At 37.3% G+C, this 122,908-nt stretch overlaps 2 protein-coding genes across 4 annotated transcripts in view; one reads left to right on the top strand and one right to left on the bottom strand.

Annotated features, from left to right (window-relative positions):
* Window positions 1-2,308, top strand: part of tnfsf10l (TNF superfamily member 10, like) — a 106,207-nt gene extending 103,899 nt beyond the window's left edge. The window contains exon 7 of the mRNA XM_059354195.1: window positions 92-2,308. Within this exon, the coding sequence (XP_059210178.1) occupies window positions 92-277 (186 nt within the window). The 3' untranslated portion in view covers window positions 278-2,308. The remainder of the gene's footprint in view (window positions 1-91) is intronic.
* A 35,607-nt stretch (window positions 2,309-37,915) lies between these two features.
* LOC131989971 (H(+)/Cl(-) exchange transporter 5-like) lies at window positions 37,916-116,562 on the bottom strand. 3 transcript variants are annotated; one of them, XM_059355350.1, is made up of 17 exons: window positions 116,226-116,562; window positions 114,472-114,618; window positions 79,768-79,943; window positions 77,829-77,928; window positions 74,851-75,038; window positions 73,481-73,603; window positions 68,509-68,715; window positions 67,030-67,110; window positions 62,936-63,170; window positions 61,489-61,664; window positions 60,233-60,373; window positions 57,260-57,446; window positions 51,578-51,720; window positions 51,281-51,430; window positions 49,447-49,552; window positions 49,131-49,347; window positions 37,916-39,064 (listed from the first exon to the last, which is right to left on the bottom strand). In XM_059355350.1, the coding sequence occupies exons 2-17, from the start codon at window positions 114,605-114,607 to the stop codon at window positions 38,974-38,976; spliced, it is 2,457 nt and encodes an 818-aa protein (XP_059211333.1). In that variant the 5' UTR covers window positions 114,608-114,618; window positions 116,226-116,562; the 3' UTR covers window positions 37,916-38,973. The 3 variants fall into 3 exon arrangements, with proteins under 3 accessions (XP_059211333.1, XP_059211335.1, XP_059211334.1); XM_059355352.1 differs by lacking the exon at window positions 116,226-116,562 and adding an exon at window positions 114,715-115,547; XM_059355351.1 differs by lacking the exons at window positions 114,472-114,618; window positions 116,226-116,562 and adding an exon at window positions 96,063-97,546.
* Between the last annotated feature and the right edge of the window lie 6,346 nt (window positions 116,563-122,908).

The raw sequence follows: 122,908 nt of genomic DNA on the forward strand, positions 1-122,908 counted from the left end.
GAGAAGTAAATGTCACTCCAATTGTTTTCAGTGTTGATTCAGACGTTGATTGATACGTGTGGTGAAATCTTTTTCTTACTTTAATCTGCAGCTCCTGAAGGGGGTGGGGACTAAGTGCTGGGCTCCAGACGCCGAGTACGCCCTGCACTCCGTCTACCAGGGAGGACTGTTCGAGCTGAGGGCCGGCGACGAGCTCTTCGTCTCCGTCTCCTCTCCCACCATGGTCAACGCCGACGACTCCTCCAGCTACTTTGGCGCCTTCCGCCTGGACCTCTGAGAGGAAAGGACGGAAGAGAAGAAAGATGGATAACTGGGTGGGCTGAAGACGAGGAGTTAGGGGCCTTTTTGAATATCCGTTGATTGGGAAAAAAAGTGTCATTTAGGCAGAGCTGCGGGATGTCGGTCCTCAAAGTTGGCTTGGACGGAAACACTGAAGGATCTGGGGTTTTAAAGGCTTCGCTTGAGTGAAAGGAAAAAGAAAGTTTGTCTTCCTTACTCTCCATTGAAAGTGAAACCGAACCGTTAAGAGCAAAGATATACAAAGACACATGTGCGATCGCGGGAAAATAAATGTGAGGAGATCGATTTTCTGTTGGTTCTTGGGGAAGGAAATTGCCTTTTGGAAGTCAAAAAGAGAAGTAAACCACATGAAAACCCTTAAAAAAAAAATAAAAAACCTTCCTGCTAGAGAATTATCCCAAAGAAATTAGGCCTCGCTGCTGCGTCGAACCCCAAAGCAACATGAATCTCAGCACAGCTCGCACGTCAGCAGCATTTTTGTGGGAAGCAATCGGACCCCTCGGATTTGGATTGAAGACCGAAGAATGTACGCTCAATAAAAACTCAATCCTCTGCGTCGAAGATGTGAGGACGGACTGTGGAAAAGGCAAACGATCAAACCAAAGTTAGAAGAAATTGTGGAATAAACTTTTGCAAAAGCGTGCCATGAGAGTACTGTAAATATGAACGGCTGAGAATGAGACGTAGACAATGAACTGTGGTGATTTTAAAAGTAATTTGTGTGTATTTTATCTTTGACTGGACTTAAAACCACTTGGATTCCGCTGAGGACTTTGTACACTTCGTCTGTGGATTTTACGCAAAGACATTTTTGGAGGAGGAGAAGGATTATTTACAGAAAAATGACTGTGAGAAGCAACGTAGAGTGCCTTTTTCTTGAACATTAAGAGTCTGAGGAGTGAAAAGAAGGACGAGGAACGGGGCAGAAAGCTTGTAAAAGCCCTTAAGAATGAAAAAAGGAAAGAAGAGAGAGGGAAAAAAGAGGCCGGAGGGTGGCATGCAGCCCGACCAGTACTGTGTTGTTGATCTCTTCTCTCTCTTTCACTTTCCAGAGCAATCTTTTGTCTTTTCTTGTCAAGAATTTTAAATATCTTGTCTTTCTTGTTTACCCTGTGAAGCTGCATTCAGTTTTTATTTTAAGGAGAATCAACCAGCCAGAAAATAACACAACGACATTATGAGGACAAGATGACACACACACATGCAAACATTCACCAACACAAAGAACACAGGCCTGGTTTATGTGGTTTCAGATCAAAGAAAAAGGTCCAGGAAAGTTGTTTCTGCAGTATATTAAGAGGCATGTTTGAAGCTGCTTCACACTGAAATATCGGCTACTACTTGACTTAACTGTCCCTTAACCCATTTAGGCCTAAAACGCCTAGAAAAAATGCCTGTAAAACCTATACACTGTAATAAAAAATATATATATATATAAACAATAGCTACTCAATGAAATTTAGGCAACAGATTGCCAGCAATATTATTAATGAAATCTAACTACATTACAAGTTGAGTTAATAACAACTTAACAGGAAGTGCCTGTCAATTAAAAACTGACTAATTCTATTGTGTTGGATTCATTCAAATTTCTCTTGATTTAGAATAACATACACATAAAGATTATATTTAACCCTCTGGAGTCCACGAAAGCGCCGGAGCACGACTTCTTCATGACTTCAAAAAAAGACACAAAAAGACACAAAATGACTAGAAAAGAGAGACAAAATGACAAAAAAGAAACAACAACAGACACAAAATGACCAAAAAAGACACAAAAAGACATGAAAAGGATTAAAAAATGGACAAAATAGTCCAAGACTCCATAGAGTTAATGTGATCAAAATAAGTAGATTCTATCTCAAACCTTTTATATTAAAGTTACTTAAACAACCGCCTCAAAATCAAGGACAAATTTATATTTAATACAATTTATCAAATATATTAAAATGAAATGACTACAGAATAATTTATTACAGTGTGCGTAATGGTAGAATAAAAACAACAAAAAACATAAAAGCAACAGCGCCCCCGGTTTTAATGGTAGAAATGCGTAATGCTTTCCCGCTTTAAATGGGTTAACATGGCAGACTTCAAGTCTGTAGCAGTCTCAGTTTTACAGTGAATATACCGGTATGATATGAAACTAGAGGACTAATACATAGATACCAACCATGTCAAGATATCTGATCTAAAGGAGGTTAAATAAGGACCTCTGACCTCAAGATATCTGAATGTAAATTGGTTCTATGGGTACCAATGAGTCTCCCTTTTCAAAACATGCCCACTTATGTGAATTCAATGCAGCATGAGGCAGACAACATGCGGCTTTTCTCCTGCAGTACAAATGTGTTATTTTCGTCTGTTGTATTTGAATATTTCTGCATACTGGAGTCTGTCAAGTCTTCCAGTGAAAAGCCAAGACTCTTGTTGATTCAAAGAGACAGATTTTTATTCATGTGTGATGATGTAGTAGCCAATTTCATTGCTGAGAGATCATTTGTTAAAACTGTTAAAAATGACCAGCCTTGACCTCCAATGTAAAAATAAAAAATTTGGAGAAAAAAAAATGCAAGAAACAGTCGTACAAAGAGTTATTCTTCAGTGACTTGTACGAGGAGAACTTGACTATGACGGCATATGAGGGCCAAGAATTAATAAAAATACAAATACAAACCCGCAGGTCTGGAGGTAATATTTAGAGAAAAAAATTGCAAATTTACTAGATTAAAGTGGCAAATCTATAAGAAAAAAAGTTGCAGATTTAAGAGATTTAAAGTGGCAAATCTGCGCGTAAAAAGTCCCAGATTTACGAGAAAAAAGTGGGGGGAAAAAGCAACTTTTTTCTCCCAGATTCACCACTTTAAATCTCATAAATCTGTGCATTTTGATGTGACCCAGGGGTAGCATGTACAGGATGAATACGAGGGGACCAAGCACCGAGCCTTGGGGGACACCAAATCTCATAAATCTGTGCATTTTCTCATAGATTAGCCACTTTAATCTTGTAAACTTTTTTTCTCAAAATATTACCCCCCTCCCCAGGGTCTGTATGTTTTTTTACACACATATCCTCCAATATTCTCTAGGGTTGACATTTGGAATTTGCAAGTATTTCAATGAGTGCCCTATTACGGGTTAAAAAAAACAGTAACAACTGCATTTTTTGCAACAACATGCCAAATTTATGCCAAATTACAACATGGATTTTTTTCATGGTGTTCCTCGAGGTCTCGGTGCCTTAATGTGCTATTTTGGAGGGATTTTCTTCATTTTTATCCATGTCGAGTTGTCAAAAAATGCTGCAAAAACCTGTAAGACACAAGTGAGTATGTAAATAGCTAGCAGTCATAATGTCCTAGAATATCCTCTTGCTTTAACCCATTTAAGCCGGCAAGGAAAGCATTACCGCATTTCTACCATTAAAACTGGGGAGCGCTGTTGCGTTATTCTACCATTAAAGCCGGGAAATCGGATACGTCTTTTTGTAGTATTTGTAGTTGTTTCCACCTATTTTCGGTCTCTTGGTCAATGAAATGCACCAGAATACATGCAACATGGGACTTTTCCAGAATTGAATTTCATTTTTATCTGCTACAGAGGCTGAAAAATCTATTATTTAGTAGAAGCGTTGACACTTCTGTTGAATTTCCAGAAAAACTTCAGGTTTTAGGGGGTTATTTTAAAATCGCGCAGAGATTTTACAGGCATTTTTTCCAGCCGTTTTAGGCCTAAATGGGTTAACAGCTACAGCCAACATGTAGGACCTAATACACGTACAACCACTTATAAGGTGCCACAGATGTGGAAGATGTGTTTTAACATTGTTAGTCAACCTGATAAAAGTTAGTCGCTGGTAAGAAAACTGAAGCTTTTACTCATGCTGAAACTGTCAGATACGCCAACACATGTATTCATTCAATATGGCCGCCAGTCATCAGGAAACACTGACACATACTGTACACAAAAACTCATGCAAACAATTTGCACCATGGTGATAATATATGGCAGCTGGAAAAACACCCACACGGCTCGAAATCGGATCGTAGAGTCTCTCGGCAAAACAGTTCAGCACGCGAACCCTGAAACGACGGATTTTTAGGAAAACACAGATTTCGTAACAACACACAGACACGCATAAAGAAAGATTTGGAAGGAGCGAGCGAGGATATTCACAGACATAAACCATGCACCGACCAGCACAGAATCAACCCCTACACACTTTTCTTCTCTGGCACGCACATAAAGGAGATACACACATCACCTCACACCACCTCCAGGTTAGCCTTAGGTCCGCAGACACACACATCATGCAGCGGGACATTGTAAACACACACACACACACACACACCGGACACACACTCATTTATCCACACTGTCTAGCCTCCCTGTGCCATCTGGTAGTTGTCAGTTGGAGGCATGCAGGGTGTGTGTGTGTGTGTGTGTGTGTTCTTGTACTTCCTACGTAGTGAGGACCAGAACACGTTTCTAACCAACAGAGTGAGGACATTTTTACAAACTGAGGACATTTCGGCCGGTCCTCACTTCTTTAAAGCCTTTTTTTTTGAGATTTCAGACTTTGTTTTAAGGGTTAAAGGTTACATGATAATGATAATTAACTGAAACTGTATTGTGTGGTTACAAAACTAACTAAAATTACAGTGAAAATGTCCTTCGTTTTCGTCTTTGTCAACTTTTTTCATACATAATGAAGATGGATAAGACAAACAAATAAGGCAAATAAAGGCAAAATTTACTGTGACCTCTTTTAATCTCCCACCCAACAAATAAAAAAAAAAAAATCCTAAACTTAAACTAGCAAACCCACTCTAAAAACGAATTAAAACTAATTTGGAATTTGGAATTCACTGTTCCAATGAGGGTCCTCACAAAGGTAGAAGTACAAGAATGTGTGTGTGTGTGTGTGTGTGTGTGTGTGTGTGTGTGTGTGTGTTTGTTCAAAGGGCTCAGTTCACATGGACAATTCATAAAAAGGAGGTCACACATTTATTTGTTTGCGTACCTTGGATTTGTTTTTCCTGCGAGAGAAGGATTTATATGCTTACACACACTCTGACACTAACTTTTTAATAAGGTGACATCCAGGCTAAGCCTTCCTTCTGGCTCTGTTGTTCACACATATCTGTGTATATACTCTCTGCAAGGTGACTGTAGGTTCGTTAGGGAAGCTATGAAAACACAACAACACATCCTGGTTATTTTTCTGTGCAAAGCACAAAATTGAAGGCAAATTTAATTCTGTTTGATTGCTGTTTTAGCGCCTTTCTGTTCTCGCCATCCCTCTGTAAACTTGGGCCTAAGTCCGTTTATTATCCAGGGTATACTTCAACAATCATACGCTCTTTTCCTTTCTTGCACTCCGACCAAAACAAACAGATCACTAAAACAGGTCCAGCGGTGGTGATAATGCAGAGAAACACACTCATGTTACAGGACAGTATAGATCCCAGGCTCAGCTGGGAAAACGTCTGCATTGAATGTGTGTGTTTGTACTGGACAGTTCTGTAGCTGTGAACATGTGTAGCACGTTGTTGCTGAGAAAATAAACAAATATTTGAACTTTGCCTGTGTATGTGGAGATTTACAGTGTCTTTATGTGGAAATGTTACAGTGCAACGCAGCTGGATTCTTGCAGTATCACATAATCACATGAGAACTGTCAAAATCCATCTCGTCTGCACCAAAGTTTGGACCAGCAGGTTATGAGGAGCCACGAGCAGTTAGTTTATCTTATAACCAACCACGTTTTTATTTTATTTTAAAGTGCCTGCCCTTTTCCAAACTGTTTCCAATAATGGCTTCTCAATTGATTCAGTGTATCAAACCATCTGGTGAACCAGGTTACTGTTGATGTAGTAAGCCAGGGGTCTAAAAATCAAATTACCTGGGGGCCGCTGGAGGCAGTATCAAAATGACCAAAAAAAGACACAAAATTACTGAAAAAAAAGACACAAAATGACAGAAAGAAAACTAAATTACTTAAAAAAGACATAAAATGACCAAAAAAAAAGACACAAAATGACCAAAAAGACACAAAGTGACAAAAAAGACACAAAATGACCAAGAAAGACACAACATTACTTTAAAAAGACACAAAATGACTGAAAAGAATTACTTGAAAAAGACCAAAAATTACTAAAAAGACACAAAATGACCAAAAAAATACACAGAATTACCAAAAAAAGACACAAAATTACTGAAATAAATTACTTGAAAAAGACACAAAATGACCAAAAAAGACACAAATTTACCAAAAAAGTAATTAAAGGGACCTTCAATACTCAACACGGTAAAGTGCCATTCATATAAAACTCACATTAAACTTTCATATCAAGGTGGGGGCTACAAAATATTGTCATGAGGGCCGCAATTGGCCCACGGGCCGCAAGTTTGAGACCCCTGGTGTAAGCAAAGAGCAAATTGTTAAAATTCTCATCCCAGTGTAGGCTTCCCAAGCAGCTTTGGTGCTGAAAACTAACCAAGTAGTTTTGTTTCACAACGTGTTTAAAGCAGCAATTGGCTTGTCTATAAAAAAAGCCACTAGTCTTATTTCGCAGGATATTATACAAATTGCACTGCAAACAAATGAGCAAACAAACTCAATCACAAGAATACATTGCAAGATAAATCTGAAGGGTTACACAATGATACATGGGGAAATAATGCAGACAAAACTAAGTTCTGCAAGACACATATGTTTTGGGTACATTTTTCTCTAATCTTTGCTTCTTTTTTGAAATATTGGACAGCTGAAACTCATCAAGATATCTCAAACTTGTGATGACGGTTTGCAAGTTCATAATATATATATAATGTGCCAAAAGGTTGGTTATTTTAACTTACATTTCTAGACTTTGTTTGACCTCCATTTCTCAGAGCTCATGAGGATGCTTCCACTCTGCAGAGGAAAGGGAAAGCACCACACGGGTTTTGGTCTGCAGCCGACTCCTGACCTTTGACCCCCTTTGTGTAGGAGTTGGCCGAGAAGACGGGAATAGCCCCGGGGATCCATAAAGCATCCGACTGCTGCAAATAATTGGCAGCAGTTCAGTTGGAACTTCGTCCAAAGATCACTTTGTGCAAGTTTCTTTGCAGGGAACAAATATTCATGAGTCCCACTGCTTGTCAATTAACTTCATTGGTTTAAATGTTTTTTATTTGCAGCGTCCTGCAGTGAGTGAGCTTCCTCATCTTCAAGCACTGTCACAACACTTTGCTTTGTGTTTCATGATCGATAAATAACACACGGGTGCACACACTGCTTTAGTGCCACGCTGTGTTTGTGCCATGTCATCTTTAATCCTCTCAGTAATAGAGATATGTAATTCAAATCTTCAGTTTTAAGCCAACTGAGTCATCTAAAGTTGGGATGTATTAGAATTGGGTTTTTATTCTTTTGGCTCTCTACTGCAGCACATTAGTGGTGTCGGAACGATGAGTCGGGTTAACCCTTTGATGCACAACATGGTCTAGAGCAGGAGTTCTCAACCTTTTTGAGTCACGACCCCCAATTTAACATGCATGTTGTCCGTGACCCCCGCTCACTGAACAAAAAACATCTCTCTGTCCTTTGCTATAAGTTTAAAGGTCCATTCTGACCTCCTGAGTGTGTAACAGTCAGCTTCAAGCCAGAGACTCCTTGGAAAGGAGTCAAATTGACCACATAATGACACAAAATGAGCAAATTTTTTCCCAAAAAGACACAAAATGAGCAAAAAAAGACACAAAATGACTTAAAAAAAGAAACAAAATGAGCAAGAAAGGAAACAAAATTACCAAAAAAGACACAAAATGACCAGAAAAGACACAAAATGATTTAATTTAAAGTACATTTGACCAAATAACAAAATAAAATAACAAAAAATAATCCTATTCTATCCTGTCACAATTTTGATACATGTTGTGGAGATGCAAAGAAAAGGGCAAATTTGTGTTTCCGTAAGCAGAAAATGTGTCCAGTTTATTTATTTTAAAATAAGAAATATCATAAACATTAACACCATAAACGCCCAATGTAACGTATATGTCACATCACAGATCTTTGACATTTAGGGGTAGTATTTTTTTTTTTTTTAAATCATAAATGTGTTATATGTGGTTCACTTGTCTGTGGTATATCCACCATAATTTTCCTTCAAGGATAAATAGGTCTGGGTTCTTATGGGTTAATTTGAGTTCATATCAATGTTGCAATCTAAACTCACAGATCTGTTCGTGTCTCTTTGGCGGTATCTATGGTGACAAGTGATAAAAGCTTCTTTGGTTATGATGTCATACATCAGCTCACTTTCCAGATGGAGGGCAGGTAACTGGAGGCTTCTTCTGAGGCAACCAACACCAACATTGCACATATGCAAACGATTTGTGCGATTTGTGGCTGTTCCAATCAATCAAATTGGGAAAAACAAGAGTTCTTTTGAGTTCTGAAAGTGGAAGATAACAAAACAACGGCAGGTGTGGATCAAAAACATTCGTATTAAGTGTGAAAGAGCAGAGGCAACTTAGATTTAGTAAAAGCATTGCATGTACGTAACTTGTGTTCTGTGACAACGTCTCTGTGTTTTATAGCCACGACCCATGTTTTTAACAGCTTTTTACTAGACACCTGGGAGTCATTTTACAGCTAAACTTCCTTGAATTTCATGCATAATAGTCACGCGATTGCAAAGAAGCTATTGCAGGCGTGTTTTTGGATCTCACGTTCACTCAGCCAGGGAGGTGGTGTTACCGGGTGTTCAGTGCTTACAGAAGGTCAAGGAAGAATCTTAGACTGTATATCAATGGATGTAGTGACCGTGACGTCACCCGTTGGTTTGTGGACGAATTCAGCGTTACACTCGTCGCCATCTTTCTTTTTCGTCTATTGCCATCTTGGTTTCAGAAACCAGCTAAACTGCAGCTCATTCATGTTAACATTAACTGTAACATTAACTGGGATGTTACGCTGCATTTGATTGCACTTGGAACTCGGAAAGATCCGACCTCCGAGTCGGAAAAGTGCAATAGCATTCCAACTCGGGAATTGGGGTAGGATCCAAGCAGCCCGAGTTGGTCGGAAATACGTGGAAAACAGTCACTTATCTTCTGTTATGTGTCGACAAAAAAAGAGAGAAAAGACACAAAATGACCAAAAAGACATAAAATGACTTAAAAAAAGACACAAAATGACCAAAAAAAGAAACAAAATGACCAAAAAAGACACAAATTGACCAGAAAAGACACAAAATGATCAAAAAAGACAAAATGACCAAAAAGAACACACATTGACCACAAAATGATCAAAAAAGACACAAAATGACCAAAGAAAATACACAAAATGACCAAAAAATACACAAAATGACCAAAATGAGCTGACTTCCAAAATGATTTGGCGACCCCCAGAAATCATCTCGTGACCCCAATTGGGGTCGGGACCCCAAGGTTGAGAATGGTTGGTCTGGAGGACCAATCACCTCAGTCCTTAACTTGTGTAAAACTTACATGAAATGCCCAAAGAAATTAGGTACAATGTATACAAAGAGGCTACAATCCCAACAGTGTTGAACTGAACTTAAATTAAAGTTGAGACTTAGCACTTTTCTTCACTCACTGTTTCATTTCAGATTTATTGAGCTGGAGTTCAAAGTCAACACATCAAAAACCCTCTGGCTGCACTGTGTCTCCAATTCCCATGAAAACCCCCAAGAAGTCGGAAAAGAAAAACCAAAAGCCACACCAAAATGTCCCAGATCCAAACCAAGGACCTTTCCTTTTGCCAATCTCTGAGCCACGGTGCAGCCCAGAGAAAATATATGCAGCCAAGGTGAGCAAATTAGATCTGAGTCAGATGTGCTGCTCTGAAACACACAAAGGACAACAAGTGATTATCCAGTTCACTCTATGGAGTCTGGGGGTATTTTGTCCATTTTTGAAACCTTTTCATGTCTTTCTTGTGTAATTTTTGGTCATTTTGTGTCTGTTTTTGTGTCTTTTTTTGTGATTTTGTGTCTTTTTTGTAATTTTGTGTCTTCTGTGTCTTTTTTGTCATTTTCTGTCTTTTTTGTGTCTTTTTGTGTCTTTTTTGGTCATTTTGTTTCTTTTTTGTCATATTGTGTCTTCTGTGTGTCTTTTTTGTGTCCTTTTTTTTGGTAATTTTGTGTCTTTTTTGGTCATTCCTTGACGTCATGAAGAAGTCGTGCTCTGGCGCTTTCATGGACTCCAGAGGGTTAAAATTAAACCAGCTGAAAGAGAGACTATAAGACTATACAGACTATAAGAGTGTCATTTTACAGATTTACGTGTGCACTGACATCTGAAACCAACACTTTAGTTTAGCAGTTTGCTGTGAAACCAATACGAGGCCACAGCCGAATCTTGTTGAACTTGGCAGCTCCATTTGGTCTTATTGAATAATGCCAATGTTTAAAATTTATGTAAAATGCTTTATTCTCTGTGTAATAAGGTCTTGCATGTGGCTCTGCATGAAAGTGGTTTTCCATTTCTAGTTTGCTGTTACCTTAGAAATTGCCAGGCCACTAGTCGAACACATTGTCCATCATTTTTCCCTCCATTAGACCTGGAGAGAGACACTGAGCAGTAACTGTAAATGGTGTATAAATCAGCACTTAGACTTCCAGCTCTGCTCTGTGTTGAGCTCCCATCCAAGGCCCACGCTGTTTTAGAAAATTTAAAAAATAGTGCGGCTTGCTGAACATAATTATACATTTCCAAAAGAAATACATCACAAGCCCTGCTTGAGTTTGACAGACTATTTGTCCAAAAGCAACAGTTTTCTTTTGCTTTGGCTTCAAAAAGGGTGGAAAAACACCACCAACCAGCCGCTGTTGGTTGGTTACTGGTCGTAAAAATATAGCTATGAGATTGAGACATCGGCCAAGGTTTGTCTGTAATACTTTAACTGTTTTTCATTGTTTAGATTCAATACTTCACACATAAATATGTGTGTACGGTATCTATTTTAATCCAGTTGTTTGATACATTTCAAGCCTTCAATATTACCAAAGAGTTTAAGTTTGGTTTGATGGTTTGTTTATCTGCTTGTCAGCAAAATAGTAGAAAAACTACTGGCCCGATTTTCATGAAAAATGGTGGAAGGATGTAGCATGGGCCAAGGAAGAAATTTTGGAGCGGATCTGAATCACTGGACGGTACAATATTGCGGGATGAGGGCATTTAGCCTTGGTGGAGGTCTGTGGTCTCCAAGTGCCTTTATAGTTTATATTAGGGCCGGGACTTTAACACATTAATTAAGATTAATTAATTACACAAAAATGAACGCTGAATGAATGCGAAATTGACGCATTTTAATCGCATTTATTTTTGCACCGCGGAACGTTTCTCACTGGATGAGTTTCAGGCGGACCGATTATACTGGAGCACCAACTAGCGTTCATGAGTTGAGACAACAACAAACCACAGTGAACATGAAGGAAGAAGCTGATGAGAAGCTTTGGTTGGCCCCGTGGATGATGGGACATTTAGTTACTAAAAACCAACGGATGGAAGCGTCGATAAGAGCATGGTTGTGTTGCTATGCAACAAGGAATTCACATATCACCGCAGCACATCCAGCCTCAAGTATCACCTCAATGCTAAACACATAGCAGCTAGCGGCTCGTGTGCTAGCTAGCGTGGATTGTGTTTTACTTCAAAAACCAAAGTATTCTGGTTTACAGAAGGTCTACCTACCTATAGGCTACCTGAATTTATCAAATGTACTATATTTCTAAATATGCTATTGCTACACTTAATGGCAAAAATTGCACTGGTCTGTTGGAATTCAACAAAAATAAACCATATTTTTGTTGCTTAAGCTTATGTATTCAGTCATTCAATGGTGTACTAAAAATCCATGTGAAAAAAATTACTTCTCACTGTTGTCAGGTCAAATATTTATATGCGATTAAAATGCGATTAATTTCGAGTAATTAATTACAAAGCCTCTAATTAATTAGATTAATTTTTGTAATCGAGTCCCGGCCCTTGTTTATGTATATCTTTGCTTGCTGACATAGCTATTTTTTCCTTGGCTTTTTCTGTATATTGCTACAGTTCTTACCATATAAGTGCCATGCCATGTTGATCAGTGGATTAGCTTGAAGCCATTGGCAGCACCGTGTATCACATAACCTCGATATGTGGTCATCGTGTATTTGAAGGGTCTGAAAAGTGAAGTCAATGTGACAGTGCCTTTAATCTGTATTCTATCCAACGGCCAGCAGGTGGCGACTCCAATGGAAAGTATGGTCCCATTTAGACTGAAATAGATAATAAACGGGGTAAACTTTAGGGAGTGGCTACGTTGTGATTACATGTCACTATCGTTGACCAATCAGGAGGAGAAGCAATGTGTCTCCATAGGCTAGTTTTAGGAGTACATTTTGGAAAGTGTTTTGGCTCCGCCCACTAGTTAGTTCTCCTCAGCCTCTGTTCCCATACAGGTACTTTTGTTGTCGATAACCAACGGAGTTCGAATGCAACTTAGTGACTTTGTCGCTATTTATTGGGCGACTATTCAGACCCATCTAGCGACCCTTTTTCAAAAAAGCAACTCGATACAAATTTAGTGTCTTTTTCTGGTGATATTGGAGACTTTTAGAGACTCGTTCCTACTCTTCTTAACGAGTAGCAGGCGTTGTCCCAAAGCACTCACAAGCGGCCCAGTCCTCCAGCAGCAGTCTCTCCCAGCTGCAGTCAGAGCAGGAGATGTTAACCCCTCAGCATCCACTTTGCACCAGTCTGAAAATGAATCACGCATGCGCAAATTCGCCACCGCTAGGTGAGGTTACCTCTAGGTGAGGTTACCGCAAGGTGAGGCTACCGCTAGGTGAGGTTACCGCTAGGTGAGGTTACCTCTAGGTGAGGTTACCTCTAGGTGAGGTTACCGCTAGGTGAGGTTACCTCTAGGTGAGGTTACCGCTACGTGAGGTTACCTCTATGTGAGGTTACCTCTAGGTGAGGTTACCGCTACGTGAGGTTACCTCTAGATGAGGTTACCTCTATGTGAGGTTACCTCTAGGTGAGGTTACCTGTGTATACTGCAGGAGGGATGTTGCACATGTCCTTATTTTCGCGATATAGCCTTTATTTTTAAACTTTTCTATAGTGATTTGTCTATTTAAATAAATGAATTAAGGTTTAATGTAGCCCTTATTTAGTTGTTTTTGTCCCACTAATGAATTAAATGCTGACTCATCTATATTCAACACATTAGATTTATTACATCCCTTAAAATCAAGAGGGCCCTGGGGGGGTCGGGACCCTCCGGTTGGGAATCACTGATTTAATCAACAACTGTTGTAGCAGATGGTCGTTTTAGCTTTGCAGATTAATAGTTGCGTTACTCCAAGTGGTAAACGGTGTGTACCTGTTGTAATGAGCATGACTCCTTACCATAAAACATCACAAATACCACTGAAATGAATAGACAAAAATGGCTCACGGTTATATTCCATTTAAAACTCAACCTAAAATTCCTGCTTGGCCATTCTACTTCACTTGTAAGCCAATTTTCTTTATATTAAATTGGCTCAATGGTTCCTCCAGGTGCAGCTAAACCAATTAGATTATTTCTTCCGCCATGCAACTCCAAGAAACATATGTGGCTAATAAAATGTAATGTTGCTAAATAGCGAAAATGGCTAGTGGGTGAGAAATGCACCACCAACTGTTATTGGTGGTGCAACATGCTTGGACTGCGGCAAATATGCTGTGACATCATGTTGCTGGCATTTGTACGGACCAACCAATCGACTCATCAGGATCACATTATCGACATTGTTCCACTGACTGTAATGTGTTTCTGTTGCCAGATTTTATGAGCGTGACTAAATGAAAAACAATGTTTGTGGCAGCATAATCACATTGGGCCAACTTCAAGTAAGGAAAGCGAAGAAAGAAAATGCAATCCAGACATTCAGCCCTTCAGAACTTTCTATTTCAGAATATGATTCTAAAAAAAACAGAATTGGCTCTGTCCAAATATACTTGTTAACCTTAATTGAAAGTCTGAAGCATAAATATATCCTGTGAAGACATTATTTACTGTTTTTTCTTTAACTTAAATGTCTCCAGTCCAAAAAAGCTGTTCTATGGTGAGATAATGTGTTATATTCATTTATAGACTGAAGTTGAACATATTTCTCCTCTGAAGTAATCAAAATGTTTAAATATTCAAGCCCAGTTGCTAATAAATTCACTATTGTTGACCACACTGAACAAAGTTAAGTATTTGCAATAAATACTAGACGCCTTAAAGAAGATGCTGTGTCCCGAAATTTGCTATATCTTTACGTCAGGGGTTTCAAAGTCAAATTACCTGGGGGACGCTGGAGGCAGTATCAAAATGACCAAAAAAAGACACAAAATGACCAAAAAGAGACACAAAATGACAGAAAAAAACTAAATTACTTGAAAAAAGACACAAAATGACCAAAAAAGACACAAAATTACTAAAAAAAAAGACACAAATGACCAAAAAGAGACACAAAAAAACAAAAAAACTAAATGACTTAAAAAAAGAAACAAAATGACCAAAAAAGGACACAATTATTTAAAAAAGACACAAAATTATTTTTTAAAAAGACACAAAATTACCAAAAAAAAGTAATTAAGGGGACCTTCCACACACAACATGGTAAAGTGCCATTCATATAAAACTCACATTAAACTTTCATATTAAGGTGGGGACCACAAAATATCGTCACGAGGGCCGCAATTGGCTTTGGCAAAATGACCAAAAAAGACATGAAAAGGTTTTCAAAAATGGACAAAATAGTCCAAGACTCCATAGAGTTAAAGGTTAATCCAGGACTGACGCTCTTCTTCGTTGGGGAACTTTATTATCCTGGGACATCCAGTCATTTGTGGTAATTGCAGCGTCTGTCAGTGATTTTGACCCCATGTGAATCCAACACGTCTGTCATTTGTCGAGTTAAAATTCCAACCAGATTGCCAACCATAATTCTGTTAAGACTCATGATAATGCTGGATTTGTGCAAACTGCAGCCATAATTAGCATTTGGCATTTTTTTTCCTTTTAATTTCCATCCTGTGTCATTTGGATGCAGCAGTGAAAGTAATAGTTAGGCATTGTTTTACTTTCCAAACTTCACAGCTGCTGCACATCAACATGGAGACCAATGAAGAGAAAGTTAAATAACTAAGACAAAAATAAATAAATAAAACGTTCAACACATTTGGTTTTATTGTTTTGTAATGACCTTAAGAGCAAATTATGTCAATAAACGTGTTGTGAATTTCAGACTTGGCTTGTTCTCATTTGAACAAGCTGCCCGGAGTTTCCTGGGTAATTCATCATTAATATTACATCGTAAATATCCAGTCCAAATTGATCCAAAACCTTGTAGCCCTGGGTTGCATTCCTATTTTAATCTCCCTTTTTTTTAAACTTTCTCTTTACAGGCCTTTAAAACCAATGGTCATTTAAAGAAGTGCCATTTTTATTAGAGTGTTCCAGAAATAAATGTTAACGGGATATTCTTCAAGATGCAGTTTAACCCTCCGAACCCCAAACACAATCAAGTGGGAACAACTCAAACATCTTTTGTGCAGAATTACACAGCCATAATGTCATAAATCATAAAATATTTGGAATAAAATGGAATATATACAGTATATACATGTTTCCAAGTGTTCCAAGTCTAATGAATATTGGGGGGAAATTGTGTCTCCACATGCTATACATATTGAACTATTTGCATTTTTATTCTCATTAGTCCTAGGCCTTCTGTATTTTTTTCTTTATTATGTCATATACCACTGATATATTTTAATATATTTTTCCATTGATGTTCATACTACTAAATGCAACAACTTATTTAACCTATTAAACATGCTAAAATAAATTCTAGTACTCTCAGGAAAATAAAAAATATATATTAATGTAAGTCTTATTTTTATATATTCTTTATTCTGTCTTCAATATCTATATGTCTGTGTGTGTGTGTGTGTGTGTGTGTGTGTGTGTGTGTGTGTGTGTGTGTGTGTGTGTGTCTTGAGTTGCTGTGACAATTCAATTGCCCCACTGCGGGATAAATAAAGTCATATTTTACCTTTTTTATGTTATGTTATGTTATCTTATCTTATCTTATTTTACAGCCTCTCCTGTCCTCTCCCCTCTGCTCTGTGTAAACAGTCTGCAGTTCTGTCTAGGATCTAGTTATTCCAAATGAGTTTTAAATGAGACATGTTGAATAAAGTGAATCTGACAGAAATATCATTTTTTCATCAATATCAATTTTTAGCTTCGTTTTGGTCACTTTTTCTAACAGAAACTTTCAAAAAATATGATCCGTTCAAGGATCATATTTTCAATATATTTATTCAAATACAAATACATATTTTATTCAATATCACTGTCCGAAACTTCAAATTTCAACGGCAATGCGTGTTTTCACAGTTTCTTTTCTACGATATTCAGTGTAAATTTGTTGGCGATCTTGTGTGTGTGTGTTGGGGGGCAGCCTGTCCTGTCCTGTCCTGTTGAATCTTACTTCAATGTTTCTATTTATCTATTTTATATATTGTCTCTTTGCCTTTTTCTGTAATTTTACTTTTATACTAATTTTCTATTGTTCCATCAACCTGCCCAGGGACTACAGGTGGAAAATAGCAATCTGCTAGAACCTGCTAGCACAATGCATATTCTCTTGTTGTACAAGATTAATGTCTTATTGTGCACTGTCCCTGTTTTGAAATAAATAAATTACAAAGACAAATTACTGAGAGGTGGGGTACACCCTGGACAGGTCTCCAGACTATCTCAGGGCTGACACATAGAGACAGACAATCACGCTCTCATTCACTCCTATGGGCAATTTAGAGTAACCAATTAAACCTAAGTGCATGTTTTTGGACTGTGGGAGGAAGTACCCGGCGAGAACATACGCTGACACAGGGAGAACATGCAAACTTCAAACAGAAGAGCTGCAGTGAACTGTGAGAATATGACTTGAAGAATCTATAAATGGGAATATTTCACCATAGAAGGCTACAGGAAAGGTCTTTTATCTTAGTGAAATATGGCTTTCATTGGATTCACACATTCTGCACATTAAAAGTGACACTTGGAGATATAAGGCCCTTAGGATCTCTTTCCTATACGTCATCAGATATATATACGACCCATCAGACGCTGGAATCCAGAGCCTTTACAGGTTTATTAAGAAGGTGGACGGACGTTTAAGAGAACTGGCTGCAGCTAATGATGAAATCGTCCACCTTTATTTCATTTTCCCTGCTCCGCTCCATAAATAAAGAAACCCAGAGTAAATCTAACTTCAGGGTTAAAAAAGGACAGAAATGTTGATGCGGTTTGTGCAGATTCACATCCAGTTAACATTAACTCTGGCTGATGCTGGAATGGGAATTAGCATAAACCAGAACAACGCAGCTCTCACACTTGCAGACACTAAGAGAAAAGCCACATCAAAGACAGGACTACTGGAACTTCACACATAAAATAGCTGAAAGAAACTTGTTTTTAAGTTGCTCACAACACAAAGGACAGCAGCATGAAGACATTAAAATGATAAATAAAAAGGATCATAAATACGCTGTTTAAGTCACGCAAAATTCCCTCGTGATTTAGAAGACAAAGGGACAGTGTAGGCAAAAACTGTTCTGTTTTATTACATTCAGAGGGGTAAGAATGTGTGTGATTCACCATGTGCATGTGTGCGTGTCCTCCCCGCGGCACAGGCGGCGTGTTGACACATGCACGATAACATCTGATTAATTAAACAGAATCTGGAACAAGCTCGTTACAGTAAAGTGACTGATTTGTAACTCTGTAACATGAGATATCATCACAGAAGATGGATGTGTTTTGAATTTTCAGACACTCTTGGGCCTCTTTTATGCCAAATATTTATCATTAAATACATCATTTTATGATCACTGTGTCATGGAGAGTGACAGGTGCAGCAAGGAGAAGGTTTTTAAGTGGGAATGTTATAGCAAGATCGTAGAAATGGGAAAACTACTGTTGATTGTGACTAATTTAATAGAGAAAAAAGATCAATTGGGGCATTTTATGGCCAAAAAAAGTTAATGTAGCCAGATGTAGCCAGAATAATGTTGTGATAATGTTTCAATGCAGATGTTAAAAAATGACGCAGGAGCAAATATCTGTGTTAGTTGAATTAATTAGGGCCATGGGGCAATCGCACCGAGCACTGGTCCCGATCAAAAAGCATGTTTTATATATCAAAACGTGCGGTTTCATCGGGATCGGTGTGCTATTACTTTTCTCTACGGAATGCGAATTTTTCGCGACGTAAACTGCCCAAACTTTTGCATTGAATTGAATGGGACGGCTGAAAAAAAATGAGCGAAAAAGAACAATAATTGGAGATTTTTAAACGTGTACTCAATTTACTTAATTTCACCTAGAGACTCCATTTCAACTTTAAACAGTAGACACAAGTCTTGTGTATCGGTGTATTAATCCACGTTTCGAAAGGTCATATAGCTTTTTATCAATCCCTGTTCAATGACCATGATCATTTTGGGAGAAATTCTGAGATAATAATGGGTGTGTATTGCACGGAATGTTCGTGTCACAGTGTGTGACATCATCGCCAGAGTGTATAGGGAGAGAAAAACTGTCAAAAAATAAATTTGAAAACTGCGCTCCAGGCCGCAAATTCCACTCTACAGAAATAATTTATACATAGAAACGTAGGAAAATTTGTCTTCTCACTCACAATCCTCTGGTAAAGCTGTCAGAGTTATAGTTTGGGCGTAGGACGCACAGATGCGCCACCAACACCACCAACAGCCTCATTGGCTCCCATATTAAAACCCAGGAAGATTTCTGAAAAAGGGAGATGTAACAGTTTTTTTAGATCGCTCTTACAAAGCTATTTTTTTTCATTTTTCTTAAAAAAAAAAAAAAAACATATGTAGATGTTCAGGAAGAACTCAAGACACTCAAAGTGAAGTTGGATCAATGATAGGTATTATGGTTTTGCCAAAAATGCTTTCTGTTCAAGGCCAGAAATTCCAGTCCGTCCCCCTCTGGCTGCTGTCACTGTTCCAGGACATTGGCAGTTGGTGGCAGTTAATTCTGTTGATTGCTCTGCTCCGATTGCCTTTGATCTTCGCTCTGACACACATGCGCGTAAGCGCGCACACTCCTCCAGATAAACGTGCTTCAAACACACACACATGCACGCACGCACACACACACACACACACACACAGGTAACTTTATGCTTTTTGCGTTACACACACTCCTCCAGATACACATGTTTCTCACACACACACACACACACACACACACACACACACATTTTGAGGTTAAAGGTCATAGGTTGCTGTATAAATAAATACTTGAAAAGGAATGCTTGTTGTAGGTGTGCTCCTTGTATATAATAAACTATCATAACATTACTAGTATTAATTGTTTGAATCTCATCATAGTGTACACACACCGGCAGTAGCCCCCGTGGCCCTTTAAGAATTTCCCCAAAGGAAATTTTCTAGTTGCATTTATGAGACACTCTTCTCATAAAGTTTAATAGTCTTTCATTTGGACTCAATCAGGGTTTGATATCACTGATATGCTTTTATTTCTCTGGGGCCATATAGAGCCTAAAGGGAGGTGCGCACTATATACAATTTATATTGTCGGAGTGAACTATTTCTTTAACATAATAATAAATCACTTTAATTTTGAGATGCAAGGTAAAAAAAAAGTCACATAATCAACTGCAGTTATCACCTCCAGAAACACGGCATTAAAAACAAAAGAGCTCTGTCTGCTTTAGACTCGCAGACCAACTGTTTGATTAATGGAGGCCACCGGTCACACTGAGCACTTTATCTACTTTTCTCCGACCCTCTGTGTTTTCATAGGAGTGTTAACAAAAGACCTATTGGTTTTTTTAACCTGCCCCCCCTCAATACAGTACCACCCTTCCTGACACGCAGCCACCTACATACTGCACTTATCTCCAATCAGCATTCTCCTCATACTGCACCCGCTTTTTCCCTCCGTCTCCCTTTCTCTCACACACACACACACACACACACACACAAACACAACACATCCATCATAGCGCTGCCACACACCCTTCATATCAACAGTGCTGCCGTTCTCTCAACGTCTCCTGTATTATTACCCAACATGCTCTGTTTTCCTAAGAGCCAGCCAGGAAATTAGTTTCATAAAGTTATGAACACACACTCTTGCGCATGCACAACCACACACAAAAAACCCAAAACATCCTGAAGAGACTAAGTGGGGCCAGACAAGCGCTCAACCTGACACACACACACACTTTTTTTCGGAGAACAATACTACTGTTTAAACCCTGCGGCCCCGACTACCGGCCATTGGAAATGGGAATTTCAGAATCAGTGGGAGTGGTGCGATCAGAATACCTTGCAGGGCACCTAAACAATGCGGTTATTCCTGCAATAAAGCAACAAACATTATTAAGCCTTTGATAAGGTCTTTAAAGCAGCCCCCCCTCCTGGCACACAAAGGGTTTTCTCGCAGGAAGCGGGAGGAAACAACCCGTGGAGAATGAGAAAATGAAAAGCCGTGTGGCTCACACTCATTGCTCTTTCACACACACGTCTGAAGAGGTTTGTCCTCGAGCGAAAAAGCCACGATTAATTTGAAAATGGAGACAGTTTGGGGTAGAAAACAAAAACAGCTTCGCTAAATGGATCCTATTATGCACTGATGGGGAACAGAAACGAAACATTCCCTATGAAAAACGTCTATTTCCGCTAACAGGATGCTTCCACGTCCAAGGAAAACACAAGAAATAAACTATTTAGAAGGCTGATTAACGTTATCAGGCTGATGTTTTTTTGACAGTTTTGAAAAAAAAGCGCAACCATAGTTCCCCCAAGCTTCCCCCTAGTGAGGCCAAAACATCTGGATCGCCCCCTGGTGGCCGGCTGCAGTATAGGTCAGTAGTTCTCAACCTTTTTGAGTCGCGACCCCCAATTTAACATGCATGTTGTCCGCTCACTGAACAGAATCTCACACACACAGTTCAGATCATACAAACTCAGTTGATACAACAAATTTTGGACAAATAATGAAGCACAAAATGAGCCAAAAAGGAAACAAAATGACCAAAAAAGACACAAATTGACCACAAAATGATCAAAATAAGACACTAAATGACCAAAAAAGACACAAAATGTCCAAACAAAGACACAAAATGACCAAAAAAGACACAAAATTACCCAAAAAAGGAAACAAAATGAACAAAAAAGACACAAATTGACCACAAAATGGTCAAAATAAGACACAAAATCACAAGAAAAGACACAAAATGTCCAAAAAGACACAAAATGTCCAAAAAAAGACACAAAATTACCAAAAAAGACACAAAATTACCAAAAAAGACATTAAATGACCAAAGAACTAAAACACATTTACACATGAACACTTTAACACAGTGGAGACAGAGCTGACTTCCAAAATGATTTGGCGACCCCCACAAATCATCTTGCGACCCCAATTGGGGTCGGGACCCCAAGGTTGAGAATAGTTGCTATAGGTAATAAACCCCGCCCCCTACATGCTAGTGAAGGGACAGGAGCAATTGAATGAGTAAAATGAATAAAGGAAAACATAAAATTAGTATGTGTGATGATCAAAAACAAACTATTTGAGGAAACCTGGAATACTGAATGATGAAAATAATTTATTGCAAAGACATAGAACATAAAAACTCTGTCGGGTCACTTTAGACCAGGGGTCTCAAGCTCGCGGCCAATTGCGGCCCGCGGGACGATAGTTTGCAGCCCCCACCTCAATATGAAAGTTTAATGTTAGTGCGGCCCGCGAGTTTGATACGAATCGCACTTTTCATTGATGTGTGCGGAGCTGAACGAACCGACCAATCACGGTGGGGTATATTGGTCTCGGGGGCGGGACATTGACCGGGCTTGTTGTGAATTCGCGCCATTACCCCGGACCGCGGAAATTATTATTATTATTATTATTATTATTTCCATTTTATTCATTTATTACTGATTGATTGATTTTTTTCTTATGAATTTGTTAAATTTTTTCATCCTATTTTGTGTTAAAAAATAAAAATAAAGACATTTGATAACATTGGAATGTTTTTGTAAGAGTTTTTCTTGTGGAAAACCTGATGCGGCCCCGCCTCACCCAGACTCTACCTCCAGCGGCCCCCGGGTAAATTGAGTTTGAGACCCCTGCTTTAGACCATGTTGTGCATCAAAGGGTTAAACTTCTTTTTGCAGTCGCCCCCTGCTGGCCATTAGACAGAATGCAGGTTTAAGGCACTTACACTTTTGAGACTCCAAGGTTAACCCCTAGCTAGAACCATACTGCTGCTGCCAAACAGGGGGAAAAAACAGCTTTTGTTATTAGCTTGATATTATTTCAAGGTTAACACAAAGCTTAAAATGTACGCTTTTTAATACGTAACAGGTGGAAATTCAATAAAGACAGTTACAACTGCCTCGAGAGATATTAAATCACTTGATCTATGTGGAAACAGTCGGGCATTTTCCTTAAAATCAAACATCAATGAGGTGGATGAATATGTGCCGAGGACTTTGACTTCAACGGAAGACTCAAAAGCAAAAACTCAGAAGCAGGAAGTATAACAAAAAGTCTTTACTTGAATGAAAGGCTAAACAAAAAACGCTCTCAAGGAAGCTGCAAAAATACAACATAAAGCGCTCACACAGGAGGTTACCACAAAAGGCTCACTAATCCGGAAAACAGAAACGAGACCCAAAACCTGGTTTTCCTGGACGTGGAACATGCATGGTAGACACGACGAACTGACACGAGACAAAGGGAGACAGGGTCTATTTATACATGAGGGAGGGGAGCCCAGGTGAGACGAATCAGGTAACGAGGAGACGATCACAGTGGAGGGAAAACTCACACAAAGGGAGGAAGTGAAGTGACTGAAACAAGATGGGAACAGGTGAGTACAAAATAAAACAGGAAGTGAACGACAAGACTAGACATGAGTGATTTAACTTAACATGAAAGTGCTCGACAGAATTAACAAACTTTGCGTGACATAACAATATGATGGGAATGTGTATCGTTAGATATGCATGACTAAACAGAGGACTGTTAACCAGCCATACGGCCTCTATAAATCCATAACAAGTATAATAATCCACTGTCAAATATCATATGGACATCGGGTTACTAAACCACATCTGCAGAGGGGTTTTTTTAACTGAATAACGCCCAGACTGGGAATGGGATCAATATGTGAGGCGCATTTAAAATGTCTGTAGCTATGACCGTTGGCTATGAAAATAAACTTGACTGGAGGTTCCCGCGATAGCAATCTCGGCCACGTTCTGGAGAAAATGTGAAAAATATGTGACAACAGAAAAACTGCTTCAGTGTAGACTTTCAGCCATATTGGAAAGAATCAAGTATGATTTGAATTCTTGTCAACACTTTTGATGGACTTCTATTATGGCATGAATGTGGGGTGTGTTTTAAAATGTAATGCATATGGAAAACATGCTGAGTAATGGGCTGGATCACAGCGGCACGGTTCATTCGCTGAGTGACAGGCGTGACCCGTTCTGCTATGAATAAAGTCCACTGGTTGTTTTTGTAACTGTACTCCGGGGCGCATTCACAACAGCTCAACAGTGTTTGGACTTAGATACAAGCTGGAGATACTGTTGGCAGCTTTAATATGAGTAGAGTGGTGATTTAATTATATTAGAGGTCAAATAAAATTACGTTTGCAACTTTTTTTACTATTGTTTTGTTTTAGATATGACATCCTTTAATCCAGGGGTCTCAAACTCAAATTACCTGCGGGCCGCTGAAGGCAGTATCAAAATGACCAAAAAAAGACACAAAATTACAACAACAAAAAAAAACACAAAATGACAAAAAAGACACAAAATGGCTGAAAAAACACTAAAGTACTTTTTTTAAAACACAAAATGACCGAAAAGACACAAAATTACTAAAAAGGACACAAAATTATTAGAAAAAAACAAAATTACCCAAAAAATACACAAAATATTATTTTCACATTTATGTGAATAATGCCTGAAAGTATGAGCTGAGCTAGATCAGAATAACTGAAAACACTTTATAAGAAAAAAACAACCTGCTCCACATATTTTTTATGGTTGAATACGCATAAAAACAAACAAGCCAATTTTTCTGCCCAGGGACAGGAGCAAATGGGAAATTTGTTTTTAATTAGAAAGAAAAAAGTAGTTCTGCCCTATGGTTGTGCCATATGAACTTAATGAACAATGCAATGCAGCGACTGTCAATCATAAGAATCTGCACTGTTAAAACATCATGTTTTTAATGTGGCATTTAATGTACTGTGCAAAATGATTCTGTCTCCTGCAGTGAAATTATCATCAACAACTGCAAATGCATGGTAACTATTTCTAATACCACAATATAAAACAGAACCAGAACCTCTCCAACAGTCTAAACAAAAATACAATAGTTTCAATAGAAAAACTATAAATTATTGTGTTTGTTTTTACACAGGATTGCATTACACTGTGCAGATGTTTCTTTTCTCTGCTCACAGTGTGCAATAAATGTTTTATACTTGGCCTTTATCCGGGTCAACGTTCAGGAAGACCTTTGAAATTGTGTTATAGTGGATAATAAGATTTAGCGGTTCGCTGATTTAATCTTTCTGGCACACAGCTATATCTGACTATTCTGTTTTGTGATAATAAAAAAGAAATATAACAGTGAAAACCCATATAATTTACATACCAGAAGTCTCCACAATCTTGGCAGGATGGGTCGTTCCAGAAACGTTTTGCAGACTGGCTCAAACCTTTCTTGGTCCTTTTGTGACGGGCAGCAGTCATCCATTCATTTTTATCGATCCTTGGAGTGGGAAAGCAGCAAATAGTAGATGCAATCAGTTTTAAATTGATGCCACTCAATGTTTACAATGTCTAACTCCTTAAAAGTCAGTGGTGGGGAAGTATTCAGATAGCCTACTGCACAAGTACTGCACTGGAAATGTTACTCAAATAAAAGTATTTAAGTATAATTCTGATTAGGGGAATGACGCTACACTCAGCTCACAAGACACGATATTGGGTTCACGAGAAGGAGACGATATTTTAAGAAAACTACAATGACACAATATATGACTGGACTAACAGACTTATTTAACCGAGTTGCACATGCATTTTGAAATGTTTTATTGTACCTGGGAGGGATTTTCGAGACTCTGGAGGTGACGTATGGTTCGATCATCGAGTAATCGCTTAGCGACAGTTCCGACCGTGATCACATAAGCGATGGAATAAACACGGGAGACGCAACTGTAGCAGCCGTCGCTGACTGTGCACAACATCAGCTGATCAAAACAAAGCAGCATGGCTAATTATCATAAACATAGCGATCTTGAATTAACAGGCATCTATCTGTGCACAGAGTTTCCTGTGCATGTTGTAAACAAACAGAGATCGCTAAGTGAACACCTCCTGCAGCAGCAGCACATACACACTGTACTGCTACAGAGCTAACTGTTAGCCTGTCAGCACATACACACTATTTGTTCTTACCCTTCTTAACGAGCCGCCGGCCCCTGCGACGTCATTCTGGCTGCTCGCTGCACCTATTGTCCCATAAATACATATTTTTCTTACCTGTAGTTCTGTGTATCAGTCTAGATGGTTTTGGTTGAGGGCTGTTGGTTTATCTTAGATAACTGGGTCATGATTACTGGAAAGAGACTTGGATGTTGAGTTTTTCAAATGTATTTGTTAGTAGATCTGAAGAAAAGATCCACCAAGTTGCATTATATTTGGTAACACTTTACAATAACCATAATTTATAAATGGTAAACAGATGGTTTAGTAATGTTTAATCATCATTTATAAACCATATATAGGCCATTTAGAATGGTAAATACATAATTTATTAATATTTAACTAACTAAATAATTTATAAATGGCAAATAAATGGTATATTAATGTACGTTTATAGTTACTTTATCATTAACAAACAATTAAATTATAATGAATAATTTATTGATAGTTTTAGTTGCACTCATTTTAACATTTTTAACACCATATTAAGTATGTAAATGATTTATTTAACAATTAATATGTATAGCACTTTGTAAATGGTTAATAATTACTTTATAAACCATCTATAAACATCACTTCGTTGGTTATTGTAAAGTGTTACCTTATATTTTAGAGAAGGCAGACATCTCTTCAACTAATATCTTTAAGACTCTTCAAATAACACCAAAGCAGTGTAGATTGATATGTAGCACTAAAAGTAGGAGAAAACATATGTATTTGATTTGGGGTTTGACTGATCCTTTAAAGCAACACACAAAAAAGTAATGAAACTTTGAAGAAACCCACCAATACAAATAACCATCAATCATACTGGAGTTTGGCAAGATGACTATAGCCACTAATTCAGAGACGCTAAAATTAGCTCTTTAAATGGGTTTGGCTGATTCTAGACAAACACAGAAACAATGAAAATTCATGAGGGGGTAAGATGAAAGCCAACGAGTGTTTTGGCTCATGCTCCATGAAGTAACAAAAAGTGCTGGTTTTGTGCAAAGGTACGGTTATATTGCAGCTCTGGGACGTAAATTGGCTCAGTTGCAAACTCAATGACCTCAAGTTAGTTCCCATTGTCCATAGAGGCAAATTACACGTTGTCCAGCAGTGGAACAACATGATGGATGAAAAGGCAATCTGATTGCAGACATAGATGTATTTTTTGATGTGTTTTGGAGGTCAGCGACAGTCGTCACTTCCAAGAATTGATAGCAGGATGGCATAGGCGACACAGGCTGTCAACTAGAGCGCCCTCTGCTGGAGGGGCGCCGCCAGTCACCCTCGAGGCAGAAAAAAAACAACTATAATAATAATTTTCGATGCCCATTGTCGCCCTTCCTTTGTGTTCTGTCTTGAAAAAATTAAATATTAACAAAATAAAGAAAGAGATAAACAATGACATTTTCTCACTTGTGGTGCTGAGTCACGTGACGTCTGGTCATTGCCTTGCCCCCCTTTAGACGGTCAGATCGCTGTCACAGAGGTCAGGTCACGTCAAGTGCCAAGTAATGTTTTGACAAATCTTGCGTCATGAAACGGCCGTCAAAGCTCTCCGTTGTGCAGTACTGAAAGAGAAGAAAAGAGGAGGAGGAGAAGAAGTCCCAATCTTTTTTTTAAATGCCTTTTTGTGTGAAGACGTTTCATTTGTATTAGCTTGCTAGCTAGGTTGAAATAAAGCAATCATACTGGAGTTTGGCAAGATGACTATAGCCACTAATTCAGAGGTGCTAAAATTAGCTCTTTAAATGGGTTTGGCTGATTCTAGACAAACACAGAAACAATGAAAATTCATGAGGGGGTAAGATTAAGCCAAAGAGTCTTTTGGCTCATGCTCCATGAAGTAACAAAAAGTGCCTGTTTTGTGCAAAGGTACGGTTATATTGCAGCTCTGGGACGTAAATTGGCTCTGTTGCACTCAGTGACCTCAAGTTAGTTCCCAGTGTCCGTGGAGGCAAATTACACGTTGTCCAGCAGTGGAACAACATGATGGATGAAAAGGCAATCTGATTGCAGACATAGATGTATTTTTGATGTGTTTTGGAGGTCAGCGACAGTCGTCACGTCTAAGAATGGGTGGCAGGGCCGGCTCTAGGCACATAAATAAATAAACATGTAATTTAAGTATATTTGGAAGATACAAATGCATTGATTGAAACAATGAGACTCACCAACAATAACTTATTTTTGACATTTCTCATTTTTGTGACCAATTACTTTTTATTTTATTGTGAAAGTGCAGTACAGTGAGAATTATCTTTTTTATTTTTTATTTACACAAGCTTTTATTGCACAATTAAACTATTATTCAATGTTCACATTTTGGGCTCCTTATGTGTACAATGAGATATTGTTTGAACAAAAATTAGGTAAAAATTGTTCCATTGTTCATTGTTATAAATTGATAATTTTATTCTTAATTTGACACAGGGGCCACAGCAGGGGCCAAGGGCTTCTTCACAGGGGCAGTGGCCCCTGGAGGCCCCTGTGTAGAACCGCCACTTTCTAGGCATAGGTTTTTTTAAATGCCATTTTGTGTGAAGACGTTTCATTTGTATTAGCTTGCTAGCTAGGCTGAAATAAAGCAATTAACACAGTTAAGCACATTTTTTACGCAGTTTGCACATTCATCGTCTCTCTTGTCTCTAACTTTGTTAGCGGTCTCCAGCTGTGCTTCTTTGCGAATTGACTTATAGGTTGATCATTTTTTAGACAGACAGTTGTATTATATAGCCTGGTTGGCACCATGGGCAAACAAAAATGAAAGTTCCACCCTCCATGAAACAGCAAGCGGAGCTGTTCAACACCAGTGGATCTCGCCTAGAGCAACCATTCTCAACCTTGGGGTCGGGACCCCAATAGGGGTCCCGAGATGATTTCTGGGGGTCGCCAAATCATTTTGGAAGTCAGCTCTGTCTCCACTGTGTTAAAGTGTTCACGTGTTAATGTGTTTTAGTCTTTTTGGTCATTTAATGTCTTTTTTGGTCTATTTTTTTTTTTTTTTTGTCATTTTGTGTCCTTTTTTTTGTCATTTTGTGTCTTTTTTGGTGATTTTGTGGGGGTTTTTTTTGTCATTTTGTGTCTTTTCTGGTCATTTTGTGGTCAATTTGATTCTTTTTTGGGTAATTTTGTGTCTTTCTGACAAATCCCAAATTAGCAAATTATTACTTTCCAAGGAGTCTCTGGCTTGAAGCTGACTGTTACACACTCAGGAGGTCAGAATGGACTTTTTAACTTATAGCATAGGACTTAGATTAAAAGTAACATTAAGATATAAAAAATAAATAAATGCACAGACAGAGAGATGTTTTAGTTGTTGTCTGCTTCATTATTTGTCCAAAATAGAGCCGGCCCTGATGGGTGGATCCAAGTCTGCAACACTCTGGAGTCCAATAAGGGACGTTTCTGGGGTTGAACCCAAAGCACCAGAGAGAATATAAATTGAAGTGGCACTGGTATATTTTAGATTACTTCCAGAGTATGTGTTGGCCCTGGAGAAGTTTTCTTTCCATTTCCCACTTTCTCTGGATTCAATCCCGCCCTTATCACCTCTTCAAACTTCTGAGTTTGATCAACAATTCTCAAACTCATTGCCTGTGAGCTCTTAAAAAGAAGCAGTGCCCGCTTGTGTCACCCCATCAGAGGCTGCAGTCGCAGTTCGACCGAGACATGACGTTCCTTTTCAGGTTGTTGCATTTGATTAACTACTAGCTGAGGCCAAACAGGCTGAAAACCCTGCAGCATATCCCTAGAAGAAACTAATTTAGTGCATGGATATCAGAGAGACTTTATGGTAGCAGCAGCATTAGTTGGCAGCACCATCTGGATTTAAAGTTGTAAGTTGTGCTGGAGTTATATACTGTGTGACTTGGCTCATAATTTTGGGGTGCACCCTGTGTTTTTTTCCAATTCTATTGGGTTTTTTCCAGGTACCAGGAGGGCATAAATAGTTCGTCAGCCTGTTCTTGAACTTCCCCAGACACAGTGAGTTCAGGAGAGGTTCAAACTATTTGATTACCAGTTAGGTGTGGGCCAACTGGGAGAGATCAATTCCCTGACATTCCTTGTTTAAAACAAAGGTCCAGTCTTTAGAGTCTTTAAGCGCTGTTACTTGTCAACACATCTTAAAGCTGCACTAATCAGGATTTTATAATAACAATGGATCAAATGACGACATGTAATGTAAAAAAGGGCCGCTTTTATTGTTAAATTAACTCTACAGTTCCTCACAGCTTTACAGAGCGTTTTAGTATGCGTCAGGGGATTGTTTTGGTTCTAAAGCCCACAGATTTACTGATTTGTTTTTCCTTTACTGCTTTCATCAGTGATGTCGATTGGTCCACTGGGCCTCTCTCGAGCCAAAGTTAACGACAAACTCGTGGAATATTTAGCATCAAAACCATGACACAGCAACCATTACCTCACCTTAGAGTTTGGTGTTTATGACTTTGTCTTTTGTAGTAATTTTGTGTATTTTTTGGGGTCATTTTGTGTCTTTTTTAAATATTTTTGTGCATTTCTTGGTAATTCTATGTCTTTTTTTGTAATTTTGTGTCTTTTTTACGTAATTCATTTTTTTTTTCAGTCATTTTGGGTCTTTTTTTGTAATTTTGTGTCTTTTTGTTGTCTTTTTTTCACTAAATTGAGACTAAATATGAGATTATGCGACCAGAAACATAACCTCAGGTGATAGGCAACACAACTGTCATATCAACCTGAAAATCAAATATAAAGAGCATGTCTTCACACGATATGGGAATGAAAACGGCTGTGTGAAATGACAGTAGGTGGTTTTTGTTGACGTTTCATTTTTTAAATGTATTATAACTATTTTCTTTTTTGTGTGTGTGTTGTTGTTTTGTTTGTTTGTTCATTGTTGTCTCATTGTGACTACATGGATGTATGTGTACTTATGTGTTTGTAAGTTAATAACAAGTTATGTATGTTAATAATGGTAATAATACGTTGATATACTACATTACTATGTGTTATACATACATACAAAGACAAATTTGAGAATTAATTATATATATATATATATATATATATATATATATATATAATTAATTCTCAAATTTGTCTTTAGAATAGACATAATGTTTTCACATTGTATGATTCTTTGTAATGACACATATATGATTGTTATCTAGGTCAGTGGTTCCCAACCCTTTTCTTGAGGGACCCACATTTTTACCATAGTAAACTTTGGTGACCCCCCATTGTCCATTGCTTCTATGTAGACGAACTCAATGTGACTTTCATGGTACCCTCTCTTTTTCTTTTTGAGATATTCAGCATTTTTGTCTCCCCGACGCTTCGCCATTTTTCCATTAGCTCTGTGTTTCTGTTGTTAGGTGATGTTACCGCTAGGTGAGGTTACCTGTGTATACTGCAGGAGGGATGTTACACATGTCCTTATTCTCGCGATACAGTCTTTATTTTTAAACTTTTCTATAGTGATTTTTTTTATTTAAATAAATGAATAAACATTTCATGTAACCCTTATTTAGTTGTTTTTGTCCCACTAATGAATTAAATGCTGACTCATCTATATTTAACACATTAGATTTATTACATCCCTTAAAATCAAGAGGGCTTCGCGACCCCTTGTGGATCTTTGGCGCCCCCCCTGGGGGGGTCCCTCTTGGGAATCACTGCTCTAGATAAAAGGTGGAGCTTTAGCACCAAAATCAGACCAAGAGTAGGTTGTTTGTTCAGACATTTCTACTTTGCATAATTTTTATGCACTTGCTAATTATCCAATACAATTAGTAGTACAATTCAGTGCACCCAGGATGCTAATTTTCAAATAATAATTGTAATTGTAATTAGATTTAGTTAGTTCACATGTTTTGTAGTGAAAGGTCACAGGGATTATTCTGTGTTACATGAGCGTCGGCAGAAGCTGTGGGAACCTCCACCTTTATAACCTCAGGTGAGGCCAAGAGGGCAGAGACACAACACTGAAGTGGATTGGATTGCATTACTTGAAAAACACACACACACACACACATACACACACACATTCTTGTACTTGTGTGAATGTTTGTTTTCAAATCCAGTTAGTTTTAATTAACTTATTAATTCAATTTAATTAACCTGCCCCCCTCAATACAGTACCACCCTTCCTGACACGCAGCCACCTACATACTGCACTTATCTCCAATCAGCATTCTCCTCATACTGCACCCGCTTTTTCCCTCCGTCTCCCTTTCTCACACACATATACACACACACACACACACACACACACACACACATTCTTGTACTTCTATCTTTGTGAGGACCCTCATTGGAACAGTGAATTTAGGTTATAATAGTTTTTAGGATTTTTCATTAGTTTTAGTTTTTAGAGTGAGTTTGCTAGTTTTAGTTTAGTATTTGTTTTTTGAAATGCTTTAGTTTTAGTTTAGTTTTTATTAGTTTTAGTTTTTTATAATGGGGTATTTGTTGGGTGGGAGATTAAAAGAAGTCACAGTAAATTTTGCCTTTATTTCCTTTGTCTTATCCATCTTCATTATGTATGAAAAAAGTTAACAGAGACGAAAACGAAGGACATTTTCACTATAATTTTAGTTAGTTTTGTAACCACAAAATACAGTTTCAGTTAGTTAATTATCTTTTTTTAAACATAAACCTGATGTAATCTTTAACCCTTAAAACAAAGTCTGAAATCTTAAAAAAGTGAGGACCGGCCGAAATGTCCTCACTTCGCAAAGATGTCCTCACTCTGTTGGTTAAAAACGTGTCCCGGTCCTCACTATGGAAGTACAAGAACACACACACACACACACACACACACACACACGTCATCTCTTTGCATGCATGCCGGAGAGCAGGAAAGCAGAGAGAAAGGTAAGGCATGAGAAGAGATTTGACACTTGAGGGTGTAGGATGACACCTTGAATTGGCCTATTACCACATCCAAATGTTTTTGCTGCTTTGTAATGAGCACCGAGACAATGGCAGGCCTGGGAACGGGGCGACTGATATGAGAGAGAGAAGAAAATGAGGTAAGGCAACATATTCCAGAGAATAATGAACAAGGAACACAGAGCAAAGACGCCAAGAAACAAACAGGAAATCAAAGGAGGAGGAAATACCTCTCACAGTGTGTGGAAGTCCAATCTGTGTGTGTTGGAGGTGTGAGAATGCAGAAGCCACGAGCACGTCGGTAACTCGAGCCCCATGTGAAGTCTCGGCAACAGGAACTGAGCCGGAGAATACACTGAGTCATTACTAGGCAGCTACAAAGCACTCACATTCCCTCACACACACACACACACACACACACACACACACACAAATGGAAAAGACATACAGAGATGTCAACCACCCAGATGCAAGAGGGTGATTCTCATGTACATGGTGCAGCTCATAGCAGAAACCCAAGAGCATTGAATGCATTGAATGCATACGCTTTATAACAAATACAATCTAAAGTCACTGTTTAATATGGATTTATGATATATTTAAAACATTTTAAAGGTGTTTTCTGACATATTTAGAGACATTGTGAGCAAAATTCATTACCGTAAGACATTTTAACCCTCTGGAGTCCACAAAAGTGCCAGAGCACGACTTCCAAAAAAGACACAAAATTACTAAAAAAAAAGACACAAAATGACTAGAAAAAAAGACACAAAATAATCAAAAAAAGACACAAAATGACAAAAATGACTAGAAAAAAGACACAAAATTACTAAAAAAAGACACAAAATTACTAAAAAAAGACACAAAATGACTAGAAAAAAGACACAGAAGACACAAAATGACAAAAAAAGATACAAAATGACAAAAAAATGACAAGAAATGACAAAAAAGGCACAAAATAACTCAAAAAAGACACAACAACAGACACAAAATGACCAAAAGAGACACAAAAAAGACATGAAAAGGTTTCAAAAATGGACAAAATAGTCCAAGACTCCATAGAGTTAAATATAAAAAACAACGAAAGTTTTTTCTTTTCTTTGGCAACCACTTAAATATGCTCAAGGGAAGTATTTTATTAAAATATACACATATTTTAATGCAAACAATTCTATCATTACCGTAACATTTAACCTTTTTTTTTCTCATCAATTTTAATTCAGATTTTGTTAAAAACCATTATATTTGATTATATTCTGCTAAATTATACATTATTAAACAAATATATATTTATTTTTATAAAGTTTATTAAATATTTATTGTATATAAGTGTGGGGAAACCATGACATATTTATCTGGATGCATTGCGGTAATGAATTTGTGAATCAAAAATATAGAAAATATTATTTTAACACAAAACAATGAATGGTGCCTCATTATGGCTATATTGTTCACTCATATAAAAGTTAAATATATTTAGTTTAATAAAGTATGTCCTTATAATCATCACAGACAGAACTTAGACTGGCTTCATGGGTCCAAAGAACCACACACACATAATGAGACACACACTTCCTTTCCATCTTCGGCGCTCTGATCTTCTCACAGAGATTATGTGGCCACAAACGAGCTCTGACTCGCCGTCGGAGACGCTTCGTCAAGAATGACAGCGGGACACCTTTAACCCCAAGGGGTCCACACGCAGTACAAACACACAGACGGGGGTTATAGAGAGGTGTGGTCCCCACACATGTGTACATATAGATTATATATACGTAGATTATGTGTCCCTTGGCACAGACATGAAGAAGGCCAAACAGGGGGGACAGTTACTTAGAAGGGTAGTCCATAGGGAAGCACTGATTTTGTTATTGCTGCAATTTATTAGGGCCACGGGGCAATCACATCGAGCACTGGTCCCTACAGCAATAGTGATTTTTTCTTCTTCCTCTTCTGGATGCAATTTCGTCCCGCTACTAGACAAATTATATATCAAAACGTGCGGTTTGATCGGGATCGGTGTGCTATTACTTTTCTCTACGGAATACGAATTTTTCTGCCCAAAATTTTGCATTGAAGTGAATGGGACGGCCGAAAAAAAATGAGCGAAAAAGAACAATAATTGGAGATTTTTAAACGTCTCCTTCTCCGGCATAATTTCACCTAGAGACTCCATTTAAACTTTAAACAGTAGACACAAGTCTTGTGTATCGGTGTATTAATCCACGTTTCGATAGGTCATATAGTTTTTTATCAATCCCTGTTCAATGACCATGATCATTTTTGGAGAAATTCTGAGATTATAATGGGTGTGTATTGCACGGAATGTTCGTGTCACAGTGTGTGACATCATCGCCAGAGTGTAGAGGGAGAGAATAAATTGTCAAAAAATACATTTGAAAACTGCGCTCCAGGCCGCAAATTCCACTCTACAGAAATAATTTATACATAGAAACGTAGGAAAATTAGTCTTCTCCCTCACAATCCTCTGGTAAAGCTGTCAGAGTTATAGTTTGGGCGTAGGACGCACAGATGCGCCACCAACACGCACCAACAGCCTCATTGGCTCCCATATTAAAACGCAGGAAGATTTCTGAAAAAGGGAGATGTAACAGTTTATTTAGATCGCTCTTACAAAGCTATTTTTCATTTTTCTTAAGAAAAAACCATGTGTAGACGTTCAGGAAGAACTCAGGACGCTCAAACTGAAGTCGGATCAATGATAGGTATTATGGTTTTGCCAAAAATGCTTTCTGTTCGAGGCCAGAAATTCCAGTCTGTCCACCTCTGTTACGCAACATTGGCAGTTGGTGGCAGTTAATTCAGTTGATTGCTCTGCTCTGATTGCCTTTGATCTTTGACGTGATTACAGTTACAGATACACGCACACACACATGCGTGTAAGCATGCTTCAAACGCGCGCACACGCACGGGCATGCATGCACGCACCGCACACATATTGAGTTTAAAGGTCATAGGTTGCTGTATAAATAAATACTTGAAAAGGAATGCTCCTTGTATATAATATAATATCATAACATTGCTAGTATTAATTGTTTGAAATCTCTAAAGAATCTCATCATAGTGTACACACACCGGCAGTAGCCCCCGTGGCCCTTTCAGAATTTCCCCAGAGAAAATTTTCTAGTATAATAACATTAACTTTATTGACCTTGACCTCAAATGTAAAAATTCTTCAATGACTTGTACGAGGAGAACTGGACTATGACGGCATATTAGGGCCAAGTATGAATAAAAATAAAAATATAAACCAGGGGGTGGGGAGGTAACATTTTGAGAAAAAAGTAGTAAATTTACTAGATTAAAGTGGCAAATCTGCGCAAAAAAATTTGCAGATTTATGAGAAAAAGGTGAAAAAAAGCAACTTTTTTTCTCCCAGATTCACCACTTTAAACCTCATAAATCTGCATTTTTTTCTCATAGATTTGCCACTTTAACTGTAAACTTATTTCCCAAAATATGACCCCCCTCCCCCGGGTCCGTATGTTTTTTTACACATTCTGGCTGTATGTAATATCCTCCAATATTCTCTAGGGTTGAAATTTGGAATTTGTATTTCAATGAGTGCCTTATTAAGGGTTAATGCAACATTTCAAAATGTCGCTTCAAAATTAATTTAGACTTTAATGAAAACACGGCTATAGACTCAATAGAAGGGTTGAGATAAGGAGCAAAAACTATGTGATAAAATAATTTCTCTTTCTAACAGGATCCTTTGACTTCAATGAACAATGAACATCATAAAATCATGATTCTACCTATCCAGTTTGTATATTTATTCATCATTATATTATTTCTGGGCCTCTGTTGGGACACAATCCATGAAGAATGTAATAAAGGCCATGCAATAATTACATAAGTACAATCGTTTTTTGTTAGAATTATTCTCATGATATAATAGTGAGTTAATGTGTGGCAATTATTTTCTCTGGTGAGGAACAAACTGCATCTCATCTTCTCTGGCAGTGATTTATAATGAATCACGATGAAGTCTCAGACTAATTCTTAGTGGGTTTGTCAAAGAATGCATGTCAACTGAAAACAGATGCATTAATAAAGACATCACAAAATGCTGCCGCACGCTGTACAATAACAGATCCCAGCAGGACACAACAGAGAGAGGATTGATTATGTTATATCTGGCTTTGTGCTGTCAAATTCAATCAATCAGGCCCGTTGGAGACATTAAATCCTTGTGTGTGTTCGTCCTGGTGACGATCCACCAGATGGATCCAACTGCAAAGAGAATTAAGCTATTTAGAATGTATAAAGAAAAGGGAAAATACAACTCTATCTGATTAACAAGTTTGGTACAAGTCACATTTCAGCATCTCTGGAATGTTTTTCCAGTCGGCACAGAGCAAATCCAGGTGTGACGAACTGAAAAAAAGACATTTCAGCAGGTAAATAAAACATACAGTTATGGAACCAAGGCCAAACTTTATGAGTAGGCTGAAAAAAAAAGAGCATGAGGGAGACAAGCTGACCCGCTCTGCTTTAAAGCATTAAAAATAGTCTGTAATAATATTATTCTGCTCATGAAAGAGGTTCAGCGAGGAACTGGGCGGTTATATAACATCTGAATTATCAAGAGCTGACTTTCTGTAAAGGTTCTTTCCAGACAGCTAGTTTCTTTTTTTATTTATTTATGTCTTGTTTTTAAAAAAAAAAAAATCTTCTTACTGAATTAAAATCAATGATGCCTGTTTAGGTTTTGAGGAAATGTATGAATACCATTCATTTCTGATGTTATACAAGTAATAGCATTATTGTTGTTATATTTATTTAAATATGACAGTTAATAATTAATTTTCAATTATTGTTTTTAATGATCTTTATCCATATTATAGATGTTGTTTTCCTTTTTCCTTTATTCATTTTTAATTGTATGCATTTCTTTATATTTCTTTAAGAAGCATGGGAAACAAACAATGCTTCATTGAAAAAATATTATAAAATAATTTCTTATTTTTTATAGAGGAGAGGAATCAAAAGATTCAATATGGGATTTTTTTAAAACATCTTTTAAGTTTTTTTTTAATAAACCAAAATGGAAAAATTCACACCATGAGGGTCCAATACTTTAAAAAAAACACACAGACACATGTAATTCAGTGAAATAATTTAGTGGGACAAACAGTTTTACAATTACATAAATTAATTAACATGTCATGATTCTCTCTTTTTGTATCTTTTAGCCCTTCCACAGCAGCCCAGAAACTGCAGCATTGTCTTGATAACTACTATTTTCGAGTAGAATTGCTCAACAAGTTGCCAGTTGGAGAGACAACAGTGCATCATTCCCAGGCTGGAGTCTCCCGCCGTTTTTTTACAAATCACAAGAGTCTATATGACCAAAAAAAAAAGAAAAAAAAAAAGACATTTCTGTAGAGTTCCCAGGCTGTCATGAAGTCTTTATGGAGTGTAAGTGTGTGCATTAGATCCTCTTCTCACACTCCTGTATGCTTCGCCCCCCCAAGGCTACAGGAAACCTCACAGAGGGAGGGAGGAGGGAAGAGGAGGTGGAGGAGGAGGGGGGAGCTGCAGAGCATCCATCAGCCCAGCTCAGAGAGCTCCGTCTGGGCTTGCTGTGACGGCCGGAGGGCAGCACGGAGCTCCCCGAACCGCTCTTTATCTTTCACCATGTCTTTATTTCTCCTCCTGTCTGTATCTATGACAGAGGATTATCTGTTCCCACCTCCTTTTAAATGTTTTTCTCTTCGGTGGAAGCAACATAGTCTTTTTTTTTTTTTACTTTGTGCTACTTGGAGTTCAGGACAAAGAGACAAAGTAATGGAAAAAGCCAAAAAGGAGCAGATGTGAGCTATTCCATTGACTTATTTTTTCTCATGTGTATCTGTACTACATCTCTCTGGGTTGGACATGAAATTGGGGCCAGCAGTGTCAGAAAGGATGAGTCATTGTTTCTGAGAGCTTTTTTAAAAATTTTTTTAGTGGTGCTCTCTGTTCTGTCTAAAGCCAAAAACGCCTCTGTCCATTGTTCTCGCCCGTGCAAAATGGAGCTCAACTTACTTGGCTTCCTCTGACTGGACTTTTTTCTTTATTTTTTTTAAAGTTGAAGAGGTAAAAGGTGCATTTGAAAGCTGGTGTGGGTCTTCTTCTCGCCCTGGTCTACAGAGGAGAGGAGGAGAGGATGGACGGAGGAGTTCAGTTGAAGAGGATGGAGTCGGGGTCTCTGTTGGCGATCTGCGCCATGTGTTTCAGGATGTCTTTCTTAGTGATGATTCCCAGCAGCCTCCTGGTGACACACAGAGAGAAAAAGTAACATGAAATTCATGGAAAAGCAGATTACTTCATATCATACTTTGTTTGCCTCGTCACGGAAAGTCAAAGGACTGAGGGAAAGCAGACAGTTTGAGTGGAGGTCTGGCCTCCGGTCTTGACACTGTGAGTTCGGCTTTTATTACGCTCCCCGAGGAGAACTGGCACGCAGCAGGAGAATCAGAATAACATGCAAACACCAAGTAAACACAAAGGCCCCGATCACACTCAAGACAATTACAGATGACACATCCGTTTCAATTATGACTACAAGACTAAAATTACTAAAAAAAAGACACATAATGATCAAAAAAGACACAAAATTATTAAAAAAAGACACAAAGTTACCAAAAAAAGACACAGAATTACCAAAAAAAGACACAAAATTACAAAAAGACACAAAATGACCAAAAAGACACAAAATTATTAAAAAAGACACAAAGTTACCAAAAAAAGACTGAAAAAGCACTAAATTACTTAAAAGAGACACAAAATTAAAAAAGACACAAAATGACCATAAAATACATAGAATTACCAAACAAAGACACAAAATTATTATTTTTTAAAAGACAGAAAATTATTTAAAAAAGACACAAATTACAAAAAAGACACAAAATGACCAAAAAAATACACAGAAATTACCAAAAAAGACACAAAATTATTTTAAAAAAGACACAAAATTACCAAAAAAGACACAAAATTATTTAAAAAAAGACACAAAGTTATTAAAAAAGACACAAAATTACCAAAAAAAAGGAAGGAACAAAACTGGCATGCAGCAGGAGAATGGGAATAACACGCAAACCAAGTAAACACAAAGGCCCCGATCACACTCAAGACAATTACAGATGACACATCCGTTTCAATTATACGATTAAGTTCACACTCAGGACAGTTGGAAACAAGACGCAGCCTTTTATTAAATAAAGTCAAATCTAGTCCCTCTGCACTTCAGATTTTAAACTATGACAGGGTTGGCCGCTCGTACTTCAATGTGGTCTGGCGCAGGAAGAGTTCGTAGATGGATGACAAATTATGTGTATTCAAAAAATAAGTGCGGTGCATAAAAGAAAAACAAAAGATGTGGGCTGAAGAACTACTTTGCTAGTTCTTCCAAAATGAAATTATGTCACTTTAATAGGATGAAATATAAAGTTCTTCCACTCAATAAGCAATAAAATACATCCTTTCTCCAATAATCACGTTTTACTGCTACAGCCGTATGCCTGGTTCAACACACACACAGTGTTGAAAAGCAGCTGGCTATAGGGGTCCGTGAGAATTGTTTTTTATATAAAAGCCCAAATTTGGAGCCTCTCGCAGATTCTAATGCCACTATTCCATCATATACACTGATCTTAATAACTGCCTATTTTAATTCATTATTGTAAAGAAGAATAAGGGTTCTTGTATGTTATATTTATGGCATCTTATTTTGACAGTCTTCTTGTAATTTCTGTGGTTGATTCTGTGCTCTTATTTTGAAAGCTGCATTTGTTTAGCGACAGGAAGTAACAGTAGCTTTTTGTGATTAAAACAACTTTAATTGTTAGCTAATGTTAGCTTGCGGCTAATGAACGGCATAATGCAACGGTGTTTGGACCCCTAACGGCCCGGACAGGTTTATAGGATTTAGTTCGGCGCGCGCACGCAGACACACACATGGCTCGTTAAGAAGAGTAAGAATGAGTCTCCAATAACACCAGAAAAAGTTGCTGGATTTGTCTCCGGTTGTTGTCGTTTTTTGGAGCGAGTTGAAGCAGCACAGTCCTGCTGCAGCAGTCTCTCCCAGCTGCAGAGCCGGAGGGGATGTTAACCTCTTAGCGTCCAGTCTGCAAATTGCTAACAGGCTAACAGTTAGCTCTGTAGCAGTACAGTGTGTATGTGCTAACAGGCTAACAGTTAGCTCTGCAGCAGTACAGTGTGTATGTGCTAATAGGCTAACAGTTAGCTCTGTAGCAGTACAGTGTGTATGTGCTAACAGGCTAACAGTTAGCTCTATAGCAGTACAGTGTGTATGTGCTGACAGGCTAACAGTTAGCTCTGTAGCAGTACAGTGTGTATGTGCTAACAGGCTAACAGTTAGCTCTGTAGCAGTACAGTGTGTATGTGCTGCAGCTGCAGGAGGTTTTCACTTAGCGATCTCTGTTTGTTTACAACAAGCACCGGACACTAAAAACTGTTCCTATTGTTTGTTTAAAAGTAGTGCAATAAAAATACAGATGTTTTCCCTAACATGAGGAATAATTGTGATTAATAATCGTGATTCCAATATTGATCAAAAATAATTGTGATTATCATTTTGGCCATAATCGTGCAGCACTATTTTGAATTTAAAGAATTTAAAGAGACAAGATGTTACAATATGAACATATGAATATTGACTGAGTCCTACAAGCCATCCTGCTGCTGTGAATGCTCACTGGTTCCCATCAGCAGCTGAATATGATAACCGGTGTTGAAAACATCAGTCTCCTCGTCCTTTAACAAACAAAACAATGGCTGCTTTGAAATGGAATGAATCGCCCAGATGTCCGATTGGAATCATCTGCTGCTGAGCAAATATTTCGCAAAAACAAATAATCTGACATGATTTTTTAATTCATACAATGTGATGGAATACAAAAGGTACACAGTAAAAACACATAACATAAAGTAAAAATGTCAAACTGAAAGGATATTTTCATGGTTTCTGTCATAATAATGTGTCCAATTATGAGTAAAGCACATAAAACAAGCTTGTTTTTAGAAAATACATTCTAACTTTATTTATGCTGACAAAAGAAAAGAAACAAAGTGTTTTGAAGATGATGTAACTCCAGCCAGTGAAGCAACCTTGAACTAACTTCTTACTAACTAAACTATAGATATTCTGGGAAAATACCATTGTTGCCAGTCAGAGTGTTGAAATTAACAGTATCCATCTCACAAGACAGCCACAGAGATCACACGCTGCACTTTACACCGCCCCAAGGTCTTTTCTTCTGAGAGTGTGTCAGACTATCTTCATTCCTAGACAATGACTGATAAGCTTTCTCTAAACCAGGGGTCTCAAACTCAAATTACCTGGGGGCTGCTGGAGGCAGTATCAAAATGACCAAAAAAAGACACAAAATAACAGAAAAAACACTGAATTACTTAAAAAAGACACAAAATGACCAAAAAAGACAAAATGAGTTGAAAAAAAAGACACAAAATAACAGAAAAAACACTGAATTACTTAAAAAAGACACAAAATGACCAAAAAAGACACACAATGACCAAAAAAAGACAAAAATTTACTAAAAAAAGACAAAAAATGTCCAAAAAAGACACAAAATGACCAAAAAAGATACAAAATTACCCAAAAAAGACACAAAATGACCCAAAAAAGACACAAAATAACTAATAAAAGACACAAAATGACCCAAAAAAAGACACAAAATAACAGAAAAAACACTGAATTACTTAAAAAAGACACAAAATGAGTTGAAAAAAAGACACAACAGAAAAAACACTGAATTACTCAAAAAAGACACAAAATTACCAAAAAAAGACACAAAATCATTTTTAAAAAGACACAAAATAACTAAAAGACACAAAATGACCCAAAAAAGACACAAAATGACAGAAAAAAAACTGAATTACTTAAAAGGACACAAAATGACAGAAAAAAAACTGAATTACTTTAAAAGACACAAAATGACAGAAAAAAAACTGAATTACTTAAAAAGACACAAAATGACCAAAAAAGACACAAATGACCAAAAAAACACAAAATTACCAAAAAAAAGACACAAAATGATTAAAAAAGACACAAAATGGCCCAAAAAAGACATTAAATTATTTTAAAAAATACACAAAATTACCAAAAAGACACACAATTATATTAAAAAAAAAAGACACAAAATTACCAAAAAAAGTAATTAAAGGGACCTTCCACACACAACACGGTAAAGTGCCATTCATATAAAACTCACATTAAACTTTCATATCAAGGTGGGGGCCACAAAATATCGTCACAAGGGCCCTAAAATTTGTACAATTTATGCTAAAAGGTTATGGAAGTCAATAAGCCAGAAATAGTTGATAAAAGTATTGAAATTGAGTCATAAATTAAAAAACAAACAATAATCTGAAACACTAAATTAGACTAAATAAACACATAAAACATATGGATCCAAGATATTTCGAAATGCTTTGATACTTTTGATTCCACGTGTTTAACATTATATCATCTCTGGTAATCAATCATGCATGAAGTTGTATCAAATGTGCTGAAGCTATTAAATAAAAAACTAAACCAGACTGACAAGGCAGATTTTCAACGAAGGCTGCACACATGAAACAATGGTAACTTCAGCAGCACACTATAGGCAGCGTTTCATTAAAAAACGAAAAAAGCAATAAGAAAAATGATAATCCTATTTTTTGTGTCCATTTTTTGCATGAATTTTTGTTGTTGTGGTATCTAAAGTGGTGTCAGGAATGGTAAAAAGTTAAGTTATGGCGCTGCTAGAGCGCTCCAGTAATACAGATGTGCGTCTTTTATGTGCAGCGAGCGTGGGAGTGAAAATGTTTTTGAGAGGCGAAACGACGCCAAAAATGTGGATTGAAGCAGAAGTTTGTAAGATGCGAGACAAACAAATTGAGCCTTTCAATAAACTACATTAAACAATTTGTGTATGTGCCTGTATGAACAGAAATAAGAATGAATTGCTTTTGTTTATATAGTTTAAATGTAGTTATCCATGCTTTGCTTTCAAATTATCGCATTTTTATTTTCACCTGCTGTACTTATGTTTCCTTTTATGTTCTGTAAATCAATAACAGCTGTTGTTGCCTTTGTTTGTTAGTATGAAAAAAACATGCTGTGAATTTTGGAAATGACTATATCTACCTTTTTTCCAATTAATTTGGACTTTTATTGGAGTTATTAGAAACATTTGGAATTGGAACAATAAAATACAAAAAACAGACAACAAACGTAGTAAACACAAAAAAACTACAGTAATACACAGCTGCTGTAACAGGCTGCCATTAGTACGGCGCCATCTTATTTACATGTAAAATCAAAAACAATAAAAAGTAAATGATAAAAAAAAGAAACAGACCTGCAAACAAGATGCAGGCATGTTGAATAAAATGTCTCTAGTTCAGTTCAGCTCTCGTCTTCTCTCCTACTTGCTTCATTCTTCCTTCTTGCCTGAAGCCCAAACTCTCCCTTCACCACTCCCCTTTTGTGTTTCTCCTCTTGTTCCAATTTACCTTAAAAAAATGTGTGATTCCTCAAAAATGTCCCATTTTCCTGTAACATGTGGCTCTACTCTGGTATAATTCCAGCCTTCTATTGTCCGCCAACAAGCAGCCCATCTGAAGCAAATATGTGCGAGTCCTAAAGAAGTCATTTTGCCTGTCAACAGCCCTTTAGCAGCTGTCGAAAGTGCCCATGGGCCAGGCAGTGAGTGGACCTCAAATTACTCATTTGTAAAAAGATGTTCTTGGGTGCAGCAGCAAGTCAACATGAGGTGCACGAGGGAGGCTTGTTTACAACTTTTGTTGATTCGGGTTTGAATTACTGTCGATCAAATTAAGTTTTCAAGGCTACACAAACTTGCACGGTAAAAGTTTACAAATTTCCTCCTACTGACAGCAGATACAATCTCATATCCACTGATTTAATGTTACGCTCACAGGTTGTTTGGTTCCATTTCTGCAACAGCTCCGTCTCCATGTGGCACCATGATGCCTCCTGTTTAAAAGAAGCTCTACTCCACATGCACACAGTGTTTGTTTGGTTTTTTTTCAGCGTTTTGGCACTTTGTCCGCACAAAAACTGAATTTTAGGTCCGTGAAAATCAATTTCAGGACTAAATTAATCTGAAAATCATGTAGCGCCAGTATTTCTGCTGTCCTGGTGCAGCCGGCAGATATCCAGATAACAGATATCCGGCCAAAGCTCACTGTTTCATGTGTTGTCAATAACAAGAGGTATGAGAATAGAGTTGAGAGACAAAGTCTGAGACCAGTGATTCAGACAAGGATTCAGTACGCCTCATTTTGCTGCTTGTTTACCTGCAGTCTAGCAAAAAAAAAAGAAACCTGAATATGCCTGGGTGGTATTATGGTATACCATTGGCGTGGCTAACACCAGACTAATCACAAATGAGATCTAGTCTGGTTACCAGTCATTCATTTCTCCGTAGAGGAGGCGTGGTTTACGATCCTCCAGAGCCGTTTATTGGGCGATACGAATGTCTATCAAAAGCGTCTGTAGGTAGCTCTTAGCCAATCAGATCAGTTATACCAGATGACGTAGTAGAGAGACAGAAATTGATGTTTACATAGCCAAACTAGCCCATCTCTACTTTGGGACAAAAATGCTCATTTCTGCTTCTGCAACGTTTTTCTGCAGCATGTTCTGACTCTGGCTGCGCTGTAGTTTCATCTCACAGTCTACTGGTAGTGTTGGTGTGTGTGTGTGTGTGTGTGTGTGTGTGTGTGTGTGTGAGCGTTAGCGGGGCTAGTTGGTAGATTAGGCTTTGGCCAAATCCTCTCGGAAGCAAGGCTAAATCTAAGCTAAGGCACATCCTTTTTCGTGATGAAACAGGAGTGTAAAAAGAAAGTTTTGTGTCTGCTGCAGCCATGTTGGATCCGTAAGAAAACTACAAAACTACAAGCTTCCGTCTGTCCAGTAGTACGCATCATCGTCTTGCCGTCCCTCCCCGTTCTGTGATTGGATCCATAAAACGGGGCTAAGAAACGGCCGTAGATTCCTTGCAGTCTTGCAGAGTGCGCAAGGCAGTATGGGTATACCCAGGCTAGTATACCATGCTATTGAGAAACCCTGATGGTATGATTTTTAATACAACAAATAGTAAAACCGCTGCTCATTTAAACCATTTAAACTGGTGGTTATGCTGTTTTCGAGTAATGCCCAGTGGCTGCCTCCAGAGACTGACATAAAACTCCTTCCAAGGTGAAGAGGTTTATAAAGTTTCCAGTGTTGATGCGTTGACAGGGTTCTTTATTTCAGGCGTCTGATTGGCAGACATCTTCTTCTTTGTGCGATTGGCCAACATAGCTTTCGGGTATCGCCACGTAGAGGTTTTTGGCCTGCTCTTGACAGCGCTCAAATGTGTTTTCATTTGGACAGAGATTATTTTTAAAACAGCGCTTGTGTGGACAGGATTTTTTTTTTAGGGTGAAGAAGGAAAAATTATAACTAACTGCCACAGCCGAGGGGGGTTTTCACTCCCTCTGGAAAATGAATCCAGTGTGTGTCACGAACAGAAAGTGACAGAGACAAACCGCAAGCTATATTGTTTCATGTATGTACAAGCTACTCTAATCCTGTGTTTGACAATGTTTGTAAAATACACTATTTCTGAACACTTGTGAAAATATACATAATTCCTCTCCCAAATCCCTTCAAGCTGTGTGTTCGAACATGTCGGAATTCTATCTAAACAAACAATGTTAGTGTGTGTGTCTGTGAGACAGCAGCGAAATGAAGAGGGGGAAATGAGCAAAACACTGATTTAGTTTATTCCCATTGGGAGGATCTTCTGTTCTGGTTTGTCTAAAGTGCAATTCTTCACATCAACATTGTCTTTTTTGTCCTCACAAAGACACTTATTAGCCTGACGGATGACGGGTGGAGCTGCATGTGGTTTTGAGCAGCTTCAGTCTTAGTTTCTATCAAAGTTCACAGCTCTGTATCCTGGCTACGTAGGTATATATATATTAAAAAAATGGACAACATGGATTTTTTCCATTACGTCAACAGATGTTAACCCTTAACCCTTTGATGCACAACATATTGACTAATGCACAAGATTCATTCCCCATGTTATTTAATGCTGCTGTGTGTTTCTGTGCTCTATCTTTTGATATCAACTTATTTTATGATTGAATATTCCAAGTATTCTTTAAATATCTTGTTTTTTGATAACAACAGATCATTATTTCCATTTTGCCTCTCATACTTTATGAAGAAAAAAAGTTTTTGTGTTATTACATAGCTAACTACTTGGCTAAGTAGCTTGCCAAGCTAACTAGTTAGCCAAGAAGTTAGCTAAGTAGTTAGCTTAACAAGCTACTTAGTTAAATACTAAGCCAAGAAGTTAGCTTAGTAGTTAGCTTAGCAAGCTACTTAGCTAAAAAATGGATATGAGTCATTTTTTATCCATGTTGTGTATTAGAAGGGTAGTGACATAAAAAGGGATTTTATGATGTATGATGATCAAAAACAAACTAATTGAGGAAAACCTGGAATACTGAATGATACAATTTTTTAAATTTTTTAAATTTTTTTATTTTTTTATTGCAAAGGTAGAGAACATAAAAACTCTGTCCGGTCCCTTTAGACCCATGCTGTGCATCAAATAGTTAATAGGGCACTTATTGAAATAATTGCTAATTCCAAAAGTCAACCCAAAAGTTGCTTTTCCCCCACTTTTTTTCTCGTAAATCTGTGACTTTTTAAGCACAGATTTGCCACTTTAAATCTCTTAAATCTGCTACTTATTTTCTTTTAGATTTGCCACTTCAATCTAGTAAATTTGCAACTTTTTTCTTAAAATATTACCTCCCCACCCCCGGGTTTGTATTTTTATTCATACTTGGCCCTAATATGCCGTCATAGTCAAGTTCTCCTGGTACAAGTCACTGAAGAATAACTGTTTGTACGACTGTTTCTTGCAGATTTTTTTCCAAAATTTTTCGTTTTTACATTGGAGATCCAGGTCAACAAAGTTAATATTATTATATTATATATCCACTGAAGTTACCAAATATAGTTCTTCGCCTGATAAAGGGTTAAGAATACAGCGTCTGACAAAGGCTCTAAAAATGTCCTCTGTAAAAGTCAGTAATGAGGTCAGGGTCAGGGGAGAGATTTAGGTAAATACACCTGGGGAATTTTCTCTCCATCTCTGACTGCCCCTCCCTCCATTAACTCCCCATGTCTTCCTCCCTAACCGATCTACCTCCTTGCTTTTCCTTTAATGTATGAGCTGACATGTGGAACGACCCGGAGCTCTCCTACACATCCATATGTCACTCCTTGCCAGCCCTCCACAAGCACAACTTCCTGAAAATGTCTCACTTTAATGTCTCCAGACGTGGGAGTGTGGTCAGTTTATGTATACGTCCGTCTTTCCTCCCATCTATCAGTCCCTTCTTCCTCTCTTTTGTCTTTAACTCGATGGAGTCTGGGGCTATTTCGTCCATTTTTGACTTCTTTTCATCCTGCCTGTATACACCACTTAAAAAAAATGTTTAAATGCCATGTTGGTTTTTTTTTTCAGCACAACCTCACCTATATGACCTAATAATAATTGATTTTTTTATTCTGACTTACTGGATCAACATTTTGAACCAAAAAAGAAAAACCAACATAAATGTGATCTTGTGATTGTGTGTGATCCTGTCATTCATTTTTATTCGAGTGTGACTGGATTTAATTTGTGTCTTGTTTACCGTAACAATTTTGGTCATTTTATGTCTTTTTTGGTCATTTTGTGTCTTATTTTGGTCATTTTGTGTCTTTTTTTGGTCATTTTGTGTCTTTTTTGGTCATTTTGTCCTTTTGTGGGGTTTTTGTGTCATTTTGTGTCTTTTTTAATCATTTTGTGTCTTTTTTTGTCATTTTGTGTCTTTTTTTGGTAATTTTGTGTCTTTTTTTAGTCCTTTAGTCCAACATAAAATTTGATTTTGAATCTTTTTTTTTTTACTTTCAAAACACTATCATGCTCAATAAAGAATTTGAAATGTTGCAAACATAACATATAACATACATTCAGTTCTATCATTTTATACTAAATATATTTGAGCTTGTCTCCAGTTTTACTTGGTATATCATCATCAAACTGAAACTGGCCTCATGGAGTTTACAGCCAGAACTTTAGAGGTAAATTTACAGTAGGGCTCCACGCTGCTTTGTTTTCTAGTCTGGATGTCATAAAGAAGTCTGGATTTGGAGCTTTTGGAGACTCCAGAGGGTTAAAGTTACGTGACAGCAAAGAGGAGGAATTTGAATAGAAATGAATGTTTGTTCTTACCCGTTATGTGTAACCAGACACTGACGCAGCCCCAGCTTCCTGAAAATATCCACAGTGATGTCCATAGGCGTGTGGTCTGTGACGGTGAAGGGGCTCAGGTCCATGATGGCTCTGAGGCGGAGAGGTGGTGGAGCGTCAGCGGCCTGAGCTGGAGCGTACTCAGTGAAGAACACATGGGAAGCGCTGACGATGCCCTCCTGGCGCTTTCGGGCGTTGTCTGAAATGTAAGGCGGTTAATAATTATTATTTAAAGTGAGTGCGGACGTCACAACATGCACAGTAGATACATTTCCATGTAGAAACACACAGTTCTGACCTATTGAGATGAGCAGATCTCTTCTGAGAACGAAGCCCACCAGCCTCTGGGACTCCTGAGAGACGACCACAGGGAAGCCGCTGTAGTGAGTGCTCTCCACCAAAGTCTGAAGACAAATAAGACAGAGTACATATTAAATACAATATGGAATGGCGGATTTAACCCTTTATTGGGCACTCCTGGAAATTGAAAATTTCAACCCTGAAGCAACATGGTCTCACAGGAATCCGTGAAATAGCCACGGATTTGTTTAACTCAAAATCCGTGGAATAGCCACGGAATACCTAAAATTTCCGTGAAACTGACACGGATTTCGCTACAATGCAAGTTAATGACAGTCATATCCCGTGGCTATTCCAACATACAAAGTGATTATGTACATTCACTGAGTGAATATTTAGACAATAAAACATATATTTCTCGCTAGAAATGTAATAAAAATCCATTTTTATGCAGAAACTAAGTCAAAATATTGATTTTTCACTAAAAATGAGAGAACTGTCCGCCATGTTTTTTGTTCTGACCGCCGGGACCTTAAAAGTCACGTGACTTGGAACAAACCAATAGGAAAAAATATCCATGGAATAGCCACGGGATATGACTGTCATTAACTTGCATTGTAGCGAAATCCGTGTCAGTTTCACGGAAATTTGAGTTAAGCGAATCCGTGGCTATTTCACGGATTCCTGTGAGACCAGGTTCCCTGAAGTGTTATTGGAGGATTATACAAGACTTTTTGCAAAATGTTTCATTTTTATATTGCAAATCGAGGTCAATTGAGTCTTTAGTATTATTATGTTTATTATAGTCTCTTTCCCACAGCTATCATAAACAGACAATAACACATAATTTGCACCCATCATCACTTTATCTTTTACCTATAAACTATTTATTATCTTTTTTAGACTACTTCTTACATATGCGTAATGTCTGAATGTCTTTTTTGAAGCACCTCATATATGAGAAGCACACGTAAATTTAGTTGTATACTTTTTTAATACAATGACAAGAAAGGAAAGCTTGAATCTTTTACTGATTGGTCAGATGCCACAGTGTCACTATGAGCAAGGAATGTATCACCCATTAAATACTTTATTTATACTACAACCCCCTCATTTGCATAATGTAGTAGAAAATATTGCAGAAATAAATAAGATTTGGGGAAATAAAAGGAGAGAAAAATGCAAAGAGAAAAAAACATAGAAAGAATATAAATAATATATATAATATATATATACAAACAAACAAAAATAAATAAAATACATTTAAAAATAAAAAAAGGAAAATGAATTAAAATAAACACAAAAATAATAAAAAATAAAAAAAATGAGAAAAATAAATAATAAATAAAAGGAAAAATTAAACAGGAAAGTATTGCATTTTATTAAACAGGATTTTTTTTTAAATGAAAAGCAAATGAAACGTGACCATTTTCTAAATTAATAAATGTATACATTTATTTATTAAAATTAATTTTGGTGCAATTAACGTCGTATTGATTTAGTCCTCTATATTATTGCGCAACATCTACAAATCCATTATCTTTAATGTTTTTGTTGACAGTTTGACAGTATTTTTGTTTTAGTTACAATAAATCTATCAAATAACACAGATAATCTATTGCATACACTGCAAAACATACATTTATAACTTACATTACTCATTTATTACAGTTATGGGAGATAGCAATTGTTTGGTTTCTTGGGTGTTTTATCTGAATCCACATCTACACATATTTTGCTTTAATATACCCACATGTGCTTCCCATATTACTGTGTATTTATCTGCCTTTTTACTGTACATTCCAGCGTGTTATGATCTACTGTGTCCATACCTCCACCTCCCCGACAGTCATGCCTTCCTGTGTGAGCACAGCCAGCGCCGGGTCCGACCTCCTGGGCCTCATCACGTCCACAGTCAGGCTGCTGTGCTCAAACTCCTCTTTAGGCTCCAGGAACGGGTATCCATTAAGCCTAATGTGAGCCTGCAGAACATTGGAGAAATAAATACCACTCTTGAAATCTTGACGTCTTAAATCAAACTCACATTAGAGGGCCCTTTCTACGAGGAATGTACTTCAGATCTCTCTGCACACAGCAACAACCGCATCACACACACATGGACACCTCACCTCGTAGATTCCCTCTCTTCCGAAAGCATCTGCCACCCATTTGCTGGTCATGGTCGCGGCCATGAGGGGGACGATGTACTCCAGACCACCAGTCAGCTCGAACATGATGACTACCAGCGACACGGTCATGCGAGTCACTCCACCTGGAGGGATAAAAATGATAAAAAACACTTTCAAGCAAGGCATCAAAGTCAGTTCTATAGAATGAATCATTGTCTGACTCATCTGAACTGAGTAAATGTTACTGCTAGTTATAAGTAAAGTGTAGAGTGTGGATGGATGGATGGATGGATGGATAAATGGATGGATGGGTGGATGGATAAATGGATGGATGGATGGATGGATGGATAAATGTATGGGTTGATGGATGGATGGATAAATGGATGGATTGGTGGATCGATGGATAAAGGGATGGATTGATGGATGGCTGGATGGATGGAAGGATAGATAATGGATGGATACATGGATGGATAAATGGATGGATGGATAAATGGATGGTTGGATGGGTAAATGGATGGATGATGGATGGATGGATGGATGGATGGATGGATGGATGGATAAATGGATGGGTGGGTAAATGGATAGATAAATGGATGGAATGATGGATGGGTGGATGGATGGATGGATAGATAAATGGATAGAATGATGGATGGATGGATAAATGGATTGATGGATGGATGAATGGTTGGATGAGACAGATGCATGTAGTGCTTCAAAAATGGATTTCTTCATCTTGAAGTTTGAGTTCTGTATTTTCCCTCATATCCAAATGGAAATGTTGAAGTTGAGGCCAGTGGTTCCACTCTGAGTCCAATTATAATCATCTGGACTGATTGCAGCCAGAAACTACAGGGGCTACTCTTTCAACTTGATGCCACAGCTCTCCTCTGTGGCCTCCTTCTTCTAAACAAATCTGAAGTCAACTGAATGTGAAAGAGCTTCATTCAGACTGTCCTGTATTGTCTATTATCTGTTTGTCTATTGTTAAGTAAAACAATGCATAAATGGAGATGATTATGTGCCCTCAAATAGTTCCCTGATCATGACAAATGTGTTTCGAATGAGTTTAAAGAGAGTTGTGACTTGTTTTACAAATAATCTTTTCCATGCAATGGAAAATGTGCAGACGATGTCAAACTAATACAGCCAATTAAACCTTTACAATTCATCTCATCCCTCTTATCAACATCCACCAGCCAGTTTACGAGACAAAGAAAAAATTAAAGAAATGTGAGCTCACATTTCATTCCTATCTAATAAGTTATGCCATTTTCAACAAAGTTAATAGGAATTCTCTTTGGTGAGCTCACATGAAACAAAATCCTCAGAACGCTGAATATAGTAACAACACTGAGACATAATGTCAAAACATTAAATGAACAATAATAAAACCCTTTCAAACAACAAAGTCACACAATAACACAAACTAAGTGATTGAGCCAGCAGAAGGGCAGAAACTCCCCTGCTCAGCGAGGAAAAAATGAATGTTTTTATCAATGGAGTCTGGTGGATTTGAAGAAAAGCATCTACGAATTTAACAAATTCAGTTTCCCCTGCGTATGGCAAGGAAAAGCAGTGAAAATATTCTTAACCCTTTGATGCACAACATATAAACACCTTCTAATGCACAACATGGGTCAAAAATGACCCGTATTAATTTCCCATGTTATTTCATGCTGGCTGTGTGTTTGAATTTCCCTTTTTTCTTATTACAACACATCATTATATCCATTTTTCCTTTCATACTTTACGAAGAAAAATAGTTTTTGTATTATTACATCAAGTTTACACACATGGGTCAAAAATGACCTTGTGCATTAGACAACAATTTGAGTATATGTGTAACTATGTTTGTCTTATTTTTAAAGTTTAACTTTAAAAGAGTTGTCAGAACCACCAGATTACATTGGAAAATGACATATTTCAACATTTGAGACTTATTAGAGCCACCAAATAATAACTTCCATCGTAAAAAACACCAATTTAACAAAATAGGATAGTTAATATTTGTGTCTTCTTTTTCAGGTTTTAAATTGGTGACAACATATAAACACCTTCTAATGCACAACATGGGTAGAAAATGATCTTGTGCATTAAACAGTGATAAAAAAGAGGTTTTTATTCAAAAAGTAAGAAATGAAAACAAAACATTAGGATGTATGATGATCAAAAACAAGTTATTTGAGGAAAAAACCATCTCTTTCAGCATTAAAGAGCAGACCGTTTTATTAATGTTTAAGGACAAGAGTAATAAAACAGCACGTTAAATTTAGGAGTTAAGGACACACAGTGCCTCTGGGTAAAGGCTTGAATGCATTTCATGTATAAGGACATTACAAACACAAAGACAAATTGTAGTATAATGAAGAGAATATTTTTGACTTTGAAGTCAGATGAGATCCATTCATTGCTGGAAGAGATTTTCGGCTGCTTGCATTACATGCTACTTTACGAGAAGCCATCAGAAAGAACTGGATGTACTAAAACTGGTACACAGTCATTTATTAGTATATATGTTGGAAACAAAGAAACTTTGTCTCAGATCAGACGACTCTGGTCTGTTTTCCGAGCACTCCGTGTGCTTGAAAGTTTCTCTTCGAGTTCAGGAATCAGTTACAAAATGTATCTTTCACAAATTGTTTCCAGAGTGTGCTGAAGTACACCAGCTATCTGTTTTTCTGCATAGTGTTTACTTGGGCTTTGACAAAGGAACCAGAATGAAAAAGGGTTCATTCTCGCCATTCACTAACACTCTAGATGATATGAAACAGCAACAGTTAATATTGGAAAGCTCTGTTTCGGTGGGCATGTTGTAGATGTTTAGCCTGGGTATACCCATACTGCCTTGCACGCTCGATTTCATTTTGAACCTGCAGACAGTCTGGCAACGAAGGCCGTTTCTTAGCCCTGTTTTAGGGATCCAATCACAGAGCGGGGAGGGACGGCAAGACGATGACGCGTACTACTCGACAGACGGACGCTTGTAGTTTTGTAGTTTTCTTACAGATCCAACATGGCTGCAGCCGACGCGAAACTCTCTTTGGATCAGTCCCTGTCGGTCTGGGGAGAGCCCTGAACTAGTCACATGCTTCCTCCGATACATGCGGAGTTAGCAGACTGCTTGTCACCTGACAGGGGGAGATTCCCCGGTGGGACGTAGCGCGTGGGAGGATCACGTTATTCCCACCGGTTCCTCTCCCCCCCATCAGGCGCCCCAACCAACCAGAAAAAAAACATTCTCTACACCTTCTCCCCACCCACATCCAGCTGCTCTCTGTGCACCCCAAGACATGCCAAGACATGATTCCCATGTCACACATGTCACACTGAGCATGTAATCTTGCTTCTGGCATGTTAGCGACCTTTATGGCGGCCAGGATCAATGCATGTTTTTGTGAGAGGTCCCTGTAAGGGGATCCTCGGGGGACACGGGGAGAACATGCAGAAGGGCCCTTTTGCCGACACCGACCAGCCCCACAGCGTCCTGGCGGGAATCGAACCCAGGACCTTCTAGCTGTGAGGCGAGAGCGCTACTTACTGCGCCACCGTGCCCCCAAAAGTTGATTTTAATGGCCAAAGCCTAATCTACCAACTAGCCCCGCTACCGCTCACTGCTGTAACTGTGCTGTGCCGGTGATCTCGCTACGAGCCGGGGGACAGCGGAGCTGCCCAGAGACCCCCAGCAGCTTGTCTATTGACCATAAAATCAGTGGATGTGTGTGGCTGAATGACATGAGGGGGAATAAGGCGTGAAAATAAATAATCTTGCAGAAAGCGAGAACTGGAGAAGCAAAGCAGGAAGCAACACTCTCTCACAGACACACAGACACACACAGACACACACGCACACTGCCGTTAGACTGTGAGCTGAAAGTACAGAGCAGCCAGAGCCAGAACATGCTGCAGATTTAGTCCCAAAGTAGAGATGGGCTAGTCCGGCGATGTAAACATCAATTTCTGTCGCTCTACATACATCATCTGGTATAACTGATCTGATTGGCTAAGAGCTACCTACAGACGCTTATGATAGACATTCGTAGCGCCCAATAAACGGCTCTGGAGGATCATAAACCACGACTCCTCTACGGAAAAATGAATGGCTGGTTTGGTGGCGTTAACCCGGCTAGTAGATGTTAATAATAATCATAATAATGTGTAGAATATATTTGTTTTCAATTTTCATTCATTATCCTTAACCACTTATCCGCACTCGGGTCGTGGGGGGCTGGAGCTGATCTTAGCTGACATTGGGCGAGAGGCGGGTACACCCTGGACAGGTCTCCAGACTATCACAGGGCTGACACATAGAGACAGACAATCACACTCTCATTCACTCCTACGGGCAATTTACAGTCGCCAATTAAACCTAAGTACATGTTTTTTGGACTGTGGGAGGAAGCTGGAGAACCCGGTGAGAACCCACCCTGACACAGGGAGAACATGCAAACTCTAAACAGCAGGTCGGAGTTGAACCGGCGACCCTCTTGCTGTGAGGCAAGAGTGCTAACTACCCTGCGGTGTAACCCCTGTTTTCAATGCGTTATTTGAAAAGCTGTTGGAATAAATCCACCCAGTCTACAGAAACCCAACAATCGCAAACTACAGACTGAATGAATGCAATACTGCAGATCACCACCTTATATAGACTTTCCTATAAAAACAAAAATAGAAGTCTTTAAGGGGCTACATTTACATGATGACGGTCTGAACAGAAGATGCAAAAGTGGCGTCACGTATCACTTTTTATTCCGCGTTTAGACAAGTTCTCCACCATCCACTAGATCTCCAAGGTCTCGTCCAAAACTGTCTGGCTTGCCTCCGACAAATTTGTGTATCCATAAATTGATAGAGGTAATTACAGATCCTTCTCTGTTAAGTAATACTATCTGTACATATCCTGTACATTTCATGGAAAGACTCCTGTAAGGTCCGACGCATGGAAATAATCCCACATGTTTGTTTATTTCCCTGTACTGGAGCATGTATGTGGCGTAAACGTGACGTGAGCAGATCTGAGCAGAGTTTTGCGTCTTGGCAGTGTAGGCGGACACGCTACAGCGGAGAGGATTCAACTTTTAAACTCAGGAGGCTGGTTTCAGATTTTTGCGTTTTTAAGCCCCAAAAACGCCATCACAGTCTAAACGAAAGGCACATCTGATAAAAAAATTTTTTACCCGCAAGCATCCTTGTGTAAACGGGGCCACAGTCTGAATGAATGCAATACTGCAGATCATTACCTTATATAGACATTCCTATAAAAACAAAAATAAAAGTCTTAAAGCCTGACTTTTACAGAACAAGTCAAAAAAGGAAACCTCATATTTACGCAACACTTGAAACTAATGTAAATTCTCCGGCAGTCTATCCATCATGCAAAACTTATCTGGATCTGGGTTGCAGTGGGGAAAAAAAAACCCCAGTAGAGTCCATATGTCCTTCTCCCCACCCACATCCAGCTGCTCTCTGTGCACCCCAAGACATTCCCATGTCACACTGAGCATGTGATCTTAATGCTTCTGGCATGTTACCAGTTCTACATACTCAGAATACCATGATAGGAAGGAATGTACAAAACCCCGGACCCCCCATTTTGGCTATTTTGGTTGCTTCACCTCCAAACTCAGCTCAGTCTTCACCTCCACACTCCATCTATCTTTCAAACAAATCAAACACACGTCTCACCTAAACACGCCGCAGCTCCCACCATGGCGTAGAGCCCCGGAGTGATGCAGTCTGCTCCCGGCGAGCACCACCCCTTAAAGATGAACGAGTCGTGGTTGTAGTAGGCCAGCTGCTCCATGCCCACTCCCAGCAGTCTGCCGGCTATGGCTCCAACTGCCATACTGGGGATGAACAGACCTGAAGGGACCTGAGTGGACAAAGAGAAGAAAACATTAAGATACAGATGCAATGCAAAAGGTTTTAACCCATTTAAGGCGGGAAAGCATTATGGCATTTCTACCATTAAAACCGGGGACGCTGTTGCGTTATTCTACCATTAAAGCCGGGAAAGCGGATACTTTGTAGTATTTGTAGTTTTTTCCACCTATTTACGGTCTCTTGGCCAATGAAATGCATCAGAATACACGTGGGAGTGTCACAATGCTACATGGGACTTTTCCAGAACTTTGAAATCATCACCAAAAAAGGACAAGAAATTACCAAAAAAAGACACAAAATGACAAAAAAAAAAGACACAAAATGACTAAAATAAGACACAAAAAGACACAAAATGACTAAAAAAAAGACACAACATGACCAAAAAAGACACAAAATGAACCAAAAAGACACAAAATGACCAAAAAAGACACAAAATGACAAAAAGACAAAAAAAAAAGAAACAAAAAGACACAAAATGACTTAAAAAGACACAAAATGACAAAAAAAAGACACTAAATGACTAATAAAAGACACAAAATGAGAATACATGTGGGAGTGTCACAATGCAACATGGGACTTTTCCAGAACTGAAATCATGGTGGAAGACGACTATAGCGGAGGGAGCTCAGATATAACAGCTATAAGCTCTCAAATACTTTTTGAATTTCATTTCTATCTGCTACAGAGGCTGAAAAATCTATTATTTAGTAGAAGTGTTGACACTTTTACTGTTGAATTTCCAGAAAAACTTCAGGTTTTAGGGGCTTATTTTAAAATGGCCCAGAGGTTTTCCAGGCATTTTTTCCAGGCGTTTTAGGCCTAAATGGGTTAAGAGGGCACTTCGGTCTCTAATAATTATGCTGAAACCAGTGAAGTTCACCATGACTCAGTCATACAAACAATCTCTCTCAATTGACAGTAATTTCCCCCTTTTTTTTTTGTAACAATAACTTGATCCTCCGGAAAGTGGTATGATTGTGAGTCATGGTGCTGTGACTCAGGCATATAAACCATATAAAAAGCATCCAGACATTCACTCCCTGTGAACTGCTTAATGGGCTGGATGAGTAATGTCAGCGAATGAAACTGGGACACTGATTCAAAATCTGCTTCCAGAGGTATTAAAGACAGCTGTCCTCGTGGCATTTTCACACGCCATGTCACTCAGAGTTCACAGGAAACGCTGCATTACAACTCCTGTGCCCCACTTTGAAAAATTGCACTGATTTCCTCAAAAACCTCCACGTCAAAAAACCCCCAAAAAACTAACATTAATTTTCCACTTTCACCGAGTTAATTTTGTTTACAAAACCCCCCAGGAAAATGTAATTATTTTGTTTATTCTATTTTTATATACAATTTTCTGTTTTGTTTTAATTTCTGGGGGATGTCAATGATTAGCAACAATATTTTGATGCATTTTTATTCATTCTGCAGTGTTAGATTTAACAAAAACTAAATTAAAAAAAAACTCCTACCTACCTTAAAGGACAAAAATGTCCCATTCCTAAAACTACAGAAATATATATACGTTTTCTGTGACCAAAAATTGTTATTTTAATGTTTTTTAATGGTTACATTATTAGGGACCGAGCACTGAAAGTGCCCCCTCGAAAGTCAAGAAAATTAAGCCCCTCACACAGAAATGTCGTAGAGACACGAAATTTGGTACATACGTGCATCATGGGATGACGCACCAAAAAGTCTCAAGAACCCATACCCTAAAACATACAGGAAGTCGGCCATTTTGCATCGAAAATGGCGTTTCCTGCTGTTTTTGCCCATTTCCACGCCGCATACTTTATCAAACTCGTCCTACAGATTTGTTCTGATTGACTTCAAACTTCAGTAGCATCACAAGACCTTTGGGATCAAAAGTTATTAAAAGCTTTATTGACCATCACACTATGTGGGCGTGGCATCGCGGCAAAGTATGGCGTTTTTCCATAAAACACGAGACTGTATAACTTCTCCATACATTGTCCGATCTGGTCCAAACTTCTCATGCTTCATCAGAGTCCAGCCCTTAACACTTCTAAATGACAATTTTTCATCAAGCCCCGCCCCTTCTGCTATATCCATGGCCCCTTTCATAAAATGACCACGTTGCATCCTTTAACAAACTCCTTCTACAGATTTAACCTGATTGACTTCAAACTTGGTCAGTACCATCACAAGGCCTTTGGGATCAAAAGTTATCAAAAGCTCTACTTACTATCACAATATGTGGCCGTGACATGGCGGAAAAATATGGCGTGCCGCCATAAAATACGAGACTGTATATCTTGACCATACATTGTCTGATCTGACCCAAATTTCTCACACGTGATGAGGGTCCACCCCTGAACACACCCACATGTCAATATTGACACACAGTCATAGCGCCCCCGCTGGCAACAGGAAGTAACATGTTTCACACCTACCCCGAGCCGAGAACTAGGAGACACGAATTTTGCTACACATACAGTATGGACTCCCCCGACAGCCCCACTCTGCTCGGTCCCGTTCTGTCCTGCTTGCAGGCCTAGTTTTCCTTATGGGTCTGAGTGTTTGCATTTTTGGTAAACAGTTTAATATAGACTTGTTATAAGAGCTGAGTTTCAAAATTCAAAAATAAACTCACACTCTAGTAAGTATTTATGTCACAGGCATTTACACGGAATGATCCAAAATACAGAATACCAAAACTGGCATAGGCTGGAAAAAAACAGCATAGCCAGTCTAAGTGCATGTGCAGGAGTGAAGTTACATGTTTGTGTTTGTGTCTGGACCAACCTTCATGCCGAATGTAATCACAGTGATCAACATCTTGAAGACTAAAGCCAGAGCCAGCTGCCACAGAGCGGTGTAGAGGCCTTCTCCTGCCGGCCGGTCTGCCAGGCTGTTACCGACACCTGTTTCTGATGTGTTGGTAGCCTGGAACAAGTTTGTGGGAATAATAGTAGGACAGAAAAATAAGGAGTGTGAAGATAGAACAGATAAAGAAAAAGCAATATTGAAGCAATAGCAGGAAGCCAGACAGAGACAGAGAAAAGACAGAAAATACATTTGAAGTAACGAAACCAGTAGTTTTAGGGATTTCAGTAATTATCTATAATATGACACCATTCCCACTGTAAGTCACATGGTTAAAATCTCTATATTTGCTTACTTTGTGGGGAGTTAAATGGTAAACCAAAAGAACTCCGTGTCCAAACAAACAATCTACTCCCTTACCCCCCACACGCACAGCCAGATCCAACCTCTGTGCACATTCACATAAACAAATAGTCAGGCGGCTTAGGACCTGATTTGAGAAGAATGGGGACACGCCGGACAAAAGCACCAATTTTTTTCCACATGCTCTACATCAGGGGTCTCAAACCTAAATTACCTGTGGGCCGCTGGAGGCAGTATCAAAATGACCAAAAAAAAGACACAAAATTACAAAAAAAGGACACAAAATTACAAAAGAAGATACAAAATGACCAAAAAAAGACACAAAATTATTTAAAAAAGACAGAAAATGACAGAAAAAACTAAATTACTTAAAAAAGAAACAAAATGACAAAAAAAAGACACAGAATTACCAACAAAAGACACAAAATTACCAAAAAAAGACACAGAATTACCCCAAAAAGACACTGAATTATTATTTTTTTTAAAAGAAAAACACACAAAATTACTAAAAAACAGTGATTAAAGGGACCTTCCACACACAACACGGTAAAGTGCCATTCAAATAAAGCTGACATTAAACTTTCATATCAAGGTGGGGGCCACAAAATATCGTCACGAGGGCCGCGAGTTTACCGGCCCCCAGGTAATTTGAGTTTGAGACCCCTGCTTTAAATGATTCCGTGACCCAGAAAATGTAGATTTTGACACCAATATTGACCTTCTAAGCTCCGATCTGCAATCTTGATGAAGTGGCTCCTACCAAAAATTGAAACTTATGGTGATAGAGAGCATGTGGAAAAAATGTGGTGCTTTTGTCCGCCGTGTCCCCTTTCTTTAGCTCAGCCTCCTGACTAAAAGAGGTGCTAGCTGACCTGTTTGTAGCCGCAGAGCTGCGAGGAGTCGAGCAGCGAGCAGTCGTTGAAGAGCTCAGAGATCAGCTCCGCTCCGCTCATCCTGGTGTAGCTGTTCGGGTAGGCCACCACGGCGGTCAGAGCCGCCACCACCAGCACCTCCATGACGGGGTAGTGACCCAGACGGGTAGATTTACCTTTAAGAGACACAAGGTGATCAGCAGGCAAGCCGGGGTTAGAAAGAATATAATTCATTCAGATCAGGGATGGGCAACTGGAGGCCCGGGGGCCACATACTATTAACATCAGATTGTCTTAAAAAAGATTTTTGACTAGTGATTGAGACCATAGTGTTGTCCTGAAAAACATTTCTGAGGTAATAAATCAAGTGAAAAGCTTCTCATTTTGCATTGAAATGAATGGACTAAAACGCTTTTGCAGCCCTCACTTGAATTGGCCCTCAGTGACACTACATGCATTTGAGCATGAAATCTTAAAAGTGCAGTGTAAAAATGCACAAAATGACCTCTTGCAATTAATGTTGGTCTGCTTGTTCTTGCTCGTTTTTTAGTCATTTTGTGTCTTACTTTAGTTATTTTGTGTATTTTTTTTGGTCATTTTGTGTCTTTTTTAAGTAATTTGTGTCTTTTTTGGATAATTTTGTGTCTTTTTTTGGTCATTTTGTGTTTTTTTTTAAAGTAATTTTGTGTTTTTCAGTAATTTTGTGTGTTTTTTTTGTAATTTTGTGTCTTTCTTGTAATTTTGCCTTTTTCTAATAATTTTGTGTCCTTTTTGGCTCATTTTGTGTGTTTTTTAAAGTAATTTAGTGTTTTTTCAGTCATTTTGTGTCTATTTTTCATTTTGTGTCTTTTTTTAGTAATTGTGTCTTTTTTTGGTCATTTTGTTTCTCTGAAAATGGAGACAAGGTCCAAAATATTTAGTATAAAATGATAGAACTGGATGTAACCCTCTTATATGTTATATTTACAACCTTTGTTCACATTTTCAACATTAAAAAATCTTTATTGAGCATGATAGTGTTTTGAAAGTAAAAAAAAGATTCCAAATCACATTTTATGTTGGACTAAAGGACTAAAAAGACACAAAATTACCAAAAAAAGACACAAAATGACAAAAAAGACACAAAAAGACACATAATGACCAAAAAAAGACACAAAAAGAGACAAAAGGACACAAAATGACAAAAAAAAGACACAAAATGACAAAAAAAAGACACAAAATGACAAAAAAAAGACACAATAAGGATTCAAAAATGGACAAAATACCCCAAGACTCCACCGAGTTAAGTTACTGCACTGTAAACATATTTAAAACTGCAGTTTCATCACATCTGTTTAAGTGCACGCTCCTATATGTGGCCCTGTGGTGGTGTCCATGAATAATTGTGGCCCCCTGCAGCATTTAAGTTGCCCAGATTCCCTGCTTTAGATCAATAAAAGCCACTCACGTAACCTGCACCAGGCGATGTTGCCCCTGATGAACAGCGCCCCCCAGAGGCCCCCGAAGATCCCCAGCAGGATGAACGGGGCCAGCTCCACCAGGTGCCAGGGGGCGTGGAACTCCACGTAGAACAGCACCAGACGGCTGTTTCCAAACGGGTTGATGGAGCGCAGGGTGAAGGCTGCGACCAGGGCGGCGAAGAACGAACGCCACAGGGTCTTCAGAGGGAAGTAATAACTCACCTAGAGGGAGAAAAACAAGCACGGGAAGAGAAAGCAGAAGGATAAATAACATCACAAGATCACAGACAGCCAATAGTTTTAAGGGTGAAGCTGGTTTTTATTTTATTTTCCAACAGTGTAATATATAAAGGGCCAGATCAGAGGAGCCTGGTGGGACCTCAAAAGGCAGAACCAGTAGAACCGCTGCATGAAAACTTAGAATAACAACAATTAACTCTATGGAGTCTTGGGCTATATTGTCAATTTTTAATCCTTTTCATGTCTTTTCATGTCTTTTTTGGTCATTTGTGTCTTTTTGTGTCTTTTTTGGTCATTTTGTGTCTTGTTTTAGTCATTTTGTGTCTTTTTTTTTGTCATTTTGTGTCTTTTTTAGTCCAACATAAAATGTGATTTTGAATGTCTTTTTTGGTCATTTTGTGTCTGTTGTTGTGCCTTTTTTAGTTGTTTTGTGTCTTTTTTGGTCATTTTGTGTTATTTGTTAGTAATTTTGTGTCTTTTTTTAGTAATTTTGTGTCTTTTTTAGTCATTTGTGTCTTTTTTTTTTTGTATTTTTGTCTTCTTTTTTGTAATTTTCTGTCTTTTTGTGTCTTTTTTCCAAGTCATTTGTGTCTTTTTTGGTCATTTAGTCCAACATAAAATGTGATTTTGAATGTTTTTTTGACTTTCAAAACATTATCATGCTCAATAAAGAATTTTAAATGTTGCAAATGTGAACAAAGGTGTCACATATAACATAAAAGAGGGTTACATCCAGTTCTATCATTTTATACTAAATATATTTGAGCTTGTGTCCAGTTTTACTTGGTATATCATCATCAAACTGAGTCAAGAAGTCTGGATTTGGAGCTTTTGGGGACTCCTGAGGGTTAATGTTATAATCCAACTGTTCCTCCAACTGTATTTCAGACTCTTTTTCGTCTCTTTTTGAGTTTCCTCAAAGTTTCACACCAGATAACTGTGTGGGTGGATGTCTGAAAAGTGTGTGTCGTAAACTCAGCTCTAAAAGAACAAACTGCAACATGAGTGCAAATGTACATCTGCAAATCTTCAAAATTATGATTAATTTTTTCAAAACTCAAGTTTCAACACTACAAAGCATTTTTCCCACCAGAACATGTGCGCACCAGTTTTCAGATCACCACCTACACCGTGGGTCTCAAACTCGCGGCCCGCGTCATTTTGTGTCTTTTATAAGTAATTTTGTGTCTTTTTTTGGTCATTTTGTGTCTTTTTTTTGTCATTTTGTGTCTTTTTTAAGTAATTTAGTTTTTTTCTGTCATTGTGTGTCTTTTTTAGTAAGTTTGTGTCTTTTGGTCATTTTGTGTCTTTTTTTGGTCATTTTGTGTCTTTTTTAAGTAATTTAGTTTTTTGTCTGTCATTTTGTGTCTTTTTTTAGTAATTTTGTGTCTTTTTGGTCGTTTTGATACTGCCTCCAGTGGCCCCCAGATAATTTGAGTTTGAAACCCCTGATTTACACAAATGATATTCTAACATAACATCAACTGATTTATTTTGCAAATATTTCAGATCATCGTAACAATAACTAATGACCTGTGTAAATATGGAGACAGTATTATTTTCCTACACAACACTTCTTTCTTTTTCTTTCATTCTTTTCAGATTATTTTCAGCCTGCAACAAAATGTATTCCCTTTCTGTAATGCACAGATGATACCCAACATCGAGTATTTAAGTTTGCAAATATTTGAAATCATAACCAATAAGCTTTATATTATGGAAAAAGTATTATTTTCCTAGCAAAAGTTAGAGGTGGGCAAGAATTATGTCTTAATTTCCGGTCCACCACAACGTTTATTTTGTGAGATGTTGTGGATCAAATGTTTAATTTAGCAAGTATTAAGATCACAACCAATAATCTCAGTGAAAATGGAGAATTTATTATCTTTCTATGGGACGCAGATGATAATATTAATCTAGACATGACGACAGTTAAACCTGCGGGGTGCCGAAATAAAAAGCAAGAGGCTCCACGATGCCAAAATGTGGCTGGCAGCAGACTGAGTCCTGTTACTATGTAACTGAAGCAGCTGTTGATAACTTGCTTATGCTTAATGTGTTCAATATTAATATTTGCAGACATTTGAAATGATTTTCCCTATAAAAAAATACATTACTCATCCTACAAAACATCTTTTTATAAGATTTCAGCTTTTAACTTTTGAAGCTTTTTCTTCTAGTTTGACAGTATGACATTACATTATATTAAAGCCATACCCTCTCAGTAGTTGAGTGGATCCTCATCCAAAAACTCCACTGGAGGGTTTTGCTGAAGATGGATTATAAAGCTGCTGAGATGCATAGATTTACAAAAACTTTAATACAAACACCTGTTCATGGTTTATTATGTCTCAGTTAGGTCTGCTTTTAACTCTATGGAGTCTTGGGCTATATTGTCAATTTTTTAATCCTTTTCCTTTCTTTTTTGTGTCTTTTTTGGTGATTTTGTGTCTTCTTTTTTTAGTAATTTTGAGTCTTTTTTTTGGTCATTTTGTCTTTTTTTTGTAATTTTGTGTCTTTTAAGGGCATTTTGTGTATTTCTTTAGTCATTTTGTGTCTTTTTTTGGTCATTTGTGTCTTTTTTGATCATTTTGTGTCTTTTTTTTGTCATTTTGTGTCTTTTTGTGTCTCTTTTGGTCATTTTGTGTCTGTTTTTGGTCATTTTGTGTCTTTTTTAGTCCTTGAATCCATCATTAAATGGGATTTTGAATCCTTTTTTTACTTTCAAAACACTATCATGCTCAAAAAGCAATTTGGAATGTTGCAAATGTGAACAAAGGTTGCAAATCTAACATATAAGAGGGCTACATCCAGTTCTATCATTTTATACTGAATCTATTTGAGCTTGTCTCCAGTTTTACTTGGTATATCATCATCAAACTGAAACTGGCCTCATGGAGTTTACAGCCAGAACTTTAGAGGTAAATTTACAGTAGGGCTCCACGCTGCTTTGTTTTCTAGTCTGGATGTGGTGAAGAAGTCTGGATTTGGTGCTTTTGGAGACTCCACAGGGTTAATAATATTAAACAAGAAGTGGAGAGTGGTAGAAAAACACTTTAGATTTGATATCTGGTGCTGATAAAATAACTGGCATCCACTGTAATAAAATCAATGTTATATAATTGTGGTCTCATGTTGCGTCAGCTTTTCCCCTGATGTCGTCTGAGATTTCAGTGTCGAATGCCAGATAAATGACAGGAAATTAATCAATAAATAACTGTGTATAATAACCTCCTCCAGGCTGAACAGGACTCCTCCAATGGGAGCGCCGAAGGCCACGGACACGCCCACTACTGCTGCTGCTGCATTTTGTGTCTTTCTGTGTCTTTTTTTTAGTAATTTGTGTATTTTTTTGGTCATTTTGTGTCTTTTTTTGGTCATTTGTGTCTTTTTGTGTCTTTTATGGTCATTTTGTGTCTTCTTTTTTTAAGTCATTTTGTGTCTTTTTGTGTCTTTTTTTTGGTCATTTTGTGTCTTCTTGTGTCTTTTTGTGTCTTTTTGTATAAATATGTGTATACTGACCTCCTTCAGGCTGAACAGGACTCCTCCAATGGGAGCGCCGAAGGCCACGGACACGCCACTGTTGCTGCTGCATTTTGTGTCTTTTTTTTTAGTAATTTGTGTATTTTTTTGGTCATTTTGTGTCTTTTTTTGGTCATTTGTGTCTTTTTGTGTCTTTTATGGTCATTTTGTGTCTTCTTTTTTTTAGCCATTTTGTGTCTTTTTTTAGTCTTTTTGGATCAATTATTGTCTTTTTTTTAAAATTTTGTGTCTTTTTTTGGTCATTTATTGTCTTTTTGTGTCATTTTGTGTCTTTTTGTATAAATATGTGTATACTAACCTCCTCCAGGCTGAAAAGGACTCCTCCAATGGGAGCACCGAAGGCCACGGACACGCCTACTGCTGCTGCTGCAGATAACACCTACGAGCGAGAGAAAAACACACATCTGTACTGCAGAACAATTGAGACGTTAAACACAGACAAAAAAACCAATGAATCAAAGGAGCACGTTATTGTTGAATGAACAGATGTTCTTTAGTACAAATGATTTATTAGATCACAGCTGAGCCACAATAAGCCAATCAAACTAGTAGCTCCCTGTGGTTCTGTGTGATAAAGGCTGAAATATAAACACACCCAAGCTGATTTTAATCTATTCTTTTGATACGATGTATTAACTTAAAATAAAATAAAACATTCATCTCTTTAACTACTGTTTCCTCGAATTTCTTACGATATTCAAAGACTATAAAATCACCAGCAACTTGTCTTGTAATATTTCATTTTACAACTTCAAATTAAGCAAGTATGCCCCCCCACTGTCGTCTGTTAATTCTGTTGTTGGAAAGTTAAAAAACAAGTTAAACACAAACAGCTGCAGAATTTGTGTCTCCACATCCTTATTTTGGTGTGGAAGCTGCACTGAAGGTTCGTACGCTTTTTCAGTGGTCAAACTGAGTGTTCAAGCACTTTTCAAGGACTTTTAACGTCCATTTTCAAGTTTTTCCAGGACCTTACAACGGTTGTAATATGCATGTTTTAGATGAGTACTTACATGCTAAAAGGGGTTATTTCACTCAGCCATACCGACAGCGATGGTTTTACACTTTTAACAACCAAAAGTACAGTTTGCTAATCTCAATATTAATTTTTTTTTTTCATTGAACGTGTGATCATCTATAGCAGGGGTCTCAAACTCAAATTACCTGGGGGCCGCTGGAGGCAGTATCAAAATGACCAAAAAATGACACAAACTTACACACAAAAAAAGACAAAAATGACAGGAAAAAAAATGTAATTACTTGAAGACACAAAATTACTAAAAAAAGACACAAAATTACTGGAAAAACACTAAATTACCTTAAAAAAAAGACAAAAAATGACAGAAAAAAAATTAAATTACTTAAAAAAGACACAAAATTACAAAAAAAGACACAAAATTTTTAAAAAATACGCAAAATGACACAAAAAAGACACAAAATGACCAAAAAAATACACAAAATGACCACAAAAAAAAAAGCCAAAAAAATATTTCAAAACGACACAAAGTTACCAAAAAAGTACACAAAATTTCAACACGAGGGCCGCAATTGGCCCACGGGCCGCGAGTTTGAGACCCATGCTCTAAAGTCAGATTGCAAGAGAAATACAGTAAGAATTTCAAGCATTTTCAAGCACTTCATCCAAAATAGAAGCACTTTTCAAACCTTGAAATACAACATTAAAATTCAAGCATTTCAAGGATTTCAAGCACCCATACGAACCCTGCAGCTTGTAATAAAATCCCTCACTATTTATGCCCTCACCCCGACAGCCTACCTCTCGCCGCTTGGCCTCGTTCTTGCGGTACTTCGTGAACAGGTGACACAGTATGTTAGCGCAGCAGCAGGCCACGTGGACCAACGGGCCCTCCTTCCCTAAGCTGAGCCCCGAGGACACGGCTAACACCAGGGTGATGGTCTTGATGATCAGGGTCCACTTCCCCAGGTAGCCACGGATGATGAAGCCACTCAGGATGGTTTTAATCTGACAAGAGACAGAGAGGGAAAAGTTCTCATATGTAGGGATTAGTTTGTGTGTGTAGCTGCCATTAAGGTTATTATAGTTAACCAAAACTAACAAGATAACGAAAACTAGAATTGAAAAAACATTTTCGTTAACTGAAAAAGAAATAAGAACGAGAGTTTAAAAAAAAAAAAAAAAACATACCTGAAACTGTATTGTGTGGTTAGAAAACGAACAAAAACTAACTAAATTATTGTGAAAATGTCCTTTGCTTTTGTCTTTGTCAACTTTTTTCATATGTAAACCAGTGTTTCTATTTCTCCGCCGCTGTGTGTGTGTGTGTGTGTGTGTGTGTGTTCCTGGATAAACCAAAGGAAATAAAAGGCAAAATTTATTATGACCTCTCTACAAAAAACTAAAACTAACACTAAAACTAATAAAAACTAAACTAAAACTAAGCATTTTCAAAAACTAAAAACTAAACTAAAACTAGCAAACTCACTCTAAAAACTAATAAAAACTAACTGAATTTGAAAACAAAAATTCACAACAAAATTACAACTAAAACTAATGAAAAATCCAAAACTATTAGAACCTTGGCTGCAATAATCTTTGCAAATAAATTATTTTCATCATACAGTATTCCAGGTTTTCCTCAATTAGTTTGTTTTTGATCATTATACATCCTCATTTTATGTTTTCCTTTATTACTTTTTTAAATAATATCCCTTTTTGTGTCCCTACTCTTCTAATGCACAACATGGGTCAAAAATGACCCATATCCAATTTTGGCTGAGTAGCTTGTTAAGCTAACTACTTAGCTAACTTCTTGGCTAAGTATTTAGCTAAGTATCTTGCTAAGCTAACTACTTAGCTAACTTCTTGCTAGGTATTTAGCTAAGTAGCTTGCTAAGCTAACTACTAAGCTAACCTCTTGGCTAAGTAGTTACCTTGGCAAGCAACTTCGCCAAGTAGTTAGCTATGTAATAATACAAAAACCTTTTTTCTTCATAAAGTATGAGAGGCAAAATGGAAATAATGATCGGATCGGTTGTTATCAAAAACCAGATATTTAAAGAATACTTGGAATATTCAATCATAAAATAAGTTGATATGAGAAGATAGAGCACAGAAACACACAGCAGCATTAAATAACATGGGGAATGAATGAGGGTCATTTTTGACCCATGTTGTGCATTAGAACCTTGGCTGACATCAGGATTTGTGATTTTTTTTTGGTGTCTGTTTATATGAGGGAGGGATCGGTTTACATATGCGCGTGTGAGCATCTAACCGAAAGAAAGTAAGAGTGTAAACAGTCAAGGAAAGGAAGGATAGAAAATAGAGTTTTTGCTGTGGATATTTTCCTTTCAAATAAGCAGTTAATCTGGTTGTGCGTGGGCCTGGTGACCGCTGTCTGACCTGCTGGAGACGAGAAAAGAGTTCAAGTTCCACGAAATTGAGTTTGGTCTTTGTTTAAAAGCGGGAGTGGAGCAGAGGTTTGGAGTTTATATACGCAGGGAAGAGTTGTGTTTGTGTGTTTTGTTCAGTTTGGGTTTCCACTTGTATTATCAGCAAATCTGAGGCTTTTCACTTCCTTAGAAATAAAGAGTCAAAGAACAGAGATGAAGAGAAAGTAAACAGTTGGCAGGACAGCAGAAGAGATGGAGGAAGACCAGGCTCGCTTTCAACTTTCACTCTAAATCATGGGTCTCAAACACGTGGCCCGCGGGCCAATTGTGGCCCTCGTGACGATATTTTGTGGCCTCCACCTTGATGTGAAAGTTTAATGTGAGTTTTATATGAATGTCTCTTTACCGTTATGTGTAGAAGGTCCCTTTATTGCTCCAGCTGGAGCTTTGTTTCACTTGTTTCTATGACGACGTTAACAAAAAGAAAGGCAGCTTCTACCGGACCGTTTATTATCTGCCGTGTTGTTGTTACCGGAAGAAGTTGAAATGTTATGTAATGTCATATTGTGTCTTTTTTTGGTAATTTTGTGTCTTTTTTGGTAATTTTGTGTCTTTTTATGGTAATTTTGTGTCTTTTTTAATAATTTTGTGTCTTTTTGGTGATTTTGTGTCTTTTTAAAATCATTTTGTGTCTTTTTTTGGTAATTTTGTGTCTTTTTTTAAATTATTTTGTGTCTTTTAAAATAATTTTGTGTCTTTTTTGGTAATTTTGTGTCTTTTTGGGTAATTTTGTGTCTTTTTTTAGTAATTTGGTGTCTTTTTTAAAGTAAATTAGTTTTTTTTCTGTCATTTTGTGTCTCTTTCAAGTAATTTAGGGTTTTCTTCTGTCATTTTGTGTCTTTTTTTGGTCATTTTTTGTCTTTTTTTAAGTAATTTAGGTTTCTTTTCTGTTCTTCTGTGTCTTTTTTTTGTAATTTTGTGTCTTTTTTTGGTCATTTTGATACCGTCTCCAGCGGCCCCCAGGTAATTTGAGTTTGAGACCCCTGGTGTCAATGGAGGCTGTGAGAATAAACTAAGAGACTGCAGGGACAGACGAGTGGGAGGACTCATCTCTGTTTGTTAACATTAAATAAAAAAAGTGCACATTTTTTTGGATAATTTTGTCATACAACCAAATTGGAGCCACACTGCTGCTCAAACACTCGACTGAGTAAAACCAAACATCTCCAAACTGTTTATTCCTGTGGTTATGCTTGTGGATTTATATAAAAACATTGACAAAAGCAGGAACAATAACATGTTATTTAACTGGCAGCGCAGCTATATTTTAACAATGCTTCAATTTTATGTTATACTCTATAAACTATAAGAGATACAGGCTTTTTATTTAATTTGGCTTTTAATTAATGTCATTTTTATTATGATTTTTATTACGATCTCTTGTTTTTTTACTTTCCCTTCTATATTTTATTATCAACTGTCTTCTAAATGTCCAATTTTATCTTAATTTGTTGCATTTTTATTCTTGTTGCACTTTCACGTATGCAGTTTCTTGTATGATAAAAGCTTCATAAATAAAATGTATTGTTATTAATACTAATTGTGTGCTTATACAAATCATGTGCATGTGCATCACTTTTCCATCTATTTTAAACACAACCATAAATGACCTTTAGCAAGGTTCCTATTGGTTGTTTTTGTATTATATAGCTTGTTTTTTATGTTTGTACATTTTCTAGGTGTTTTACAATGTTGTGATGCTTTTGTTTTGAAAAGGCGCCGTCCAGTGTGAAACGGGTGCTTTGAAATGTAGTGACAGGAAATAACAGGTGGAACGGTGAAATGAAAAACGAACGGTAAACAATAACGAGTGCGTTGACGTAAACCACCTTCAAATTAAAAGCACTGCGGTTGTATTGATTTCTAATTTAACCTCTTGGGGCCGGATAAGGACAGCCCAATGCCCAGATCTGGGGCCTCATGTATCAACGCTGTGTACGCAAAAAAACATTGCGTACGCAGTTTTTTCCGCACACGCCACATGTATGAAAAGTGAACTTGCCGTGAGAATGTGCGGACCGCTCCGCAACCTGTCGAGGTGCCGTGAGAATGTGCGGTGGCACAGCAAACTTTTGTTTGGCAGAAACTACTGTCTTTTATGCTCTATTTAAAACGTCTTTCATGTCTAAACTCAAACTACACACAACTGACATTATTTTTATAGTTCATAGCTCTCGGAAAATGCCGTTTTCCACCATCAATAACCCGTTCTAAATATGAGGGTATAGATGTTTTTTTTTTCATCTATTATCATATTTTAGACTTCACCTGCGTAGTGCTGCCGACTTGTGCAATGATAGTATGTTGAAGTCTATATGTTTTGATGTTAAGATTGTATATTTTCTTAAGTCTATATATTCTGCTATTTCCACTATTTTTATATATACCGAATTTCCAATAAAGTACTTGTGATTCTGATTATGGAGCGCACACATTTTTCACAGATAAACTGCCTTAATTAATGTGTCAAAGTCCCGATCGCCGACCGTTTCGCCTTTGGTTTAACATGGAGATGTTAACGCTGCAGGTGAACAGCGATCCATGACGCACAGATCCCTCTCTCCGGAGAAAAAACGTGTGTTTGAAATCCTTCCAGAATAAGTCAGGTGTAGTTCATATTTGATGCCGTATGTGATGTTTAATTGGGACAACAAGTTAAGTGTGGCTTATAAACTGATGTGTAAAAATGATATTGGTACACATTACGCACTGGCAGCTCTAACGGCTTTGACCTCGTTCAATAACGGTGGCGTTTAGAAGGAGCGTGTGTTGAGGGACCTTCTGTCATAGTGCAGGTCTCTGATCCGGCTGCGTTAACAGCCACAGTGACACCTTGTTGCTGATCCCAGAGCTGAGGCACTAAAAAGCTCATTTTTCCTGCCTCCACACCGGAGATCACCACGTCCACCTCGCGCGCAGTGGCAGTAAGTTGATTTGTTGTTGTTTTGTCGTTAATCAGCGGGCATGCCGGCGATTTATAGTCATTTGCATGTCATTTGCGTATTCATTTTGGGGAGGAGCCGGGGCGTGGCTGGTGGCTCGTGCATGTGCGCTCAGTTCCACACAGGTTGGGATGTATCAAGGAAAGGTGCGCTGAACCTGGCGTAAGCACAGTTTGATACATGTGGAGGTGAGTTTGCGTACGTACTTACCTAGTTTTGGGAGTACGCCATCTTTCAGTATGAAAGCTACGCACTCTTTGATACATGAGGCCCCTGGTCTATAGGCTGATTAATATGTTAAATGATAAAAGAAACACCTTAATGGTGCTTTTTTTTGGACACGTTAATCATCGTGGTGCAGTTTTACTTTACCTCTGGTATTCCTGAGCCGCATGCGTACGGAGCGAAGGCCCTGACCAGCGTGACGGCCAGGAAAGCGAAAAGTAAAGCCCAGAAGATGTACATCAGGAAGTTCATTATGTAAGCAAACGGACCCTGGATGGACACACAAACACACACAGGTGTAAGATAAGTACACATGATTTCCTAAACACCGGTGTCATGACATAATACAACCAGCAGATGGAGCTAAAGCTCCATTACAACCATTCTCAGTGACATTAGAAATGAGTGTGCATGAATTTATGAATAAGAGGGATCTTGGCTGTACATGAAATCTTAGTTTTCATACTTCATTCACACATTTGGAGCTTACAGCTTAGCTTTTTTATTTTTTTTAAACATTTTTTTATTGTATTTTGTGAGAGCATTATAATACAGTGCTTACTTCCAGACAATATACAATAGTATTTCTGCCACTCACAATCAAGGATTTTTTGTTTACAAAACAAGAAACAAGATACAGAAAGTAGTGGTGGGTGATATGGTCCTAAAAGAATATAACGATATTGCAGGCTATTTTTGCGATAACGATATTCTTGACGATATTAGGAAATACTTAAAAAGATGAAAATATGATTTTTTTAAGTCTGTATAAATAATTAAAATCTAAAATGTAGTGTGAAGTGCAAATCTCAACAGTTGCCAAATACAAAAATAATTACTCTTGACTCTAGAGTATCAGCAAATAATAAAAATAACCATTTAGGGGTTTCGGGGGATTATTTTATAAAGGATGTTTTATTTAAGGCATCTTATTTTGACAGTATTCTTCTAAGTTCTGTGGTGGATTCTGTTAACACACTGTGCTCTTATTTTGAAAGCTGCATGTGTTTAGCGACAGAGAAAAAGTAGCTTTTTGTGATTAAAACAACTTTAATTGTTAGCTAATGTTAGCTCGTGGCTAACGAATGGCATAATGCAGCAGTGTGTTTGGAGGGCAGCTCTGTATATTCAGTAAGTGTCAACCTTACGCCACTACATCAAGAAGTAGGAATGTTGCCAATATCATGATATGCATTTTTTTTAACCATAAAAAAAATATATCGATATTATCATGAACGATACGATATGGCACACCCCTAACAGAAAGTTAAGTGTATTACATCTGAGAGAATTTGAACAAAGGTAGGCACATGTAAAAGAGCAAATAGAAGAAAAAAAAAGAAAAGAAAAAGCAATTATCCACCAGGGAGTTTTGAAATGAAATATAAGTAACGCAAACTAATCATTAGACCCAATAAAACATTGAATAATAAAGTACAAAACAGCATTACAGGGTCAGATTTCATGGTTCCGAGTGTAGAGAAGACCATTTTCACTCTAGATTAAACAGGTTTTACCTCTGCTGTCCCTGTTATGAGCTCGGCCCAGCTCTGCCACTGTGGACAGCGGTCCCTCTCCTGAAACGTGGTCTCGTTGGACGTCCAGCAGCAGTGCTCGTGGTTGAACCAGAAGCCGATGAGACAAACTCCTTCCTTCATGTCCGTCAGCCAGTGGGCCGCGATGTCGATGCCGCCGGCTAAAGCACCTGGAGAAAAACATTTGTGGTGAGTTTAGTTTTTCACTCCATTCAAACACTGCAGAAGCTTAGTTTATAGACTGGATCTGCCTCAATGGTTGAAGCTGTGTTCAAGATAAGATGTAGCATTTACATATTAAATATATAAGTGTTTACTGACATTATCACAAAGAACTTCATTAAGAAATGTGTAATTTTAATCAAGGTAATGATCTGTTTCACTCGGTCACCTGCAAGGTTATTATACAGTACAGGCCAAAAGTTTGGACACACCTTCTCATTCAATGCGTTTTTCTTTATTTTCATGACTATTTACATTGTAGATTCTCACTGAAGGCATCAAAACTATGAATGAACACATGTAGTGCTATATCGCATTAAGCTATATCGTGTTGTGATGTCTCGTGTCCTCCTGTGTTATTATATTATATATTGTTTATTTCTTTATTTTCTCTTTTATTTATTTTTATTTTTTATTGATTTATTTTATCTTTTTCTTTTCCTCTTCCCTCTCACGCGTTTGTACTTCTTGCGCTGTTTGCCTTTATTTTCATTGTGTCATATATACAGTACAGGCCAAAAGTTTGGACACACACCTTCTCATTCAATGCGTTTTCTTTATTTTCATGACTATTTACATTGTAGATTCTCACTGAAGGCATCAAAACTATGAATGAACACATCTGGAATTATGTACTTAACAAAAAAAGTGTGAAATAACTGAAAACATGTCTTGTATTTTAGATTCCTCAAAGTAGCCACCCTTTGCTTACTAGAATATAAGACATGTTTTCAGTTATTTCACACTTTTTTGTTGAGTACATAATTCCACATGTGTTCATTAATAGTTTTGATGAATTTACAATGTCAATAGTCATTTACATGTCAATAGTCATAATGAAAATAAAGGAAACGCATTGAATGAGAAGGTGTGTCCAAACTTTTGGCCTGTACTGTAGTTAATGAAAACTAACGAAATAACGAAAACTGAATTGAAAAAACATTTTCGTTAACTGAAATAAAAATAAAAATAAAAATAAAAATCGATAACTAACTGAAACTGTATTGCGTGGTTACAAAACTAACTAAAACTAACTAAAATTAAAGTGAAAATGTCCTTCGTTTTAGTCTTTGTCAACTTTTTTCATACGTAAACCTTTTTGGTTGATATGAAATCTATTTCATCTATCTGGTTTTATAACTTAATAAACTTATTGGGGCTGAGATGGATCAGACAAAGGAAATAAAGGAAACATTTATTGTGACTTTTTTGAATCTCGCACCCAATAAATAGCCCATTACAAGAAAACTAAAACTAATAAAAACTAAACTAAAACTAAGCATTTTCCAAAAAATAAAAACTAATTAAAAAATTTTGATTGAGATAGCCCCAGCAGCAGAAAACATTGTGTGTCTGATGTGGACCAAGCAAACATGCATCATCAACTGTCATGTGCCTCCTTGTGTTCTGTGTCTAAACTTCACTTTTTGGCTTGCCAACATCATGAATATTTATTTTCTTTAGAAATATGTCACCCTGTTCCATATTTTCAGTGCAATTTTGGGGCTATTTTGCAGCTCTACATTCTACCAAATATTCCAGCAGGGGGCGCTAAGTTTGGCTGCAAAAACATTTCTGTCCATTCATTTCAATGCAAAATTTGAAAACTTCTCACTTGATTTATTACCTCAGAACATTTTTTTCAGGACAACATTATGGTCTCAATCGCTAGTAAAAAAATCTTCTTCAAGACAATTTAATGTCAATGGTTCAAATAATGGCCCCATTTAGAAGAAAATAGAAGATAAAGAATCGTATGATTTGGGGCGTGGCTACCTTTGATTGACAGGTCACTGACAAGGCGATCCGTCATCAGGAGAGAAGCAGAGCAATGCGTATCCACGGCAACGTGTCAATAAAGTCATATTTAAAGTTATATAGATAGAAAAAACGACGTTTACCGATTTGGTCTCATAACTTTGACCCTTTCACTGTATTTTCACTTAATGACTAATGAATATTTGAACGTTTTGTTCATTAAATGTCTTGTTCAGCGTTTGGTTGGACTAACAGACACTCCAAGGAGTCAGTTTTCTGTTCAGTTTTCTGAGGTCAGTAACATACATTTTGTTTTTTGTTTTTTTGCTAGCCAAAACTAACATCCCAGTTAATGCTAACATGAATTAGCAGCAGCTTCTCTCAGTCAGGTTGAGGTGTAGATTGTGTTATTAAATACTACGTTCTGTGCTGTCTGCAGAATACTTTCAATGCTCGTTCAAGTAGTTTGGGTTTCGTTTCCTGTGGCTTTTAGAAACTTTTCACCCGAATAAAACTGAGGTGAGAAACTTGGTTTGTGGTGTCTAGAGCATAAAAAAAAAAAGTAAAGAAACAAAAACAACCTCAACCTCAGGTGTTTTTCCAGAAACAATGCCCTAGTTTCTCAGATTAAACTGTGACAGGCTTAACTGTCAAGGTGATTACAATTCACATGCATTTTTGATTTTGATTTGATTTAAGTTTATTTCGAATATGAAAACAAATAATAATAAAATAAAAAAAAAAGAGTCAGACAAAACATTTAACATGACAGAATACATATTCGAAAAGGAGTGAGAAGAAGTAAAACTTATTATCTCCCACCCCCTCTCCTTAAATATGACAAGTTAACAGCCTTGTCTAAACATGTCTTGTATTACATAAACATAAATATAATTTACCTATACAGCGAAATTATACATACATACATACATTAGACAGAATAAGTCGGGACCACAGTTTAAAGAAAAATAGTGACATACCTGACATGAGTCCCACTAGCAGCATGAGCAACCATCCAGAGAAAGCATCACTGACGCTGTGCAGCAGAGCCACAGTTGACTGTTTGCTCTTATTGGTGATCTGTTGGACAGAGATGAGGAGATTCATATTACAGAGTGATCAGTATATTATTTGGATTATATGACATTGTATGGTATCAGTAATACCTTATATTTATATTGCTGCTTCAGTGCTAAAACACAAGTCATGAAGTCAATAATGTGATTTTTGTGAAGTTTCTTCAACATTTGAGGGGTTTTAAGACCTGAATTCAGAGTTTTTTTTGAAAATGTTAGTGCCCTCTCAACTGCAGGCCAAATGACCTCTCGGATAAGGATGGAAGCATTCTTGTATAATTTTTGTAACACTTAATTCTCCCTTTATGACATTTGCTGCTATTGCAACATTTTGACATGCAGAGAATATCCTTTAAAGCAGCTGAAATAGGAACTGTAAATGTAATTTTTTTAAATCACAGCTGGTAAAAAAGCACAGTTTTACAAGTACTAGTTAAATCCTGATGAACAAGATTGCTGGAGGGTTGGAAGGGTAATTGATTTAAACTCTGATATAACGTTTTCATAACCTTTAGGTGCGTTTCCACTATAGTCGAATACCTGGAATGAGGTGGGTCTCCCATGCCGAAACGCCCCTAATTTGAATATGAGCCGTGCCTAGTGGCCGTGTCAACGCTTCTACTAAATAATTTTTCAGCCTCTGTAGCAGATAGAAATGAAATTCAAAATGTATTTGAGAGCTTATAGCCGTTATATCTGAGCTCCCTCCGCTATGATTTCAGTTCTGGAAAAGTCCCATGTTTCATTGTGACACTCCCACATGTATTCTCATTTTGTGTCTTTTTTTTTGTCATTTTGTGTCTTTTTTTTTTTGTCATTTTGTGTCTTTTTTTTGTCATTTTGTGTCTTTCGTCATTTTGTGTCATTTTTGTGTCTTTTTTTGTCATTTTGTGTCATTTTTGGTCATTTTGTCTTTTTTAGTCATTTTTGTGTCTTTCTTTTGTCATTTTGTGTCTTTTTTTTGTCATTTTGTGTCTTTTTGTGTCTTTCTTTAGTCATTTTGTGTCATTTTTGTGTCTTTTTTTGTCATTTTGTGTCATTTTTGGTCATTTTGTCTTTTTTAGTCATTTTGTGTCTTTTTGTGTCTTTCTTTAGTCATTTAGTGTCATTTTTGGTCATTTTTGGTCATTTTGTGTCTTTCTTTAGTCATTTTGTATCTTTTTGTGTCTTTTTTTAATCTTTTGGGGTTTTTTTTAGTCTTTCTGGTGATGATTTCAAAGTTCTGGAAAAGTCCCATGTTGCATTGCGACACTCCCACGTGTATTCTGATGCATTTCATTGGCCAAGAGACCGAAAATAGGTGGAAAAAATTACAAATACTACAAAACAACGTATCTGCTTTCCCGGCTTTAATGGTAGAATAACGCAACAGCGCCCCTGGTTTTAATGGCAGAAATGCGGTAATGCTTTCCAGGCTTAAATGGGTTAAAAGCAGAAGCGTACGTCTCTTTTGGTCTTAAAAGGTATATACATGCAAACGTTGCATTTGGTCTAAATGGATTAAGATTGTAAAGTTATCTTACACTGGCTGTAAAAGTAGACTAGTTAATATCAAAGAACTATACAGGAAACCCGTGACCGCTTCAGCAGCTGCAATCAAGAGCAAACTCCATAACCTCAATTCTCTAGTTTCTATGTGTAAATCTGTGGAGCTATAAATATAAACCAGGCAGGGAGAGAAGAGAAAGATGCTACACATGGTGGTTTTCTTCTATTTCATAGATTCTCAGATAGCATTCTTCATCTAATTACAGGTAAAACAGTGATGACAACACTTCTTTATACTGGATAACGATGATCTAGTTAATAAGGTTTTTATTCTCTTTCCGCTCCTTCTTCGTACCTCTCTGTGTCTGTCGCGGTCCTTGCTTTTCTCTCTGACCCAGTCGATGGTGTTGAAGTCCTCGTATGTGCCCAGTCCTGGCACCGGGTCGTCCAGCGGGTCCACGAGTTTACTGGGGCCGTTACCGTTCATACCGGCTGCTCTGCTGCTGCTGCTGCTTTGCTCCTCATAGCTTCCTGGGAAGGAGGGAAGGAGGGAAGGAGAAAGAGAAAGAGGGGAGAGAGAAAGAAGCACACATTAACCCTCTGGAGTCTCCAAAAGCTCCAAATCCAGACTTCTTCATGACATCCAGACTAGAAAACAAAGCAGCGTGGAGCCCTACTGTAAATTTACCTCTAAAGTTCTGGCTGTAAACTCCATGAGGCCAGTTTCAGTTTGATGATGATATACCAAGTAAAACTGGAGACAAGCTCAAATAGATTTAGTATGAAATGATAGAACTGGATGTAACCCTCTTATATGTTATATTTGACACCTTTGTTCACATTTGCAATGTTTAAAATTCTTTATTGAGCATGATAGTGTTTTGAAAGTAAAAAAAAGATTCAAAATCACATTTTATGTTGGACTAAAGGACTAAAAAGGACACAAAATGACAAAAAAAAGACACAAAATGACCAAAAAAGACACGAAAAGACCAAAAAAAAGAAACACAAAACAACTAAAGAAGACACAAAATGATGAAAAAGACACAAAAAAGACACAAAATAACCAAAAAGACACAAAATGACAAAAAAAGACACAAAATGACAAAAAAAGACACAAAATGAACGAAAAAAGACACAAAATAACTAAAAATGACACAAAATGACTTACAAAGACACAAAATTACTAAAAAATACACAAAATTGTTACGCTAAACACACAAGACACAAATAAAATAGAGTCACACTAGAATAAAAACCAGAGTTGATGACAGGATCACACAATCACAAGATCACATTTATGTTGGTTTTTCTTTGTTTCTTTTTGGTTCAAAATGTTGATCCAGTAAGTCAGAATTAAAAAATCAATTATTATGAGGTCATACAGGTGAGATTGTGCTGAAAAAAATATCCCAACATGGTATTTAAACATTTGTTAAGTGGTGTATACAGGCAGGATGAAAAGGATTCAAAAATGGACGAAATAGCCCAAAAAGACTCCATAGAGTTATCATCCTCACACCACATCACTTTGTTCTTTGCTTGTCATTTCATGCATTCTGTTCTATTGTTTTCCATCATTTTGCACTTTAGAGTTATTCAAATTCTATCATTTAAATATTAAGTTTTATTTTACTTGTGCTTTTTAAGGTCAAACAAGGACATCATTCCATACGGTTATAAAAATAAAACAAACAGAAGAGTGCATTGACAGAAAGAATGCACAAGAGCAGCATGTGAACTCCTTCACACAGAGAGAGGTGCAGAAGTCCAGCAGGGTTTCCCACACATACTGGATTTGTTTAGATCTGCTGCAACAGTGTCAACTGCTTTTGACTATAACTGAATGAATAAGATCTTTATTGTCCCCGGGGGAAATTTGCATTGCACAAACAACACAAAGAATATAAAAGAACACCAATGACTGTTGTATTCTCTATTTAAATCTACTTTACTGTCTAGAATGCGCACAGTCATAGCCAAGAGCATAGCTGGAGATTAAAGCCTGAGCTGTAAATGCATTTCAAGACAAACAGTCTTTAAAGCCCTGTAGTGTTCATTATACCTCAAAATACAAAAATGTTGGATGTACGGAGCAACATACTCATTTCATTCTTCTCAGTGTGGCTACAAATAAAAACGTCTTTAATTAAAATCAAACGGGTATACCCAGACTTGCCTTGCTCCAGGTGGTCTGGAAACCAGGAAGCTTTCTTAGCCCTGTTTTAGGGATCCAATCAAAGAGCGGGGAGGGACGGCAAGACGATGACGCGTACTACTCGGCACTTGGAAGCTTGTAGTTTTCTTACGGATCCAACATGGCTGCTGCAGACGCGAAACTCTCTTTAGCTGTAGATGGTGTTTTAAATAGTTTAGAGCGAAAGTTGAAAGGCGAAAGGTCTCTCGGTGGCTCCGCTGTCCCCCGGTTCGTAGTGAGATCACCGGTAGCGCCGGCTGCGGCACTACGAGCCGGCGGTCTCGCCGGTGATCTGGCTAGGAGCCAGGGGACAGCGGAGCCACCGAGAGACCCGCAGCAGCTTGTTTATTGCCCATAAAATCAGTGGATGTGTGTGGCTGAATGACATGAGGGGGAATAAAGCGTGAAAATAAATCGTGCAGAAAGCGAGAACTGGAGAAGCAAAGCAGCAAGCAACACTCTCTCACAGACACACACACACAACAAACATCCATTTCTGTTGCTCTACTACGTCATCTGGTATAACTGATCTGATTGGCTAAGAGCTACCTACAGACGATTTTGATAGACATTCTAAGCGCCCAATAAACGGCTCTGGAGGATCGTAGACCACACCTCCTCTACGGAGAAATGAATGGTTGGTTGCCAGACTAGATCTCATTTGAGATTTGTCTGGTGTTAGCCAGGCTAGTTGGGCTCCATAATCCAAGTCAAACATCCTCTGAAACTTTGTTGATATCTTGAAAACTAATTCAAAGTGTTGGTGGACCATCTGACTTCATTCATTCATTCATTCATTTATTCATTATCACCCCCGTGCAGCCCCATCTGACTTCACCATAGACAAAAATAACTAAACCATAGCCTAAAGTTAATCTTTGAACATACAGCCCTGATTACAAAAAAAGTTGGGAACTTTGTCACTTTGGTCAACTGAGGTTGTTTTTAAATGTGCTCTATAAATAAACTTTGACTTGACTTGATTTGAATGTGCACTTTATGGAGCTTTGATTTTTTTAAAAAGGTACTCCTGATGTTATACAGTATTTATGTTCACTTAAATAAATGGTTTTAATAAAACTACCTGTGACATGTCATATTTGACTGAACATTTGCTCTCACTTTGCAATAAAAAAATATCAGGATATATATCATATATCGATATTCAGCCTAAATATATCAGGATATGACTTTTGGTACATATCTCTGCGTGTATGCATGAGTGTATGTGGATGAGAGGCAGATGATAAAACATTATATATCTATATATATATATATATATATATAAACACAATGAAAACATGTTTTATATACACTACTGGTCAAAAGTTTTAGAACACAACAACTTTTCCAGAATTTAATTGAAAATGATGCAGTTTAATGTCTCAGTGTACTCTGAAATGAATGCACATTTGCAACATTTTAAATTCTTTATTGAGCATGATAGTGTTTTGAAAGTAAAAAAAAGATTCTAAATCACATTTTATGTTGGACTAAAGGACTAAAAAAAGACACAAAATGACCAAAAAAAGACACAAAATGACAAAAAAGACACTAAAAGACACAAAATGACTAAAAAAAGACACAAAATTACCAAAAAAAGACACAAAATGACTTACAAAGAAATAAAAACAATTCAAAAATGGACAAAATAGCCCAAGACTCCATAGAGTTAAGTTGTTAACCCACTTCTTGTTCCCTGAAAAAAAGGCCTTCTTGTATAATTCTGAAATGTACGTTATATTTTACCTCTTTTTATTTACCTCTGGCAGTTCACCACTTACCTTTGTACCCTTTCAAGCTGTTGATTTGACTTGAACTGCTTGAATTTCAATAAAAAAACTGGAAAAATTGGGGTGTTCTAAAACTTTTGACCAGTAGTGTATATATATATATATATATAAAAACACAATGAAAACATGTTTTTTATATATATATAAAACATGTTTTATATGTATATATATATATATATATATATATATGTATATATATATAATACCTGCATCATATATCTTGATGCAGAGCAGGACTTTGTGGCTGCTGGGTTTAAATGCTGTAACAGAATGTACACTACAGTTGAATAACTTCAGATTGCTTCATAGGACTAGGTTTTACAATCCCTGAAGATTTAGCACAACACTTGTCTTATGTGGAGTTGGAGATGTCATTTTGGGTTGGGTTAGGTTCAGTGATGACCACTTAGTGATGTTTCCACCAGTACAACACATCTTCAGTTGTGTACCCCGACTTATTTTGGTGTTTCTGCCTTTTATCACAAGACACCTTCAGTCAAGGTGGGCCCACCCCAAGCTGATCAGACCTGGGTGTGTATGGCATGGTGGCTGTGTGTGGTCATGTGGTAGCCCACACTGTCTCCTTTTCAATGATTATATGCATTTTGTGGCTAAGTATCCTTGTTTGCTTTAGGAAATTCAACTATAATTGACCTGATTACTTCTACGACTGCATTATTTAACTGCTCTTTAACTAACTCTATGCACTAGATTTGCTCTCTTTCCCCTCAGCCTTCTTCTTGTCATCAAGTGCTCATAACTTTGCTGGCTTCCAGCGTAATAGTGACTTCAGTACCCTCTATACAAAGAGTGCTGTGTCGTCGTTATTGTTTTTATTTTTTTACATTTAAAAATTAATGTGAACAGTCAAACAAAAATAATCTGACCTCCACACAACACTGAACAGACGTGTCAACCATGACAGCCCAACAGTGTCCAGAGCCTTCAGCATGTTAGGGCGAATCTCATCTAACCCTGGCGCCTTGCCATCAGGCCGCTTCTTGACTACCTCGGTGACTTCTGCCTGGGATATTGATGAGTTTTCCACTAAGATTGATGAAAGAGTTCTTCAAAGTGGTCTTTCCACTGCCCAACTATATCTCCAGGCCGGCTCAGCAGGTCTCCTCCCCTGCTACACACAGCTTCAGCCAAGCCCTGTTTTCTTTTCCTGAGCCGTTTTGACAGTTTTCCAGATCCTCCTTGAGGCCGATTGAATCCTCCTCCATAGCCTCCCCGAATTCCTCCCACACTTGAGTTTTTACTTCAGCGAGTGCTGCAGCCATTCTGGCCGGACTGTACCCATCTGCTGCCTCCAGAGACCCCTGGGCCCATCAAACCCAAAAGGCATCCTTCTTAATCTTTACGGCCTCCCTCCCTACTTAGGTTGCCGCTGCAACAGGCACAGACGACCTTCTGACCACAGCTCCTGGAAGCCATGTCCACGATAGAGACTTGGAACATGGCCCACTTGATTTCAATGTCTCCAAACACATTCTGAATGCAGGACAAAGTGTCCTGGAGGTGGGAGTTGAAGAACATGAAGATAGGGGCCTCCGCTAGATGTTCCTAGTTCACCCTCACTACATGTTTGGGTTTGTCAGGTCTGTCCAGCAGCCTCCCCCGCCACCTAAACTCACCACCAGGTGGTGATCAGTTGACAGCTCTGCTCCTCTTCACACCCGAGTGTCTATAGTCAAAAATGTGTCTCTCTTTCCCCTCAGCATTCTGCTTGTCATCATCTGCTCATAACTTTGCTTGCTTTCAGCATACGAGTGACTACAGTGGCCTCCATGTTTACCTCCTTTCATAGCATGCTGTGACATCTTTGTAATTTTTCTTCTGCCCATGCGTGCCAGTTCAGGGCGGTGAGCAGTTCACAATGGAGTCTGACATTAGCCACATTTAAAAATGAATGTGAAAAATCAAACAAAAATAATCTGACCTCCACACAACACTGAACAGACGTGTCAACCATGACAGCCCAACAGTGTCCAGAACCTTCAGCATGTTAGGGCGAATCATGTGGCTAATGTCAGACTCCATTGTGAACTGCTCACCGCCCTGAACTGGCACACATGGGCAGAAGAAAAATAACAAAGATGTCACAGCATGCTATGAAAGGAAGTAAACATGGATGCCACTGTAGTCACTGTTATGCTGAAAGTTATGAGCAGATGATGACAAGCAGAATGCTGAAGGGGAAAGACAGACACATTTTTGACCATAGACACTCAGGTGTGAAGAGGAGCAGAGCTGTCAACTGATCACCACCTGGTGGTGAGTTCAGGTGGCAGGGAGGCTACTTGACAGACCTGGCAAACCCAAACGTGGAGTGAGGGTGAACTGGGAACGTCGAGCGGAGGCCCCTATCTGCATGTTCTTCAACTCCCACCTCCAGGACAATTTGCCCAACCATATCTCCAGGCCGGCTCAGCAAGTCTCCTCCCCCGCTGAACACAGCTTGAGCCAAGCCCTGCTTTCCCTTCCTGAGTTGTCGGACCTTCCTTGAGGTCAACCGAAATTCCTCCTCCATAGCCTCCCCGAATTCCTCCCACACTTGAGTTTTTACTTCAGCGAGTGCTGCAGCCCTTCTGACCGAATGTACCCATCTGCTGCCTCCAGAGACCCCTGGGCCCGTCAAGCCCGAAAGGCATCCTTCTTAAGCTTTACGGCCTCCCTCCCTCCTTACGTTGCCGCTGCAACAGGCACAGACGACCTCCCGACCACAGCTCCTGCAAGCCACATCCACAATAGAGGCTTGGAACATGGCCCACTCGATTTCCATGTCCCCAATCACATCCCAAATGCAGGATAAATTCTCCTGGAGGTGGGAGTTGAAGAACATGCAGATAGGGGCCTCCGCTAGATGTTCCTAGTTTACCCTCACTACATGTTTGGCTTTGCAAGGTCTGTCCAGCAGCCTCCCCCACCACCTGAACCCACCACTAGATGGTGATCAGTTGATAGCTCTGCTCCTCTTCACACCTGAGTGTCCAAGATGGCTGCAGATCTGATGATGTAATAACCGAATCGATTATCGATCTTTGGTTTTGAGTGCTCTGATACAAAGTACACTTATGAGCAACTCTATGCTCGAGCACAGAGTTGCTCTTAAGTGTACTTGATATCAGACAACTCTAGGCCAAAGGTTGGTGATCGATTTTGTTATCGCATCATCAGATCTGTAGCCATCTTAAACACTCGGTTGAAGAGAGGAGCAGAGCTGTCAACATATCACCACCTGCTGGTGAGTTGGATTAGGTGGCAGGGAGGCTACTTGACAGACCTGGCAAACCCAAACGTGGAGTGAGGGTGAACTGGGAACGTCGAGCAGAGGCCCCTATCTGCATGTTCTTCAACTCCCACCTCCAGGACAATTTGCGCAACCATATCTCCAGGCCGGCTCAGCAAGTCTCCTCCCCCACTGAACACAGCTTGAGCCAAGCCCTGCTTTCCCTTCCTGAGTTGTCTTGACAGTTGTCGGACCTTCCTTGAGGTCAACCGAAATTCCTCCTCCATAGCCTCCCCGAATTCCTCCCACACTTGAGTTTTTACTTCAGCGAGTGCTGCAGCCCTTCTGGCCGAACTGTACCCATTTGCTGCCTCCAGAGACCCCTGGGCCCATCAAGCCCGAAAGGCATCCTTCTTAAGCTTTACGGCCTCCCTCCCTCCTTAGGTTGCCGCTGCAACAGGCACAGACGACCTCCCGACCACAGCTCCTGCAAGCCACGTCCACAATAGAGGCTTGGAACATGGCCCACTCGATTTCCATGTCCCCAATCACATCCCAAATGCAGGATAAATTCTCCTGGAGGTGGGAGTTGAAGAACATGCAGATAGGAGCCTCCGCTAGATGTTCCTAGTTTACCCTCACTACATGTTTGGGTTTGTAAGGTCTGTCCAGCAGCCTCCCCCACCACCTGAACCCACCACCAGATGGTGATCATTTGATAGCTCTGCTCCTCTTCACACCTGAGTGTCCAAGATGGCTGCAGATCTGATGATGTAATAACCGAATCGATTATTGATCTTTGGTTTTGAGTGCTCTGATACCAAGTACACTTATGAGCAACTCTATGCTCGAGCACTGAGTTGCTCTTAAGTGTACTTGATATCAGACAACTCTAGGCCAAAGGTTGGTGATCGATTTTGTTATCGCATCATCAGATCTTTAGCCATCTTAAACACTCGGTTGAAGAGAGGAGCAGAGCTGTCATCATATCACCACCTGCTGGTGAGTTGGATTAGGTGGCAGGGAGGCTACTTGACAGACCTGGCAAACCCAAACGTGGAGTGAGGGTGAACTGGGAACGTCGAGCGGACACCCCTGTCTGCTGGTTCTTCAACTCCCACCTCCAGGACAATTTGTCCTGCATTCCGGGTGTGGTTGGGGACATGGGGTCTACGTGGGCCATGTTCAAAGCCTCTATTTTGAGTAACTATGGCTCAGAGCAACCCTGAGTAAATCCTTAATGGCCATTAATAATGTATTTCTATTATTTTGGTGTTGGTAAGAGGGAACTCTATGGTGGCCTTTAATTAAATTTTTTTCTATAGTGTTGACATAAAGCGGGAGGAAACCAGAGCAACCTGTAAACCCTAAATGGCCATTAATTAAACTAATTATATTATTGTGGTGATGGTACGAGGGATGAAACCTTAAAGTGGCCTTTAATTAAATTTTTTTCTTATGGTGTTGATGTAGAGCGGGAGAAAACCAGAGCAACCTGTAAACCCTAAATGGCCATTAATTAAACTAATTATATTATTGTAGTGATGGTATGTGGGATGAAACCTTAAGGTGGCCTTTAATTAAATTTTTTTTCTATGATAACGTAAAGCGGGAGGAAACCGGAGACACCCGGAGGAAACCCCATGAATCTCTATAAGAAACTTGGACAGAGGCCACTAACTGGTCTCTGACAGACATTTGATGTCTTCACGACATCAAGACCGTTTAAAAATACCAGTGATGGATTTGAAGGCTTTGCCGAATGAGCCAAAGAACTTGCTCATCTTGTTCTTTGGTGGTGTCAAAAGTAAGTATTTGACAGAGCAGGCAATGTAGTTCTCAACTACTTCTCCTTCAAGTGCCATTGCCACCAACACATCCTCTACACAGCCCCATTTCCTGCACATGTTTTCGACAATGGTTTTGTCCAGGCTTTTGTATGTTTCCGGGGTGATTGTAAAATCTTGTCCCTCAAGTTCGGCCCATGTCTTTTCAATCACCCTCCTAATAAAAGTTTCTGGTGATTCAGCTGGATGGGTTATCTTGGCTTTGCTGTAGATGCGAGAAACCACTTTAATAACAAGTACACTGAGTTGTGTGTACTTCACTGTCTGTTCTCTTGTAGCAGCATGTGTTGATGATCGACTGACCTGAGAAACTGTTTTTGAGTTGAGCTGTTGGATGTCCTCCTCAGTTATTGGTGATAGAACCGTTCTATGTACTATCACTTTGGGTACTGGTGATAGAGAGTTTTTTGGTAGTATCACTTTGAGTGGTGGTGGTAATGGAGAGTTTCTAAGTACTCTCCATTCGGCTGATGGACATGTGTTGTCTGAGCTTTCAGACGCACTCACATCGGGTTCTGGCGATGCGCTCTTAGACACTGCCCCCCTGGGTGTTGGTGAAGCGTTTGTCACTGAGGGTGTCCGTGATTTCTTCTCAGACACTAAAACAGTGGGTGATGGCGATAGTACCTCAGAGTCCATCAAATCCAATGCTACTTTATAACTGTGTCCAGAAGCTTGGGTTACTGGCAGTGTCACTGTAAGTGTTGGCGATGTGCTTTCAGACGCTCTCACTTTGGGTGCTGGCGATGTGCTCTTAGACACTGCCACACTGGGTGTTGGTGAAGCATTTTCTGATTGTGTCACTGAGGGTGTCTGTGATTTGTTCACAGACACTAAAACTGTGGGTGATGGTGATAGTACCTCAGAGTCCATCAAATCAAATACTACTTTAAGACTGTGTTCAGAAGCCTTAGTCTTCACCCACCAGCGCATCATTCCCAGCAAACGCCACACTTTGCCAGCTATGGCTGCATAAAGGGTCTCACGTGATGGCTGTTTTGAGTCAGCTTGAGAACTCACCTCCTCTGAAAGGTGACTGTAAAGAACATCACCAAGTTTTTGTGTGAAGGCTGAGTCTTGTCCCTCTGATATGCGCCGTAATTTACTGAACACAGCATGCTCATTTCCACCAAGTTCGTCACCATTCTCTGTTTCAAACAGTGTGTCAATACTGTCAATGAAAGACTGCAGTGACTCCCTGTTTTGAACTTTGGAGTTGCGACAGAACATGTTCTTCAGTTGTGTCCGGATTCTATTGATAGACAATTTTGTAAACCATGTGGCGAAAAAGGTCTTTACCTTGTCCCCCACTTCTTTCAAGAAGCCTCCCTCTCTTGGTAGGGGGCTGCCACTTGTCTTCTTAAAATCTGGACTTGGACTAAGCTGCTGTAAGGATGACCCTCTAAGCGCCTCAACAATGCTCTCAGCAATAATACAGGAGACATTTTCAATCTTTAAGGAGGTGTCAGAATCAAGCACTGCACACTCATGATCTGCCACATCATGCAAAAGAGGTTCTGCCATCGCACTGACCTCTTTCGTAATTATGTCCTGGACAGCTTTAGTTGTTTGACTTATAAAGCTGTCCACTGATTCTGACACAAGCTTCTCAGGGGTGGATGACTTGACAGACCCCATGGCTGTCTGGCAGAGATCTCCAATGTCCGCAATCTCATCTGCCTCTGCTAGTTTTTCAGTGTCCTGTCTTTTTCGTGTCCATGGTCGAACTGTGCAGAAAGCATTGACCTTTGCCCTGGATACTTTTAACATGGAGCAGACATGAAGGACCATACCCTCAAGTCTGCCTGCTAAAGGTATGCGGTCAGGAGCCACAATCTCGTACATGCCCATACTCTCCATCTGACTATTTCCACCGTTTACAGCCTCCTGAGAAATGTATTCTGTTAAGGACTTTGAGATGTGAGAGTCGACATAAGTTACATTCAGAACCTGAGCAAAGGCCTGAGCGACTGAGTCACCCAGACTGGACATGACAAATCTGTCAGTAAGGCCAGCTGCATTACGGCCAAGAGTTGCCTTTACTGATTTTGACACGATTGTAATCAAATCTAGCACTAACTCTGCCAACAAAATTTTCGTGGCATAATCAGCCTCACCAATCGTAATCTTGGCCCACTGTTCCTCTGTAATCCTTTCCAGAAACGACTCAATCAGTGGACGGATGTCATCAACTTTAATTGTAGCCATTATCTGTGCCTCGGAAGGTCCTGCTGTATCCATTTCGGTATTAAATAAATTACAATGGATGATCCTAAATCGTCTCGTAGTTTGTGCTGTGTCGTCCCTTCAAGTGCTCCTCTCGGCCCTACAGGAATGAGAAAGTGTCTCTCCTTCAGTTCCCAAGTCTAAAGGCAAACTCTGAAAGGAGATATGTGATGTCATGTGGTGACGTCACAATGTTCTGTGACAACGTGATGATGTCACCATCCAAGTGAGATCAAAGTATTAAGATCAAAGCATCTCTGGAATCTCAATGTTCCGTGATGACGTGATGATGTCACCAGGGTATGATGTCATCAGATCGGTGAGATCATAGCGTTTTCTGGAATGTCCAATGCCCCCAGATATATATATATATATATATATATATATATATATATATATATATATATATATATATATATATATATATATATATATACATACATACATACATATATATATATATATATATATACATATACATACATATATATATATATATATATAACACAATGAAAATAAAGGCAAACAGCGCAAGAAGTACAAACGCGTGAAGAGAGGGAAGAGGAAAGAAAAAGATAAAATAAATCAATAAAAACAAAAAAAAAAAGAGAAAATAAAGAAATAAACAATATATAATATAATAACACAGGGGGACATGAGACATCACAACGATATAGCTTGTCAGCTATAGCCCAGCGGCTATGACAGCGTCCCAACTTCTTGATAATCAAGGTTGTACATAATGAACATATTCTACTCAAATAATCTCTTTACAAGAACATGTGCTGTCCTCCAAAGACAAGTACGTCAGCAGCAGTAATCTGGACACTCAGAAGCCTTGAGAAAATGCAAGCAGTAGCAAACCCACTATTATTGCTGATTATTGTTACTGAGCAGAGAAAATGGGGAGAACAATGCACAAAGGAGCAGCAGAAAATGTGTATTGTAACCTACTGGTGTAATATTGATAACACTCTTCTTGACAATAACTTAATGACTGTTTGAGGCAAAGGCACACAAAGCTGTGAGATTAACTTCAGCTGCATTTGGTTCACAACAAAAGAGCTTTGAATTTGTTGCAGCGTCTCAGCTGCAGGCAGCAACAATTACCAGACAGCGGCAACCAATTAAAAACAGCCTCAGACGGAAACGGGAAACGACACAGGAAGTTCTGATTTATGGTGCATATAAGCAACCAACAACAGAGTTCAGGCGAGCTATTATGGGACCAAAACAATCGTCTGAGCTGAAATAAAAATAGTTTTTATTTGAGTATTAATGGAAAATAATTCGAAATTATGTGGAGGTGTTGATGGTGGAGGTGTTGCTTGCAGACTGTACGAAAACATAAGATTAACAAGCTTATTCTGAGAAACAGGCTAATATTGAGAGAATAAACTGAGAGGATTTATATACAAGCATACATGCTGGATAAAAATACAGTCAGGAAAGCATGTTTTCTATGTTTTAATCTCATATTTCAGAATCATCAATAAACAATTGCTTTTGTTATAGCACTGGAGTAAACCAAAAGTAGGGGTGGGCGATATGGCCCTAAAAGAATATCACGATATTTCAGACTATTTTTGCGATAACGATATTCTTGATGATATTACCAAATACTTAAAAAGATATAGAAAATATGATTTTTTTAGTCTGTATTAATAAATAAAAATCTAAAATGTAGTGTGAAGTGCAAATCACAACAGTTGCCAAATACAAAAAAATTTACTCTTGACTCTAGAGTATGAGAAAAAATAAAAATAACCATTTAGGGGTTTCGGGGGCATATTTTAAGGACATTTTGTAAAGGAGAATAAAGGTTCTTGTATGTTTTATTTAAGGCATCTTATTTTGACAGTCTTCTTGTAAGTTCTGTGGTGGATTCTGTTAACACACTGTGCTCTTATTTTGAAAGCTGCATGTGTTTAGCGACAGGGACTAAGTAGCTTTTTGTGATTAAAACAACTTTAACCACTTCATTAAGAAGTGGGAATGTTGCCAATATCATGATATGCATTTTTTGTAACCATAAAAAAATATATACTGATATTATCGTGAACGATACGATATGGCACAGCCCTAACCAAAAGATAACAATATCTATTCCCATTGAGAAGTCCATCATATTTTCCATTATTCACTGCTAAAATCTTGATCTTCACAAACACCAGCCACATTTCTAACATGATACTGGGGGAGGAGTACAATGGCATCCATTAAAACAAAGGCTGCTCTTATGCACCTGAGCAGACGAGTCAGACTGGTTTTAAACTTTCCTCGGCTTCAAGAATGTTTCTCTAAACAAACAAGAATAACTCTCACCTTTTCCTGATCTAGTTAAGCATCTTTAACCCTTCTGTTATGTTCGTTTCTTAGGAACAGCAATAATGTTCGTGGGTCAATTTGACCCAGGGCATGTTTAAAAAGAATCACACTCAAAAAATCAAAAAAATCACAATAAACATTGTTTATATTTCATTCATAACTCCATTACTAACCATTTCAATCAGTATTTGGTGCATATGGCGTTCTTTACCTCTCACAGATCATGGTTCAATGAGGATAATTTATAATTTACTCATTTATCATAAAAAAAAATGAATGTTAAAACTTTTTTCATTTCATTTCATTTTATTTAATGTATTTTAATATTTGTGTACTGTACTCTTTTCATTTTATATATTTAAATGAATATGTTATTTATTTTTTACTAATTTATTAACATTGGAAATATTTAAATTTTTATATTTTTTTTGTTTTTATGAAAAAAATCTTTAAATTTTTTTTTTTTTTTTTTTACTTTGAAACATAACAAAAAGGGTAAAAGAAAGGAAATTCCCCTGAATTACTTCAGCACTAAAAAAAAAAAAAAAAAGATCAACATTACATTTACATGACTTGCCAACATAAACAAGCCTCCATGATTGTAAAATATTTCAACCCTTGGGATTAATTCCTATAAATTAGACAGGGAAGCCTGAAAAGCAAAAAAAAACCCAAAACAAAATAAAACAAACACTGCACAATAAAATCTATTTTTGTAGTTCTGAAGTCCCTTGCTCACTGGCACACTGACAGAATCTAACTTGCAATGATAAAACATGTTTATTCCTCCTGCCAGGTCATCCAGTCATTCTTACAGAACTCTGTCTCAGCTTACAACACATTGCCATCTACAAGGTTACAAGACAGGAGTCAGTTGATGGTAATGAAGCCCAACATGTAACTATATCCAGGTCAGCAACACCACGGTGGAGGAAGACGACTAGAATAACACTTTGTCTGGCTTTCTTGTAGTTTAAACCACTTTGTCACACAATTTACTGTACTCCGAGTCCAGGCATATGACAGCGGTTATACCTGCCCCTTTAAAATCAATTAGTCTGGCTGTAAAAGGCATGCTGGGACAGGCTGCTGTCCCCTTGTGACCCTTGCAGGACTGGATGAGTGCAACAAATGGATGAATGGAACTTGTTTGGCTTGTTTGGGCTACTGATGGCTACATCCGGCCATTTAAGTCTTTCACAGAACCTTTTCAATCATGAATATGGCTTACAATCATTATGAAAAACACAATAATTAACATCAAATGGTTGTTGTGCCACATTCTATGTTAGAACAGGTTGAATATAGTTTACTTAGTGACGACTACTACTACTTAGTTTTATGTATTATGTATTTAATATTCATGTTTAGTAGCTTTCATAGGTTGTGGAAGGTTACAGCGTGGTTTATTTTATGTATTTAAGATTTTAATATTTGTGTACTGTACCTCTTTTCATTTTATATATTTAAATTAATATATATATATATATATATATATATATATATATATATATATATATATATATAATTTTTCATTTATTTTACTTATTTAACGTTTTTCCAGGTTGAATATAGTTTACAAAAAAGTTGAATATATTTTCAGGAATTTTTGTCATGGCAGCACTGCACAGCATGTTTGATCTATCTCTTCATTTTTATTTATTATGTATTTAATATTTATGTTTGGTAGCTTTCATAGGTTGTGGAAGGTTACAGCGTGGTTCATTTTATTTATTTAATGATTTTATTATTTGTGTACTGTATTCTTTTGATTTTAGATATTTAAATTCATATATATGTTATTTATGTATTGTTTTTTAAATTATTTAACGCTTTTCCAGATTGAATATAGTTTACAAAAAAAGTTGAATATATCTTCAGGAATTTTGTCATGGCAGCACTGTACAGCATGTTTGATCCAATTTATTTTTTGAGCTTTTTTTTATTTTTATGTATTTAATATTTATGTTAAGTAGCTTTCAGAGGTTGAGTAAGGTTACAGTGTGGTTTATTTAATTTATTTATTCTAATATTTGTGTACTGTAGTCTTTTAATTTTATATATTTAAATGAATATATATGTTATTTATTTTTTTACTTATTTATCATAAAAAAAATAGGGGGGGGGGGGTTTGTCAGCATGTCTGGTTAGATTTTTCTGTTAAATTAACGATTTGTCTCACTTAACATCATTGCAATCATACGAGTCCTCATGTGCCCTATCATCTATTTTGGAAGGATTTGCCCCATTAAAAACACAACAACCGTGAGCGACCTTTGTACCTTGTTCCTGATAGTCCAAACACAGTAAAGCCTAGAGAGAACACCACAACAGACAAACTGGACCTAAAATTTACAGCCTTAATGTACAAAGGGAAAGCAGACGAAAGCCAAAAGTGGACTAAAAAGACAACAAAAGAAAACAATCGTAAAGAATCTGAGTCTAAAGTCATGTGACAGTATAAAAAGGAAAAGAACAGCCTCTGTGACCCCAAACATGTATGAGGTAGGTAGAAACACACCAACACACCCTTAGATAAGAGCAATCGGAAGTAATGGTGTATCTGTTGCTGTCGACCTTTATATCAAACACACAGCTGTGTACACTAATCATGCACCAAAATAGGTTATTTCTCTCATGCAGGCTGCAGCACAGACACATTAACCACATGAGTCAGTGCCTGGTGGGTTGTAAATGGTCTTAATCATTAAACTCCAGTGTTGAAGTTAAAGGTATCAGCAAAAACATAACAAACCTGAATTCAATTATAAAACCTATCACCTTTACCACAGTTTAAGGCAAATAAAAGCAGCTATAAGGAGACACAGCTGCTGTGACTTTACACAACTTATTGCTTCAGCTTGACATGCGTCAGCAGTCTAACAAAAGATGACAACAGCCTTTCTTCTAATCGTAACTGCATTTTAAAACTCATGAGAGCAGAGTGCGGGCTTTATCAGACAGCAAAAAGAACAATCTGAGCTCCAAACAAAGCTCTCCCACAAACTAGCAGAGCTCCAAACTCACCATCTTCAACCAGAACCTCCTGATCCATCTGCCTGCTCCAGATCTCCCAGTCCATCTCTGCCTTCATGGCCTCAAACACACAAAAAACTGGATATCCACAGTCAAACTGGAAGCCTTTTCCCCCCTCTGAACTCCACAAGGAAGTGGCCTCCTACAGAGCCCGCCCCCATTGGCCAGACAGCTCCAGCAATGAGTCATGATTGGCTAATCTATCTGGGAAGTAGATGACGATTTGCTGAGTCTGTGAGGTCTGTTGAACATAGTTGCTGAGGGTCACTGGCTGCGTAAGAAGGAGGTTGTGTGTGTTTTTAAGGTCTTGGCCCTTTGGATCATGATTTTCGGGAAGAGATGCTGTGTGATGTAGGCCTACAGTGCTGTGTGACAGGGTGAATGTATTCTCAGTCCAGTCCAATATGGGAAAACAGTCATTTTGAATGTTAAAATACTGAAAAGTACAGAAGCCAGCAGAAAATAAATTCTGGTGACACTTTTAAGTCTAATCTAAATTGTTTTCTCTCCTGTGTTTATGACTTGTTAGGATAATCTTTTTAAGTTTCTTCATTTGTTCATTTAACCGTGAAACAGGTGGGAAAAAATATTGCCAGGTGATTTTTTCTGGTGAGTTTGGCCGCGTTCAGACTGCAGGCGAATCTGATACAAATCAGATTCCTACTCAAATACGATTTTTAGGGCTGACTGTCCACACTGTTTTTAGCAAGTGTCCAAATCGGATATGGCTCTGTTCAGACTGGGCCACATTATTGACTGATCTGACAGGTTGCTATAGTAACGGCGTCAGAACGTCAGACATCATATAATTGCGACAGCGACAACAACAACAACAACAACAACAACAACAACAAACATGATGGAGGCAGGTCTCCTCAGCATATTGGCCTTATCACTGTACCAGGGGAGAAACCGGGCAGAAGGACGCCCCCGTCGGGCCCGCATGAGTCGGGCGCGGCTGCCGGTGGACACCTCGTCTCCGCGCTGTGCGGACAGTTAAAACCGATCTGAGTGTTTGGAGGTTCAGACTGAGACGCATCTGTCCAAATGCAATCTGAAACTACCTCCCGAAGGTGGTTTTGATCCGGTTTGCAAAAATCGGATTTCATGTGATTTGTGACTGTTCAGACTTCAAAAGAGCCATCCAGTTCCAATCTGGATTTGATCCAAACTACTGATCCTAACCCTGCGGTGTCCTAAGCAGAAGTGTGTTACTTTACTTCCTCTTATACAAAAGCTCTGTGTTAGTTCTCCATGAGATATAAACACTGTTACACAATATATATTTAAATATCAATGTGCATATATGAATTGTAATTTGTATCATATTTGATACATCAGGTCATTTTGTGCAATTTGTTGCTCACAGTTTCTTTTTCTTGAACTAACAAAAACATGTCAGGCGAGCTGTCACCAGGAGAGAAGCAGAGCAATGTGTATCCACGGCAACGTGTCAATAAAGTTATATATATATATATATATAACGTTATATAGATAGAAGGACGTTTAGCGGTTTGGTCTCATAACTTTGATCCTTTCACTGTATTTTCACTAAATGACAGTTTATTTTAACGTTTTGTTCATTAAATGTCTTGTTCAGTGTTTGGTTGGACTAACAGACACTCCAAAGAGTCGCTGCTCATTTTTCTGAGGTAAGAAAGATACATTTTGTTTTTGTTTTTTGCCAAAACTAACATCTCAGTTAATGCTCCAGTTAATGCTAACATGAATTAGCAGCGGCTTCTCTCAGTCAGGTTGAGGTGTAGAGAGGCTGTAGTCAGTGTCGTCAGATCCCTCGCGCTCCGCCACAGTCCAATCATGGTCTGCTCCGCGTATCGGAAACATGATGGCAACACAAGATGGCGACGAGTGTAACGCTGAACTCGAGGCTTCCAACGGGCAGTCCACAAACCAATGGGTGACGTCACGGTGACTACGTCCATTATTTATATACAGTCTATGGTCCTAACCCTGCGGTGACCTAAGCAGAAGTGTGTTACTTTACTTCCTCTTATACAAAAGCTCTGAGTCTGTGTGTTTACAACAGATAGGGAGAAACCACAGGCAAATTCTTTAGGCTGGGACTGGACTGTGGCAACTATTTTACTCCTTCCTTTCTGTCTGATGGCTTTATGTTCTTGATGGAAATTTTTTTTAAAAGCCAAACACAAAGAAACTCACAAATGAGTACATACATAAACATCACTGCTTTATTATCATTACTATACTCCCTATAAATATCTTCGCTATTTATTATATCTTTATTTACTTTTTAATAGGGCTGGGACTTAAATGCATGAATTAAGATTAATTAATTACACAAAAATTAACGCGTTAAAAAATTGACGCATTTTAATCGCACTTATTTTTGCACCGCGGAACGTTTCTCACTGGATGAGTTTCAGGCGGACCGATTATACTTGAGCATCAACTAGCGTTCATGAGTACAGACAACAACAAACCACAGTGAACTGTGTTTTACTTTAAAAACCAAAGTATTCTAGTTTACAGAAGGTATACCTACCTATAGGCTACCTGAATTTATGAAATGTACTATATTTCTAAATATGCTATTGTTACACTTAATGGCAAAAATTGCACAGGTCTGTTGGACTTGAACAAAAATAAACAATATTTTTGTTGCTTAAGCTTATGTATTCAGTCATTATTCAATGGCATACTAAAAATCCATGTGATATTTATATGCGATTAAAATGCGATTAATTTCGATTAATTAATTACAAAGACTCGAATTAATTAGATTAATTTTTTTTAATCGAGTCCCGGCCCTACTTTTTAGGTATTAGGGCTACCTGCAAGGCAAGATGCACTTTATATTCCTAAAAATGGGTACTTCCAATATCATAAAATTACCATTGCTAGTATTTAATTAATGTAATGTGTATTAAGAATTGTGCATTTAAAACAGCACTTTATATTTACTGTGCCATCGGGCAATCTGCAATATAAATACGCACCTAACACTTTAACACTTCAGCACTTTAAACAGCCTTATGATGTCTAAATTTAGCGTTTAACACTAGTGAAATACGTTTGGTCCACTATACTTTTCATTGTTCTTGCTTTTCTTTTTAGTTTCTGTTCTATTGTGTTTTTAAGGACACATTTTCTCTCTCGGTAATTACTCTTATAATACTTGTTGTAACCATTGTTTTATTGATTTTATTGTCTTACGGTATCAACACACAATACATCAACCTGCCAAAGGGACTGAAGATGGAAATTAGCTATAATGTTGCATATTTATATGTATATGTTCATTAATATGTATTGTCCCCGTTTTAAATAAATAAACTCAAACTCAAACTTAATGGCCACTTTCTACAAAGCTCAAATGATGTGATTAGTGTGAGTGAGTAAAGGCAGTAAACAGGAACATGAATTTGACAGGAAGTAAAAGTGTGAAGTAGGTGCCAAGCGGTCATAGTTGAGGTTGCACAGTTCCTTCTTTCAATCCAGCATGTTTTCATAAACATCCACCTGCTTTCTTTAGGCTGTCCAGTGCAAAGAGCTGAAGGCCATCCCAGCATGCAAAATAAAAGAGGGGTCTCAAACTCAAATTAACACAGGGCCGCAGGCAGTATCAAAATGACCAAAAAAAGACACAAAATGATCAAAAAAAGACACAGAATTACAAAAAAAATACACAAAATGACAGAAAAAAATAATATATTACTTAAAAAAGACACAAAATGTTCAAAAAAAAGACACAAAATTACAAAAAAAACACAAAATAACCACAAAAAGACACAAAAAGACACAAAAAGACACAAAGTGACGAAAACCTAAAGAAAACCTAAATTACTTAAAAAAGACACAAAATTACAAAAAAAGACAAAATTACAAAAAAAACACAAAATTACAAAAAAGACACAAAATTATTTTAAAAAGACACAAAATTATTTTAATTTTAATTGTAATTAAAGGGACCTTCCACTCACAACACGGTAAAGTGCCATTCATATAAAACTCCCATTAAATTTTCATATCAAGGTGGGGGCCACAAAATATCATCATGAGGGCCGCAACTGGCCCGTGGGCCGCGAGTTTGAGACCCATGATGTACCAAAAGCCAAACAGTTCCAGATAGATTGCAACATGCAAAGTGCAAACTGATCTGGTATGAGTACTTCTCGGAAAATGGGTCAGCAACGAAAAGCAACGTCCCTGGAGCAACTCTGCTGGTTTCCAGCAAGGGAGGTCATGCTGAGCTCAGCACTTACTCTGTTTGTGTGTGTGGGAGGACACACAACAGACTATAATCTTACATTTTCACAGAATGTTATCAACACACCTTTAATTCTTAACAGGAAATTCAAATCTTTGTCATACGATCACTATGCAGTCTGCCAAAACATACAAAGTACGTTATCTATTGCCAATCTCACACACACACACACACACACACACACAAACACTTGTACTACTATCTTTGTGAGGACCCTCATTGGAATAGTGAATTCCCTTGCAAGTTTGAAAAAAGTTGACAAAGACAAAAACAAAGGACATTTTCACTATAATTTTAGTTAGTTTTGTAACCACAAAATACAGTTTCAGTTAATTCTCATTTTTTTGTAACCTTAACCCTTAAAACAAAGTCTTAAATCTCCAAAAAGCCTTTAAAGAAGTGAGGACCGGCCAAAATGTCCTCACTTTGCAAAAATGTCCTCAGTCTGTTGGTTAAAAAACGTGTTCTGGTCCTCACTATGTAGGAAGAACAAGAATACACACACACACACACACACACACACAGTCTCCAGTTAGGATCTGAACCTTGAACTCTGGAGGTCCTGTTGCCATGGGAACTGGCATCTCATGTGACCCCTATGACGCTTGGAACACGTTAATGTCGTGGACCGTCTTGACTTTGCCAAGGCCAAGTTTTTAAATCATATTTACTTGATCCAGAGGAAATTGAATAAGGAAGGAATGTGCGTCTTTGCGAATAATTTGATTTATTTTCATGTCCAAACTTTTCCACGTGGTAGAAAGAAGTCTTACATATCAGGATGTGATGCAACTGTCCTCCACAGAAACCTGGCTCAGACGTTACAGACACAGAAGCATTTATGAAGAATTTCTATTGAGTCAGAATTCCCTTGAATGTGTAACTGGACTGAACCGCCCACAAAGCTGAAGCTAATGTTAAAAACTTACATGGAGACAAAAACTTAGCTGGGTTTTAAACCTTGTTACATTTAAAAGCACTGACTGAAACGTGTGCAGCATTAAATATCAGTGTGAGGTTTTTCAGCTTTTTAAAATCTCATACAGTGATGTAATGTAGTGAGCCCCTAACATTCACTCGATATAGCTTACTTATTTAAGTTTACTGTCCAATTATTTACCAACAGCAAGCTTGGAGCCTTGATTTTGAAAATAAAATCTGTGTGGTGAGCAGGGTGGGAATTTCACGACGGCCACGATGGCCATGGCTGTCGTTGCCCCACACTCTGGCCTTGATGCCCTGTGAAAAAATGTTCAATTTACGGCCAAGGTGGCCTTTGCGCCCCTGTCAAAGTTCCAGTAAACACAACGCTAACCAGACCCACTCTCCGTCCTTCGAGACCTGCACATCAACACATGGCTCATTTGAATATTCAAATGAGCCATGTGTTGATGCGCAGCACAGGTAAGCTAGCGGGACAAGCTGTTTTGATATGTTGTGACTGAAGTATGTGGTAGTATTTGACAAAACTTAACATTTACATTTTTATAGAAAGTACTATTGATAGGTAATTACCATTGTATTTGCCTATTTAAAGTCGACTCGTTAACGTTACATTTTTGCGTCATGAAAACTAGCGATAGCTAGCTAGTTGGGATAGCGCTAATGGGTTCCCTACCTCAGGGACAAGGGCTCGACATTTAGCTGATGTAAATTTCACCTCAGCAGGTTCCTTTCTTATGGCAGGAGGAGGCATTTCTCTTTCTTTACTCTTAGATGAACTCAGGCAGGAGATTCATTTTGCCATCTTTTCAAAATATATGCATTTGCCGTCTTTTCAAAACAGGTTCATTTGTCATTTCCCAAATGGTCCTTTCTAATATCTTTAATATATTGTGCATTAATGTTTCTTGGTGAATGGGGATGTTAAGGTATTTATCTGAAAGGTAAAACCAGCGTAATTTAACCAAACGGCCTTTATGCCCTGTCATGTGGCCTTTGTGCCCTTAAAATAAGTGTGAAGAGGAAGGCCAAATGGCCTTGCCCCTAAAATGACGAAAATTCCAAGCCTGGTGGTGAGGTTGTAAATGGTCTGTTTGGTCTCGTTGACACAAGAGCATTTAGTCTTTCCTGCGATAACTGAATCTGTGAACACAAGATCTCTGCGCATCTAACTTGCATAGACCATAAGAAAATAGTGATTATTTAAAGGTTCCTTTAGTTTATTTCAACAAGGTCTTGTTGTTCACTAGCGCTGAGGATTATTTAATTGCAGATAAATCTAACAAAGTTTTTCCCAGCTCAAAGTTTTTCAGTTTCTATCCTCGAGGAATAAAGAAACCAGAAAATATTCACATTTACAAAGCTGGAATCAAAGAATTTCTTAATTTTTTTCCTAAACAAGCAAAAGCACTTTTTTTTATATTAGGAGACATAACACCTTTTACGCTGTATGTTTGTTTTATGTACTGTATTTGATTGTATGTCTATTTGGACGTTCGAGTCTGCAATAAAGTTTTAAATGATATTGTAAAACTTGAAAACTGCTAACCACTGCACCCCGAGTAGCCCAACATAACATTATTATCAGGGAATGAAATCGTGTTGGTCCCCTGGAGAGATGCAGGACATTCACTCTGCAACATCACGGCTCATGTGATGTCAATTGAAACAAAAAATGTGATTACTTTACTTCTTCTGACATTTGATACAGCAAGCAATTGATTTACCAAACAACATAAGTATTATTTGCAGCCCTATTTTAAACTATATCCAGCCCTACATGACACCATGATATAAAGTCCCTCCACCTCAGAGAGAAGCTGGACTTATACTTTGATCAGAACATCTCACCGGAGGTTTCATGACCTCATACGTGATGTCTTATCTCAAACTAAACCTCATGAGCTTGATGTAAGATTAAAACAATCCTCAGCGATCAAAGTTCATTTAACCGTGGCTCCTCCAGTGTCTGAGTCACAGCTTTTAAAGGTGCGGAGAGCATCATAATGACCACAACTCTGCCCTTTTTCTTTCTCATTAAAAGCTCCGACGATGTATTTGTGCACTTTAAGAGCACTTAACCTCTAACTGATCCAGCTCAAAGCGGCATCTTGGGGTTTCACTGCAAAAACTGATAAGATATTTTTTCCTTGTTTTGGAAAGTCTTGACAAGGCAAATTTTCTTGTTCCATCGGCAGATAATTTTGCTTATTTTAAGCTAAATACACCTCATTTTTGTACTTTTTTCCCTTGTTTTTAAGAGCTGACTTTTCGCAGTGTTAACAGTCAGTCACTGACTGTACTGGCAGCTCATGACTGTATGAATGTGCAGAAGGGTACTGCAGTAAAAGGAAGAAAATGTGAGCTCAGCAAAGCCCTTCTTCCTTGCATGGATGAAAGAGGAATTTTTACTCCTGTAGAGGCAAAGCCGTGACCGATTGACAGCTATTGTTAAATTCACTGCTTTCATAATGTCCCTGGTTGACCTTTATTTTGCCCGCTTTCTGCAGGAAGCAGCATTGTAACGTGTCACATATGACATCAGGAAAGAGTTCTGATAATCAAAGTCAAATACTTCATTTTATAGCTTTTTAGCTGAGAAATCTGTCCACCATTCTTCACATTAAAAAACATGTTTTCCTTTCCTTTTATGCATCGAACCATTCACTCATCTCTTTTCTATTTTTTCACCTCCCCTGCTTCCTGTTTCACACAGTCACTACTTGTGACCTCATGGAGTAAACACTGTAATAGCACAAAAAAAAACACAGATCTGACTCATTCCTGTCAATCATTACATCCTGTTGTCACCAGTTAAGATGCTTGCAGTGTGACTGACTCAATCGCTAGAAAAAAATCTTCTTCAGACAATTTGATGTCAATAGTTCTAATAATGGCCCCATTTAGAAGAAAATAGAAGATAAAGAATCATATGATTTGGGGCGGGGCTACCTTTGATTGACAGGTCACTAACAAGGCGAGCGGTCATCAGGAGAGAAGCAGAACAATGCGTATCCACGGCAACGTGTCAATAAAGTTATATATAACGTTATATACACTACCGGTCAAAAGTTTTAGAACACCCCAATTTTTCCATTTTATTGAAATTCAAGCAGTTCAAGTCAAATGAACAGCTTGAAAGGGTACAAAGGTAAGTGGTGAACTGCCAGAGGTAAATAAAAAAAGGTAAGGTTAACCAAAACTGAAAGATAATGTACATTTCAGAATTATACAAGTAGGCCTTTTTTCAGGGAACAAGAAAGGGGTTAACAACTTAACTCTATGGAGTCTTGCGCTATTTTGTCCATTTTTGAATTCTTTTCATGTCTTTGTAAGTCATTTTGTGTCTTTTTTTGGTCATTTTGTGTCTTTTTTTCAGAATTTTGTGTCTTTCAGTGTCTTTTTTTGTCATTTTGTGTCTTTTTTTAGTCCTTTAGTCCAACATAAAATGTGATTTTGAATCCTTTTTTTACTTTCAAAATACTATCATGCTCAATAAAGAATTTTAAATGTTGCGAATGTGCATTCATTTCAGAGTACACTGAGACATTAAACTGCATTATTTTCAATTAAATTCTGGAAAAGTTGGTGTGTTCTAAAACTTTTGACCAGTAGTGTAGATATAAAAGAGGACGTTTACCGATTTGGTCTCATGACTTTGACCCTTTTCAGTTAATGACAGTTTATTTGAATGTTTTGTTCAGTAAAAATGTCTTGTTGTTCCCCGTATCAGAAACAAGACGGCGACGATTGTAACGCTGAACTCGATGCTTCCAACGGGCAACAAACCAACGGGTGACGTCACGGTGACTACGTCCATTATTTATATACAGTCTATGGTTGAAACACAACTCCACATAAGCTAAATGTAATGTTTCTAAAAGTATATTCATATAGCTCAACAGAGCAATCTGCTCATATTTCACTTCATTTTGCTTTATCACTGCGGTGGGGAAATTCCCTCTTCCAGTGTTTTTTTCCAGGTGTGGCTTTTCAGAGACTATTTCCTTCTCTTCAAAGTTGCATGAGGTTCAGTTTTAAATAGTTTTGTTTCCCTCTAGGTTTTTGTGAAGCTTTTTTCTTTACAGTTGTTGAATTAAATCACATCTACCTCACTTAAACCAGGAAATGAAACAAATATATTATGGCTACTTCACCCTCTGAGGTCTATGGTCAGAAAAAAACAGGTCACATGGAGCGCCGCTATCAACTTCTCTCCAAAGAACAGACCTGAAACTTTCTCCCAATTTTTGTTTGACATTCCTAGGTCATGTAAAACCAAAGATATGATAGTTTTAATTTGATAGTACAGAAATATCTGAGCGTTGGTGTAGCTCTCTGTGTCATTTCACATATAGTTTGTTTTGAAGAGTTGCAGCTAACAAGGAAAGAAGCTTATAAATATACATGTTTTTATGGGACTTTTGTATATAGTTTTATTATATTTACATTTTTACCTTTTTATATGTTCACATTTGTATCCTATGTTTACATTTTCAAGTTCCAAAACAGTTCATTGAGCATATTTGTGGTTTTTATTGTAGTAAATATAATATTTATAAATATAATAATTTTTCCACTCGGATTTCATGTTTTTTGTGCTCAATATGTTGATCAAGTAGGTTAAAGTGAGAAAATAATTGTCAGATCATAAAGATCATGGGTCTCAAACTTGCGGCCCGCGGGCCAGTTGCGGCCCTCGTGACGATATTTTGTGGCCCCCACCTTGATATGAAAGTTTAAGTTTTAAGTTTTTGAGTTTTATATGAATGGCACTTTACAGTGTTGTGTGTGGAAGGTCCCTTTAAGGTCCCCGGTAATTTTGTCTTTTTTTTTTAAATGTGTCTTTTTTTAATATTTGTGTGTCTTTTTGGTAATTCTGTGTCTTTTTTTTTTGGTCATTTTGTGTCTTTTTAATAATTTTTTGTCTTTTTTGGTCTTTTTTTTTTTTTTTTAAGTAATTTAGTTTTTTTTCTGTCATCTTGGTCTTTTTAAAAAATGTTGTGTCTTTTTTGGTAATTCTGTGTATTTTTTTTGTCATTTTGTGTCTTTTTTTGTCATTTTGTGTCTTTTTTTGTCATTTTGTATCTTTTTTTTGTCATTTTGTGTCTTTTTTTGGTCATTTTGATACTGCCTCCAGTGGCCCCCAAGTAGTTTGAGTGTGAGACCCCTGGTATAGGCGAAGAAAAAATAGATACCAAATATGTGTATAGGAAACATTTTTTATGTGGTACATGAAGGGCAAAATCAAAAGTATTTAAAAACGGCCAAAATAGGACAGCGTCAACATTCGAAGATGTTGATCAAGTTAAAATATTTCAGGACAGAAACGATGAAAACTGGACAGAAAATCTGCACGTTAAGGTTGAGCTACATGAACATTAATGGTGCATGCAGAGTTTCCGTCTGGACACATTTTTGGCTGTTATCAAGTGCTGTTATCATCTCACTTCTGCATTTCTGTTCTTGAAAGAGAAAATAACAGACAGGCAGCGAAGCCAGACGACCAGGACATGCAGAAGCATGCTGGTTCCTTTAGAGAGACACCTTTCATGGGGAAGGTGATCTTTTCTTAGAGGAACACAGAGAACGCTTTATTTATCCAATCCTCAATGGATTCTATTGAAATTTGCCGTTGGGAATGAAAAGCCCAATGACAGAAAATCTTTTCCATTCGTCTGATCCCTTTACATCAGGGGTGTCAAACTCTGGCCCGCGGGCCAAATTTGGCGAGGCAATACCAAATTATTATATTATTATTGTACTATAAAAGCTGACCCGCTGGTATTATACGGCGCATTTATCGCTAATACTACAAATCCCACAATGCCCTGCTGTTGTTTTGGCGCGTCAATCAGGACAGGACCCAGAAACGCGCTCCTCTGTGACAGTCGTCATAGCAACCTCAAGCTAGAGCTGTCTCCCTTCCCAAAAATGTCGAAAAGAAAGGCAGAATTTATTAACCTGTTGAAAAAGTTTATTTTGATATTTAAATCAGAAGGATGCAGATAGAAAAGAGGCATACGATTTTTATTTAATTTTTATTTAATAAATTAATGACATTTATGTGTTTTTTATTTGAAATTTGATTTAGCATGTCTGCACTATTTAGTTATATATTGTATGTTTATAAGCGTTGCTGGTTCCATATTTAATGTTAAAGCAAAACATGTTTGGTATATATTAAAAGGTTTATTTGTTCAATGTTGGCCCGCGATTTTATTCAAGTTTTAAATTTTGGCCCAATATTTAATAAACTTTATAAAAATAAAAATAAATACAAATTTGTTTAAAAATGTATAATTTAACAGAATATGATCAAACATAATTGTTTTTAACAATGTTTAAAGAACAAAATCTGAATGAAAATTGATGAGAATAAGTGGTTAAATGTTACGGTAATGATAGAATTGTTTGCATTAAAATATGTGTATATTTTAGTAAAATACATGTTGGTGATACCAGCTACCCTTGGGCATATTTAAGTGGTTGCCAAAGAAAAAACAACCTTTTTTTTTGTTGGTTTTTTATTTAAAAATGTGTTACGGGAATGAATTTTGCTCACAGTGTCTCTAAAAATGTCAGAAAATACCTTAAAATTCTTTAAAAATAGATTATAAATTCATATTAAACAGTGACTTTAGATTGTATATGTTATAAAGGGTCAAAGAAAATATGTATTCACGCTTTATTTATCCATCCAATCCTCAATGGATTCTATTGAAATTTCCCGTTTCCAAGCTTTTCCAGTATCTTACACCTGTTGTAAATTACATGTTTAGATCAGTACTTACATACTAAAAGGTGGAGATTTCACTGAACCATACCAACAGTGATGGTGTCACATTTTTAGGAGGAACGCTCTTCATTTCAGATAGGCTACTCATTATTTTTTACATTGAACATGTGATTATCTATAGTTTATAGATGGATATAGTCAGATTGCAAGAGAAATACAGTAAGAATTTCAAGCATTTTTTAAATTTACTTTGTATTTTATTTATTTAATTTTTTTTTTTTTTTCCCGAACGTATATATGTCTGGGTATATTAATATATATAAGTACAATCTTGTTTCTTAAAGTAACCCCCTTTATCTGTTTTTTTTCATACTGAGATATATTATTATACTATTTAAATTATAATTTAAACGACACTTATATGTGATTGTATACGTGTAAATGTGCATCGTGGATGTGTGACTGTTTTATGTTAAAAATGAGAAAATTAATAAAGAGAGTTAAAAAAAGAAAAGAATTTCAAGCATTTACAAGCACTTTATCCAAAATCCAAGCACTTTTTAATAAACCTTGGAAATACAACATTTAAATTTAAGCATTTTCAAGGATTTCAAGCACCCGTACCAACCAAGGTTATAATAGTTTTGGATTTGTCTTTAGTTTTAGTTTTAATTTCGTTGTGAATTTTTGTTTTCAAAGTTCAAGTGAGCTTTTTAATTTTAGTTCACTTCTTATTTTTTGAAAATGCTTAATTTTAGTTCAGTTTTTATTAGTTTTAGTGTTAGTTTTAGTTTTTTTTAAATGGGCTATATGTTGGGTGCCAGATTCAAAGAGGTCATAACATTTTTTGCCTTCATTTCCTTTGGTTTATCATCTCAGCCCCAATAAGGTTATTAACTCTTACAGTTCCGGGTGATTTGAATTTTGGTTCGAGTGTAGACATCCCAGTCTCAGTAAACATATTCACCATGTGTTGCATGTTCAAATAGAAACACTGAATTATGAATGGAAAAAGTTGACAAAAAAATTAAAACTAAGGACATTTTCACTATAATTTTAGTTAGTTTTAGTTAGTTTTGTAACCACAAAAAGCAGTTTCAGTTAGTTATCGTTTTTTTTAAAAACTCTAGTTTTTATTTTTATTTCAGTTAACGAAAATGTTTTTTCAATTCTAGATTTCGTTATTTCGTTAGTTTTCGTCAACTATAATAACCTTGGTACCAACCCTGTACATAGCAACAGGGGTATTTTCCTGTACATTAGTTGTTAACAGAGGAAAGCAGAGTGCCTTGATATTATTCCCAAGCCAGTATTTTGGCTGGTATCCTCCTCGGCTCAGAGTCTCTTCGATAAACATTGGAGGCTAATGAGTCCCTGAGCAACAGGTCACACAAGGCTAAACGATTACGAGCGCTCTGTGAATGGCTTTTAGGAAGACTCGCTTGGCAACAAGTTCAAGTGTGCACTAATGAGCGGTTAGGGACCCAACAGCACTTTCCCCTGCCTCGAGAGGGGAAGAAACGGAGGAAATGTGTGAGCCGAAATACTAAAAAGGCAGGAAATAAAATGAGATCTTTATCTAGAGCAGCTATTCTCAACCTTGGGGTCCCAACCCCAATTGGGGACGCCAGTCATTTTGTGTCTTTTTTGGTCCTTTGTGGTCATTTAGTGTCTATTTTGGTCATTTTGTGTCTTTTTTTTTTATCATTTTGTGGTCAATTTGTGGGGTTTTTTGGTCATTTTGTTTCTTTTTTTGGCTATTTTGTGTCTTTTTTAATCAATTTGTGGTCATTTTGATTCTTTATTGGGTAATTTTGTGTCTTTTTTTGATCATTTTGTGGTCAATTTGTGTCTTTTTTGGTCATTTTGTTTCTTTTTTTGGCTAGTTTGTGTATTTTTTTGGTAATGTTGTGACTTTTTTGGTCATTTTGTGTCCTTTGTGGTCATTTTGTGTCTTTTTTGGTCATTTTGTGTCTTTTTTTGACCATTTTGTGGTCAATTTGTGTCTTTTTTGGTCATTTTGTTTCCTTTTTTTGGACATTAAGTTTCTTTTTTTGGTGATTTTGTTTCTTTTTTTTTTGGCTATTTTGTGTCTTTTTTTGTGATTTTGTGTCTTTTTTAGTCATTTTGTGTCCTTTGTGGTCATTTTGTGTCTTTTTTGGTCATTTTGTGTCTTTTTTTGATCATTTTGTGGTCAATTTGTGTTTTTTTTGTGTCAATTTGTGTCTTTCTGTGGTCATTTAGACTTTTCTGACGAATCCCAAAGTCGCAAGTTATTACTTTCCAAGGAGTCTCTGGCTTGAAGCTGACTGTTACACACTCAGGAGGTCAGAATGGACCTTTAAACTTACTTTAAACAAAAATATATAAATGCACAGACAGAGAGATGTTTTAGTTGTTATCTGCTTCATTATTTGTCCAAAATTCGTTGTATCAACTGAGTTTGTCTGATCTGAAGATCTGAGGATACAACCTGAAGTGTTCTCACGTCTATCTATACAGTGACCTCTTCCAGCAACATCTGCCAGCACAGATAAAAGCACAGGTTTTTTTGCCGTCATGCTAAACTTTAATGAAGGACTCTGAACGGTGGAGGGTGAAATTAAGCCGGCCTCGCAGCCCAAACCTCCTGATTTCCCCAGAGCCCGACACACAAGTCTAATCAGCCCGCCGCCAAGCCTTACTAGAACACGGAAACTTTCCAGTTTCGCTGATTCTCCTGTTTCTATTTGAACCGGATCACTACACACACAAACACACTCTGTTGTAGGTTATGATTTTCCTTCACAAACCACTGTGTAATTTTAAAAATACATGGTTTTCAGTTGAAAAACAAGGCTGTGCTTTTTTTTCTCCGCTCCCGCAAAACGCTGATACAGCGGAAACACATGGTTGAAGCCAACAGAAGCTGCATCCATTGAGGGAAAATCTCGTCTCCAGACTTTCCTTCCTGTTGGCTCGGTCTTATCGCTGCCTTTAAACTTTTGGTGACGACATGGTGCTGCTGATGTCTCAATGACATCACTTGTAACCAAGAGGCGGATATCTACGCTGACTGCTTTTTTTCTCTACACTGGAAAAAAATTGGAGTGACATTTACTTAAAATAAAAAAAATAGGCAAGTTTTTCCACACAGAAAGTGTCTGTAATATTTACTCTGGCTGTTTTTAAGTCATTTAGTAAGACAAACAAGGCCAAGGTTATTATGAACCTTTGAAGCAGGTTTTTCCATGTAAGGAATGAAGAGTTGTTTTGTATTTCTAGAAGAACATGCTCTTCTTCAAAAATCAAATGTAGCTTTTTTTTAAGTGATCTGAATCACCCTGAGGAGATTCTGAGAGAGATTTAAACCTCACCATGGCACAAACCGACCATAATACAAATGCAGGAGGTTAATGGGGTTTTTAATCAATACCAATGAGTCAGCAGGAAGCCTGCCTGGAGTGGAGCTGCAGACTTTAAAAGCAAAGGCTAAAACCTTCTTTTTGAGGCAAAAATGCAAATTTACATGCAAATATATTAGCTCTTTGCTCAACATTTTTTCTGGATCTCCGCTTTAATTGGCTTAAATGAGTCAACTCCACAGTGAGGTCTTACACTGGCCCCATGATGACATCAGCAAAGCAACCATCAATGATTAGATCAATCTAGTTGCTAGATCAAAGCTAGTTTATGCAAGTCATATGTGGCCATGAAGAGCCTGTGTACTACAGGGGAGTCACTATGTGACATCATCGGTCGCCGGGCAGACCTGGTGCAGAAACAGCCAGAGCTCAACCAGAGTACTACGAGAACTACAACTCACTTTACTGGTTGTTTTTATGCTGCTTTTTTGCAAAGTAAAATCAAAAGTTCTGTCTGTGAAGATTATAAGGACATACTTTATTAAACTAAATATATTTCACTTTTATATGAATGAACAATATAGCCATAATGGGGCACAATTCATTGTTTTGTGTTAAAAATAATATTTTCTATATTTTTAAACATATTTTTGATTCACAAATTCATTACCGTAATGCGTCCAGATAAAAATGTCATGGTTTCCCCACACTTATATACAATAAATATTTAATAAACTTTATAAAAATAAAAATAAATTTGTTTAAAAATGTATAATTTAACAGAATATAATCAAACATAATTGTTTTTAACAATGTATGAAGAACAAAATCTGAATGAAAATTGATGAGAATAAATGGTTAAATGTTACGGTAATGATTGAATTGTTTGCATTAAAATATGTGTATATTTTAATAAAATACATGTTGGTGATACCAGCTACCCTTGAGCATATTTAAGTGCTTGCCAAAGAAAAAAAATTAAAAACATTTTTTGTTTTTTTTTTATTTAAAAATGTGTTACGGTAATGAATTTTGCTCACAGTGTCTCTAAAAATGTCAGAAAATACCTTAAAATTCTTTAAAAATAGATTATAAAGTCATATTAAACAGTGACTTTAGATTGTATTTGTTATAAAGGGTCAAAGAAAATATGTATTTAATGCTCTTGGATGTTTGTTATGAGCTGCACCATGTTCATGAGAATCACCCGTATGTGTGTGTGTGTGTGTGTGTGTGTGTGTGTGTGTGTGAGAATGCGTAGTAACTGATTATTCAGACGTATGACCACAACTCACTGAAAACATGTGACACACACACTCACTGTATCCAGCGATTACAGATATAGCTTAACAGCTGTAACACACACACACACACACACACACACACACACACACAGGACTGTGTTAAAGAGCTCATCTGGTGTTGTTTTTGACATTAATAATTAAATATTCTACCATGAAAACATTCCTGATAATAATGAGAGATCAACAACTCATCATATCTTGTGCCATGGCTCCAAATCTGAGCCGTGTTGTTGACTAAGACAGCCACGTTTTATGATGTTTGAAGAAATCATCCAACCAATTCAAACAAGTAGGTCGTTACGGAGTGTCAAGTATGGGAATTTATAACTGGTAATAAAAGATATGATGTAACATAAGACAGTAGGCACAACATATAACATCATAAACACATCATAACAACTGATAACGGGTAATAAAAGATAATTGGGGGTGGGTAAATGCCTTTTATAGATGGTAGATAGTAGAGTATAATGGCATATTAGAAACAATTATGGAGCTAGGAGAGGGGCTAATATTCAAAGAAAAAAAATCAAAATTAATGTGAGAAAAGATGTACATTAACAAAAAACTATTTGGAGTTCAACTGACCCCAAAAAAGAAAAAATCCTCTTTTTTCCCCGCTTAATTTTTGGTTTTAATCTCAGAAAAATTACTTTTTTCTCTCAAAAATGTACCTCTTTAATTTCAGAGATAGTTCATTTAATATGAGAAATTCTGAATCATTTTTTTGATTTTTCAGAATATTGCCCCCTCAGAAAATGATATAATTATAGTGTAGCGCACTATGATTTTATAAAATAATATATATAACAATTTATCTAATTTATTTTGGTCTTTAAATGTTTTCTTTTAAATAATAATAATAATTACAATGCATTATATTTAAAGCGCCTTTTAAAACACCCAAGGACGCTGTAAAAAAAAAAATAAAAAAAATAGATTAGATATTAAATATATGTTAACTAGGTTGGGAAGCGCACTGGTCTTGCAAGATATATTTGAAATATTTTATTGTATAATAATACAAACATAATTATAAGAATTAATATATAAATATAATCTTTTCATTTTTATTTTTTTCTGTATTTGTTTATTAGTTTTTCAGTTGCCATGTAAGGTTCAATAGAAAGTTCAATAAAACAATTTAAAGTTAATAAATATATGTTTCCAAAGTCAATGAGCAAATGTGTAAAATAATAATGATCTCATTCTATCCCCATAAATTTCCCGCAACATTTGTGCAGCCACAGGAGTATTTCTATGTCTGCATACTATCCTGAAATCTGAAGAAATAGAAGAAAACCCTTCATCCTGCCTTAACTGGACTTTTGCTTTAAAACCCTCTGGAGTCCATCGATTCATTGAAAATATACTGAGCATGCTTTATTTACAGTAATAACTTTTTTTATACAACAGACTAGCTGAAAGTGCCATTTATGTTCTACAATGAAAACTATTACTATTTGTAATTTACATGCAAATAGACTGTTAGATAGTTTTATTCATCGATTATTTTTTCTGCTGTTCTTGTGTGTAAAAATCGTTAAAAAATAAGAAAAAAAGGTACATTCCCATAGAAACCTGTGTCTTTTGTTTGTATTTTGGGTTCCTGGCAGCTTTATACTGTACTATAATTTGAAAAAAATGAAAAATCTGACTGATAGCCAAGTTTGTGTGGAGAAAAAGGAGCCATGCATGTGATGTAAGGACAGACTGAAAGATGCTAAACAGAGACAGAAACAAATGCATGGGAAGCTGACAAATTTGAACCAAAATCTCCTGGACTTAAGAGGTTTAAACACAACACCGAGCAGCTTCCTACCTGAGCTGAGAGGAGGGTCGTCGTCCGTGCTGAAGTCCAGTGTTGCTCCTGCGATGTCCACCATCTCATCATCATCATCGTCACTGGGGTGGTGGAGGCTGTCAAAGCTCCCGGTGCGGTAGCCGGGGTTTTCCATCCCTTCAAATCCTGTTTGCAACGCACCAAGAGGACAAATTTAACACACAGCGACAAGCCTCTTTTAGGAATTCCTCAGTCAGCACGGAAGAATGATAGCAGCTTTACCTCTGTCACTGTCGGCTGCATATTTTCGATACAAGCTCGCCAAAAACTGAAACATGTTCCCCTCAAGCAAAGCAAAGTGTGGCTTCTTCAAGCTTCTACCTACTAACTAACTGTTTCATAACAACAAATTCTTGTAAACGTCTTTGCGGGCTGTTGAGAAACCGCCGACTGGGACACCCACAGCTGGTCCTATCAACCGGTTCATCAAAGCCAGAAATGACAGCACATCTCCAGTTACAGGGAAGTGTTCGCAACCGTTTCCCCTCCTCTATTCTTCATATGACTACAGTTAAAGGGCTGAAACCTGAATTAACCTGGGACTAAATACATAAATCTGTATACAAAATTTTAAACAATTTACTTCAAAAACCTTTTTATTGTAGTTATCAAAATGTATACTTTTAAATTATTTATAAAAAAGATTAAATTAATATTTATTTTATTTGTGTTTGAGTATTTAAACAGACAAATAAAGTAATACAATTGTGAGTAAGTTTTGAAACATGAAGATTTGTCAGCCTTTTGGTTGTCTTCCAGAAGCTTCATAAATTAACTTTTTTATCTTGAGTGTAAGCCACATCTTTTATGATTATGATTTGTTATTGTCAACTTTATATCTTAAGCAGGTGGAGGATTTTAGTCATCAAACATCTGGGTCTTAAGTTATCAGAGTAACAAACTAGCAAAGGTAAAGGAGCTGCTCAGCTTGCAGCCCAAGTAACCAAACCAAAGCTTAAAATTTTGATATTTCTGTCAAAATCACTTTATTCCACATATCTCATTTAAAACGTCGCCAAAAATAAACCGTTTGTAATAACTAGATCCTGTTAAAAACATTAAATTATGCTCCTCAGAGACACTGTGAAGCCATGATTGATTATTGTGTGTGTTTTATTGTTGACAACTAATATTGGTAACACTTTATTTTGAAGGTGTCTACACAAGAGAAACATGACATGGGATGTGTCATGAACATTAATGACACTTTGAAGTAACATTAATGCTCATGATACTTGTCATGTCATGTTTCTGACAGGCTTGTGTCACTCTTATGTAGACACCTTCAAAATAAAGTGTCACCATATCTTGCTTAAGTCACAAAGGATTGCCTGAGTCATTCATTTCTCTTAAGTTACATAATTTACTCACAGTGTTATTACTATGCCAGTAGCCATCCTTGGTTACATCCTTTTTGAGTGAAATGATCAATAAATGTCATATAGACACTTTCACTTTTGGTGAAGTTTTTTGTGTTTCCTGCAAAACTTGAAAAAAATGACTTAGGTGATTATTTTAACAGGGTGACGGAGAGTTAAAGGGTTGAAGCTGCAGTAGAGACTGAACCACTGCGGCTCACGAGAGAAGATTATCAGCCTAGTTAGCGCGTGTAGCTCTTGTTTCAAACTGACAAAATAACGACCGTTGGGCTAACTTAGTTGAATGTTACCGCCTCAATTTACGCGTAATTTACAAACAAAAGAGGAAAGTGGTAACTTGAGGCCCTACTTTACCTGTGTGGGGAAGAAAGCAGCCGTCCAGCTCAGTAAATAATAAGTCTTGTGACTCGGATTTGCTCCGCCGCCGTCTTCGCTGCTGCTTATGTCAACAGCAGCCAATGTAAACTAAAGCTGCTGCTGCTGCTGCTGCTGCTTGGTGAAAATCCTGCGTCATTCTGCGTAAACCCACAAAAAGCCTGTTTAAAACACAAGAGGTGCACCAAAGGAGTCCACATTAGAAGATTGTCTTCAGTCGACGCACCAAAATAATGCAGTAGTGTGAATTTGTCCGCAGTATGTGTTGTTTTTGCCACTTAAAACTGAAAACGCAAAGCGAGCGTCAAGTTTGCGACAATTACAACAACTTCCGTTTCGAGAGTCGTAAAGTTGCCATACATACAATATCATTGTCAATCTTATAATATGTCCCGTTTTACGATTTAATTGCCACATTATTATCGCCTCATCATTTCAGATCTATATTTTTGTTCTCTACGTAATATTAAATCGTTCCTCCTTTTAAGGGTATCAAATTGTGCCGTTTTAATTTGAAAGCAGACTTCCTCAATTTCCGGTTCAACTGACTTATCACAGATAGCTTGACTTTATCATATGCACACCAGGAATATTAGTCGAGTCAAGAGCTATCGACGCTTTCTCCAACTGGGTCAGTGGAGCAGTTCGAGGAGTTGGTCATCAATTACTTTCACTGCTTAAAAAATATTTTTTTAATATGTTTTTATGAATATTTGATTACCTACAAGTGCATGTAAACATTTAATGTATAAATCGTATTAAAATATGAATAATAATAAAACAAATATATATTTTGTTTTTTATTTATCTATTTATTATGTAAATATACTATATACCTGTATTTTTGTGGCCTTTAATGAGCCTTACTTGTTTATGTATATGCTATTTTAGTTTTATTTTAATTTGAATAGTTGATTCATAGTTGAGAGTCATAGTTGATTTGTTTCAACTATGATTTTGCAGAAGGTTCAGGTTGAGGCAAATAAGACCTATGAGTCTTGATGAAGATTACTTTGATTACATAGATCATGACATAATTCAATAAAAAAATTAAAAAAAATAAAATGAAACAATATAAAATATATAGATATAAAAAATGTTAATTTTAAAAATGATATATATACAAATGAAATAAATAATAACCTTTAAATGTAGTAATACATATATCTAATTAATACAATATTAATTCAATATAATAAATATTATATATATTATATTCTAATAATATAAAAAATATTAAATTAATATTTTATTTTAATTGTATTTGATTCTTTAAATTTGAAAAAGGGGGTTAGTTAGATTGTGAGTAAGCCAAAACTTTTAACAGGGTTTAGAATTTAAAACTATTTAAAATTTTCAGGAGGGAAACATATGTGTGTAAGTGTTTTAGAATGAGAAAGCTGCACCGTTTGGTGCAGAATGTGCAAAAACATCAATCAGGATCATGTTGAAGTAATGAAAAGAATCTATGAAACAGACATTGTCCGGAAAATAAATGGCCACTAGAAAAAAAAGTGTTGTATTGGATGCTTTAACATTCTAATTATTTTCTTTTACTTTTTATTAAGTACCATTTACATGTTTTTTATAAGTTAAATTGCGACACCTTGTGGGCATCAAAAACATTACACCTCCTTCACACCTGGGGAAAAGTGGTTCAAGGTTCAAGGTTTATCAAATCAATTCAAATCAAATCAAACTTTATTTATATAGCGCTTTTCATACACAAAAATGCAACACAAAGTGCTTTACAAAAAATAAGAAAAAACAAACAATAAAAATGACAAAACCCACCCCTCCCTCCCCCACATACACATCTGTAAGTATACATACACAAACATGCACACTCGCATTTAGTCATGCACGCACACAAACACACACTCAGACTCACACACAGCACATATTGATTGACAGTGTAGAGACATGGCAAGGCACCGAGGATCCAGATGAGGAAAAAGCAACCTGTGGGAGCATCCACACTGAGAGGTGGCAGAGCCCACAGCCATAGAGGACGCCATCACAGAGACCACCAGGACCCGGGGAGACCGAGGCGGACTCCACACATGGTGCAGAGCCGCCCAGCCCCCCGGGCTTATCACATGCAGAAGAATGGGAAATTAAAAGTCTGAGCCTCCCTCCAACAATTCTCATGAATTATAGATAAGAAAGAAAGTGAGGAAGGAAATGAGAATCTAAGCATAAAATACTGCACAGGATAAAATATAACTTTTTTTAAATGAATGTAAACAGTAAATGTATTATCAATCTATAAAGCAAGAAATGTGTGTGTGTGTGTGTGTGTGTGTGTGTGTGTGTGTGTGTGTGTGTGTGTGTGTGTGTGTGTGTGTGTGAAGATGATAACTAACTGAACTAATAACTAATAACTAACAACTTTTTTCATACACATTCATTTTTTTTGACTGGTTTAGTGAATATAACTTGGAACGAATGATTCAATTTACATACAAAACTGAGGACACATAATAACAAACAATCACTAATGCACTACATGAAAAACTGCTATTTTAAAGTAAAAGCACTGAATTTGTATTTCTTTGTAGAATTTATATAGATGATTGTAATAATAATTACAGGGCCAAAAAAAATCTCTTTTTTTCAGTGTACGTAAACCTTTTTGGTTGATATGAAATCTATTTCATCTATCTGGTTTTATGACTTAATAACCTTATTGTGGCTGAGATGGATCAGACAAAGGAAATAAAGGAAACAAAAAACTAACACTAAAACTAATAAAAGCTAAAATAAAAGTAAGCATTTTCCAAAAAATAAAAACTAATTAAAACAAGCGAACTCACTGTAAAAACTCATTAAAACTAACTGAATTTGAAAACAAAAAATCACAACGAAATTAAAACTAAAACTAATGAAAAATCCCAAACTATGATAACTTTGGTTCACAGGGCGTGTCTGCAGACTGCAAGACATCATTGTTGTCCTGGTTTATGTCTGCAGCTCAGATTAATCATTGCAGCCTCTTTCCCTTCATGACTTCCCATGATGCCTTGTTCTTGTTCCTCCTATAATTCATCTTCTTCGTTCCACCTCTCCGCTCTGAGCAGCCCAACATAAACATTTCTCCTCCCTGCCTCCCACAGGCTTTCTTCTTCTTGTTAGTGAGGCCTGTTTCTCATCCCTTCCTCCTCTTTTACCAATATAAACCATGGGTCTCAAACTAGCGGCCCGTGGGCCAATTGTGGCCCTTGTGATGATATTTTGTGGCCCTCACCTTGATATGAAAGTTTAATGTGAGTTTAATATGAATGGCACTTTATAGTGTTGTGTGTGGAAGGTCCCTTTAATTACTTTTTTGGTAATTTTGTGTCTTTTAAAAATAATTGTGTGCCTTTTTTAATAATTTTGTGTGTTTTTTGGTAATTCTGTGTCTTTTTTTTGGTCATTTTGTTTCTTTTTTTAAGTAATTTAGTTTTTTTTGTAATTTTGTGTTTTTTTAAAGCAATTTTTCAAGTCATTTTGTGTCTTTTTGTAATTTTGTGTCTTTTTTTGGTCATTTTGTGTCTTTTTTTAATAATTGTCTTTTTTTATAATTTTGTGTCTTTTTGGTAATTCTGTGGGTTTTTTGGTCATTTTGTTTCTTTTTTAATTAATTTTTTTCCTGTCATTTTGTGTCTTTTTTGGTAATTTTGTGTCTTTTTTTAATGATTGTGTGTCTTTTTTAATAATTTAGTGTCTTTTTTAAGTCATTTCTTTCCTGTCATTTTGTGTCTTTTTTTAATGATTGTGTGTCTTTTTTAATAATTTAGTGTCTTTTTTAAGTCATTTCTTTCCTGTCATTTTGTGTCTTTTTTTGGTCATTTTGTGTCTTTTTTTTAATGATTGTGTGTCTTTTTAAGTCATTTCTTTCCTGTCATTTTGTGTCTTTTTTTTGGTCATTTTGTGCCTTTTTTTGGTCATTTTGTTTCTTTTTTTAAGTCATGTTGTGTCTTTTTTAGTAATAGTCATTAGTCATTTTGACCTCCAGTGGCCCCCAGGTAATTTGAGTTTAATTCCTTCACGTTCCTTTACGCCTCCATGTTCTGCTCCTCTCTCTCTTTTTCCCAGCTCTCCTTTCATTCCCATCAGTCCTCTGTTCTTCAATCTGGGTCAGGCAGAAGAATGCACTCCCACTTCCCCCAAAAAACCCAGATTCTTCACTTTTACGACAGCTGTTTTCTTTATTATTTCCACAGAGCAGCAGCAGCCGACTCTCTGTGTCCCTGTGAGGCCAAACATGACCACCTAAACCGCTGTTCTTTCCATCAGCTCTTATTAATGGATCCGGCTCCAGCCACCAATAAAAGTACCACTCAGTTGACAGACGCACATATGTTACACATGTTATCAACTAAAATAACATTATAATTTCCCTGGAGGAGCATGTGAAATTATTTCGGCATGGGATGTCAAAGAGAATGCATTTTTCTCACCAAAACAGGCTTTTATCGTGTTTTTGATGCGAAAAAATGTCACTTTTTTTGTGAAGAAATACATATTTGCAGCTTTCTAGATTCCTTGCAACAATAAATTAATCATCTTAAGGTGGCATCAGAAAGTATGGAAGCACATTGGGGCCAAGAAAATAACACAAAACAGACAAATGTAAGTGTGAGTAATGAAAAATATAAAATTGTAAATAAAAAAAATTAAAGGATTTTAGTCATCAGACATCTGGGTATTAAATTATCAGAGTAAGAAACTAAGCAAAGGTACAGGAGCAGCTCAGCTTGCAGCCCAAGTAACCAAATTGAAGCTCAAAATTGATTGTGATATTTCTGTCAAAATCTCTTTATTCTACATGTCTCATTTAAAACGTCGCCAAAAATAAAATGTTTGTAATAACTAGATCCTGTTACAAACATTAAATTCTGCTCCTCAGAGACACTGTGGAGACATGATTGATTCTGATGAGACGAACGGTCACGTGACAAATATTCACTGAAAATCTGTTTACACAGAGCTGAGGGGAGAGGACAGGAGAGAAGAAGTTGTAAAAATGCAAATAATTCAATATTTATACCATTGTTTTCTTCAGCTTATTGTTCATTTTAATACCTGGTGCAACTAAAGGAACATTTGTTTGGACAAATATAATGATAACAACAAAAATAGCTTATAAGAGTTTAATTTAAGAGCTAATATCTTGACATTTTCCATGGTTTTCTTGATAATAACCAAAATCATTATCAAGAAAACCATGGAAAAGGACTAGATATCAGCTCTTAAATTAAATGCTTATGAGCTATTTTTATTGTCATATTATTAAAATGAACAAGAAATTGGAGAAAACATTTTTTTACATGACTGCAATAACATAATACCTTTAGTTTACTCTTTATATTAGCATAGTTTTACTGTATTTCTAAATATTCTTATATGTAATATGAATTTGTAAAATGTAATATAATTATTTCGGCATAAACAAAATGTACCAGAGAGTCTACTGACAAAAAACATTATTCTAACACTGCTATCATGTAATTTTAACTGTATTGCAATATTTTTTGTATTATGGTTTATCTATGTTTAAACTACAGTAATTTTTAAATTCTCAAAAAAAAAGTATGACTTTTAAAAACATATTCTTATTGTCAAAATAACAGTTGGATTTGGTTTGGAGATTTATAACATATTCATGTAAATACACACGGCTTCATTGTTTTTGTATTTACAGTTTTTTATGTCACGATTTTACAGAGATTCTCTGTTAATTCCACAGACAATTCCACATTTTTTACGTGTATGTGGAGACACTTTTTTTAAACACTGATGACCTTTATAAGTGTTATATTAATAAATTAAATTCTATTTCAATTTTGAAAAAAAATATTTATCATAGAAATTAAACTTGTTTTCTCTTCTTTTGTGATTTATGTCATTATAACTGTGTTATTCTGCCAAAAGACATGTTTGAGTTGTTCCAACTTCTAGCCATGATTGTGCTGATTCCACAGAGCTGCAGGACTTATAGATTTTATACATATTTTATATATTGCAGTGAAATACAAGGACACAGTGAGCAAAATGTAAAAAGAGCAAAAAACGCCTTGAAACAGCTTGAAACAGCTTGCTGGGGTTTTCTACTGTAAATTTAAATGTAAATATCAGCAAAACCTGTAATTTAGACTGAATAATCCTGTTATTTTTAGGGTCATTGTGTCATTCATCCACACATCATGGTATTTCTCCATTAACTGAGATTACTACAATTTTTTTTTTTTTTTTTTTTTACAGCAAAACTTTGTATTTCCCACAGTTTATGACAGTAAAAGTTTCGTGCTATTCTTTGATTTACGGTAATTAAAAGTGTCTAATACAGTGCTATACAATTTTTAATTTTAAGCCCTATTTCTGATGTAATTGGACAGTGTTTTATGTAATTTCTACAAATTTTTTTACAGTGTATATATATAAATTCCATTTCATTCCAATTTTGAAAAAAAAAATGTATCATAGAAAAAATAAACTTGTTTTCTCTTCTATTGTGATTTATGTCATTATAACTGCACTGTAAAACCAAATTTTGCTTGTTTGTTATTATAACAAAGTTTTCCTTTTCAATACAACAAGATCTGTGCAAAAAGTAATTTTAACCTAAAATATTGACTCAAAGTTTAAGTTAACTCCATTGTCTTTGTTGTCTTGAC

This window comes from Centropristis striata, chromosome 17 (genome assembly GCF_030273125.1).
Source record: "Centropristis striata isolate RG_2023a ecotype Rhode Island chromosome 17, C.striata_1.0, whole genome shotgun sequence".
In the NCBI taxonomy this organism is placed as follows: domain Eukaryota; kingdom Metazoa; phylum Chordata; class Actinopteri; order Perciformes; family Serranidae; genus Centropristis; species Centropristis striata.

What these genes read in the sequence shown, in the direction of transcription:
- LOC131989971 (XM_059355352.1), bottom strand. Translation starts at nt 114,769, where the DNA reads ATGTTTCAGTTTTTGGCGAGCTTGTATCGAAAATATGCAGCCGACAGT. An exon ending in TCCTTTTCAGCCTGGAGGAG is followed by an intron (nt 63,171 to 67,029) that starts GTTAGTATACAC and finishes TTCTCCCTCTAG; the next exon opens with GTGAGTTATTACTTCCCTCT. An exon ending in AGATCTGCTCATCTCAATAG is followed by an intron (nt 49,348 to 49,446) that starts GTCAGAACTGTG and finishes CTTACATTTCAG; the next exon opens with ACAACGCCCGAAAGCGCCAG.